The sequence below is a fragment of the Dendrobates tinctorius genome, unplaced genomic scaffold, assembly GCF_039654945.1.
Source record: "Dendrobates tinctorius isolate UK_male_01 unplaced genomic scaffold, ASM3965494v1 ptg000022l, whole genome shotgun sequence".
Lineage (NCBI taxonomy): Eukaryota > Metazoa > Chordata > Amphibia > Anura > Dendrobatidae > Dendrobates > Dendrobates tinctorius.
In genome coordinates this window covers 43949241-44093419 of record NW_027361690.1, presented here as the reverse complement: position 1 = coordinate 44093419, position 144179 = coordinate 43949241, and the positions used below count along the sequence as shown (strand labels likewise).

The window sequence follows — 144179 nt, the reverse complement described above, 5'->3', positions numbered from 1 at the left end:
CAGGTGCTGTAGCTTGCTTAACAGCTCGCCAGCCGTTCTCACGCCCAGTATGGATTACACGTGATTGCACAAAGGTGAGAAAGGGTACCGTATCCCCAGATAACATGTATGGATAGCGTACACATTCAAAATATATGTCTCAGGAGGCAGGCTCAGACGGTGTTAGGCCCAGTATGGATTGCACGTGATTGCACAAAGGTTAGAAAGGGTACCGTATCCCTGGATAACATGTATGGATAGCGTACACATTCAAAATATATGTCTCAGGAGGCAGGCTCAGACGGTGTTAGGCCCAGTATGGATTGCACGTGATTGCACAAAGGTTAGAAAGGGTACCGTATCCCCGGATAACATGTATGGATAGCGTACACATTCAAAATATATGTCTATACAGCATGAGGCAGGCTCAGACAGTGTTAGGCCCAGTATGGATTGCACGTGATTGCACAAAGGTTAGAAAGGGTACCGTATCCCCGGATAACATGTATGGATAGCGTACACATTCAAAATATATGTCTATACAGCATGAGGCAGGCTCAGATGGTGTTAGGCCCAGTATGGATTGCACGTGATTGCACAAAGGTTAGCAAGGGTACCGTATCCCCGGATAACATGTATGGATAGCGTACACATTCAAAATATATGTCTATACAGCATGAGGCAGGCTCAGACGGTGTTAGGCCCAGTATGGATTGCACGTGATTGCACAAAGGTTAGAAAGGGTACCGTATCCCCGGATAACATGTATGGATAGCGTACACATTCAAAATATATGTCTATACAGCATGAGGCAGGCTCAGATGGTGTTAGGCCCAGTATGGATTGCACGTGATTGCACAAAGGTTAGAAAGGGTACCGTATCCCCGGATAACATGTATGGATAGCGTACACATTCAAAATATATGTCTATACAGCATGAGGCAGGCTCAGACGGTGTTAGGCCCAGTATGGATTGCACGTGATTGCACAAAGGTTAGAAAGGGTACCGTATCCCTGGATAACATGTATGGATAGCGTACACATTCAAAATATATGTCTATACAGCATGAGGCAGGCTCAGACGGTGTTAGGCCCAGTATGGATTGCACGTGATTGCACAAAGGTTAGAAAGGGTACCGTATCCCTGGATAACATGTATGGATAGCGTACACATTCAAAATATATGTCTATACAGCATTAGGCAGGCTCAGACGGTGTTAGGCCCAGTATGGATTGCACGTGATTGCACAAAGGTTAGAAAGGGTACCGTATCCCTGGATAACATGTATGGATAGCGTACACATTCAAAATATATGTCTCAGGAGGCAGGCTCAGACGGTGTTAGGCCCAGTATGGATTGCACGTGATTGCACAAAGGTTAGAAAGGGTACCGTATCCCTGGACAACATGTATGGATAGCGTACACATTCAAAATATATGTCTATACAGCATGAGGCAGGCTCAGACGGTGTTAGGCCCAGTATGGATTGCACGTGATTACACAAAGGTTAGAAAGGGTACCGTATCCCTGGATAACATGTATGGATAGCGTACACATTCAAAATATATGTCTCAGGAGGCAGGCTCAGACGGTGTTAGGCCCAGTATGGATTGCACGTGATTGCACAAAGGTTAGAAAGGGTACCGTATCCCTGGATAACATGTATGAATAGCGTACACATTCAAAATATATGTCTCAGGAGGCAGGCTCAGACGGTGTTAGGCCCAGTATGGATTGCACGTGATTGCACAAAGGTTAGAAAGGGTACCGTATCCCCGGATAACATGTATGGATAGCGTACAAATTCAAAATATATGTCTATACAGCATGAGGCAGGCTCAGACGGTGTTAGGCCCAGTATGGATTGCACGTGATTGCACAAAGGTTAGAAAGGGTACCGTATCCCCGGATAACATGTATGGATAGCGTACACATTCAAAATATATGTCTATACAGCATGAGGCAGGCTCAGACGGTGTTAGGCCCAGTATGGATTGCACGTGATTGCACAAAGGTTAGCAAGGGTACCGTATCCCCGGATAACATGTATGGATAGCGTACACATTCAAAATATATGTCTATACAGCATGAGGCAGGCTCAGACGGTGTTAGGCCCAGTATGGATTGCACGTGATTGCACAAAGGTTAGAAAGGGTACCGTATCCCCGGATAACATGTATGGAGAGCATACACATTCAAAATATATGTCTATACAGCATGAGGCAGGCTCAGATGGTGTTAGGCCCAGTATGGATTGCACGTGATTGCACAAAGGTTAGAAAGGGTACCGTATCCCCGGATAACATGTATGGATAGCGTACACATTCAAAATATATGTCTATACAGCATGAGGCAGGCTCAGACGGTGTTAGGCCCAGTATGGATTGCACGTGATTGCACAAAGGTTAGAAAGGGTACCGTATCCCTGGATAACATGTATGGATAGCGTACACATTCAAAATATATGTCTATACAGCATGAGGCAGGCTCAGACGGTGTTAGGCCCAGTATGGATTGCACGTGATTGCACAAAGGTTAGAAAGGGTACCGTATCCCTGGATAACATGTATGGATAGCGTACACATTCAAAATATATGTCTATACAGCATGAGGCAGGCTCAGACGGTGTTAGGCCCAGTATGGATTGCACAAAGGTTAGAAAGGGTACCGTATCCCTGGATAACATGTATGGATAGCGTACACATTCAAAATATATGTCTATACAGCATGAGGCAGGCTCAGACGGTGTTAGGCCCAGTATGGATTGCACGTGATTGCACAAAGGTTAGAAAGGGTACCGTATCCCTGGATAACATGTATGGATAGCGTACACATTCAAAATATATGTCTATACAGCATGAGGCAGGCTCAGACGGTGTTAGGCCCAGTATGGATTGCACGTGATTGCACAAAGGTTAGAAAGGGTACCGTATCCCTGGATAACATGTATGGATAGCGTACACATTCAAAATATATGTCTATACAGCATGAGGCAGGCTCAGACGGTGTTAGGCCCAGTATGGATTGCACGTGATTGCACAAAGGTTAGAAAGGGTACCGTATCCCTGGATAACATGTATGGATAGCGTACACATTCAAAATATATGTCTCAGGAGGCAGGCTCAGACGGTGTTAGGCCCAGTATGGATTGCACGTGATTGCACAAAGGTTAGAAAGGGTACCGTATCCCTGGATAACATGTATGGATAGCGTACACATTCAAAATATATGTCTCAGGAGGCAGCCTCAGACGGTGTTAGGCCCAGTATGGATTGCACGTGATTGCACAAAGGTTAGAAAGGGTACCGTATCCCTGGATAACATGTATGGATAGCGTACACATTCAAAATATATGTCTATACAGCATGAGGCAGGCTCAGACGGTGTTAGGCCCAGTATGGATTGCACGTGATTGCACAAAGGTTAGAAAGGTTACCGTATCCCCGGATAACATGTATGGATAGCGTACACATTCAAAATATATGTCTATACAGCATGAGGCAGGCTCAGACGGTGTTAGGCCCAGTATGGATTGCACGTGATTGCACAAAGGTTAGAAAGGGTACCGTATCCCCGGATAACATGTATGGATAGCGTACACATTCAAAATATATGTCTATACAGCATGAGGCAGGCTCAGACGGTGTTAGGCCCAGTATGGATTGCACGTGATTGCACAAAGGTTAGAAAGGGTACCGTATCCCTGGATAACATGTATGGATAGCGTACACATTCAAAATATATGTCTCAGGAGGCAGGCTCAGACGGTGTTAGGCCCAGTATGGATTGCACGTGATTGCACAAAGGTTGGAAAGGGTACCGTATCCCTGGATAACATGTATGGATAGCGTACACATTCAAAATATATGTCTCAGGAGGCAGGCTCAGATGGTGTTAGGCCCAGTATGGATTGCACGTGATTGCACAAAGGTTAGAAAGGGTACCGTATCCCTGGATAACATGTATGGATAGCGTACACATTCAAAATATATGTCTATACAGCATGAGGCAGGCTCAGACGGTGTTAGGCCCAGTATGGATTGCACGTGATTGCACAAAGGTTAGAAAGGGTACCGTATCCCCGGATAACATGTATGGATAGCGTACACATTCAAAATATATGTCTATACAGCATGAGGCAGGCTCAGACGGTGTTAGGCCCAGTATGGATTGCACGTGATTGCACAAAGGTTAGAAAGGGTACCATATCCCCGGATAACATGTATGGATAGCGTACACATTCAAAATATATGTCTATACAGCATGAGGCAGGCTCAGACGGTGTTAGACCCAGTATGGATTGCACGTGATTGCACAAAGGTTAGAAAGGGTACCGTATCCCTGGATAACATGTATGGATAGCGTACACATTCAAATTATATGTCTCAGGAGGCAGGCTCAGACGGTGTTAGGCCCAGTATGGATTGCACGTGATTGCACAAAGGTTAGAAAGGGTACCGTATCCCTGGATAACATGTATGGATAGCGTACACATTCAAAATATATGTCTATACAGCATGAGGCAGGCTCAGACGGTGTTAGGCCCAGTATGGATTGCACGTGATTGCACAAAGGTTAGAAAGGGTACCGTATCCCTGGATAACATGTATGGATAGCGTACACATTCAAAATATATGTCTCAGGAGGCAGGCTCAGACGGTGTTAGGCCCAGTATGGATTGCACGTGATTGCACAAAGGTTAGAAAGGGTACCGTATCCCTGGATAACATGTATGGATAGCGTACACATTCAAAATATATGTCTCAGGAGGCAGGCTCAGACGGTGTTAGGCCCAGTATGGATTGCACGTGATTGCACAAAGGTTAGAAAGGGTACCGTATCCCTGGATAACATGTATGGATAGCGTACACATTCAAAATATATGTCTCAGGAGGCAGGCTCAGACGGTGTCAGGCACAGTATGGATTTGACGGCCCAGATTACACAGCGGAGGAGCAGGGAGAGGTAAAGATTGCAAATGCTGGGGCCCTGCCTAAGCAAGGGGGGCCCACTCGTGGGCGTCGGTACTGGCACTGGGCCCCTCATAGTACAGCGGTGTGTCTGACGGCGGGTGTGCACCACCACCGTCAGAGACACTTGATTGCACTATGAGGGACCCTGTGCCAGTGCCTGCGCCCAAGAGTCGGCCTACCCACCTGTCCAGGGCAACGGCACTCGCACGGTGTCGTGCGCTAGGTGGTGACCCCGGCCATGGGGGGGGAGGCAGCACAGTTAGGGAGTTTTAGAAAGTGGCATATGTTGATGTTGGACATTCAGCTGATGCAAAAGGCGAAATAGGTGAAGTACCAGGAAGAGGTGGACCAAAGCAAGCCATTTTTCTGTCACCCTATGTGTCATCAGGGGAAGGTGGGACAAAATCCTTGGAAACCCATGCGTGGTTCATTTTAATGAAGATTAGATCATCCACATTTTGGGTTGACAGACGGGTCCTTTTTTCTGTCAGGATTGATCCAGCTGCACTGAAGACTCTTTCCGATTGCACACTTGCAGCTGGGCAAGCGAGCTCCTGTAAGGCATATTGGGCCAATTCAGGCCAGGTGTCCAGTTTAGCGGCCCAATAGTCAAAGGGGAATGACCTGTGTGGGAGAACATCGATATGGGAGGAAAAGTAGTTTGTAACCATAGTTGACAACTGCTGTCTCCTGTCACTTTCCATCGATGCAGTATCACCAGTTGTGTGAGCGGTATTTGAAAAATCAGTCCACAACATTGTCATGAAACCCCTGTCTCCAACGCCACTTCTGCTGTGTGCACCACGAACACCTCTGCCAAGCTGCCCCCGGCCCGTACGGCTCGTGTGAGAACCATCACCGCTGCTGTGTGCTGGGAATGCCTCAAGCAACCGATTTACCAGAGTTGCTTGTTTATTAGCCAATATTAGGTCAAGGTTCTCCTGTGGCATGATGTTTTGTAATTTGCCTTTATAGCGTGGATCCAGGATGCTGGCCAACCAGTAGTCGTCATCGTTCATCATTTTGGCAATGCGGGGGTCCCTTTTTAGGATCCGCAAGGCATAATCTGACATGTGGGCCAATGTTCCCGGTGTCAATGATGCACTGCGAGTGCTGGGTGGAGGAGCACTTTCTGGCAAATCCACATCCCTCCAGTCACGCACAAACCCTGTACCAGACCTTGCCACGCCAACATTTTCACTTGCCCCACGAGATGCATCCTCCTCCCCTACGTAATCATCCCCATCATCCTCCTCCTCCTCCTCTTCTTCCTCCACCTCGTCCAGGAGAGGTCCCTGAGCAGACAATGGCTGAATGTCATCAAGGATTCCCTCCTCCTCTTCCTCCTCATCAACATTTGGCTGCAGACGCCTGCTCCTTAAGGTGCGTCAAAGTTTGCATGAGCAGACGCATAAGTGGGATGCTCATGCTTAGGATGGCGTCGTCTGCGCTTACCAGCCGTGTGCATTCCTCAAAACACTGAAGGACTTTACAAAGGTCTTTCAGCTTCGACCACTGCACACCTGTCAACTCCATGTCTGCTCTCAAAGTGCCTGGCCGTGTATCCTCCCACAAATGCATTATGGCCTGCCTCTGCTCGCACAGCCGCTCCACCATGTGCAGGGTGGAGTTCCACCTTGTTGCAATGTCGATAATGAGGCGGTGGTTGGGAAGGTGGAGCAATCGCTGCAGCTTCTGCATACGAATGGAGTGTACAGGCGACCGGCGGATGTGCGCGCACAGTCTTCGCACCTTCTGGAGCAGGGCTGTTAACTCCGGATAATTTTTGAGGAAGCACTGCACCACCAGGTTCAAGGTGTGAGGCAAGCAAGGTATGTGGCTGAGTTTTGAAAGGGCTATGGCTGCCACAAAATTACGGCCGTTATCACTAACTACCTTGCCTGCCTCAAGATGTACACTGCCCAGCCATGACTCAGTTTGCTGCTTCAAGTACTCGGCCAGCACCTCGGCGGTGTGTCTGTCGCCCAAACACATCATCTGCAACACAGCCTGCTGACTCTTTCCACTAGCTGCTCGATAGGGGGACACATCGTGTGCAACAGTGGCAGCTGCAGATGGAGTGCTCGTACGACTGCGCTCTGTGGACGAGCTTTCGCTTCTGGAGGAGGAGGAGGAGGGTCGAACGCCTACAGCCAACTGTTTCCTATACCGTGGGCTAGGCAGCACTGTCCCACCACCGCTGTCCCCTGTGGACCCTGCATCCACCACATTAACCCAGTGCGCAGTGATGGACACGTAACGGCCCTGGCCATGCCGACTGGACCATGCATCAGTTGTGAGGTGCACCTTTCCGCTCACTGACTGCTTGAGTGCATGGACAATGCGGTCTTTCACATGATGGTGGAGGGCTGGGATGGCTTTGCGAGAGAAGAAGTGGCGACTGGGTAGGTCATAGCGTGGTACTGCATAGGCCATGAGTTCGCGGAAAGCTGTGCTTTCCACCAACCGAAAGGGCATCATCTCAAACGAGATTAGTTTGGCAATGTGGGCGTTCAAACCCAGTGTACGCGGATGAGAGACTGAGTACTTTCTTGACCTACTCATAGTGTCTGGGAGGGTGAGCTGGACTTGAGAGCTGCATATGGTGGAAGTAGCGGTGGACAGGGCGGACTGAGAGAGGGTTGATGATGGTGATGGAGTTGGTGTTCTTTCTGATGGCCTAGAATCAGTCTTTCGTTGATATAACAGTGGGATTCCCTGACTGCTGTAGTCTTGCAACGACACCTCAACATTTGCTGCTGTGCTAACCGGTGGGCTTACAGTGGGGGAAACAATGTAGCGTTGCTGACTACCTTCGTTGTGATCAGTTGCACATGTGGCACTTGAGGTTTGGTGTTGTGTCCACGCTTGCAAGTGCATGCTGGTTAAATGTCTAAGCATGCAACTGGTATTCAAATTTTTCAGATTTTTCCCTCGGCTAAAGGTCTTTGCGCACTTCTTACAGATAACCTTGGCCTGATCATGAGGATTTTGTTCAAAAAAGTTCCACACTGCACTCTTCCTACTTTGGCAGACATTTTGCGGCCTAGCACGCTGTGATCTTTTGACCCTCTGGACAAGCTGTCCAGCAACTCTTTTGATGTTTGGAACCTGTCTTTGGAGTGCTCCGGGCCTGCCAGATAACAGCTGTTTCGATGTCGATGTCTGCTGTGGATGCTCCTCATCTGAGCTATTGGAAGCAGCACCCTCTTCCCCCAATGGATGCCAATCTGGGTCAACAACTGGGTCATCCATCACCTCCTCTTCTATGTCATGTGCACCTTTCTCTGTGTCACCGTGTATGGTGGTATAGTGTGCGGGAAGGGGCACCTGAGTCTCATCAGGGTCAGAATCTGGCTCTGTACACTGCGAGGACAATGTAGTGCTCTGAGTGAATGTACCAGCAGAATCATCCATCAGCGGCTGTGCATCAGTGCACTCATGTCAGATTTATCTTGGCCTGGGTAATTCACCATTTCACTTGATAATCCAGGCATGGTATGTGAAAACAGCTCCATGGAGTAATCAGTAGTATGGCCTGCGTCATCCTTCAATCTTGGTTGGGGTGAAGGACACAAGGAAAGGTGTGGTTCATGAACATGAGCCTCCAATGACGACTCAGTGCTTTTACTTTTTACAACTGAAGAAGAGGAGGCGATAGAGCTGGAGGCTGAGTCAGCAATGTAAGACAAAACTTTTTCCTGATGCTCTGGCTTTAAAAGCGGTTTGCCAACTCCTAGAAAACTAAGCGTTCGAGGCCTTATGTAGCCAGACGATGACGCAGGGTCAGCACCTCCTGCATTCGGTCCTATTTTGCTCTTGCCACTACCATCAGATCCACCACCAACACCATCATTACCAGCTGCCAACCCCCGCCCAATTCCACGGCCTCTTCCACCAGCCTTCCTCATTTTTGGTAGAAATGTAGACAAAATCCAACAAACTATATAGTAATGTAAAACAAGGTACAAGGTGTCTATAGGACAGGGGAGATTTTGAATTTCTGCACACACTTTTGGACACTGGACACTTTTGGATTGTGTGAGGCCCACTGATATCTGAGCGCTATGTGACAGGCTCGATGGCACTGCTGTGACAAAAGTGACTAGAGGATAAGGGAGATTTTGAATCTCTGCACACACTTGTGGACAGTGGACACTTTTGGATTGTGTGAGGCCCACTGATATCTTAGCGCTATGTGACAGGCTCGATGGCACTGCTGTGACAAAAGTGACTAGAGGATAAGGGAGATTTTGAATTTCTGCACACACTTGTGGACAGTGGACACTTTTGGATTGTGTGAGGCCCACTGATATCTGAGCGCTATGTGACAGGCTCGATGGCACTGCTGTGACAAAAGTGACTAGAGGATAAGGGAAAAATATTCAGGATTGAGAGTCCTCAGTAGTTGATACCTTTTAATGGCTAACTGAAAAGATGGTAATACATTGCAAGCTTTCGAGACTACTCAGGTCTCTTCATCAGGCTAGACTAATACAAAATCTGAAGTCACATATTTATGCACAATACAGCCTAGAAAAAATGCAATAGATAAGACAAGTGACGTGAAGCAGAACTATCAATATGGGAGAGGGAGAAACATAAATATAAACATTGGACCAGTTCATAGATAAGGAGTCTGGATGTTTTATGGTCCTCTGATTGGGGTCTAGCTCTGTGTTGCCCCGCAAGGTTTTAAAAGGAAATTCCTTAATTGATGTAAAAAGACATAAATCCATGCGACACATTCATTCCAGCACTGAGAGTGTCAAAGTTCGTCATAAATTTGTACTCCCAAACTCGTCTCTCTCTCTGAGATGTGAAGTTACCTTTCAATACCAGTAATTTCATATCCATGCTGCTGTGATCAGGGATACAGAAATGTTTTGCCACAGGTAGATCCATTCTTTTTTCTCTTATTGTGTGACGATGAGCATTCATCCTTGTTCTAAGCTTTTGCCCTGTCTCCCCCACATACAGACCTCCAGTTGGACATTTAGTACAAATAATTAAGTACACCACATTAGATGTAATGCAGGTGAAAGTACCTGGGATCTTGTAGTCCTGATGTGAGTTGGGGATCTTTATCTTGTCCGTGGTCATTATAAATGGACAGGTTTTACATTTTTTCTGGTTGCAAGGAAAGGTTCCTGCAGCTGTTGGAGAGGACAGGGAGCTTCTGACAATGATGCTTCTTAAATTTGGGGGCTGCCTAAAACACAGCAGTGGGGGGTCTGGAAAAATGGATTTTAATCGGGCATCTTTTTGTAGTAAAGGTTGTAATTTCCGTGCAGCTCCCCTTAGCACCTCCAGATTTGGGTTGTATGTGACTACTAGAGGCACTCGGTTATTTTCTTCTTTAGCTTTGTAATGTAGCAGGTGATTCCTTGACAATCTGGTGGCTCTTGTAATTTGGTTTTCAATTGTTCTTGGATGGTAACCCTGATTCAAAAAGGTTTTTTTGAGGCGACCAAGGTGTTTGTCTCTATCCATGGGGTTGGAACATATACGATTGTATCTGATGGCTTGGCTATAGATAATAGAGTTCTTTATGTGTTTTGGATGGAAACTGTCCCATTTAAGGTATGTTGGACGGTCGATTGGCTTCTGATACAGGGATGTCTCTATTTCATTGTTTTTTAGCTTAATGATGGTGTCCAAAAAATTAATCTCGGTACTGGAGTAGTTGAGTGTTAAATTGATGGTGGGATGAAATTGATTAAACTGTTCGTGGAACGTCTTTAGCTGTTGCTCAGACTCCGTCCAGATGATTAAAATATCATCAATGAAGCGGTAGTAGGCCAGGGGCCTGATGGGGCATGAGGACAAAAAATCGCTTTCAAGCTTGGCCATGAAAAGATTTGCATACTGTGGAGCCATTTTACTTCCCATAGCTTCAGATTTTGTATTAGTCTAGCCTGATGAAGAGACCTGAGTAGTCTCGAAAGCTTGCAATGTATTACCATCTTTTCAGTTAGCCATTAAAAGGTATCAACTACTGAGGACTCTCAATCCTGAATATTTTTCTATCTACTGGCTAACACGGTACAAAGATATACATCTTTCCTGTATCATAGAGGATAAGGGAGATTTTGAATTTCTGCACACACTTGTGGACAGTGGACACTTTTGGATTGTGTGAGGCCCACTGATATCTGAGCGCTATGTGACAGGCTCGATGGCACAGCTGTGACAAAAGTGACTAGAGGATAAGGGAGATTTTGAATCTCTGCACACACTTTTGGACACTGGACACTTTTGGATTGTGTGAGGCCCACTGATATCTGAGCGCTATGTGACAGGCTCGATGGCACTGCTGTGACAAAAGTGACTAGAGGATAAGGGAGATTTTGAATTTCTGCACACACTTGTGGACAGTGGACACTTTTGGATTGTGTGAGGCCCACTGATATCTTAGCGCTATGTGACAGGCTCGATGGCACAGCTGTGACAAAATTGACTAGAGGATAAGGGAGATTTTGAATTTCTGCACACACTTGTGGACAGTGGACACTTTTGGATTGTGTGAGGCCCACTGATATCTGAGCGCTATGTGACAGGCTCGATGGCACTGCTGTGACAAAAGTGACTAGAGGATAAGGGAGATTTTGAATCTCTGCACACACTTTTGGACACTGGACACTTTTGGATTGTGTGAGGCCCAATGAATATCTGAGCGCTATGTGACAGGCTCGATGGCACAGCTGTGACAAAAGTGACTAGAGGATAAGGGAGATTTTGAATTTCTGCACACACTTGTGGACAGTGGACACTTTTGGATTGTGTGAGGCCCACTGATATCTGAGCGCTATGTGACAGGCTCGATGGCACAGCTGTGACAAAAGTGACTAGAGGATAAGGGAGATTTTGAATCTCTGCACACACTTTTGGACACTTGACACTTTTGGATTGTGTGAGGCCCACTGATATCTGAGCGCTATGTGACAGGCTCGATGGCACTGCTGTGACAAAAGTGACTAGAGGATAAGGGAGATTTTGAATTTCTGCACACACTTGTGGACAGTGGACACTTTTGGATTGTGTGAGGCCCACTGATATCTGAGCGCTATGTGACAGGCTCGATGGCACAGCTGTGACAAAAGTGACTAGAGGATAAGGGAGATTTTGAATTTCTGCACACACTTGTGGACAGTGGACACTTTTGGATTGTGTGAGGCCCACTGATATCTGAGCGCTATGTGACAGGCTCGATGGCACTGCTGTGACAAAAGTGACTAGAGGATAAGGGAGATTTTGAATTTCTGCACACACTTGTGGACAGTGGACACTTTTGGATTGTGTGAGGCCCACTGATATCTGAGCGCTATGTGACAGGCTCGATGGCACTGCTGTGACAAAAGTGACTAGAGGATAAGGGAGATTTTGAATTTCTGCACACACTTGTGGACAGTGGACACTTTTGGATTGTGTGAGGCCCACTGATATCTGAGCGCTATGTGACAGGCTCGATGGCACTGCTGTGACAAAAGTGACTAGAGGATAAGGGAGATTTTGAATTTCTGCACACACTTGTGGACAGTGGACACTTTTGGATTGTGTGAGGCCCACTGATATCTGAGCGCTATGTGACAGGCTCGATGGCACTGCTGTGACAAAAGTGACTAGAGGATAAGGGAGATTTTGAATTTCTGCAAACACTTGTGGACAGTGGACACTTTTGGATTGTGTGAGGCCCACTGATATCTGAGCGCTATGTGACAGGCTCGATGGCACAGCTGTGACAAAAGTGACTAGAGGATAAGGGAGATTTGAATCTCTGCACACACTTTTGGACACTGGACACTTTTGGATTGTGTGAGGCCCAATGAATATCTGAGCACTATGTGACAGGCTCGATGGCACAGCTGTGACAAAAGTGACTAGAGGATAAGGGAGATTGGATTGCTTTTAAAAAAGCAGTTTGCGGAGCAGTGGGTAAACAGCAATGCCAGCCTGTCAGGAAGCCTTAAAAGGCAGCCCAACAACCAACACCACTGATACACCACTATATAGCCTCCCCTTGCACTGCACACACAGTGACTGGTGTGTTGTGCAGGCCAAATTGCTAGCAGCAGAAGCAGTTTTTTTTTCTTCTCAGCAGGACAAAAAAAAAAATTGGGATTGCTTTTAAAAAAGCAGTTTGCGGAGCAGTGGGTAAACAGCAATGCCAGCCTGTCAGGAAGCCTTAAAGGGCAGCCCAACAACCAACACCACTGATACACCACTATATAGCCTCCCCTTGCACTGCACACACAGAGACTGGTGTGTTGTGCAGGCCAAATCGCTAGCAGCAGAAGCAGTTTTTTTGTCTTCTTCCCTGCCTAACGCTGTCCCTACAGAATCAGCAGCAACCTCTCCCTATACTAAGATCGGCAGAAGTAAGATGGCGGTCGGCGTGCACGCCCTTTTATACCCCCTGTGACGCCCACCAAAGCAAGCCAATCACTTGCATGCCCTTCTGAAAGATGGTGGTGACCCGTGCCTATGTCATCACGTTGCCCACAGTGTCCGTGGATCCTGATTGGCTGAAAAAGAGCGCAAAACAAACTTTAGAAACGCGACTTTGGCGCGTAAGTCGCCGACCTCGTGGCCGACCTCATCCTAGGGTCGGGTTTCGTTTCATGAAACCCGACTTTGCCAAAAGTCGGCGACTTTTGAATTTTTTCGACCCGTTTCGCTCAACTCTACTCACAACCCCTCTGTCAATCTGACCAGCTCCACTACCTTCAGTAAAGCCAGAGAGAGAATTCACAACAGAGGACTATATGGGGCCCATAATACTGTACAGAGGACTATATGGGGCCCATAATACTGTATAGAGGACTTTATTGGGCCCATAATACTACTGTGTATGGAGGACAATATTGGACCCATAATATTGTATGTAAGACTATATGGGGCCCATAATACTGTATGGAGCACTATATGGGGCAAATAATACTGTATGGAGGACTGTGATACCCATAATACTGTATGGAGGACTACATGGGGCCCATAATTCTGTATGGTGGACAATGTGGTGCCCATAATACTGCATAGAGGACTATGTGGTGCTCATATACTGTATGGAGTACTATGTGGTACCCATAATAATGTGTGGAGGACTATACTCTGTGTGCTGTGCGCTGTGAGGATTCGCTGGTTTCTGAGCTATTGTAAATTTGACAATAGATATCACCCGCAACTGTTAACTTCAAACTCTGACAGCAGCATTTAAGCGAGCCAGAAATCCCGCCCATCGGTCACCCCCGTCACATCATCGCAGGTCAACAATGGGTTGACATGACAACCAGAGGTCTCCAGGAGACCTCTATAGTTGTCACTGCCGGATTGCTATGAGCGCCGCCCAGTGGTCAGCGCTCATAGCAAGTGAACATTTCTGCTACTGTGGCGCCCCTGAGGCTCGGTCACCACAGAGGTACTGCACCTTATCCTACGGTGTGGTGCCCCACCATCCAGGTAAGGTGGGAACTCCTTTCCACGCTCCAACACTCACACCCCACACAACACAGTAGTTCAGCAAAGCCACATTGCGGCTCTTGCATACAGTGTAGCAGAGCACCTTTGGTGGCTCCCTGCTTGGAACACGAAACGTGCTGGGAGGTGGGTGGAGTTAGAATATATAAGAGAGCGGGGAGGTTTAGAATTTCAGGTCAGTCCGTGAGGGCAGTCCGTCAGGTCAGTCTGACAGGAGGTTGGAGTGAAGAAGGGATGGAGGAAGGAGCGCTGCAGCTGCCTCAGTGATCTGAGCCAGCTGGCACAGGAAAGGAAAGGAGAAAGAAGGACATTGAACTGTAACCTAAGCATCCATAGGAAAGAGAGATTAGTATGGAACGAAGGAGTAAAAGAGAACAGAGAGGACATGGGTTGGAAGGAAGCACCATGCCTATAGGTTCTAAGCGCAAGGCCGGGGCCCGGTCCCCGAGGTTGTGTGGACGCTTATGGTTCTGCAGCAGACTCCGGTGGAGTAGTAGGCTGTAAATGCACTACTCCCATCTAAGACTTGGGGCACAACAGCACTTGGATAGAGAGCCGGGACTCAGGAGAAGCGAGTCCCCGGAGCAGGCTACAGCTGTCTGCCATACAAGTAGAGATCTTGGGAACATCTGTCAGGAGGAACTCCAGTGTAACTCAGTACTAGGAGATCTTCACACTTAAAGGCGCTATAGAGGAGACGTTCAGAAAGGTACATGTTGGCGGAGTGTTGGAGGGGAGCAGTGGCGGATTAAGTGGACTATGGGCCCGGGGCTGTTCATAAAACCTGGGCCCCTGTACCCCCCTTCCCACCTGAGCGCTGCGGTCCCCGTGCGGGAATTGACAGCCGTACGGACCGCAGCACTTGGTTTGCTGCGGGTCCATACGGAAAACCCGCCACCATTCCACCACGTGTGGACATGGCCTAAAAAGACGTTGCACATAAGCTGTAGGCCTACGGCCAATACGCACAAAATCACGCTCCATCACCCCATCATTGCCTGCTCCATCACCCCATCACTGCCTGCTCCATCACCCCCATCATTGTCTGCTCCATCACCCCATAATTGCCTGCTCCATCACCCCCATCACTCCCATCATTGCCTGCTCCATCACCCCATCACTGCCTGCTCCATCACCCCCATCATTGCCTGCTCCATCACCCCATCATTGTCTGCTCCATCACCCCCATCATTGCCTGCTCCATCACCCCATCACTCCCATCATTGTCTGCTCCATCACTCCCATAATTGTCTGCTCCATCACCCCATCATTGCCTGCTCCATCACCCCCATCATTGCCTGCTCCATCACCCCATCACTCCCCTCATTGCCTGCTCCATCACCGCCTGCTCCATCACCCCATCACTCCCATCATTGTCTGCTCCATCACCCCATCACTGCCTGCTCCATCACCCCATCATTGCCTGCTCCATCACCCCATCATTGTCTGCTCCATCACCCCATCATTGCCTGCTCCATCACCCCCATCACTCCCCTCATTGCCTGCTCCATCACCGCCTGCTCCATCACCCCATCACTCCCATCATTGTCTGCTCCATCACCCCATCACTGCCTGCTCTATCACCCCCATCATTGCCTGCTCCATCACCCCATCATTGTCTACTCCATCACCCCATCACTGCCTGCTCCATCACCCCCATCATTGTCTGCTCCATCACCCCATCACTGCCTGCTCCATCACCCCATCACTCCCCTCATTGCCTGCTCCATCACCTCATCACTCCCCTCATTGCCTGCTCCATCACCCCATCACTGCCTGCTCCATCACCCCATCACTCCCCTCATTGCCTGCTCCATCACCCCATCACTGCCTGCTCCATCACCCCCATCATACATACACACACACACACACACAGACATACATACATACACACAAGACACCACCTCTCTCCTCTCACCTGTCCGCAGCATCGCCCGAGCTTCCTCCCTCACACAGCAGCGGCCGCTGAATGATGACGTCATTCAGCGGCGCTCCTCTGTGTGAAACAGGAAGCGCGGCCTCCGGGCAGGAAGCAGGACGGACCCTTGCCACTCCGCTCCTGCTATTCACTCTTGCAGGCAGCGGAGCTGCCGTGATCGCATCGCTCCCTGCCCGCCGCTGCACTGCACTGCAGGGTGGAATTGCTGCTGCCGCGCCGTCCCCACACACATGCCGCCTGGGGCGGACCGCCCCCCCACCACGCTACGCCAGTGCCCTGGGCCCCCAAAAAACCTTGGGCCCGGGGCGACCGCCCCATCCGCCCCTATTAAGATCCGCCATTGGAGGGGAGCATCCTATCTTGCCTGGAGGTTGACAGAGTCTCTGACCCGGAGGACACGGCCCAGAGGCAGGCACCTGTGGGTACTACAGACTGTGAGTAAAGCTTTGGAACTACAAGCCCCGGTGTCCTCCATTCATTATTGCGCCAACACACTCAGCACTGCTACATCTGGGTACCAGCTTCCACACCGCCTGCGCCTCTCCTCATCCATTACACCTACCCTGCCCTGGGGCTACAGCTCCACCTGTGGGGAGCTTCATCATCTTGGCTGCACCACACCACCAGCCCCAGAGGATCTGTATGCAGCGTCGGGCTAACACCTCGCTTGCCGAACACCACAGGTGGCGTCATGAACTATTCATTCAAACCATTACATTCCACCATTGATTTGGGCGCCCAGGGCCACGGACCGTGTCACCGCTGCTGTGACACATCCCCCCCTGACACCAGCCCGGTGACAAGTACCCCACAGCCCTGGGAGGGCGACCCACTACATACAGGCGATCTGATCATCACCTGTATGTAGCACAGACGATCAGACAACTGCAGCTTCTAGTCTCCCATGAAGACTATTGAAGCATGCCAAAAGTAGAAAAAAAAAGTTTTTAAAAATATAAAAAATATATAAAAGTTCAAATCACCACCCTTTCGCCCCTTTCAAAATAAAACAATACAAAAAATGAAACATACACATATTTGGCATCGTCGGGTTCAGAATCGCCCGATCTATCAATATAAAAAAAATAATTAACCCGATCGCTAAACGGGTAACGAGAAAAAAGTCAAACCGCCAGAATTACGTTTTTGTTTGTCACTGCAACATTGCATTAAAATGGAATAACAGGCGATCAAAGATTGTATCTGCACCAAAATGGTATAATTGAAAACGTCAGCTCGGCGCTCAAAAAATAAGCCCTCACCCAATCTGAGATCACAAAATATGGAGACGGGTATCGGAAAATGGCGGAAATTTATTTTTTTAAAAACAAACTTTGGAATTTTTTACATGCGTTTTGGTGTCTATGAACTCATAATGACCTGGAGAATCATAATGACAGGTCAGTTTTAGCATTTAGTGTACATAGTAAAAAAGCAAAACAAAAAACAATTGTGGAATTGCACTTTATATGCAATTTCACCACACTTGGAATTTTTTCCCATTTTCCAGTACAAGATATGTTAAATGCAATGGTGTTGTTCAAAAGTACAACTCGACCCGCAAAAAACAATCTGTCACATGGCCGTTTTGACCAAAAAATAAAAAAGTTATGGCTCTGGGAAGAAGGGGAGCAAAAAACGAAAATGCAAAAACGAAAATACCTCCAGTCATGAAGGGGTTAATAAAAGGGTGACATAATTTACGGGCGGCACGGTGGCTCATTGGTTAGCACTGCAGCCTTGCAGCGCTGGGGTCAAATACCACCAAGGACAACATCTGCAAGGAGTTTGTATGCTCTCCCCGTGTTTCCGTGGGTTTCCTCCTGGTACTCTGGTTTCCTCCCACATTCCAAAGACAGACTGATAGGGAATGTAGATTGTGAGCCCCATCGGGGACAGTGCCAATAATGTCTGTAAAGCACTGTGGAATTAGTAGTGCTATAGAAATGAGTAAAATAAATAAAAATAAATAATTTACTGTATGGAGGTCACGATGAGGAAGATTATTGTTTTATGGTGGCAAGTGGAGACATAATTATTGTAGGGGCCAATCAGGGGACATTATTACTGCTCTAATTAAATTTACTTTTGAAGATACTGTCTTCCATGGGGGGAACAAAAGGGAGTCCTGTGACTGTGCAGTGCAGCACTAAGTCACTTTTTTTCTTCATCTGACATAGTGTAGAAATTGGGTATAAGGGCAGAGACACACTAGCGATTGAAAAAATGGTCTGATTTTGATGCCGGAGAGTCGGACGAGTGTAATGCAATTGTCATGCGAGTGTCATGCATTTTTTGTGCGAGTACAATCAGATATTTCACACCTAGCATCTGATTTACATCCGAATGCAGTGCGATTGCTATCAGAATGCAATGCGATTTTACCATGATCTTTTACATAGGGCACTTCTCTGTCATTTACACATCGTATTAAAACGAAATATTCTTCAAAATACACACACACACACACACACATACCTTATATATATATAATATATAAATATTATATTTCTATATATTGTGTGTGTGTGTGTGTGTATATATATATATATATTGTGTGTGTGTGTATATATATATATATATATATATATATAACATATATATATATTTATATATACCGTATATACTCGTGTATAAGCCGAGATTTTCAGCCCATTTTTTGGGGCTGAAAGTACCCCTCTCGGCTTATACACGGGTCATATACCTGGGGGTCGGTGGGGGAGGGGGAGCGGGGTGTCAGAGATCATACTCACCCATCCTGCCGCGGTCTCTGCAGCCTCGCTTCTCCACTGTCTCCCTTCCTGTCTTTAGCGGTCCCATGGTGCCGCTTATTATCACTCATGAATATGCGCATATTCATGAGTGGTAATGAGCTGTACCACGTGACAGCCGAAAACAGGAAGGGAAGGGAGTCAGTGGAGAAGCGAGCGAGGCTGCAGAGACTGCGGCAGGATGGGTGAGTATAGCGATATTCACATGTCCCCCGGTCCATCACTGCTCACCGCTGTCTCTGCTGCATCCTGTGTCAGTGACATTTAGGCAGCAGGGGGCGCGGTGACGTGATTAGTGCGCGCCGCCCCTCTGCTGGCTGAACAGTCACTGACACATGAAGCGGCAGACAGCGGCGATGGACCCAGGAGAGGTGAGTATGGCTTTTTTTTTTTTGCAGCATATGGGGGCATATTCTATGGAGCAGCATATGGGGCATAGTCTATGGAGCAGCATATGGGGCATATTCTATGGGGCAGCATATGGGGGCATATTCTATGGGGGCAGCATATGGGGGACATATTCCATGGAGCAGCATATGGGGCATATTCTATGTGGCAGCATATGGGAGCATAGTCTATGGAGCAGTATAGGGGGGCATATTCTATGGAGTAGCATATGGGGTATATTCTATGGGGCAGCATATGGGGGCATAGTCTATGGAGCAGTATATGAGGGCATAGTCTATGGAGCAGTATATGGGGGCATAGTCTATGGGGCAGCATATGGGGGCATAAACTATGGAGAAGCATATGGGGGCATAATCTATGGAGCAGCATATGGGGGCATAATCTATGGAGCAGCATATGGGGGCATATTCTATGGAGCACCATATGGGGGCATAGTCTATGGATTCCACCCTCAGCTTATACACGAGTCAATAAGTTTTCCCAGTTTTTTGTGGCAAAATTAGGGGGGGGTCGGCTTATACACGGGTCGGCTTATACACGAGTATATATGGTACGTCTCTTGCAAAAATTAAGAGACCACTGCAAAATTTTCAGTTTGTCTGATTTTTCTCTTTATAGGTATATTTTTGAGTAAAATGTAAATTGCTATTTTATTCTATAAACTGCTGATAACTAGAGTTGAGCGATACCAGCCGATACTTGAAAATATCGGATCGGAATGGATCGGCCGATCTTAAAAAAAAGTATCGGTATCGCTGATTCCGATACCGGGAACCAATGCAAGTCAATGGGGCCAAAATATCGGAATTAAAAAAAAACCTTTCTTTCCTTGTAGGTTAATTCTACATGAAGAAAAACAACTAAGAATAATGTAGAATGTATTGTGGGAGGTGGAGGAGACATTAAAGCCATAGAGGTTTAGCCCAATCAAATGGAATAGCAGGAATTAAACTTTTTTTTTAAAGACGTTAGGAGTTACAAAGATATTGACTATGTTAGCCTCATTTATATTTTGCCAGACATGTATGTCTTCTTCTTCTTTCTTCTTTCTTCTTCTTTCTTATTCTTCTTCCTTTTTTTACCTTCTTCTTCTTCTTATTCCTTTTTTTACATTCTTCTTCCTTTTTTAACATTCTTCTACTTCCTTTTTTTACATTCTTCTTCTTATTCCTTTTTTTACATTCTTCTTCTTCTTCTTTCTTTTTTTAAATTCTTCTACTTCCTTTTTTTACATTCTTCTTCTTCTTCCTTTTCTTACATTCTTCATATTCTTCTTATTCAACAATTATTATTCTACATATTCAACTTCTTCATCTTCTTCCTATTCTTCTTCATCATATTCTTATTTGTGTCAGGCATTCCTGTAGTTGTTATCTAGAAAAGTTAGAAGTTTACACCTTCCGTTCTGCCTGTCACAAAAGATTTACAACAGGATTTGTCCGCGTTCAGTTTGGCCTGCAGCAGCAGGCCTTTTCCAGGGGCACCACGAGGAGGAACGGACTCACCCCAATACACTGCTTAGTCTTCTTCTGCTTATAAATAAGATAATATCATTTGCTCAGAGTATTAGTCTTATGCTTAATGTTCTTCTGCTTTGTTTTTTTATGCTTCTTTGTCTTCTCTCTCTTGTTGTTCTGCATCTTGGTGGTTGTCTTCCTGTTCTTTGTCCTCTTGAACCAGCTGACGGTACTGGCACCCGGAGGGGCAGCAGAAGGAACAAGAGCCAATGGCACTACCGAGGACCAGCTGACGGTGCTGGAACCCGGTTACTAAGCAGGAGGTACCTGTGCTACAAAGCACTACCAAGGACCAGCAGACGTTGCCGGAACTCGGATACCGAGATGGAGGCACCTAGGCCAAAGGCTCTGCCGAGAACCAGCTGACGGTGCTGGAACCCGGATGGGTAGCATAAGCTGCAAGAGCAAATGGAAATAGCGAGGACCAGCTGACAGTGCTGGCACCCGGAGGGGCAGCAGAAGGAATAAGAGCCAATGGCACAACCGAGGACCAGCTGACGGTGCTGGAACCCGGTTACTAAGCAGGAGGTACCTGTGCTACAAAGCACTACCAAGGACCAGCAGACGTTGCCGGAACTCGGATACCGAGATGGAGGCACCTAGGCCAAAGGCTCTGCCGAGAACCAGCTGACGGTGCTGGAACCCGGAGGGGCAGCTGAAGTTACCCCTGAAGAGCAAAGTTGGCATGCCGCAAGCTGGCCGCAGTTACCGAATCACACAGTCCTACAGGGGGTGCTTTTCCTACTGGCACTACGGAACAAGCATTTCTTACCAGAACCCACAGTCCACATAGGAAGCACCTAAACTGCTGGCACCCTAGCCTCGGCTAACCCAACCGCAACACGACATGGCAACTTGGGGTGGGAAACTGACATTGACACTTCCCGGAAACAGCAGGCAGGGCTGGAACCAAGCTGGGCAGGAGGGAGGACCCGTGCCAAAGTCAGTTATGAGCAGCAACTGGCGATGTTGGAGCCCAGGGACAAGCACTTAGCAGGCTGAGGCCTGATGTGCTGTCGATTGGGAGGCAGCAGGACAGATTGCCGTCAAAACAGCAGGGGAACAGCTGACGTTACTGAACCCCACAAACACAGGAGCTAGTGTTTTACTCTGTGAAGACGGCACTTCCGAGCAACAACTGGCTGTGTTGAAGCCCAGGGACAAGCACGGAGCAGGCTGAGGCTGCATTGAAGAAATTTTAAGATCGGTTGTAGACTTCTACTAATTTTAACCAAGCTCCACTTAGGCCTGTGGCTTCACTGATTTTCGTATTTCTCCTGTCCTCCAACCCCGCCAGTTACAGCTCCGAAATGGCGTCTGCACAATCCACACTTGTTCCTGTGTTACAGGTGTTCAGTCCGGTCAGTTAATCCCCTGATGTGTGTCCGGCAATGTCGCCTGCTCTGTCCACATTCCCATAGTTATGTAGGCAGCAGGAGACTTTGCCATCCACACAGCAGGGGATCAGCTAGCGTTACTGAACCCCACTGAGACACGGGAGCAAGTGTCTCTTTCCGTGTGGACGGCACTTCCGAGCTACAACTGGCTGTGTTGAAGCCCAGGAAATAGGAGGGTGTAGGCAGAGGCCTACTGTCTTTGGAATGCGGAGACAGCAGGAGAGACTGCCATCCACACAGCAGGGGAACAGCTGGCGTTACTGAACCCCACTGAGACACGGGAGCAAATGTCTCTTTCCGTGTGGACGGCACTTCCGAGCTACAACTGGATGTGTTGAAGCCCAGGAAATAGGAGGGTGTAGGCAGAGACCTACTGTCTTTGGAATGCGGAGACAGCAGGAGAGACTGCCATCCACACAGCAGGGGAACAGCTGGCGTTACTGAACCCCACTGAGACACGGCAGCAAGTGTCTCTTTCCGTGTGGACGGCACTTCCGAGCTACAACTGGCTGTGTTGAAGTCCAGGCAAAATCTGGGTGTAGGCTGAGGCCTACTGTCTTTGGAATGCAGAGACAGCAGGAGAGACTGCCATCCACACAGCAGGGGAACAGCTGGCGTTACTGAACCCCACTGAGACACGGGAGCAAGTGTCTCTTTCCGTGTGGACGGCACTTCCGAGCTACAACTGGCTGTGTTGAAGCCCAGGAAATAGGAGGGTGTAGGCAGAGGCCTACTGTCTTTGGAATGCGGAGACAGCAGGAGAGACTGCCATCCACAAAGCAGGGGAACAGTTGGCGTTACTGAACCCCACTGAGACACGGGAGCAAGTGTCTCTTTCCGTGTGGACGGCACTTCCGAGCTACAACTGGCTGTGTTGAAGCCCAGGAAATAGGAGGGCGTAGGCAGAGGCCTACTGTCTTTGGAATGCGGAGACAGCAGGAGAGACTGCCATCCACACAGCAGGGGAACAGCTGGCATTACTGAACCCCACTGAGACACGGGAGCAAGTGTCTCTTTCCGTGTGGACGGCACTTCCGAGCTACAACTGGCTGTGTTGAAGCCCAGGCAAAATCTGGGTGTAGGCTGAGGCCTACTGTCTTTGGAATGCAGAGACAGCAGGAGAGACTGCCATCCACACAGCAGGGGAACAGCTGGCGTTACTGAACCCCACTGAGACACGGGAGCAAGTGTCTCTTTCCGTGTAGACGGCACTTCCGAGCTACAACTGGCTGTGTTGAAGCCAAGGAAATAGGAGGGTGTAGGCAGAGGCCTACTGTCTTTGGAATGCGGAGACAGCAGGAGAGACTGCCATCCACACAGCAGGGGAACAGCTGGCGTTACTGAACCCCACTGAGACACGGCAGCAAGTGTCTCTTTCCGTGTGGACGGCACTTCCGAGCTACAACTGGCTGTGTTGAAGCCCAGGCAAAATCTGGGTGTAGGCTGAGGCCTACTGTATTTGGAATGCAGAGACAGCAGGAGAGACTGCCATCCACACAGCAGGGGAACAGCTGGCGTTACTGAACCCCACTGAGACACGGCAGCAAGTGTCTCTTTCCGTGTGGACGGCACTTCCGAGCTACAACTGGCTGTGTTGAAGCCCAGGCAAAATCTGGGTGTAGGCTGAGGCCTACTGTCTTTGGAATGCAGAGAAAGCAGGAGAGACTGCCATCCACACAGCAGGGGAACAGCTGGCGTTACTGAACCCCACTGAGACACGGGAGCAAGTGTCTCTTTCCGTGTGGAAGGCACTTCCGAGCTACAACTGGCTGTGTTGAAGCCCAGGAAATAGCGTTTAGTAGCGCATGTTTTATTTTGCCCTCAACATGTTTCTGCAGGGCAGGGACGGCTCGCCTGCTGAAATAAAAGCGGCTGGGCACGTTGTATTGGGGGACTGCCAATGCCATTAAGTCCCGGAAGGTGTCAGTGTCCACCAGCCTGAATGACAGCATTTCAACTGCCAGAAGTTTGGCAATGCCAGCATTCAGAGACTGTGCTCGGGGATGGTTTGCCGAGTAAGGGCGCCTTTTATCCCATGCCTGTGCTACCGATGGCTGTGATGGATGGGAACATGCTGCTATGGGTGGAATCTGACAGGGTCTCCGGACAACAGTGGCAGAGGTTCTTCCTTGGCGATCCTGTGAGGAAGCCAAACCAGCAGTGTGTGAGCTGGAGGAAGAGGCCCCAACACGAACTGAAGAGGTGGTAGGTGGTGCTGTACGTTGGAATACGTCTTCAGGGTGTCTCTGCAACTCCAACTCGTGCTTGGTGCGCACATGTTTCCACATATTTGTGGTATTGTGGTTGCTGACATTTCTCCCTCTTTTGACTTTCTGATGACACAGCTTGCATTTGACAAAGCAAATGTCATCTGCAACTGTGTCAAAAAAGGACCACGCACTGCAAGTCTTGGGAGCGCCCGTTTTGCCTTTGGAATGAGGAATGCTCCTAACGGGTGCCGAAGTACAGGCAACCAAGTCTTCCCCCTCCCTCTGCCTCCTGTTTTGGCCGGTAGGGGAATCTCTTCCTCCGAGCTGCTCCCACCACCTTCCTGTTCCTCACGCCATGATGGGTCAAGGACCTCATCATCTTCCCTCCCCTCTTCAAACAGCTGCTTCTCCGGGGTTGTCTCGCCAGCACCGTACACACCAGAAAGTGGCAACTGAGTCTCGTCATCATCTGATGCGTACTGAGGTGTGCTGACCATAGGCACTGGCCCACTCGCCTCTTCAGATTCAGAGGGACAAAGAAGTTGCGCATCACTGCATACTCCCTCTTCTTCACATTCAGGAATGCTGCTTGGCTGGCCCCCTCTTTCCAAGCCAACAGATTCCGAGAACAGAAGTAGAGACTGTGATGGCTCCTGTCCATGTCTCTCTGACTGCCTGGGCACTTTGGCAGGTGGTGAAGAGACAGATGGTTGCTCTTCGGTGCTCTGGTCCTGAGAGGCTGTGGAAGTAATTGAAGTCGATGCGTTAGCTGCCATCCATCCGACAACGGCTTCAATTTGTTCCTCCCGCAGCAGTGGGGTACGTTGAGGTCCTACAAAGCTGCGCATAAAGGACTGTTGCCTGCTAAAACTGGGGGATGCTGATCCACTGGTGCCCGCAGCAGGCCCAGAATCCCCACATCCTCTACCTGCAGAATCCCCACGTCCTCTCCCTGCAGAATCCCCACGTCCTCTCCCTGCTGAAACTCCACGCCCACGCCCACGCGCCTTACTCCTTGCCTTCTTCATCTTGCCAGACTGCTTAAGATAGGCAGAAAAGTACAAAGGGGGGCCTTAGTGTGCTTATTCCTGAACAGCTGGTTACAGGTACAAGAAACACTAATTTTATGAAGTGTGTGTGTGGACTACACTTTAATAGGAGCTGATGTGGCCTACACAAGTTCCAAATGTAGTGTTTGGTGAACTTTTTTTGTGGTTTCTTTGTTGGAAACAAACTCAAAGTATGTGAACAAAGAATTGAAACTGATAGTATCACCAACTTTTTGGAGCTATTACAATGCAGGCAGGTAACCTACAATGCAAAAGATGAGGCTCCAAAAAAATTGGGTAATACTAATCTGGCTGCGCCGGCAGGGCACAAGCCAGAAAAAAAGGCTCCTCTATCTACTCCTATATAGTGTTTGCAACCAACCAATGTTGATGGATACGGATGGATGCACACTAATAGGAGAAGAAAAAATGAGCTGCACTCAAAGACAAATATGTGTGAGGCAGTGACGCACGTTGAGCGTCCTACAACCAGACGTAGCTGCAGGACACTCTACTCAGCGTGAGCTGCACTCACACACAGTCAAAGACCTCTCAGACAGCCGTGAACAGTGCAGCTAAGTGGGCACTGGCACTGACAGGCTGCAGAAAGGCTCCGCAGTGTACTCCTATATAGTGTTTGCAACCACCGTAGATGGAGACGGATGGATGCACACTAATAGAAGAAAAAATGAGCTGCACTCAAATAAAAATATGTGTGAGGCACTGACGCACGCTGAGCGTCCTACAACCAGACGTAGCTGCAGGACACACTACTCAGCGTGAGCTGCACTCACACACAGTCAGAGACCTCTCAGACAGCCGTGAACAGTGCAGCAAAGTGGACACTAGCACTGAAAGGCTGCAGAAAGGCTCCGCTGTCTACTACTAGTGTTTGCAACCAACGTATATGGATACGGATGGAAGCACACTAGATTGAAATTATGTAAAAAATGCAGCTCAAAAATTAAAAGATGTATGAGGCAGCAGTGAGGCACGCTGGGCAGCCTACAACCTGACGTGGCTGCAGGACCCACTCCACAGCGTGAGCTGCACTCACACAGCCCTTGCAGACAGCTGTGAACACTGCTGCTAGGGCAAAAAAGGCTACAGTGGTGGTTTATGTAGCCTGGGTAAAGCACTAGATGTTTGGTGGAATCGCTATTTCTAACTGTCCCTCACAGTCTTCTACAGCAGCCTGTCTCTAACTGAATTCACAGCAGAGTGAACCAGAAATGGCGGCTGCAGTGGCTTTTATAGTGCATCATGACATCATTTCGGCAGCCAATCACAGCCATGCCAATAGTTAACATGCCTACATGCCTAACAGGATGTGCCCACACTTCGGAGGATTCCCATTGGCTTAATCAAAGCAAGCAGGCTCATAGCATGATGGGAACTTCCGATTCCGGTATCCGATATGACAAAAGTATCGGAAGTCAGTATCGGAATTCCGATACCGCTAATATCGGCCGATACCCGATACTTGCGGTATCGGAATGCTCAACACTACTTGTGACTAGTGTTGAGCATTCCGATACCGCAAGCCATCACAGTCTCTACTTCTGTTCTCGGAATCTGTTGGCTTGGAAAGAGGGGGCCAGCCAAGCAGCATTCCTGAATGTGAAGAAGAGGGAGTATGCAGTGATGCGCAACTTCTTTGTCCCTCTGAATCTGAAGAGGCGAGTGGGCCAGTGCCTATGGTCAGCACACCTCAGTACGCATCAGATGATGACGAGACTCAGTTGCCACTTTCTGGTGCGTACGGTGCTGGCGAGACAACCCCGGAGAAGCAGCTGTTTGAAGAGGGGAGGGAAGATGATGAGGTCCTTGACCCATCATGGCGTGAGGAACAGGAAGGTGGTGGGAGCAGCTCGGAGGAAGAGATTCCTCTACCGGCCAAAACAGGAGGCAGAGTGAGGGGGAAGACTTGGTTGCCTGTACCCTCCACTTCGGCACCCGTTAGGAGCATTCCTCATTCCAAAGGCAAAACGGGCGCTCCCAAGACTTGCAGTGCGTGGTCCTTTTTTGACACAGTTGCAGATGACATTTGCTTTGTCAAATGCAAGCTGTGTCATCAGAAAGTCAAAAGAGGGAGAAATGTCAGCAACCACAATACCACAAATATGTGGAAACATGTGCGCACCAAGCACGAGTTGGAGTTGCAGAGACACCCTGAAGACGTAGGCCAACGTACAGCACCACCTACCACCTCTTCAGTTCATGTTGGGGCCTCTTCCTCCAGCTCACACACTGCTGGTTCGGCTTCCTCACAGGATCGCCAAGGAAGAACCTCTGCCACTGTTGTCCGGAGACCCTGTCAGATTACACCCATTGCAGCACGTTCCCATCCATCACAGCCATCGGTAGCACAGGCATGGGATAAAAGGCGCCCTTACTCGGAAAACCATCCCCGAGCACAGTCTCTGAATGCTGGCATTGCCAAACTTCTGGCAGTTGAAATGCTGTCATTCAGGCTGGTGGACACTGACACCTTCCGGGACTTAATGGCATTGGCAGTCCCCCAATACAACGTGCCCAGCCGCTTTTATTTCAGCAGGCGAGCCGTCCCTGCCCTGCAGAAACATGTTGAGGGCAAAATAAAACATGCGCTACTAAACGCCGTTAGTAGCAAGGTCCAGCTGACCACCGATGCGTGGACCAGTAACCATGGACAGGGACGATACCTTTCCCTCACTGCCCACTGGGTCAATGTTGTGGAGCCGGGTACAGATCTGGAGAGTGGCGCTGTACGTGTTCTTCCAACGCCACGGATTGCAGGACTCCAGTCTGTACACATAGACTCCTCCTCCTACTCAAGTTCCTCAGAAACAGCAGAGCAGGAGCCTGTTACGATCGATATGAGCACAGCCATGGCCAAACGTCAACAGGCTGTACTCAAATTAATTTCTTTGGGGAATCGAAGCCACACAGCGCAGGAGCTCTGGAATGCTATCAAGCAGGAGAGCGATGTGTGGTTTGGGCCAGCGAATCTCCAGCCGGGCTTGGTAGTGTGTGACAATGGCCGAAATCTGGTGGCAGCTCTTGGCCTAGGCAACCTCACACACATCCCATGTCTGGCACATGTGCTTAACTTGGTCGTGCAGAGCTTTCTGAGGGACTATCCGGATCTTGATGCACTGTTGCACAAGGTCCGCATAGAGTGCGCTCACTTGCGGCGTTCCAGCACGGCAAGATCGCGCCTCGCTGCTCTGCAGCGACGATTTGGCCTTCCGGAACATCGCATCATATGTGACCTACCCACCCGGTGGAATTCAACGTTACATATGTTGGTGCGGTTGTGTGAGCAGCAGGCAGCAGTCATGGAGTACCAGCTGCATCAGGCACAAACAAGTCGCACTGTGCGCCGTTCACACTTCAGCACCATTGAGTGGGCCTCTATGAAGGACATCTGCCTCGTTTTGCGTGCCTTCGATGAATCCACGCGGATGGCGAGTGCAGATGATGCACTAGTCAGCATGACTGTCCCCCTTATCTGCCTGCTTCAACAAACACTGCAAGGGATGAGGTTTCGGAAGAGGTGGAGGATGAGGAGTCCCAAATGCCATCTGCTTCTGGACAGTCTGCGCTACGTGTTTCCTCACAAAGGCCTAGGCAGGGGACACTTTGTGAGGAGGATGAGGAGGAGTCGATGGAGGAGGAAGACATCTCTCCAGAGGAGGGAGGTACACAAACCTCTACTCAGTATGTACAGCGAGGGTGGGGTGATGCAGAGCAGGCCGAGGTCACGCCTCAAACAGGGGACAGCGGTTCTTTGGCAGTTGGGAGTCTGCAGCACATGGTTGATTTCATGCTGCAGTGCCTGAGAAACGACCGCCGCATCGCCCACATTCTCGTCTCGGCTGATTATTGGGTGTACACCCTCCTAGATCCTCGCTACCGGGACAGCGTACAAAGGCTCATACCAACGTTGAACCGGGAGCGTAAACTGCGGGAGTACGAAGAGTCACTGGTGCAGTCCATAATGTTTTCCATTCCACCCGAAGCATTGTTGCTAGTGCTTTACAAAGCAGCTCTGTGCGTCGAGGCAGTGGAGGAAACTCTGCACAAAGAGGGAGCAGAGGCAGCGCCGCAGCACAAGGCAAGACCACTATGGCCCAAATGTGGCAAAGTTTTGTGTGTCCACCACAATTGTCTACACCATCAGCGACGCCTCGAGTCAGCAGGAGGCAACGCTTCCGTCAGATGGTGTCAGACTACATGTCTTGCCCTGTCACTGTACTCCCAGATGGCTCTTCCCCCTTCAAGTTTTGGGTCTCTAAGCTGGATACATGGCCAGAGCTTAGCCAGTATGCATTGGAGGTGCTGGCTTGCCCTGCTGCCAGTGTATTATCGGAACGCGTCTTTAGTGCCGCAGGTGGTGTACTAACAGACCGTCGCACGCGACTATCTTCCGATAATGTTGACCGGCTGACTTTTCTGAAAATGAACAAGGCCTGGATCTCCAAAGACTTTGCCATTCCTCTTACAGACTAAATTAGTGGTTGGCAACTGTATCCAGGTCTGCTGGTGTGTTCATTTTTCTACCACCTGAACTATAATCCCTGTGCTTCAACACAGCCAGTTGTCGCTCAGATGTGTCGTCTGCACAGAGAAACACACTAGCTCCTGTGTTAGTGTGGTTCAGTAACGCCAGCTGATCCCCTACTGTGTGTACGGCAAAGTCACCAGCTCCATCAACATTCAAACCACTACTGATTTTTAACCGTGCCCAACTTAGGTCTCTGGCTCCACTGTCTCTACTATTTCCCCTGGCCTCCAACCCCGCCATCTACATCTCTGAAGTGGCGTCAGCACAATCTACACTTGTTCCTGTGTTCCTGTGGCTCAGTCCCATCAGTTTATCCCCTGATGTGTGTCCGGCAAGGTCTCCTGCTCTGTCCACATTCCCATAACCAGTAGTGGGAATGAGGACAGAGCTGGCGAACTTGCCGGACAAACATCAGGGGATGAACTGACGGGACTGAGCACCAGTAACACAGGAACAAGTGTAGATTGTGCTGACACCACTTCAGAGATGTAGCTGGCGGGGTTGGAGGCCAGGGTAAATAGTAGAGACAGTGGAGCCAGAGGCCTAAGTGGAGCATGGTTAGAATCAGTAGTAGTCAACAACCTCCATAAAAACCGCTGCCCATTGGCCTCTGCATGCGGCATGCGTAATCCTGGGCTCCAACAGCGTCAGTTGGTGTTCAGAAGTATCGTCTCCACAGAGCCAAACACATTCGTTCAAGTGTTAGTGGGGTTCAGCACTGCCAGCTGTTCCCCTGCTGTGGAGATGGCAAGTCTCCTGCTGCCTACACCTGCCAAACTCCAGTAGGCCCCAGCCTGCTCCTCGCCTAATCCTGGGCTCCAACATCGTCAGTTGGTGTTCAGAAGTGTCGTCTCCACAGAGCCAAACACATTCGTTCAAGTGTTAGTGGGGTTCAGCACTGCCAGCTGTTCCCCTGCTGTGGAGATGGCAAGTCTCCTGCTGCCTACACCTGCCAAAATCCAGTAGGCCCCAGCCTGCTCCTCGCCTAATCCTGGGCTCCAACAGCGTCAGTTGGTGTTCAGAAGTGTCGTCTCCACAGAGCCAAACACATTCGTTCAAGTGTTAGTGGGGTTCAGCACTGCCAGCTGTTCCCCTGCTGTGGAGATGGCAAGTCTCCTGCTGCCTACACCTGCCAAAATCCAGTAGGCCCCAGCCCGCTCCTCGCCTAATCCTGGGCTCCAACAGCGTCAGTTGGTGTTCAGAAGTGTCGTCTCCACAGAGCCAAACACATTCGTTCAAGTGTTAGTGGGGTTCAGCACTGCCAGCTGTTCCCCTGCTGTGGAGATGGCAAGTCTCCTGCTGCCTACACCTGCCAAAATCCAGTAGGCCCCAGCCTGCTCCTCGCCTAATCCTGGGCTCCAACAGCGTCAGTTGGTGTTCAGAAGTGTCGTCTCCACAGAGCCAAACACATTCGTTCAAGTGTTAGTGGGGTTCAGCACTGCCAGCTGTTCCCCTGCTGTGGAGATGGGAAGTCTCCTGCTGCCTTCACCTGCCAAAAGCAACAGGCCCCAGTCTGCTCCTCGCCTAATCCTGGGCTCCAACAGCGTCAGTTGGTGTTCAGAAGTGTCGTCTCCACAGAGCCAAACACATTCGTTCAAGTGTTAGTGGGGTTCAGCACTGCCAGCTGTTCCCCTGCTGTGGAGATGGCAAGTCTCCTGCTGCCTACACCTGCCCAAATCCAGTAGGCCCCAGCCTGCTCCTCGCCTAATCCTGGGCTCCAACAGCGTCAGTTGGTGTTCAGAAGTGTCGTCTCCACAGAGCCAAACACATTCGTTCAAGTGTTAGTGGGGTTCAGCACTGCCAGCTGTTCCCCTGCTGTGGAGATGGCAAGTCTCCTGCTGCCTACACCTGCCAAAATCCAGTAGGCCCCAGCCTGCTCCTCGCCTAATCCTGGGCTCCAACAGCGTCAGTTGGTGTTCAGAAGTGTCGTCTCCACAGAGCCAAACACATTCGTTCAAGTGTTAGTGGGGTTCAGCACTGCCAGCTGTTCCCCTGCTGTGGAGATGGCAAGTCTCCTGCTGCCTACACCTGCCAAAATCCAGTAGGCCCCAGCCTGCTCCTCGCCTAATCCTGGGCTCCAACAGCGTCAGTTGGTGTTCAGAAGTGTCATCTCCACAGAGCCAAACACATTCGTTCAAGTGTTAGTGGGGTTCAGCACTGCCAGCTGTTCCCCTGCTGTGGAGATGGCAAGTCTCCTGCTGCCTACACCTGCCAAAATCCAGTAGGCCCCAGCCTGCTCCTCGCCTAATCCTGGGCTCCAACAGCGTCAGTTGGTGTTCAGAAGTGTCGTCTCCACAGAGCCAAACACATTCGTTCAAGTGTTAGTGGGGTTCAGCACTGCCAGCTGTTCCCCTGCTGTGGAGATGGCAAGTCTCCTGCTGCCTTCACCTGCCAAAAGCAACAGGCCCCAGCCTGCTCCTCGCCTAATCCTGGGCTCCAACAGCGTCAGTTGGTGTTCAGAAGTGTCGTCTCCACAGAGCCAAACACATTCGTTCAAGTGTTAGTGGGGATCAGCACTGCCAGCTGTTCCCCTGCTGTGGAGATGGCAAGTCTCCTGCTGCCTACACCTGCCAAAATCCAGTAGGCCCCAGCCTGCTCCTCGCCTAATCCTGGGCTCCAACAGCGTCAGTTGGTGTTCAGAAGTGTCATCTCCACAGAGCCAAACACATTCGTTCAAGTGTTAGTGGGGTTCAGCACTGCCAGCTGTTCCCCTGCTGTGGAGATGGCAAGTCTCCTGCTGCCTACACCTGCCAAAATCCAGTAGGCCCCAGCCTGCTCCTCGCCTAATCCTGGGCTCCAACAGCGTCAGTTGGTGTTCAGAAGTGTCGTCTCCACAGAGCCAAACACATTCGTTCAAGTGTTAGTGGGGTTCAGCACTGCCAGCTGTTCCCCTGCTGTGGAGATGGCAAGTCTCCTGCTGCCTACACCTGCCAAAATCCAGTAGGCCCCAGCCTGCTCCTCGCCTAATCCTGGGCTCCAACAGCGTCAGTTGGTGTTCAGAAGTGTCGTCTCCACAGAGCCAAACACATTCGTTCAAGTGTTAGTGGGGTTCAGCACTGCCAGCTGTTCCCCTGCTGTGGAGATGGCAAGTCTCCTGCTGCCTACACCTGCCAAAATCCAGTAGGCCCCAGCCTGCTCCTCACCTAATCCTGGGCTCCAACAGCGTCAGTTGGTGTTCAGAAGTGTCGTCTCCACAGAGCCAAACACATTCGTTCAAGTGTTAGTGGGGTTCAGCACTGCCAGCTGTTCCCCTGCTGTGGAGATGGCAAGTCTCCTGCTGTCTCCGCATTCCAAAGACAGTAGGCCTCTGCCTACACCCTCCTATTTCCTGGGCTTCAACACAGCCAGTTGTAGCTCGGAAGTGCCGCCCACACGGAAAGAGACACTTGCTGCCGTGTCTCAGTGGGGTTGAGTAACGTCAGATGTTCCCCTGCTGTGTGGATGGCAGTCTCTCCTGCTGTCTCTGCATTCCAAAGACAGTAGGCCTCAGCCTACACCCAGATTTTGCCTGGGCTTCAACACAGCCAGTTGTAGCTCGGAAGTGCCGTCCACACGGAAAGAGACACTTGCTGCCGTGTCTCAGTGGGGTTCAGTAACGTCAGCTGTTCCCCTGCTGTGTGGATGGCAGTCTCTCCTGCTGTCTCTGCATTCCAAAGACAGTAGGCATCTGCCTACACCCTCCTATTTCCTGGGCTTCAACACAGCCAGTTGTAGCTCGGAAGTGCCGTCCACACGGAAAGAGACACTTGCTCCCGTGTCTCAGTGGGGTTCAGTAATGCCAGCTGTTCCCCTGCTGTGTGGATGGCAGTCTCTCCTGCTGTCTCTGCATTCCAAAGACAGTAGGCCTCAGCCTACACCCAGATTTTGCCTGGGCTTCAACACAGCCAGTTGTAGCTCGGAAGTGCCGTCCACACGGAAAGAGACACTTGCTGCCGTGTCTCAGTGGGGTTCAGTAATGCCAGCTGTTCCCCTGCTGTGTGGATGGCAGTCTCTCCTGCTGTCTCCGCATTCCAAAGACAGTAGGCCTCTGCCTACACCCTCCTATTTCCTGGGCTTCAACACAGCCAGTTGTAGCTCGGAAGTGCCGTCCACACGGAAAGAGACACTTGCTCCCGTGTCTCAGTGGGGTTCAGTAACGCCAGCTGTTCCCCTGCTGTGTGGATGGCAGTCTCTCCTGCTGTCTCTGCATTCCAAAGACAGTAGGCCTCAGCCTACACCCAGATTTTGCCTGGGCTTCAACACAGCCAGTTGTAGCTCGGAAGTGCCGTCCACACGGAAAGAGACACTTGCTGCCGTGTCTCAGTGGGGTTCAGTAACGCCAGCTGTTCCCCTGCTGTGTGGATGGCAGTCTCTCCTGCTGTCTCCGCATTCCAAAGACAGTAGGCCTCTGCCTACACCCTCCTATTTCCTGGGCTTCAACACAGCCAGTTGTAGCTCGGAAGTGCCGTCCACACGGAAAGAGACACTTGCTGCCGTGTCTCAGTGGGGTTCAGTAAAGTCAGCTGTTCCCCTGCTGTGTGGATGGCAGTCTCTCCTGCTGTCTCCGCATTCCAAAGACAGTAGGCCTCTGCCTACACCCTCCTATTTCCTGGGCTTCAACACAGCCAGTTGTAGCTCGGAAGTGCCGTCCACACGGAAAGAGACACTTGCTGCCGTGTCTCAGTGGGGTTCAGTAACGCCAGCTGTTCCCCTGCTGTGTGGATGGCAGTCTCTCCTGCTGTCTCCGCATTCCAAAGACAGTAGGCCTCTGCCTACACCCTCCTATTTCCTGAGCTTCAACACAGCCAGTTGTAGCTCGGAAGTGCCGTCCACACGGAAAGAGACACTTGCTCCCGTGTCTCAGTGGGGTTCAGTAACGCCAGCTGTTCCCCTGCTGTGTGGATGGCAGTCTCTCCTGCTGTCTCTGCATTCCAAAGACAGTAGGCCTCAGCCTACACCCAGATTTTGCCTGGGCTTCAACACAGCCAGTTGTAGCTCGGAAGTGCCGTCCACACAGAAAGAGACACTTGCTGCCGTGTCTCAGTGGGGTTCAGTAACGCCAGCTGTTCCCCTGCTGTGTGGATGGCAGTCTCTCCTGCTGTCTCCGCATTCCAAAGACAGTAGGCCTCTGCCTACACCCTCCTATTTCTTGGGCTTCAACACAGCCAGTTGTAGCTCAGAAGTGCCGTCCACACGGAAAGAGACACTTGCTCCCATGTCTCAGTGGGGTTCAGTAACGCCAGCTGTTCCCCTGCTGTGTGGATGGCAGTCTCTCCTGCTGTCTCCGCATTCCAAAGACAGTAGGCCTCTGCCTACACCCTCCTATTTCCTGGGCTTCAACACAGCCAGTTGTAGCTCGGAAGTGCCGTCCACACGGAAAGAGACACTTGCTCCCGTGTCTCAGTGGGGTTCAGTAACGCTAGCTGATCCCCTGCTGTGTGGATGGCAAAGTCTCCTGCTGCCTACACAGTCCTACTACTACTGATTTTTAACCGTGCTCCAATTAGGCCTGTGGCTCCACTGTGTCTCGTATTTCCCCTGTCCTCCAACCCTGCCAGTTACAGCTCCGAAGTGGCGTCTGCACAATCCACACTTGTTCCTGTGTTACAGGTGTTCAGTCCGGTCAGTTAATCCCCTGATGTGTGTCCGGCAAACATCAGGGGATTAACTGACCGGACTGAACACCTGTAACACAGGAACAAGTGTGGATTGTGCAGATGCCACTTCGGAGCTGTAACTGGCGGGGTTGGAGGACAGGGGAAATACGAAAATCAGTGAAGCCACAGGCCTAAGTGGAGCTTGGTTAAAATTAGTAGAAGTCTACAACCAATCTTAAAATTTCTTCAATGCAGCCTCAGCCTGCTCTGTGCTTGTCCCTGGGCTTCAACACAGCCAGTTGTTGCTCGGAAGTGCCGTCTTCACAGAGTAAAACACTAGCTCCTGTGTTTGTGGGGTTCAGTAACGTCAGCTGTTCCCCTGCTGTTTTGATGGCAATCTGTCCTGCTGCCTCCCAATTGACAGCACATCAGGCCTCAGCCTTCTAAGTGCTTGTCCCTGGGCTCCAACATCGCCAGTTGCTGCTCATAACTGACTTTGGCACGGGTACTCCATCCTGCCCAGCTTGGTTCCAGCCCTGCCTGCTGTTTCCGGGAAGTGTCAATGTCAGTTTGCCACCCCAAGTTGCCATGTCGTGTTGCGGTTGTGTTAGCCGAGGCTAGGGTGCCAGCAGTTTAGGTGCTTCCTATGTGGACTGCGGGTTCTGGTAAGAAAGGCTTGTTCCGTAGTGCCAGTAGGACAAGCACCCCCTGTAGGACTGTGTGATTCGGTAACTGCGGCCAGCTTGCGGCATGCCAACTTTGCTTTTCAGGGGTAACTTCAGCTGCCCCTCCGGGTTCCAGCACCGTCAGCTGGTTCTCGGCAGAGCCTTTGGCCTAGGTGCCTCCATCTCGGTATCCGAGTTCCGGCAACGTCTGCTGGTCCATGGTAGTGCTTTGTAGCACAGGTACCTCCTGCTTAGTAACCGGGTTCCAGCACCGTCAGCTGGTCCTCGGTTGTGCCATTGGCTCTTATTCCTTCTGCTGCCCCTCCGGGTGCCAGCACTGTCAGCTGGTCCTCGCTATTTCCATTTGCTCTTGCAGCTTATGCTACCCATCCGGGTTCCAGCACCGTCAGCTGGTTCTCGGCAGAGCCTTTGGCCTAGGTGCCTCCATCTCGGTATCCAAGTTTCGGCAACGTCTGCTGGTCCTTGGTAGTGCTTTGTAGCACAGGTACCTCCTGCTTAGTAACCGGGTTCCAGCACCGTCAGCTGGTCCTCGGTTGTGCCATTGGCTCTTATTCCTTCTGTTGCCCCTCCGGGTGCCAGCACTGTCAGCTGGTCCTCGCTATTTCCATTTGCTCTTGCAGCTTATGCTACCCATCCGGGTTCCAGCACCGTCAGCAGGTTCTCGGCAGAGCCTTTGGCCTAGGTGCCTCCATCTGGGTATCTGAGTTCCGGCAACGTCTGCTGGTCCTTGGTAGTGCTTTGTAGCACAGGTACCTCCTGCTTAGTAACCGGGTTCCAGCACCGTCAGCTGGTCCTCGGTAGTGCCATTGGCTCTTGTTCCTTCTGCTGCCCCTCCGGGTGCCAGTACCGTCAGCTGGTTCAAGAGGACAAAGAACAGGAAGACAACCACCAAGATGCAGAACAACGAGAGAGAAGACAAAGAAGCATAAAAAAACAAAGCAGAAGAACATTAAGCATAAGACTAATACTCTGAGCAAATGATATTATCTTATTTATAAGCAGAAGAAGACTAAGCAGTGTATGGGGGTGAGTCCGTTCCTCCTCGTGGTGCCCCTGGAAAAGGCCTGCTGCTGCAGGCCAAACTGAACGCGGACAAATCCTGTTGTAAATCTTTTGTGACAGGCAGAACAGAAGGTGTAAACTTCTAACTTTTCTAGATAACAACTACAGGAATGCCTGACACAAATAAGAATATGATGAAGAAGAATAGGAAGAAGATGAAGAAGTTGAATATGTAGAATAATAATTGTTGAATAAGAAGAATATGAAGAATGTAAGAAAAGGAAGAAGAAGAAGAAGAATGTAAAAAAAGGAAGTAGAAGAATTTAAAAAAAGGAAGAAGAAGAATGTAAAAAAAGGAATAAGAAGAAGAATGTAAAAAAAGGAAGTAGAAGAATGTAAAAAAAGGAAGAAGAAGAAGAAGAAGAAGAAGAATGTAAAAAAAGGAATAAGAAGAAGAAGAAGAAGAAGAAGGTAAAAAAAGGAAGAAGAATAAGAAAGAAGAAGAAAGAAGAAAGAAGAAGAAGACATACATGTCTGGCAAAATATAAATGAGGCTAACATAGTCAATATCTTTGTAACTCCTAACGTCTTTAAAAAAAAAGTTTACTTCCTGCTATTCCATTTGATTGGGCTAAACCTCTATGGCTTTAATGTCTCCTCCACCTCCCACAATACATTCTACATTATTCTTAGTTGTTTTTCTTCATGTAGAATTAACCTACAAGGAAAGAAAGGTTTTTTTTTAATTCCGATATTTTGGCCCCATTGACTTGCATTGGTTCCCGGTATCGGAATCGGCGATACCGATACTTTTTTTTAAGATCGGCCGATCCATTCCGATCCGATATTTTCAAGTATCGGCTGGTATCGCTCAATTCTACTTGTGACTATACATCTTCCTCTTGATTACATTCCAGAGGTTTTCAATGGGGTTCAGGTCTGGAGATTGTGCTGGCCATGACAGGGATTTGATGTGGTGGTCTGTCATCCATATATTGATTGACCTAGCTGGGTGGCATGGCGCATTGTCCTGCTGGAAAAAACAGTCCTCAGAGTTGGGGAACATTGCCTGAGCAGAAGGAATCAACTGTTTTTCCAGGATAACCTTGTATGCTGCTTGATTCATACGTCCTTCGCAAAGATTAACCTGCCCATTACCAGCCTTGCTGAAGCATCCCCAGACCATTACCGGTCCCCCACCAAATTTCACAGTGGGTGCAAGACACTGTGCCTTGTACGCCTCTCCAGGTCTCCATGAACTGGTCTTGCAGGGCAATTCACCCCAGCTGCCATTTGCCATTCCTTTTGTAGGTCACTTGATGTCATCCTGTGGTTGCTGAGTGACATTCGAATAAGATGACAGTCATCCCGGTCAGCGGAGAGTTGTTTTAGCCCTCTGCCAATCTGTAGGTTTGTTGTCCCCAATGTCTGCTGCTTGACCTTGTTGTAATGGACTGACGTCTTAGAAATTTTAAGGATTATTATTATTATTTATATAGCACCATTGATTCCATGGTGCTGTACATGAGAAGGAGTTACATACAAATTACAGATATCACTTACAGTAAACAAACTAACAATGACAGACTGATACAGAGGGGAGAGGACCCTGCTCTTGGGGGCTTACATTTTACAGGATGATGGGGTAGGGGACAGTAGATTGGGGGGTTGCAGCAGCTCCAGTGTGGATGAGGCAGTAGCTTCGGTAGTGGTGAGGAGGCAGGCAGCGGGGGTCATTGTGGGTCGCCCTCCCAGGGCTGTGGGGTACTCGGTACCGGGCCCTATGAGCTTCAATGGGAGATGTCACGGCAGCTGTGACCCGGCCCATGGCCCTGGGCGCCCATTGTAAAAGGGGGTTGTTTCAGTGTGTTTGTGGTAGTGAAAGTTTATAAGTGATTTGTGACGCCACCTGTGGTGCTCGGCAATGTGAATGTAAGCCGACGCTGCGGACAGTTCCTCTGGGACAGATGGTGTGGTGCAGCAATGATGTTATAGCCCTCCACAGGCAGGGCTGTAGTCCCAGGGCAGTGTAGGTGAGGTGACACGCAGATGGTGTAGTGTCAGGCGCAGAGGATGCAGCAGTGCTGGGCAGGTTCTCGCAGGAATGAGTGGAGGACACCAGATCATGTAGTTCCAAAGCTTTACTCACAGTCTGTTGTGCAAACAGGTGCCCACCTCTGTACCATGTCCTCCAGGTCAGGGACTCAGTCAACCTCCCGGCCAGATAGAATCCTCCTTTTTAACACTCTGCCAATATGTGCCTTGCTGAACGTCTCCTCTTATAGCACCTTTAAGTGAAGTACTCCTAGTACTGAGTTACACTGGAGTTCCTCCTGTCCGATGTTCCTATGAACTCTACTTGTACGGCAGACAGCTGTAGCCTGCTTCGGGGACTCCTTGCTACTAAGTCCCGGCTCACTATCCAGTTGCTGTTGTGCCCCCAAGTCTTGTGTGGGAATAAAGTGGTCACTACTTCTATTCCTCCGGTGTCTGCTGCAGGACCATTAGTATCTATATAACCTCGGGGACCGGGCCCCGGCCTTGTGCTTAGAACTTCTAGGAAGGGTTCTCTTCTAACCCACATCCTCTGTTCTCTCTTACTCCTCACGTTCCATGCTAATCTTTCCTTCTATGGAGAATCAGGCTTTCAGTCTACGTTGCTCTTTCTCTTCCTCTCCCGTGCCAGCAGACCCAGATCACTGGGATCCGCTGCAGCACCTCCATCCTTCCATCCCTCCCTCTCTCCGGGGATCTTCTCCTCTCTAACTCTCTAACCAACTGACTTCTCATCCTAAACTCTTCCCGCTCCTTGTAATGTAAACTAACTCCACCCACCTCCCAGCACATTTCGTGTTCCAAGCAGGGAGCCACCAATGGGTGCTTTGCTATACTCCAAGCAGGGAGCTGCTGAAGGTGCTTTGCTACATTACTTTGTGGTGTGGAGTGCAGGTGTTGGAGTGTGGTCAGGAGTCTCCACCTTACCTGGATGGTGGGATACTACACCTCAAGAGGAGGTGCAGTACCTCTGTGGCAACTGAGCCTCAGGGGCGCCACAATTGCAGGCTGTAAGCTTTATTGAAGAGGTGGGTTTTCAGGTTCCGTCTGAAGAATCCAAATGTGGTTGTTAGTCGGACCTGTTGCGGCACATAATTCCAGAGAATGGGGGATATTCAGGAGAAGTCTTGGAGCCGATTAGGTGAGGAGCGAATAAGTGTGTTGGTAAAATAAAAAAATTGGGGACTAAAAGATCATGTTTGTGGAAAAAATATGATTTTTTTTATTTTCCCGCCCTGGAGTTATAAACTTCTGTGAAGCACTTGGGGTTCAAAGTGCTCACCACAGATCTAAATAAGTTCCTTGGGGAGTCTAGTTTCCAAATGGGGTCACTTGTGAGGGGTTTCCACTGTTCAGGCACATCAGGGGCTCTCCAAACGCGACATGGCGTCCGATTTCAATTTCAGCCAATTTTGCGTTGAAAAAGTCAAACAGCGCTCCTTCTCTTCCGAGCTCTGCCATGCGCCCGAACAGTGGTTTACCCCCACATATGGGGTATCAATGTACTCAGGACAAATTGCACAATAACTCTTGGGGTGAAAAGATCATTTTTGTGGAAAAAAATATGATGTTTTAATTTAACGGCTGTACGTTATAAACTTCTGTGAAGCTCTTGGGGGTTCAAAGTTCTCACCACACATCTAGATAAGTTCCTTGAGGGGTCTAGTTTCCAAAATGGTGTCATTTGTGTGGGGGGTTTCCACTGTTTAGGCACATCAGGGGCTCTCCAAATGCAACATGGCGGGTTAATAAACTTCTTGAATGTGGTTTTGAGCACCAAGAGGGGTGTAGTTTTTAGAATGGTGTCACTTTTGGTTATTTACTATCATATAGACCACTCAAAGTGACTTCAAATGTGATGTGGTCCCTAAAAAAAAAAAATGGTGTTGTTAAAATGAGAAATCGCTGGTCAACTTTTAACTCTTATAACTTCCTAACAAAAAGAAATTTTGGTTCCATGTGCTCATGTAAAGTAAACATGTGGGAAATGTTACTTATTAAGTATTTTGTGTGCCATATCTGTGCTTTAAGGGCATAACAATTCAAAGTTGGAAAATTGCAAAATTTTCACCAAATTTCCTTTTTTTTTCAAGAATAAACGCAAGTTATAGCAATCAAATTTTACCACTCTCATGAAGTACAATATGTCAAAAGAAAACAATGTCAGAATCAGCAGGATCCATGGAAGTGTTCCAGAGTTATTACCTCATAAAGAGACACTGGTCAGCAGCGGTAACAAGAGCAGCACCAGCAGCAGCTGCAGTATCAGTGACAGCAACAGGAACAGCAGCAATGGCAGCAGGAGCTACATAATCAGCAGCAACTGCAGTTTCAGCGGCAACAAGAGCAATGGCAGCAGGAGCAGCAGCGATGGCAGCAGAAGCTGCAGAAATGGCAGCAGAAGCAGCACCAATTGCAGTAGACAAATAACCTGTTGATGCAGCAGATCGCGGCTATGCGAGAGGCGGCCCTACCATTGACCTCAATCCGTTCGGAGGCTCGGTATAAAGTTCGGTCAGCCTTAAGGAAGATGAGTCCTGAGGATGATGGAGGCGTTCCTCACCGTGTTCGAGCACACAGCCGAACTGGAGAGCTTGCCGATGTCCCAGTGGGCTGAAGTGGTGGCCCCCTTCCTGACAGGAGATGCCCAGAAGACCTACCTGGAGCTCAGTCAGGACGATGCACTGGACTATGAGAAGCTGGGAGGTGAGATCCTTATATGACTGGGGGTTAATACATATGTGCGGGCTCAACGGGAGTACCAGTGGTCCTTTGTGGAGTCTAGACCTGCCAGTCTCAGGCATATGACTTGTTGCAGCTGGTAAAAAAAATGTCTCCAGCCTGAGACCTTAACCCCATTCCAGATGGTAGAGAGGGTGATGGTCGACCGGCTGGTAAGGGCTCTGCAAGCCGCCATACAGCGTTGGGTGGGGAAAGGGGGCCTGGGCAATCTGGACTAGGTGGTTGGACTGGTTGAGTGGTATACGGCCACTCAGGACTTTATACGGGACACTGCTCTACTTCGACTGTCACGTCGGGTACCGCCAGCACAGGAGCCTGGGAAAAGTCCACTACCCTCTGTTGGGGCTAATCAGAACCGAGCCTGTAATGAGGGGGTACCCCAAATTGAGGGTGACAAAAGTCCCTTTTCCCCTAAATCAGCCCCAAGGTTCAGTTGTCATGCAGCTATTAAGTGTTGGGGGAACCAAGGGCCCAGACATGTGGCTGCCAACTGCCCCATGACAGTTGAACCCATGGACTGCCGGTATACTGGCTGTATGTCTATGTACGCCCAGCCAGTCTGCACCGCAGCTACAGGCACTGCCGGCAGCGAACCCCCATTATGCCAGGGTACCAAAGAGAGACTCTCTTGGACTTGGGGAACTTAGAGACTCTGGTGCATGGGTCCCTTGTTGCCGGGTGTATAGTACAAGTTATTTTTAAATGGTTTCAATCAGTTTAATATAATATACACTGAGATGAGTAAGCAAAAGGTCACTGAAACTTACTTAAGATAAAGGAATGTAAATTACTGGTCATTTGTTTATCCATCAACAAAAGACCATTGATATTCAAGACAACTACCTTAATTAGATTGGGTGTGTTAACTTTCCCCATGGATGTTATCTTGTGCTCTGAAGCCCCTCCTCCAGCTTGCTGTATTTCTGCCATGTGGCACACAGGAGGCCCCCTCCTCTAGTTTCCTGTATTATATACTGGTTAAAACAGGTATTGAGGGGATGTGTTTATAGCCAATGGACAATAGACTTGTGACATCATTCCCCACATGGTGGGGCTGGACACACCTTTTAGCTAGACATTTTAAAAGAACTAGGACACATGTTCTCTCTCTCTTTTGGCTCTTGGAGGATGACTGGTCGACGTCTATCTGAATAATGTAACGTATGAATAATGCTTGTTTCTGATTAATGCATATGTATTTATAGTTTTATACTGTTTATTATTTGATCTTATCACTTATTAAGTAAATCAATTTAGTAAATTCAATTCTTGTGTGAGCATTTTCTTATTCATTACAATCCATTGGAACCCTTACAATACACCGGGGACAACCCCAATGGATGGAAAGTGGGGGTGGTGTGCATACATGGGGAACTCTGAGTACCCGACCGCGGAGGTTACTTTTTCCACACCGTGTGGAGAAATAAAACATGTGATGGGAGTGGTGAAGACCCTTCCACATGGAACTGTGTTGGGAAGAGACTTGCTCCTATTCTGGTCCCTGTGGGAGACCAGGGTCAACCCTCCCAGGGTAAATGTTACTCCGAGCGTGGAACTCGAAGATTCCAAGTCTAGTATACCTGCCTTATGGGTCACCAACCGAGGGACAGAGTGTAACCCCGATAGGTCTCCCCTAGAGGTATTAGCAGGAGAGGTCGAGGAGACTCCACCAATCCCCGAGCTGGAAGTGTCCCTGGTAGGTTCGGGACAGCTCAGCTCCAGGATCCCACTCTGGCCCGGGCACGAGAAAGGGTCATAGAGATAAATGGAGTGGCTCAGCTACCGGGTGTCGAGGCAGTTTTTCCCTGCATGGCTATACACCAGGAGTTGTTATACAGGTTGGATAAAATCCAGGATCAGGTGGTGGAACAACTGGTAGTGTCCCAGTCCTACCGTCGGGCGGTGCTCGAAATGGCTCACACCCACATGCTGGAATGGCACTTGGGGGCCAAAAAGACGCAGGAGCACATACTAAAGCGTTTTGTTTTTCCTTGTGTCTACGCGGAGGTTCATAGGTACTGTGACACGTGTCCAGAGTGCCAACTAATCTCACCCACCGTGAACTACCAGAGTCCATTGGTACCTCTGCCCGTCATAGAGGTACCGTTTGAGCGGATAGCAATAGATCTGGTGGGATCAAAATATTTTGGTCATTTGTTCCCTAACATTGTGGGACTTATCTGCAGTGTGGTACTTACCTGTAATATATTAGCATATGCTATTTTACATGGGCATTGTGTTACCTTTCATTTTACCTCTTACCTGTGGTTTCACCTGCGTTGGTAGTTGTTATTGTCTAATCATCCTTTTATCACTATTGTCTTATACTCTTTTAATCATTTTCTAATAAAGTGTTATACTTTTAATATGTTTGGTACTTGTGGTGCATTTTTTCTTTCTATATTTAATATTTTGGTCATAGTGGACTACGCCACACGGGACCCCGAGGCGATACCTCTCCGCCACACCTCGGCCAAACTAAAAGCACGCGAGATATTTGCCATGTAAGGTAGCGCTGTCATTCAAGGTTGGGGACACTCGCTTGGCAGCTAAATAATCACGTCCGACACGGGTTTTTCATAAAACAATAACAATCCATGCGGTTTATTCGGCATAATAAACCCAGAGCAGCCTCATAAAGTTCATATAATCAGCATAGCGTTCATGACAGAGCTTCCCTCTGTTAAGCCTGTGGTCACATAGGTTACGCAATGTACAGTACTCAGGCTCTTCAGCCTCACAGATATCTCACCCCGTCAGGGTTACTTCATGGCTGCTTCAGCTCACTGCAGACGTTCATTCCCTCTACCTGGGAACTGTCAGACGCTTGCAGCCATTACTCGCAGCATTCACGTGCTGTCAGGCGGGAAGCCCCATCTCCCAGCGGGACCTTCCACAATGGACCAACCGGGTCCCAGCAATCACTCAATGTGACCTACCCTGGCCACCTTATATGGACCGTAGCCACGCCCACCGGGTCACATGGCTATGACCTCATCACAGGTCCTTCACACTCACATAGTCTTTTACTACCAACGTTTTCAGACACACCCCTGGGAGGACTTGTAGGTAGCTGGTTCCGCCCATCTCTCCAGCTACCTGAAGACTTCCCTAAGACATTGACACGGATCCTCAGCAGTATCACTGCTGATCAACACATACACAAGTCTTCATCTCAAGGCCACCCACCTTGAGATACATTACAATCATTCAGCATCCTACTCCTATTAGGACACTGGAAATGCTTATACGCCTGTCCTGGACCACCCACACAGCGCCCCCTAGCGGATACAGTGGTCACTACACCTCAGCCATGTTTTGTCGCCTTGGACTACCAAAGGAGATCCTCACAGATCAGGGGACTCCTTTTATATCCAAGGTGACCAAGGAGCTATGCAAGCTGCTCCGAATCAAACAGCTATGCACATCGGTGTACCACCAACAAACCAACAGGTTAGTAGAGAGGTTTAACAAGACCCTCAAAGCCATGCTCAAAAAGGTGGTCTCCATGGACGGGAGGGATATGGACATGTTATTGCCCTATCTAAAGTTCGCTATCCGCGAGGTACCACAGACGTCCACAGGTTTTTCCCCGTTTGAGCTATTGTATGGCAGACATCTGAGGGGGTTGCTAGATGTAGCCAAGGAGACATGGGAACAGGAGCCAACTCCGCATCGGAGTGTGATCGAGCATGTGGCAAGAAGGCAGGACCGGATTACAGCCGTCAGGCCCATAGTCAAGGAGCATCTGTTGGATGCCTAGGCCGCTCAGAGCCACATGTATAATAAAAGGGCCATGGTCAGGACCTTTAAAGAAGGGACCGGGTGTTGATACTAGTGCCCACCACAGAGAGTAAGCTCATGGCCAAATGGCAAGGCCCATATGAGATACAGGGGAAAGAGGGAGAAGTGAATTATAGAGTGTACTAACCAGGAAAGAGGAAACCCGAACAACTGTACCATGTGAACCTGCAAAAAGCCTGGAACGACCGGGAATGTTTGGTCACGAAGGCGACTCCGGTCGTACCAACGGGGAACCCTCTGTCACCGGTCAAAGACGTGGCCAGGGGTGAGGTTAAAATAAATGACGCTCTCACATAACAGCAGTGAAGGGAGGCTTGGGCTCTGGTGCAACGGAATACGGACGTATTCTCAGAGCTGCCGGGGCGGACCTCGGTGATACAGCATGACATTGTCACCGAGTCCCGGATAAGGGTACGGATGAAACAGTACCGAGTGCCATAGGACCAGAGGCAACCCATCGTGGCTGAGGTGAAGCAAATTCTCCAATTAGGAGTCATCGAAGAATCCCGGAGGGAGTGGGCTATCCCCACTGTGCTAGTTTCAAAGCCAGATGAGTCATTACGCTTTTGTAATGACTTCAGGAAATTGAATGAGGTATCAAAGTTTGACCTGTATACAATGCCCCGAGTGAACGAGCTAATTGAGAGACTTGGGGAGGCCCAGTATTTCACCACGCTCAGTCTCACAAAAGGTTACTGGCAGCTCCCAGTGACAGAATCAGTGAAAGAAAAGACCACTTTTACAACATCTTTTGGGTTACAGGGGGCTCCGGCCACATTTCACAGGCTGATAGACATAGTATTAGAGCCTCATCGGAAATACACGTTGGCATATTTAGACAGCATAATCATCTGTGTGTGAATTGGAATACCCACTTGTCCCAGGTGCAAGCAGTGCTGGAGTCTCTCAGAATGGCAGGATTAACAACAAACCCAAAGAAATGTGCGATAGGACTCACGGAAGCCCGGTACTTAGGTTACGTATTCGGCAGCGGGGTTATCAAACCCCAAGATCGAGGCCATTCAAAACTGGCCCAAGCCGTTAAGTACCAAACAGGTGAGGGCGTACCTCGGCATCATTGGGTACTACCGCCGGTTTATACCCAATTTTGCTGGAAGATGAACACCCTTAACTGACCTGTTAAAAGGTAAGAAGTTGGTTATGGTATGCTGGAATCCTCAAGCAGAGGAAGCATTCCAGTCCCTGAAGTCGGTATTTTGTGGACAGCTAGTCCTCATGAACCCCAACTTCAAAGCAACCTTCATCCTACAAACAGATGCCTCGGAGGTAGGCCTAGTAGCGGTGCTGTCACAAGAGGTGAACGGGATGAGCATCCAGGCACCTACTTGAGCAGGAAACTGACCATGGCAAAGAAAAATTATCGCTTAGTGGAGGAGTGCTTGGTGATTAAGTGGGCCTTAGAGTCCCTACTCTACTATTTGCTCGGGCATCAGTTTTGTTTAGTAACGGACCATTCACACCTCATCTGGATGAGAAATGCAAAAGAATGGAATACTCGGGTCACCAGGTGGTTCCTGTCCCTACAAACTTCAGTTTTTCAGTGGAACAAGGGGCGGGGAAGTCACAGGGAAATGTGGATGCCTTGTCCCGGGCCCCCTGTATGGTGACAAATGTTCAACCCCACAAGTTTGAACAGAGGGCGGGGTATGTGAGGCAGTGACTGGTGTTATATGCGAGGGTCGCTATGTGTCCCCCAGGATGCTCACAGAAGCATATTGAAGCCGCGGGAGTGCATTGCAGTCACAGGCATAGCTGTGACTGCAATGCAAAATAAAAGTAAGTGTTGGACTTGGGCAAGCTAAGAAAAATCTGCCATGAGCCTTTATTTTTGAAGCGGACTACAGGATGGTAGTGGGGCGGTCCTCTTCCAGGTCTTCCAAGTGGCCTATAGCCACAGGTTCCTTGTAAAAACCCTGCAGCAGAGGATTGGGTGTGTCAGTTTTTGGTTTGCAAGCGTGAATAGCAGGAGGCTCTGCAGAGCTCAGCCTGTGTGAGGTAACATGGAGCCAAGTGGAGTCAAATGGCTTGGCGCCCCTCAGCGTAGCACATTGATGCAGTCGCCCACGGCAGTCGCAGTGGACTATCTTGTTTCTGGCTGCAATCCGGAGGATATCATGTGCTGTTTATTTCTGTGAGTTGGGACATTAAATACATTTTGTTATGAACTTTCCTGGGTCACTGCCTGTCTGTCACACTGCATCAACCCTGCTGTACTACAGCACTGACCTCTCCTTTCCACACTGGGCCCCTTCTTCACACTGTCCTCTCACACTGTGCCACCCCTATAGGGCCAAGTCTCTATACTGTACCCCCTCATCACACTCCCCCCTCCTTGGCATACTGTCCCCTCCTTGCTGTGGTCTTACACTGTCCCCTCATGCTACACCCCCACTACTCAGTCTCTATTCTGTGCCGACTCACTTTTCTTCCCCATTCTGTCTCATCACACTATTACCCTCTCTTACGCTGGAGGCAGCGGATATCAAGAGTGGACCCACTGAACCGTGATACTGAAACTCCCCCGAGCGAGCGCACCAGATTTGACCAACCCATATACAGGGATCGTTAGGGAACAAGCTCAGGGACCTCTAGTACCACGGATGCCAGGGGTCGGCTCAGGAACCTAAACAAACATGGAGAAGAGGCTGGGGTAGAGGGGAGAGGGTAAAACTGATCAGGAAAGGAACCGGAGAGGTACGGAGGAGGTAAACCACGAGATGGAGAGGGTAAGAGGGCAGAGAGGAGCGGAGGTAGAGATGGTTTGCAGACTGAGGAGAGCGGAGATGGTATACGGATTGAGGAGAGTGGAGATGGTTAACGGACTGAGGACAGCGGAGATGGTATACGGGCTGACGAAATCGGATATGGTATATGGGCAGAGGAAAGCGGAGATGGTGTATGGACTACAGGCCCTAGGAGAGACACAGGGCAGGAGCGGACTCTGAAAGAAACAGGAAAACAAAAAGGGTTAAGAGGCTAGCTACACAGGAACAAGACTAGCAGCAGCAATAGGGACCTGAGAATGGAAGTAAACTCAATAATCAGGCGCCTCCCCTAAGGGAGGGCAGCCTGAAATACTGGATACAGGCAGCGCTTCCGGGTCAGGTCACACAGGGGGATAAGGCCGGTGGGTGCATGGGCCGTCGGGCCCTAAGGCGCGTGAGTGAGTAGAGGGAGGCGCCCGGTGGGAACCGAGGGCAGGATGCCGGGAGACCCGAGGCAGCGTGGGAGCAGAAGCAGACCCGGGCCGGGTGGCGGTGACCACGGGCTTAACACCGTCAGTAGTCTCCTCACACATTTTCCCCTCCCTTATCATACTGTCTCCTCTTACATCCCCCCATTTACCATACTAAGGGCCTAAGGGCACAATTTTTAACCTGTCAGAACCCGAGGAGCCAACCATGAGGGAATATATTCTGGAAAATTAAAAAAAATGCGTTTATCCGCCATTGTAAATTCACAATTGGAGCAGGGATCTTTTTTTTGTGGCCAAAAAGGATAAAGGTTTGAGTTCAATTAATAAAGCTTCAGTCCCCTCTCACTCATCCCTGACCTCTTTAATCAACTGGTGGGGTGCAAGTTGGTTTACCAAGCTGTATCTCAGGGGGGTCTTATATTCTTGTTTGAATTAAGGAGAGGATGAGTGGAAAATGGCCTTCAATACCTTTGAGGGTCATTGCTGGTATTGTGTCATGCCCTTTGAGCTCTGTAACTCTTCAACTGTGATATCTTCCGTGATATTTTGGGTATTTATGTTATAGTTTACATCGATAATATCCTCATCTTCTCCAGAGACCTGGCTGTGCATAGGGTCTATATGCGCACGGTCCTGAAAAGATTAGAGGATCATTATCTTTAAGGTAAAAGATAAAAATGTGTATTCAAAGTGCAAAAGTTGGGATTCCTGGGAGTCATTCTTTCCTCCAGGGGGATGTGGTACTCGCAGGTACGCAGTGATGAGCCGGAGATGGAGCAAGAGCAAACTCAACCTTTATGTAAAGATTATATGGATAAACGATAAAACTGACAATAGTTTTCCACGTAGGGAAGCTAGACACTATTACACCAATAACACAATATCAGAACATGCGGCGGGTGCCGGTAACTATATGGCTGCGGTATGGCCGACTACGGGTCCTAGGACTATAGTTAACGATCAACGAAGTGTCACTTATCAATCTCTGATGCCCTGCAGAGTTTTTGTCCGGGAGATGTCTGTTCGGTGTCTCAGCCGCTGGGCCCAGCCGATGAGGAGTTGTCGCAGGCTTCGAGCGTCCCTATGCCCAGGTGCAGAAGGGGGGCAGCAGGCCTCAGGATTCCCCACTGTCGGGGCAGCCCCTCCAGGAGGCGAGGTAGTGGCAGCCGCAGGTCTCGGCTTACAGGCCGCCGCCACGGTCTCAAGTGGGACAGTGGCGGCCGCGGGTCTCGGCGTACAAGCCGCAGCATGGAGCGGGGCAGTGGCCGCCGTGGGTCTCGGCGTACAGGCCGCAGCCGTGGTATGGAGTGGGGCAGTGGCGGCCGCGGGTCTCGCTGTATCTCTTCTTCGCGTTGCTTGGTACTGTCCTCTCCCCTGGTTAGGCGAGTCCTCGTCCTTTTCTCTCTGGAAAATGCTGGCTTGGTCTTGCTCTCCAGCGCCACCTAGACTCCTCTTTCCTGTCTCTCGTCTCTCTCCTCGCCGAGTGCCCCCTACTGGTCTCCTGTGCTCCTTTTATAGTCGCCCCGCCCCCACATCTTCTAGAAGAGTCTCCGTCCCGGCCCGTAACTACTTCCCCCGGGAACATACCCTCTGGGAACCTAAGTGGCAGCCCCCTTAGTTCCAGCCCGGTTATACAGTGGGCCCTTATTCTGTGGCTCTCTCTCCTACAGGGATTTGGATGGACCCCGAGAAGGTGAGGAAGAGTGTTAGAGTGGGCACAACCTGTTATCCTTATGGCATTTCAGCGATTTGTTTTGCATTTGCCAATTATTACTGGAGGTTTATTAAAGGTTTTTCTAAGGTGGTTAAACCTCTCACTGATATTACCCATAAGGGGGCAGACGTGTCTAATTGGGGTCTGGAGGTCATTAATACACTTAAGAAGGCTTTTTCCTGAGCTCCAGTTTTGGTCCAGCCTTATTTTAATAAGCCTTTTATGGTGGAAGTGGATGCCTCTGAGGTTGGGGTGGGAGCGGTGCTCTCCCAGGGTTCCACCACATTTACGCCTTTGTTTATCTAAAATTCCTCCAGATCTTAATTATGACATCGGCAATCGTGAACTTCTTGCCATCAAAATATTTATTCCTTGTTCAGGTGGTAAGATTATATGAGGTTCCCATGAATATTGTCTCTGACCAATGTATCTCCAGGTTCTGGAGGGCTTTCTGTAAATGCCTTGGTTGGAACTCTCATTTTAATCCGCGCACCATCCTCAAAGTATTTGGCAAACTGAGCAAACCAACCATTGTCTTCAATCCTATCTAAGATATTTTTGCTCCCATACGCAGCTTGATTGGGGATCCTACTTTGTCTTGCAGAATAGGAATTGTGAATGTCTCCGCTGTAATCTTTGATTTAAACCTAGGTCTCCATGTTTTGAGGAAGACTACGATGTACTTCCGGCGGTCTCTGCAACTATCCACCGCCTCTGGAAGGTCTGGGTGGAGGCCTGTATCCATCTCAAGGAAGCAAGGGAGAGCATGATAAGGCAGTCCGATAAGCATCATCAGCAAGGTTGCAAACTCAGAATTTGGGACAGAGTTTTGGTGTCTACTAAGAATCTCAAGATTAAGGTACCATTTCCTAAGCTTGCACACAGGTTTATAGGACCACTAGCTAAAGAGCCCGGCACACAGGTTTATAAGACCACTAGCTCAAGAGCCTGGCGTTGCCTGGGCATAGTAACCAACTGTGGTTAGTTATAACAAATTATGATTATATTGCACATCAAAACCGTGCATCTAATCCTATCCTGTGTGATACTGACTGCTGAGCTGTGTATCTAATCCTATTCTGTGTGATACTGTCTGCTGAGCCATGTATCTAATACTATTCTGTGTGATACTGTGTGCTGAGCTGCGTATCTAATCCTCTCCTGTGTGATACTGACTGATGAGCTGTGTATCTAATCCTATCCTGTGTGATACTGCCTGCTGAACCATGTGTCTAATCCTCTCCTGTGTGATACTGACTGCTGAGCTGTGTATCTAATCCTATCCTGTGTGATACTGACTGCTGAGCCGTGTATCTAATCCTATCCTGTGTGATACTGGGCTCCCCCTGCAGTCTGTGTCAGAGGGTGGTCTGTGTTGGCACGGTAATAAACTCTATTTCCAGCTTTACAGAAGGACGATAACACCATAGAAATGATAAGAATATTAGGCCTCAGTTACCACAACTGTCTACAAAGAAAACTGTTGCTGATAGCAACCAATCACAGCTCATTTTTCATCTTTTAAACAGCTCTGGGACAGCGTGGCGAGTTTTGAGTGGCGACTTTTGTGTTTCTACTTTTATATGGCGAGGTTGGTGTATGTGTGGTGAAATGTGTGCTGAGGGTGGTATATGTGTTGAAGCACGTGGTAGTGTGTGGCACATTTTGTGTGTGTGTTCATATCTCCGTGTGTGGTGAGTATCCCATGTCAGGGCCCCACCTTAGCAACTGTACGGTATATACTCTTTGGCGAAATCGCTCTCATTCTTTAAGTCCCCCTTGTTCACATCTGGCAGCTGTCAATTTGCCTCCAACACTTTTCCTTTCACTTTTTCCCCATTATGTAGATAGGGGCAAAATTGTTTGGTGAATTGGAACGCACGGGGTTAAAATTTCGCCTCACAACATAGTCTATGACGCTCTCGGGGTCCAGACGTGTGACTGTGCAAAATTTTGTGGCTGTAGCTACGACGGTGCAGATGCGAATACATACGTACTTTTTCCCCATTATGTAGACAGGGGCAAAATTGTTTGGTGAATTGGAACGCACGGGGTTAAAATTTCGCCTCACAACATAGTCTATGACGCTCTCGGGGTCCAGACGTGTGACTGTGCAAAATTTTGTGGCTGTAGCTACGATGATGCAGATGCCAATACATACACTTTTCCCCCATTATGTAGATAGGGGCAAAATTGTTTGGAGAATTGGAACGCGCGGGGTTAAAATTTTGCCTCACAACATAGCCTATGATGCTCTCGGGGTCCAGACGTGCGACGGTGCGGATGCCAATCCCAGACATACATACATACACACATAGCCACATTGAGCTTTATATATTAGATTTCCCATTCTCAAGGTTGTCAATAAGGTGGCTTTTCAGGTAGGTCTGCCTTTTTCTATGCAGGTTCCCAATGCTTTTCGCAAGACATTATTAAAGAAGGTGGTTTCTCCACTTGTGACCCAGGATCCTCCTATTCTGGTAGATAATACTGAGGAATTTGAGCTATAAAGGTATCGTGGACTTTTGTACAGTTCAGCACTCCATTCAGTATTTGATTAGTTGGAAGAAGTACAGTCCTGAGGAGAGGTCCTGGGTCTCGAAAGGTAATATACAGTGGGAAAAAAAAGTATTTAGTCAGCCACCAATTGTGCAAGTTCTCACACTTAAAAAGAAGAGAGAGGCCTGTAATTGACATCATAGGTTGTCTGATTTGTCAAGATTTTGCAAATATTGGTGGAAAATAAGTATTTGGTCACCTAAAAACATGCAAGATTTCTGGCTCTCACTTACCTGTAACTTCTTCTTAAAGAGGCTCCTCTGTCCTCCACTCATTACTTGTAGTAACGGCACCTGTTTGAACTTGTTATCAGTATAAAAGACACCTGTCCACAACCTCAGTCACACTCCAACTCCACTATGGTGAAGACCAAAGAGCTGTCAAACAACACCAGAAACAAAATTGTAGCCCTGCACCAGGCTGGGAAGACTGAATCTGCAATAGGCAAGCGGCTTGGTGTGATGAAATCAACTATGTGAGCAATAATAAGAAAATGGAAGACATTCAAGACCACTGATAATCTCCCTTGATCTGGGGCTCCACGCAAGATCTCACCCCATGGGGTCAAAATGGTCACAAGAACAGTGAGCAAATATCCCAGAAACACATTGGGGGGACCTAGTGAATGACCTGCATAGAGCTGGGACCATCATAGCAAAGGCTACCATCAGTAACACACTACGCCGCCAGGGACTCAGATCCTGCAGTACCAGATGTGTCCCCTTGCTTAAGCCAGTACATGTCCGGGTCCGTCTGAAGTTTTCTAGAGAGCATTTGGATTATCCAGAAGAGTTTTGGGAGAATATCATATGGTCTGATGAAACCAAAGTAGAACTGTTTAGTAGAAACAAAACTTGTCGTGTTTGGAGGAAAAAGAATACTGAGTTGCATCCATCAAACACCATACCTACTGTAAAGTATGGTGGTGGAAACATCATGCTTTGGGGCTGTTTCTCTGCAAAGGGGCCAGGATGACTGATCCGGGTACATGAAAGAATGAATGGGGCCATGTATCATGAGATTTTGAGTGCAAACCTCATTTAATCAGCAAGAGGATTGAAGATGAAACGTGGATGGGTCTTTGAGCATGATAATGATCCCAAGCACACCGCCAGGGCAACGAAGGAGTGGCTTCGTAAGAAGCATATGAAGGTCCTGGAGTGGCCTAGCCAGTCTCCAGATCTCAACCCCATAGAAAACCTTTGGAGGGATTTGAATGTCTGTGTTGCCCAGTGACAGGCCCAAAACATCACTGCTCTAAAGGAGATCTGCATGGAGGAATGGGCCAACATACCACCAACAGTGTGTGCCAACCTTGTGAAGACTTACAGAAAACGTTTGACCTCTGTCATTGCCAACAAAGGATATATAACAAAATATTGAGAGGAACTTTTGTTAATGACCAAATACTTATTTTCCACAATTATTTGAAAAATAAATCTTGCCAAACAGACAAGGTGATTTTCTGGATTTGTTTTCTCATTTTGACTCTCATAGTTGTGGTCTACCTATGATGTCAATTACAGGCCTCTCTCATCTTTTTAAGTGGGAGAACTTGCACAATTGGTGGCTGACTAAATACTTTTTCCCCACTGTACATGCCAATGCTAAGAGGTTTCCAGAAAAGGTGGATGGTGAGAGCCCGGTGTTATCTCCTAGGAAGAAAGGTACTGATAGGAACCGTGGTTCTGTGCTCCCACCTGGGAATAGATCTTTCCGGTGCTACGCTACTCCAGTTGCAAGCGCCGACATAGTTCTGACTCTGGAGGCAGAGCTACCACATGCACAGGTAAGTTTGCAAGTTTTCCCACCTACAAAGAATGGAGAGGTCTGTAATTTTTATCTTAGGTACACATCAACTGTGAGAGACAGAATCTAAAAATAAAAAAAAAACAACAGAAAATCATATTGTATGATTTTTAAATTATTAAATTGCTTTTTATGTGTTAAAAAAAATTGTATTTTTTGCATTAAATAATTATTTGATCATCTACAAATCAGCAAAAATTCTGGCTCTCACAGACCTGTTAGTTTGGACTTGTTACATGTAGAAAGACACCTGTCCACACACTCAATCAGTCACACTCCAACCTCTCCACCATGGCCAAAACCAAAGCGCTGTCTAAGGACACCTGGGACAAAATTGTAGACCTGAACAAGGCATGAATCTGCTATGGGACACTAGGCAAGCAGCTTTGTGAAAAGGCAACAACAGTTGGCACAATTATTAGAAAATGGAAGAAACACAAGATGACTGTCAATCTTCCTCGGTCTGTGGCTCCATGCAAGATCTCATCTCATGGAGTTAGAATGATTCTGAGAAAGGTCAGGAATAAGCCCAGAACTACAAGGGAAGATATTAACGTTAGTAAGACAATATGCTGTCATGCAGAAAAATCCTGCAAGGCATACAAGGTCCCCCTACTCACACCAGCACATGTCCAGGCCCATCTGAAGTTCACCAGTGACCATCTGAATGATCCAGAGGAAGCAGAGAAGAAGGTCAAGTGGTCAGATGAGACCAAAACAGAACTTTTGGGTATGAACTCTACTCGCCGTGTTTGGAGGAAGAGGGTACAACCCCAAAACCACCGTTCCAGCCATGAAGCATGGTGGGGAGAAACATAATTTGTGGTTGCTTTTCTGCAAAGGGAACAGGATGACTGCACCTTGTTGAAGTGAGGATGGATGGGGTCATGTATCGTGAGATTTTGGCCAACAAGATTGGCTCAGTAATATGTGTTTCAAGATCCTGAAGTGGCCATGAACCCAATAGAAAATCTTTGACGGGAGGTGAAACTCAATGTTGTCCAGTGAAAGCCCCAAAACTTGAAAGATCTGTATGGAAGAGTGGGCCAAAATCCCTACTGCAATGTGTGCAAACTTGGTAAAGAAGTACAAGAAATGTCTGACCTCTGTAATTGCCAACAAAGGTTTCTGTACCAAATATTAAGTTCTGTTTTTCTGTTGTATCAAATACTTATTTCATGCATTAAAATTCATAATAATTATGTAAAAATCATACAATGTGATTTTCTGCTTTTTAATTTTTAGATTCTGCCTTTCACAGTTGAAGTGTACCTACGATAAAAATTACAGACCTCTCCATTCTTTTGTACAGTAGGTGGAAAAACTTGCAAAATCGGCAGTGTAAGAAAAATGTATTTTCCCCACTGTAAATACATCACACAGGTACAGTACACACATAAATACATTACACATACGTACATTATACACATATATACATTACACAAATACACGTATATGACACATATACATTATGTAAATACTGTAAATCATACACATATACATTACACAATTATACATCACACACATTACACACGTAGTGTACATTGCACACCCGTACATTACACACATACACACGTACATTACACATATACAATCCTCACAGTGACATTTTCCACCATTCTCTCAGCTGTTTCTTATTTTGTGCAGTAAATGTCTCTCACTGTCTTGAGAAAAACTACAAGAGAAACCAAGAAAAAAAGAGGGAAGAGAAACGAGGAAGAGAGAGGACAATAAAGAACAGGTTCTGCTTTTAATGCACCCAGAGGAGTTTCAAAGGGAGAAAAATCCCCTGTCTGTAGTGTAAAAAGAGAAAGAAAACTTGTGGTGGAGGAGGGGAGGAAGTGAGAAAACAAAAGAGAGAGAGAGACAGGGCTGCTGGCGGCTTCTTTCTGTTTCCCTCTGTCTTTCTCTCACAGGCTTAGGAGGAGCTGTTTTGCATCCATTCACGTCAGCCCTGCCTCATTCCCTTCTTCCTTCCTGCTACAGAAAGACACAGAACAAACCTAGAAGGAAGGACTGAGAGAAAGAGGAGAGGAGACATCCCAGCAGCGCTTCGGTCTCTGCTGCCGCCACGGAGGAGCGGCGGAGCCGGGGGCCCCAGCACTTCACCCAAACGGTAAGTCCCGCACTTACTATCTCTCTCCAGCTATAGGCAATGAAAGGGTGCACTACTTCCCTGTCTCTTGGTTACCCCCCTCCGAGGTCTCTTGATGGTACGTTCTCCCTTGGGAAGGGTCGGCAGGGGGACATGGACTGTGCCTGTACAGGGGGGTGTGAGCAGTTACACTAGTAGCAGGTCTTCTCTTTCACTTCCACATTCGCTCGTGTCACTCCCAGTGAGAGGAGCAGTAATGGTGAGAGACTGAGGCACGTCAGGGAGGAAGGAGATAGAGGCATGCTGTAGTGTCACAGGAGGGAGACACAGGGCAGAGGTGGCAGACACAGGGCAGAAGTGGCACATACAGGGCAGAGGTGTCACATACAGGGCAAAGGTGGCAGGTACAGGGCAAAGGTGGAAGACACAGGGCAGAAGTGGCAGATACAGGGCAAAGGTGGAAGACACAGGGCAGAGGTGGCAGATACAGGGCAAAGGTGGAAGACACAGGGCAGAGGTGGCAGATACAGGGCAAAGGTGGCAGGTACAGGGCAAAGGTGGAAGACACAGGGCAGAAGTGGCAGATACAGGGCAAAGGTGGAAGACACAGGGCAGAGGTGGCAGATACAGGGCAAAGGTGGAAGACACAGGGCAGAGGTGGCAGATACAGGGCAAAGGTGGCAGGTACAGGGCAAAGGTGGAAGACACAGGGCAGAAGTGGCAGATACAGGGCAAAGGTGGAAGACACAGGGCAGAGGTGGCAGATACAGGGCAAAGGTGGAAGACACAGGGCAGAGGTGGCAGATACAGGGCAAAGGTGGAAGACACAGGGCAGAGGTGGCAGATACAGGGCATAGGTGTCACATACAGGGCAAAGGTGGCAGGTACAGGGCAAAGGTGGAAGACACAGGGCAGAAGTGGCAGATACAGGGCAAAGGTGGAAGACACAGGGCAAAGGTGGAAGACACAGGGCAGAGGTGGCAGATACAGGGCAAAGGTGGAAGACACAGGGCAGAGGTGGCAGATACAGGGCAGATGTGGCAGATACAGGGCAAAGGTGGAAGACACAGGGCAGAAGTGGCAGATACAGGGCAAAGGTGGAAGACACAGGGCAGAGGTGGCAGATACAGGGCAGATGTGGCAGATACAGGGCAAAGGTGGAAGACACAGGGCAGAAGTGGTACATATAGGGCAAAAGTGGCAGATACAGGGCAGAGGTGGCAGATACAGGGCAGAGGTGGCGGGTACATGACAGAGGTGGCAGCTACAGGGCAGAGGTGGTACATACAGGGCATAGGTGGCGGATACAGGGCAGTGGTGGCAGCTACAGGGCAGAGGTGGCAGATACAGGGCAGAGGTCCAATGAAGTGAAAAAACAATTCTTAATGGTGACTTAGGGTGCTGTGACGCCTGAAACGCGTTGATGATGCAATTTTTTGTCCGTACTATGCAGCATTTGATCCGCTATTTTTGCAAAAATCTGAGTGAATAAAGAATTGTTTTTTTTACTTCATCGTTGAGCTGGATTTTCTCTTCATTGGAATTCTATATGCCAAGACATGGAGGTTCCGTGCTCCGAGCCTCATGATGTCCTGATCAGTGAGCTGGATTGTTTTATATTCACAGGGCACAGGTGGCAGTTACAGGGCAGAGGTGGCAGATACAGGGCAGAGGTGGCAGATATAGGGCAGAGGTGGAAAGTACAGGGCCACTCGTCCATGGCTGAAGTTTGTCACTGCTCATAGCTTTAAACTTTACCTCCTCAGTGAGTGCTGGCGAAGATGCTGATGCCAGTGTGAAAGCTGTGGGCACAGGCAGTGCCAGTCACTGAGGAGCTGCTGTCCTCCTGCCCACCTCAGTCCCTCTCACCTCAGTGAGTCTGGCATAAGCCCCCTCCACCCACACCCCTCTAGTTTGCAGGAATTATGGATTCCATCGCGTTGGCAGGCGACGTTGGCGTGCATCAATTGCCTCCTGCTATGACATCCAGCATGCCCTTATTGGCCAGTGTTTGTACTTGGACATCATTACACGGATGTTGGCATCTACCTCGGTACTGGATCAGCCCCGCCCCCTCATGTAGAGCAGGAGACCCTCTCTGCTATTGTACCCTGTAGTGTGCAGGTGATGGCTTATTCTGGTCACAGGTAAAGCTTTGCCAGCAGTCGGATGAAGCTCCTGTAGATAATCACTTATAGCATTCATAGCCATAATCACTGCCTCATGGAGCATGATGGGAAGAATAAGGCTCCATCATTGCACTGACTCGGGAGAGATACCTGTATATGTAGTGATGTGCGCTGAATCTGTCCGAGGTGCTTGCCTTACCCTGGTGTTTGGACTTTGTAGTTTGCCTTAAATGTAGCATGAATCAAAAACACAGGTACCCCCCTCCAAATAAAAATAAAGCACAATGTGTGTTGGACATGTTGCTCTTTTCCTTGTAGCCCACTGCTTTTATTAGTAAGAGTTGTAAAGAAGCTGCTGCCCAGGATCGAGTCTAAAGCCCCCCATACACAATACATAGCTATCATCAGCAGCTACCTCCGCCACTGCCCCATAGACAGGAGAGCTCGGCGCGGCCGGGGGCTCCTCAGGTCCTCTATGAGAGAGCCACAGTCAGATTCCTCTGGTGGCACTTTTCCCAGAGATCAGAAGGTTCGCGAGTCTGAAATTGGACATGCCGGATCCTTCTCTCCCCCCAACATCATGTGCCATACACATTAGACTGTTGGCCGATCCCGATGATTTCTGTGCGTTTGGCCGATGTAAGTCTAATGTGTATGGGGGCCTTGAGCCGATCGGAGTGGAGCAGTAGCCACGCATGTGTGCCACTGATTCAGTCATTGTCTACGGAACTGATGGAGATATCCGACAGTGCATTCTTGCTCATCACTGGGAATCTGACCTCTCGGACCACCATCAATCCCAAATTAGCGTCTTGCCTTTGGATAGGTGGCAGCTATCAGTTTTGGGAATAAATACTTTAGAATTGCTCCCTGCCAGCCGCTTTCAGTTGAAGCACCTTCTAAAGCACAATGTGCATTTAGTGAACACGTTCTTGTTAAAATATTCTTATCACTGAGTTGTGTTGTCCCTCTGCTGCTCCTCCTGTAAACGTCAGAATATATACAGTACATTGGGGGGTGTATCCCTACACGCTCACGCTGTTTAATCAGCGCTGACACCATCAGACTGTGTGAAAACACATCCTTTTTACAAGAGGAATGGTGACACCTTTTCTGTGCAGGGTATAAAGCCTGGTAGGCAAACCTAATTATCGAAAATGGGGAACTGCTGACAACTTCCCTTACAAGTACAATTACTGTAATAACAAGTATTGGCTGAGAATAGTTTTTATAGTAAGTATCTAATCTGTGTCTACTTGTTGCTTCTCGTCTCGTAGATTCTACTACTTTAGATGCATAAGAGTAGGGGCAGGCGGTGCTGTCGGAACGTCACCACCTCGATGAACATTTGCCATATAATTTTGTTTTGCATGCATCTGGCCATTGGCCTGCCGTGCATGGGTGGAGATTAGGTTGTGCCGCCACCATGCAGCCACAACAACTGGCTGTACTCCTTGTATATTCTAATACACATTTATATGTAATATACATATATTACACATATTTGTCTTCACTTGAGATCTAATTTTTCAGGTTATTCATGGTTTTAGTTTGTCTTCCTAAAGAGGTTATCCGCGTTGGATAAAAAGCTGACAACAGGCGGCAGTAATACTAAACAGATAATATATTTTCATCCTCCGTTCCAGCCCTACATATACTGTTTACATTGGCTGCAAATATCACATCCCGTATAGCTCTGCAGCCAATCAATAGGCCTCAGTGTTATACAGAAAGATTCCACTAAGGCTAGTGATTGGCTGCAGCGGACATGGGTGGTAACATCTTCAGCCAATGTAAACACTATGTCTTTGTGGTGATTAGGGCCACAGCGCTAGAACAGTGGCAAGGAGCGGGCCCCGATGCGCGTTTCGCTTGTCGCTTCTTCCAGGAGGACGTATACGCACATCGGGGCCCTTTCCTTGCCTGGTCTACATGGTAATTATGCTCCTCAGTGATGGTCAGTTATAATGAATGCCTTGACTTTTGGTTATATAGCTAGTTGATAGCACAGTTGGCACTTGCACTATTATATGCCTCACTAAGTCTATACCTCCAATCCATTGTTGCACAATTGCACCTTATATTTTACTGACTGTCACTGCAATTTATCTTTGCACTATTGCACTTTAAGTTCTATCTTACCTTATATTATGACGCTATATTGTTAGCATTTGCAGTCACTGTTGGTATTATTTTACATTCCATATAAATAATATACATGACCCACTTGGTTTCATCTGACTTTTTTGGCACTTTGCGTCTTCTTTTTTTGAAATCCCTATGTAATAAGGCTATTTTGCTCTATATTTACTATCTAATCATATGTGGTTTCATTGTTACCAGTGTATCATGACATCTTTTTTATGTAGACCTCTTGGAGTTCATTCTGTCCAATTTTGTCCTTTTATGTAAATGTAATTTTATTTTACCAATTTTTTTGTATTTAATACATTTTTCATTTTACTATACTTTAGTTTCACACTTCCGTTTTTCTGGTGTCTATCATAGTTTGAGGTGTGTCCTCTATAATTTTTGGTCTAATTTTGGGAATTTACTAGGGACAGTAGTAGCATCTTGGAAGTATGCAGAAAAGGACAGTATGGAAGATAAATATTGTACGGATGACATTGCATTTTTTTTATTGATTTTGGTGTAAGTTCTCATAGCTTAGCAAATATAAAGCCTAATTGGCTTTAGAGCGGTCAGGTATTATACCAACCATCTAAGTGACCCTCTCCTTTTCTGACTGTTCTGTGAACGTACTGTATCTATTGTGTTACATGTTAAGAAGGCTTCTTGACTGATTTCCTGAAGTTTTCTGCCTTATCCTTACATTTACCCACTTGCTCTAAACCCTATTTTTTACTGAATAAATGACTATGCTGAGTTGTTCTGCATTTTTTAATTCTTTCCACTATGATACATGTATGAGTGGATAGCTCTTGTGGCAGCATTTTTAGGAAGTTCAGATTTTTTTAAAATCCTTTTTGCACATTAGTTGTCTGGATATATTTATACTATTTATTCAGTATTGCCTGTGCATCTTGTATTAAGAGGAGAGTAATGCAGATGTACAGTGGTCCATCGAAAGGTGGTCCCCACTGATCAGCCGTTACCAGCACTAGTGAACAGAGATCATCAGTATAGCTCCATTACATGTGTAGCCAGGGTTGGACTGGTCCACCAGAGAACCGGAGAATCCTCTGGCGGACCCAATGTTCTTCAGTCTGACACTGTGTGTAGCTGCCACTGTGGGGTACTGCAGATCAGCTCCTACAAGAGCCGGTCGCTATGCCCTATGGTCTGTTGATATACACAGCACAAGCCGCTGAGCCCAGTGATTGGCTGCGGCTATCACTTGCGTTGTTGACATGATTTCACCGGTGCAGCCCATCAACAAAGGCTAGAGCAATAGCTGTGAGTCAGCTCCAGAACCTGCACAGTGTGAGTAGCCTCTTTTTTTGTTATTTTATAGGTCTGTAACCCTTTGTAACAATGAAATGTTAAACTTGGCAATCATTGTAAGTTGAAAATATTGTAACATGAGAACATAACTCAAAGGATAAATTTTGTTCTGACACTCCAAAACGTCAACCCAAAATCTGAAAAAAATTAAGAATTGGGCTCATTCAGACGTCAGTGATTTTTTTTTGTATGTAAAACAGTCTGATACGGTTTTATCAGTATCAGTGAGCAGGGTGTCATCAGAGTTTGGTCAGTTTTTACCCTGAGACCATTTTCATAAGTTTTTCTCAGAGGGGAAAAAATCCCAACCTGTTGGAGATTTCTCATACTTCTGTCAAACAGTCCGTGGAAAATGGTATCTTTGGTATCTTGAGTGCTGTCTTTTTTTTCACAGACCCATAGACTTGTATTAGTGAGGTTGATCCTATATATGTATCAAAATGGTACGTCTCCATGATTTTGTGCAAACCAATAGGTCCACAAAATTACACTGGCATGCGAACAGGCGCATAGACTTTAATAGGTACACGTTCTAGCCGTGAAAAACAGGGATAGAACTTGTACGAGAGAAATTGACGTGTGACTGAGCCCGAATGCAGATAACTAATGGAAATATAACAAGTCCTTGCATATAACAGGAAGAAAGTGGTGCAGGAAGCTGTAAATTTTGTTTTTTTGTTGGGGAGAATAACCTTTTTGGGGTCCTGTACAATACAAACTACTTCGCAGAAAAATAAAATGAAGCCCATGGCCCTCACCTGGTGTACAAGCAATCCTGGAGCAGGCAGAGCGCAGTACAGTACCTGTAGTACCACCAGGGCTGTGGAGTCAGTAAGCCAAACCTCCGACTCCGCAATTTCCATGACACTGACTCCAACTCCACCAAAATGGGCTCTGACTCCACGACACCGACTCCACAGCCCTGCCAGGGCTGTGGAGTCGATAAGCCAAACCTCCGACTCCTCAATTTCCTTGACACCAACTCCACGAAAATTGGCTCTTACTCCACGACTACGACTCCACAGCCCTGAGTATCACACAGTACTAGTGAGGCGCGGCTACACAGCATGCGCTCCGGTGATACCCATGGTTGTTGCAGATCTGCATTGTCGCTGGCGTTGTATGACTATTGTAACCTCAGGCCAATGTCAGTGGGACCCCTGTAATTGGTATTGCCAGAGAGTGCACTGTGACCGTCGCTTACAAAAATGAATCAAATTGATATATAATTAAAATTTGCAAATATCAACTAATTTTTGGCTGTTTATGATATTTTCTTGACATAAATTGGGATCTGAACCAGCTTCTCACCAAAGAATCAGCAATTTATTTAATCCTAGGTGCCAGTGTCTGAACTTCCCCTGAAGAAATAATTTCTTTTTGTAACTTGGATGTTTTTCATGCATGAAATTACAGTATACTGAGATTTCTAGACCTCACAAGCCTCAGAAAACAGATCTATAATCCGAAACGTTCCGGTTCTGCGAGGAGTGAAACCAGTTGTTAATAAAGCGGTTAAAAGGTGCTTGTCATATGGGCATCTTTCATTTCCATCCGCTTGGTACGTTTGGGCCTCCCATAATCTAAAGTAGAAAGCATTGACTATTAATCACGTTCTCAGGTACCAGAATCTTGTTTTTCTTTTTAGCTGTTCACTTTTAATTTATAGATTTTTCTGTGTAAAGGGGTTGTCCTATCTCATTCATTTTAGGTCACATAGGAAAGCAAAATGCTAGAAAAAATGGTAATGTAATTTCCACCTGTTTGTAAACTACAGTATGATTTCTCTGAAGGACACTGCTACATTGACATTTATATTACCGTTCGGTCAATCCAAATGTGGTTTGGTAGAAGAAAATGACTATTTCCCATACAATGAATTTGGGGCGTTCTATGATGTCATTACTAATATAAGTGTAGTAGGGACATAATTTCCATACATGACATAGCATAATAGTTACAGAATAATGATCACATTTGTGTGACGTGACTCAGCTGAATGTTTTATGACACACCCAAGTAAGTGGAGCAGCTCACACCATCTAGTTTGTTGTGTAGGTTAAAGAAGACCTGTTGCTCTTCTTTTATTCCTATTGTTCCCCTGAGTATTCCATTTTTTTAAAGAGGTTGTGCACTACTCAGACAACCCCTTCTCAATCAGCATGTTTTCCCCTGTAAAATGTAAAATATCGCTTATGCTCACTTCCAGTGTTGATGCCGTTCAGCTGTGATGGCACTGACTCTCCCGGGACTCACTTGACATTGTCATGTGAGTCCTGCACACAGTCAGCGCTGTCTTTACCCTCCTTGCCTTTGAACATATGAGACGTCAGACTTCCACTTGATGTCTAATTTGCACGAAGGCAGGAAGAGTGAAGTCAGCGTTGATTGGGCGCAGGGCTCACGAGACATAACAATGTCACATGAACCATGGGAGAGCAAGTGTCAAAATCGCCGGAACAGTGCTGGCACTGGAGGTGGGTATAGGTGTTAATTTATGGGTTGTGATGCAGCGGTAGAACCCTGTGCAGTGATGAGGCAATGATCCAGTAAAGTTCAAAGCAAATCGTTTGTTTAATGTTCAACTCATAAAAACACAGCACACGATATCCTCCGGATTGCAGCCAGGAACAAGACAGTCCACCTTCGGTTCGCAGCCAGGCACATATCCTCTGGATTACAGTCACTAAACACGCCAGTCCACCTCTAATCTGTTGCCGTGGGCTACTGCACCACCGTGTTAATGTTTTATTCACAGCATTACACAGTACACTATATCCTCCAGATCGCAGCCGGGAACCATATCCTCCAGTTTACAGTCACTAAACACACCAGTCCTCCTCTCACCGGTTACCGCTGTGGGTGCCAGGCTTTTCAGCTACCTTGGCTGTTTGGCTCCACTGGCCTGTGATGCCTCACACAGATGGAGCTCTGGAGAGCCTTCTGCCCTGTACTCCTCTGAACAACAGACTGACACTGAACCTGACACTCCCAGACCCTATATTTCAGGGTTTTTAACTAGCAACCTGTGGCCTTGGGCCACATGGAAAACCCGGGCCAAGAATGAAATGGACTGCAACACTACCATCAATAAAGAAAAAAGCCCAAAGCAGGTTTTCCCTAAATCTGCCTTGGACAACCAGCTTGTCCAAGACCAATAGTCACTTTAGTCTGCATTGCAACCACAGCTGCGCCTCTGACTGCAATGCCCTCATGGCCTTCATACGCATTCTGGGGGGAACATCCAGTGACCCTCACATGTAACACCAGTCACTGCATCACAGGGTGCAGACATGCAGATTGAGAAGGGATTGTCAGTGTGGTGGCGACCCACTTAAAAAATGGAATACTCAGAGGAGCAATAGGAATAAAGTAAGAGAACAAACTGGCCACTCTTGACCTGGTGACAGGTCCTCTTTACGCAATTTTCCCAATACAGTACTAATATATATACTAATATATATACAGGTCCGTAGAAGCGCATTGTGTGCGCGAAACGGCTGTCGTCCGGCACTTTTCCACTTTATGTTCACCTGCACTATGTAAAATTCAATAAAGGACATTTAAGGATGGTGAGTGCCATTTGCCATGTTTTTTCTCATGAGGATTGTGGACATTTGCTTTGGTGATTTCTGTGGCTAGGCATCCGTATGTCCTGATCCGGTAATATACTGATAATCCTGGAATACAGCTGCAGTGCCGATCCTTTTCTGCTTGCACATAAAAATTAAGAGACCACTTTCAAATATTCAGTTTGCCTGATTTTTCTCTTTATATGTATATTTTTGAGTAAAATGTAAATTGTTATTTTAGTCTATAAACTTCTGACATGTCTCCGAATTTCCAAGTAATAAATTTTGTTCTTTTTTCTGAAAAGGAGAAGTGTTCAAAATTAAAAAAAAATCCCCTGTGCTTTCAGACCTCAAATAATGCAAAGAAAACAAGTTCATAATCATTTAGAAGCAACAATACTGATGGTTTAACTCAGGAAGAGTTCGGAAATCAATATTTTGTGGGATAACCATGATTTTTAATCCCAGCTTTCATGCGTCTTGGCATGCTTGCCACCAGTCTTTCATACTGCTTCTGGTGCAAAAATGTAAGCAGTTCTTCTTTGTTTGATGGCTTGTGACTATCCATCAGCCTCTTGATTACATTCCAGAGGTTTTCAATGGGGTTCAGGTCTGGAGATTGGGCTGCCCATGACAGGGATTTGATGTGGTGGTCTCTAAATTTGTGCCGGAGCTGTATATATACACGTTGTATAATGATACATTGGTTTTCTTTTTTTTTTTTTTTTTCAAAAACTGATTATACAGTGATAACTAAATGACATTTTGTAATGTGTGAACAATGGAATTTGGGGAAGATGTACTAATCAAGTCTAATATATAGAAAGTGTAAACGTCTGAAAAATGAAAATGCTCCAAATTTACGACCGTGATCACGGTGCTTGATATATTTTGCATATTATAAAGGCTAACTTATCCTCACCTGTTTTTTTTCCTCTTACTTTGTGCCAATAATTTGCTCCATTTGTGATTTTAGTCACACCCATCAGTCTTCTAAGGCAATTTCATAAGTGACGCCTTATTGATCAATGAGCCATGAGAAGTGGTGCAAACAATACCATGTCCACTAACCCCTAGAGTTCTGGCACATTAAGCTCATTAATTATGTCATTAACATAAGCATGCTCTCGTTTTCAGATTACTAGAGTCATTCCTATAGTGTTGCTCAGTAAACTTTGGAAAGGGTCTTCCTCCAAATGCAGTAATGGTTTCCTCCTCTTTAGGCCTTCAAATAAATCTAAGCCCTGTTTAAAACAACAGCAACTGTATTTACTCCTTTTAATGGAAATTAAAAGGTTTCTGAGGGTTGGTAAACATGTAATTAGCAGAGACTTTCATCTTGCTCTCTGCGCTCAGCAGCGGAGCTCTAGAATGGCAACAAGTTGCCTGTACATTGTACATGTCGCAACGTTATCCAGGCGTGATAGCAACGGCTCACACAGAGCAAAAAGGATACGCTATTCACACTGTGCTCAGAGTTTTTCTTTGCTAGGTCATGTTCTTTTCTGAGATTCATTCATTAAATGATTTCTACAGTTTTGTGTAAATTTTATTGGGAACTAGAATAAATTATTCTCCATTTTCATGGTACATACAGTAGTTTGATGTCTTGCATTCAGTGTCCTTCCCTCTAAATATTTGCCCAGTACAAAAACTTGCTGGCAACTAAAATTACATTTTTTTTTCAACTTTTTTAATATTTTTTTTTATTAACTATGTAATGTGAATAGAGATAAGTAGTCTCCCATTATTTTACAGGTACAAGCTGCAGTTTCTTGCTCTTTATATTGTATCATCTGTAATGGAATATTATTAAAGGATTGCTTTGCTTGAAAAAGTAAAAGGGTACTTGTTTTGAAATGATTTTGTTTTGCCAGTTTAGATTAGTGATATTTCATCGTCATTCACACCTGAAGTGAAAACTTGCTGCTTTTCTGTCGCCAGAGAACAATGAATTGTGGTATGTGTTAGGTCACCTTTTTATTTATCTGTTATGTATATGAATGGGTGAAAAAGTTTTAAAGTAACTTCAAAATAGCATAGCGATGTATAAAAGGTCACATTTTAATGTAGAGTAAAAGGTGAAATGCAGAACGAAGGTCCGTGGCCTGCGCATCCTCATTAACTCCTTATTATCCAAAGAAATGTCACATCCAATGGGGAGAAGTATACAGAGTATAGGGGAAATCATGGCACCACTCATGAAGGGCACTGGGTTGTCAGGGTTCAGAAGTAAAGAGCCATTTTCACTGTAGGATAATCGAGATCGCACATTGTTAAAGACTCTTGTATCTTGCAGTGTAAACAGTCTGCTGATCACCAGATGAATGTCAAAACGTTCATTCTATGGGGGAAATTATCTTTTTCCCAACACGGGATCATTCTTCTCTGCGTTACATCGTCCTGTGTAAACAGGACTTGAGCTGTCAAGAACAATGGCAGCCTTTGTGGACTGAGAGTTCTTGTATAGATCGCTCAGCACACAACATTTACGCTAGTCTGTCTGTAGAAGAAGAAGCTCAAACGACCGCCAATCGGTAAAGGTTTCCTGGTTGGTAGTCGTATCATGCCGCCAGTCGGTCCGTGAAAACGAACATTAAGTGAGGCTCTCCCATTCAGCCCTCCAACATAGCTTCATCTTTAGGACAGAATTTTCAGGGTTTGATGATCAGTAGTGATGAGCGAGTATACTCGTTGCTCGGGTTTTCTCGAGCATGCTTGGGTGTCCTCCGAGTGTTTTGGCGTGCTCAGAGATTTAGTTTTCATCGTCTTATCTGCATGATTTGCGACTTGTAGACAGGCTGAATACATGTGGGAATTCCCTAACAAACAGGTAATCCCCACATGTATTCAGCCTGTCTACAAGTCGCAACTAAATGTACAGTTTTTATAAAGTTTTACATTAAGGCTGGGTTCACACGTACCGGAACTCTTGCGGAAATTACCGCGGGAATTCCATTCCGTGGGAAAATCGCATTTTAAATTCCCGCGATTTTCCCGCGGAAAAACTAGCATTTTGCAAGCGTAATTAGCTTGCAGAATTGCTAGCGTTTTCCAAGCAAACTGGAGCATCGCTTGGAGAACTGATTGAAAGGTTGGTCACACTCGTCAAACATAGTGTTTGGCGAGTGTGACCAACTTTTTACTATTGAGGCCGCCTATGTTGCATCAATAGTAAAAGATAGCATGTAAAAAATAATTAAAAAAAAAAAATTGTTATTCTCACCTTCCGACATCCCGCGCAGCCTTCCCGCCTCTCTCCACGCTCCCGTTCCCAGTCGGCCTTTGCGAGCGATGATGTCCGTTCTCGTGGGATCGCGACGTCTCGCGGTCATTCGCGATGACGTCGCGCGAATGACCGCGAGACTTTGCGATCCCGCAAGAACGGACGTCATCGCTCGCAAAGGCCGACTGGGAACGGGAGCGTGGAGAGAGGCGTGAAGGCTGCGCGGGATGTCGGAAGGTGAGAATAACAATATTTTTTATTTAAAATTCTATTTTTTACAGGGATATGGTACCCAAAGCCCGGAGGACAGTCTCCTCTCCTCCGGACCGTGGGTACCATCCGCAAATGTTCTGCTTACTTTTCGCATGGTGTGCACAGCCACATGCGGAAAGTAAGCAGAACAATGCATTCCTATGGGTGCGGGATCGCCGTGATTCCGCAAAATTAATGAGCATGCTGCGTTTTTTACCGTGAAGTGATTGGGCCGCGGTAAAAACCGCAGCATTAGCACAGCATTGCGGAATCCCATAGGAATGCATGGGATGCTTATTTTCCGCGTTTTTGCGGCAAAATCGCGCGGTTAAAACCGCTGCGGAAACGTGAAAAAACTGCAACGTGTGAACTCAGCCTAAAGGGATGTTCCAGTTTAGGCGAATTAATGTTATTCTTTATATTAAAAGTTTTTCAATTTACCAATATACAATTTAATGTTTATGCCTTGTTTTTCAATTGGCATTTTATTTGCTTGCTCGTGTTCTTGGCCATGTCATGGATGCACATGGAGCTTTTATAAAGTACTATAGGCAGCCGTGCACCTTTTATATTGGCAGTAACCGTAATTGCCGTAGTAAGTAGGCCTTTCTGTATTTTCCATCAGACATTGTATATTTCATTCTGTTATGGGATTGATAACCTATATTCCCGTGTAGTAAAGTAACAGTTGACTGTATCGGAAGCATTTTCAGTAGCACTTGTACATTGCAGCCATTTTGATAACTTTGTACAATGTCCTTGGGCGAGATCCAATCTGACTTCTCTAGAAATGAAGTTCTGAACCGCGCACAATGAATTGGCTCGCTTTTAAATAGTAGGAAATGTGTAGATTATCTTGAAGAAAAAAATGTTGCTTGTTTCTTGATGATTTCCTTTGAGAAGGAAACAAGTTCACAGAATGATGGATCGGTTTGAGTTGTTCTAAATTTATCTTTCCTGTCCCCTTATCCTCTCACACGTGAACGTTTCAGAGAAACATACAACGGGTAACGGTCTGAGGCTCGAACTCCTGATTGTTTGTTTGACAGTGGTTTACGTTGGGTACTGCTGTTATGGGCCGGCATGGAATAGGAATATCAAAAGTTTTAATTACTTATTCTTTTCCAAACTTGCGCTAATGAGGTTTCTGAACAATTACCAGAAGCTTACAGCTGGCAAAAGGGAACTGTAGGCGCATGGATGAGGAGAAAAGTGCTATGTTCCCCATTTAGGATTGATTAGTCAAGGTTTTTGTACTCACCTGGCACGACTGATTAACTGAGATGGATTATAATGAGAATTATGCTTTAATATTCATATTTGAGTTTTGTAGAAAAAAAAAAAGTTTTACTGCCAACTCCTAAAAGTACTGCTATGGTACCCGACATCTGTTATTAGCATACAGCGATGGCTAAAATATTGTAGAATTGAATCCCCTCATACACATTAGGAGTTGTCTGGGACTAACATATCGATCACTCCTCTGCAGTATAGGTCGTTGATAACAGACAGGAGGGGGTGTGAAACTAATATCTCAGGAATGCAGCAACAGATAAAAGATGTAAAAGTGTTGATGAATTTACATTTCAAAGGCCTGCATGCCCATACATGGGGGGTAGGTTGATCTTACTGACAGATTCCCTTTAAGTATAAAATTGTAATTTATTTTGTCCCTCCTAGCTACATTCTTCATTTGTTTTATCATAGCCAGTTATAAAATGTGTTTAATACAGATGTAAGTCCTAATGTTTTTAAATGTAATATGTCACTTTCCCATTTAAACAGATCAGTCGTGAAGACTCTACAACAGTTGGCTCCTGAAGTCCGCACTCCCATGTTTAGCAAGTAAGTATGATTATCTTCTGTATGTCGGGAAAGCCTCGGGGGAAATCATGCTGCAGTTATTGTGATGGTCATAAAAGGGTTAAACTGATTGTAAGGAAGAAGCCTCAGTAATTGGACAGCTAACTATTTTTCCATGTGATAAAGAAAGCTAGAGCTGCACCTGACGCACTTTTCTGTTCTACAGAATAGAGGACCTGCCACAAAGCACGCTCAGTGGGAAAATACTTTACTTCTTCTTGGAAAGTTGTATTGTTGGCTAGTCATCTGTGGGCTTTAGTGAAGAGTTTTAAAGATTAATAAGCTTTGGCTAAGCTAGCCCAACGTAAATCCAAAATGGCAACATCTGCTGATCATATACAGTCCTGAGAAGGACTAAGTACCTTCTAAATTCTGTAGCCTCATGTATCTGGATATTGTAACATGGCCGCCGGGCGGGTCCTTGATGGAAGATATGTATCATCGCAGTTGGTAGCTTTGATGATGTGTACACTCGGATGCATGCTCCAGCACATATAGTGCTGAGAGAGTTATTAGAGCATTCCAGGGCCGGGTTTTACAAGCAGTCAAAAGAGATGGGTGGGAATGACTCCTCAAATATCCTCACCCCAGGGGCACGGTTTGGCAAATAAAATGGAGACTGAGTGTCCCATTCAGTGTCTGTGACTGGAGGTGTGAAGGCCTTGGGTGCGTTTGCTTAAGACACTGACCGGCGAGGGCGGACCCGCAGTACTATATGGACTCTTGATTTTCAGTTAAGGCCCCATCACACACAGCAATATCGCCAGTGAGATCGCTGATTTAGTGACGCCACAGCGATCTCACTAGCGACATCGCTGTGTGTGGCACGCTTCAGCGACTGGCCCCCCGCCGGGTATCGCTGATCGTGCAGGATCGTCCTGGGCCGTTTTTAATCATTGGTCTCCCACTGGCCAGCGCGCATCGCTGCATGTGGCAGCGGGAGAGCAACGGTCAGCGACGCTGCATGCTGGTTTCCAATGTAAACAGCGGGCATCTAGGAGCAGCGCGGCTCTTAGTTACCCGCTGTTTACCCTGGATACCAGCGTGCTTGCTGGTCCTGATCGCTGGTGGGCTGTCTATGTGACAGCTCACCAACGATCAGCTAACTATGTCCCAGCGATCCCATCCACGTCGGATCGTTGGTGGGATCGCTGGGACATTGATGCGTGTAACGGGGCCCTTAGTTTCCACTCTGTGCCTGAGAAGGCTATCTTTTGTTTGCTTATGCTTAAGCAGGTTTATGGAGATAATAAACCTGCCTGGACATTTTTTATGAAAACCGCTTCCTGTGCCTACCTCAACCGCAGCTGAGTGAGTAAAACCTTACAATAAATTAAAAGAAAGAAAACTATGGACATTATACTTAGGTAAGTACAAACTCAGATGAAAACCATCTAATGGCCGTTTTTTTTTTTTTTTTATTACTTTCTGATATATAAAGCTATAGAGGGTGTACTTAGTTTTCCTCATGATTGTATAATGTTTCACATTGGGTACAGACAGTAGGGTGCTCATACTGGGTTGTCGTCTTCACCGCACAGTGCCTTGTAGCTGAAGCATTTCTGTCTCCATTTCAGCTTTTGTGGTTAGGCCTCAAAAATTTAGACTTACCATAATATGTGAAATTATTTTTTCTGATCTAGAGGGGTTCATGCAACTTACAGGACAAAACACCATATTTTCATTGCTGAAAAATGTGCATTTGAGCCTGACAGCAAGGTGGACAGGACACTGTTACTTATGTAGACTTAGGTAAGCATGTGTGTTTGCATTCAAAAATGCAGGTTTATTGTAGGGGGTTTGCTTGCTTTTTTTTCTTTAAAATATGGAATATATAGACATCCCTGGATGTGTTTTTTTTAATTTACCGTAGCTACCATTATTTCCTGGAGCTAAAATGTACAAATTGAATTGTGCATTTATTTCATGGCTATGAAAACAACCCTCTTTATATTAGCCTGACTGTTTTGGGGCGACAATAGAGCACTCATTAGAATACACTATGGTGTAAGACCTCCCCGAAACAGGAGTATAAAGGCTTTTCAGTAGATGCAGTTGCAGCCACAAGCTTTACTTTGTTAGGGAATCTAATACACATTGTGAGGTCTGACTTTATACTGGTTTATCTATAAGCGGACATATTTATGCAAATTAATTGAGAATATCATTAAACTAGGATTTCTGTTAGGGTCCCGTTTCACATTGCGACGCACCAGCGATCCCGACAACGATACGACCTGGTAGGGATCGCTGGTGTGTCGCTACATGGTTGCTAGTGAGCTGCCAAACAGGCAGATCTCTTCAACGATGCACCAGCGATCTCGACAACGATACGATCTGGTAAGGATCGCTGGTGCGGTGTCACACAGCAGCTAATCTGAATGATTCCAGCCTGCGTCCCTGAGTTCCGCGTTGCCAACAAGGTCGCTTGTCGGCGTCAAACACAGCGATGCATGCTGGCCAGCGGGATGCTGACGATGAAAAAATGGCCCAGGACTTTCGAGCACGATCAGCAATATCCAGCGGGGGGGGTGGTCGCCGCTATGTGTCACATGTAGCGGGATCGATGTTGTGTCACAAAATCGGTGACGCATCAGCGATCTCGTTTTGTGTGACGGGGCCTTTAGACACCTTAAAGGATTGGCTCATGAACAAAGTACATTTTAATCAATTAGATCTTGGGATAATAATAACTTTCACACTTGGATGTGTTAAAAAAATGTCCCTGTGCTGAGATAATCTTATAAATGTGCCCCTGCTGTGTGCTGTGTAATGACTGTGTCTGACTGTGCAGGGATATGGTCTGATCATGCCACAGCTCCTGGCTGGGGGAAGACGCAAAAGAGTGTACAGACAGGACAGCACAGGATCAAGCTGATTCTTTCCATGAGATGAAGCATTTGCTACTTGTTTTTAAAGAGAACCTGTCACCTCGTTTTGCCACTATAAGCTACAGCCACCGCCTTTCAGGGCTTATCTACAGCTTCTGTAATGCTGTAGATAAGCCCCTTGTCCGACCTGAAAGAGAAGAAAAACAAGTTTTATTATACTCACCGGGGGGGGGGGCGGTCCGGTCGGATGAGTGTCGCAGGTCCCAGATTCAGCGCCTCCCATCTTCATGCGATGTCGTCATCTTCCTTGCTTCGTGCCGCGTTCCTGCACAGGCGCACTGATCTGCCCTGTTGAGGGCAGGGCAAAGTACTGTATTTTGCAGGTGCTGGGAAAGGTCAGAGAGACCCAGCGCCTGCAAAATACAGTACTTTACTCTGCCCTCAACAGGGCAGATCAGTACTCCTGCGCAGGAACGCGGCACAAAGCAAGGAAGATGACGACATCGCATGAAGATGGGAAGCGCTGGATCCGGGACCTGTGACACTCACCGGACAGCCCCCCCCCCGTGAGTATAATAAAACTTTATTTTTCTTATCTTACAGATCGGACCGGGGGCTTATCTACATTTTTATAGAATGCTGTAGATAAGCCCTGAAAGGCAGTGGCCACATCTTATAGCGGCAAAACGAGATGACAGGTTCCCTTTAAACGTTTTACCTCACAGAAAGCAGCAGCTGTGATCCCGCGTTGTCCTGTCTGTATACTCTCTTTTGCTTACACATTCATATCTGACAGATTTGGTGCAGAATTATCTTCGAATGTCCCATACATCGGAATGCGGATTACAGAATTGGCTCAGATGAATGAAAAAAATTTGGACACATAAATTTCTATGATTTCTGTGTCCAAATTTGTACAATAGATCTGTGTCTTATGAGTATATTCAGATTTCTTACTAAAGATTATGGTCTGGTAAGAAATGCTCCATATATTACATAACACAACATGTGGCATCTGGCGTTGACTTTCTTCCATGAAGCGTAATGGTATCTTTCAGCTTGCTGCCTGGTATAATAGTCTGGGGATGCTTGTAATGCCCGTTTTCCGTGTGTGCTTCACATAAGATGTGCCACAATTAATGGCCCAGACGCGGGATATATGAAGCATGGACTCACAGTCGGACCGGACCCTGCGGCTATATTATTGGCTTTTAGAAATGCATGAAATTATCCTCAGGCCACTTTCACTGGAAAGTATTTTGTTTGGTCGTTTGGATAATATTTGTAAGCCAAAATGTTAACCCATCCATGTTTGGTCCCTTTTTCTTGGCTTACAATTCCCAATCTGCATTCTGACGTGTGAAAGAGAAAATACCGTGTAAACTTTTTCCTATATTAATACTAAAGCAATTACTTAACGTTCTAGCCCCCCACCCCCCACTTCAGCAGCTCTTCCTTGGCCCACATTGGAAAAGCAGAAAGTAGAAGAACAAGGAAAGAAAGGAAGCATTAGCATTGTCGTTTTGATTGGCAGTGCCTGTGAAGGAGAGGTTATTTCATGTGGCGGTTTCCTTTCAGGCAATCTTTTCTTTATGTACACACCATTCATGTGGGTACAGTTCTCTATTGAAAATCCTTTTCTTTTTCACTCCTCTATTTTTTTCCAATCACTCTTTCCCCCTCCTTTCTTTTCATTTCTCTCTTTTGTGTATTCTCCCCCCTCTCCGGGCTGATGCATTTTCTTTTCTTTTTATGTTCTTCCTGTGTTCAGTTCCTTTTTAGTTTCTTGCGCTCGCTCTCTCCCTCTTTCTTTTTTTGCATTGAGTATTTATTATGTGTTTTATGGGGGAAGGGAAGAGAAGCAGTTGTTGTACCGCTGTGAAACGTCAACATATTTCCTATGAAAAGAAATTAACTAAAAAGATATATTTTCCAGATTGCAATTGGCTGGGTATAAAGTCTTTTTTAGTCTGGAGATAAATCATTTAGAGTTTGGATTCATAACTATGACTTGCAGCCAAAGTTTGTGGCTTTCTGTGAAAATTCTGAAACGTGACGGAAGTTTGATTACCTCTATTTGCACAGATCTGACCCAGCTGGACGCAGCTGGACGCGCAGGAGCGGTTGCTGCAGACAGCAGTGTGTTGTTGTTGGGCCACAGGGGGCCCGCTGTCACATTATCATCATGCTGTTGTTTGGAGCTTCTAACCTGCAGTCATATGTGAGCAATTGCTGCTCATGGGGACTTGTGTATCCAGAGGTACAGTATATCCTTGTAAGATGGACATAAACAAAAGCAATAAGAAAACGTCACTTTTGTCCTTGTGTCTAGTCATTATTTCTGGAAAGCTCTCCGTGCCAGTAACTCATTCACAGGGTATCCAGCCAGTACTTTTGCACTTAACCGGAATCTGTCTGCAGGTTTTTGTTACCTCATCAGAGAGCAGCCTGATGTAGGGAATGAGAAGCTGAATCCAACGATGTATCACTTAGATTACTGGGTTCAGCCTTTCTGACAAAATCAGTGCTTTTAAATTTGGTAATACAGCAGAGCTGAGGAAGCTGCCTCCGCCCACACCACAGATGACCCCGCCCACACCAGGCTGTCTACAAAGTCCTTTGTGATAAGATTTGCTTATCACAGCAGGGGGCATTGCTGAAGCAGGAAGCACATGCTGTTGTGTCCAAACAATAAGCTAGAGGTGCTAAAACAATCATTACAGACAAGCAAAACCACTGAGCTTGATGAGAGGCATCCCTGAAATCTGTGTTTTAACCTCTACAGAATGCTGTTTTCAGATTACATAGCAAAAGCCTGCTGGTGAATTCCCTGTAAGCCTTGCTTCCTAGTTTAGTGGCTTACGTGGTGCATCCTGTGACCTGTATGGAATATATTGATTTATCATTCTCCTTGCCTCTGTGATCATTATGACAGCCTAGGTTCTACAATACAATGTTCTCTGACTACTTGCCAAGGACAATGAGGCGTTGAGTCAGGAGTTGACTACATGGTGCAGTCACTTTATGGTCAGTGAGGACTAACCTCTGGGGCCCCCACTGACTAAGTATAAAGGGGACACAGGGCTGATATAGCAGTCTCCCGTGAATTGTTTTTTCCCTCCTTCCAGCACCGCAGTACCTTGGCCCCCTGCCATTCTGGGCACTGCAGCCCGGCTCCATTTCTTTATTTCACTGCTTGTATTGGAACTTTAAATTCTACCAAATCAACAATAGGCCTGTACACCAAACACACGATACTGCAGTAATGATACAGAGGTGCATGCGCTGTAATGAGTTGTTTTTATATCTGCTGATATTTTAATGATGAGCTAGCTGGGTGGCTAATCTGATAAACAAGACACGAGCCAGGTTTTCCTATCCCTTACCTTAGGTACTGTGCATTATTACTGGCCAGATGGAGTCTATGGCAAACTACATACTGAATAACGTCTTCCCTGGATCTACTGTGGTAAAGAGCTCAGCAAGGTCAATGCTTAGATCCCAGGTAGTTTACATTTCTTTTAGCTGTAAAAGCACAAGGTTGGCAGTGGTGAATCCTGATGAACAGGTTGTTCTACTGCGGATGACATAGGGAAGTAGGAAACGTATGTTTTCTATAGTGTGGTATCCGGAGTCTTTCTAATTCTTTTATTTTCTTGTTTACCTAGGATAAAATATTCAAAAGAACAATTAATTTTTAATTTTACAACAAGCTAAGATGTGAAGCGGTTTCTGCAAAACCCAACTATACAAACTAATATGTGTGTGATAAATATATATGCACTACAGCACAAAGAGACCATAACCTAGTGTGTATAATGTATACATACTGTACGTAGAAACTGTAGCGGACACATAAGAGGGCCCTGTGTAGTCCACAATGTACAATGCCACCTGCTGTACAGATGGTAGTGGCCCCCTTACAACTTGGGCCCCTGTGTGCCTGCACAGGTTACGCCAATGATACGTCCACCACCGGCATGGAAATATGCAGCCTACTACATGGGATTAGGCAAAGTAAAGGAACTGTCTGTAACTCCCTATTGTTTCTATTGCTGCATTCTCTCCTAACCCAATGGCTAATGAAGCTACACTACCTGGATTCATACACTCCTATGTTTAAGGTCTGTTCCTTAGCATAGAATTGACACAAACACAATTATTGTCAGTACAATCTCCATTGTCGTACTTGCTGCTTTATTTAACAAGCTGAGACAAATGGTCGTTTACTCGGTTCTCATTTGGTTTGCTTAGAAGAACATGCAGTTGTGTGGACCAAGATTACCAAATGTAAACCATAATGTAACAGTCAATAAAGACCAGAAAGAAAAAAATGAATATTAAAAATTGTAATTGTTGCTTTATGTAAATTAAACTAGCTTTTTCCCAGTTTTACAAGTAAAAAAAGTAAATCATCGACTTACTTAGTGTAGCTGTTTAATACCCCCTCATAAAGCAATAGTGTAAGCAGTGATAAGAAACTTTGTTATATATCTTCCTACAGATAATACTCATTTCCTAAATTTTCAGACACCTCTGCTGCTCCCCCTGGCTCCTGCACTGAGTGCTCACACTTAATTTATTCGTAAAATACATATTCAGAGAGGCAGTGATGGAAGCGGGTCAGATTCACTGCCATTGGGTTTCAGTTGCTGCCCATAGATAATGTACACAAAGAGATGATGCTGCTTCTAGCAAATTCTCTTTTTCACAGCAACACTGCTCAGTACTGATATAGAGTGTCCACAATGCTGCTTCTGCCTGCATGTATATGAGAAAAAGGTACTGTAGGGGAGCAGGATCTCCTCTTTGTATGGGAGTCATAATAGCCCACAAGTTCTCAATAGGGTTTAGGTCAGGTGAGTAAGGGGCCATGTCATTACTTTTTCATCTTTAAAGCCTTTATTGGCTAGCCAAGCAATTAAATAATTTGATGCTGTGTTGAATCATTGTCCTGCATAAAAATCACGTTTTTCTTGAAAGATGCAGACGTGTTCCTCAAGCACTTCTTAGACCCTTAGTGACCGTCAATACATCTTTTTACTGACCTGAGATATAAGAGACTAGCCTCCCCATACAGGTGACAATCCAGCAGCTGTTGGCTGCACACTATAGCTGACAACTTGCTGCATCAGCCACAATCAGTGTTGTCACCGTCCATATCTGTTAACCTTTAGATGCTGCTGTCAATAGTGATTACATCATATAAATGGTTAACAGTGTGGGGGCTCCCTAATTATCCCCATTGGCGCCCTGAGATCATGATTGTGTGGTCCTGATGTTTGCCATTTACAGCCAAATAACGGCCTTAAAGTCTGCCGGCTACAGCAGCCTGTTCAGAAGTCAGCGACATTTAAGTGGTAAAAATACACTTTTTCATACCTGTCATGCCACTTTGCAGTCATTCCTTAACATCACCTGAAGGGTTAATAAACTACCTGACAGCAGTTTTCAATATGTTAAGTGGTGCTGTTTTTAAAATACTATCACTTTTGGAGGTTTTCCAATATCTAGGACCCGAAAAGTCACTTCAAACATGAATAGGTCCTTCAAAAAATAAGTTTTGTAAATTTCCTTGAAAAAATTAGGGAAATGTTACTTAAGGTTTTTGTGTGGCATGACTTATCTGGATTAAAGGGATAATCATTTAAAGTTTGAAAATTACAAATTTTATTTATTCTTTGTCAAATTTCTGATTTTTGTTTTATAATTAAAAACAAAACATATACAGTAGACATAAATTTACCATTAAAATAAAGTACAACATGTCACAAAAAAACAGTCTCAAAATCATTGGGATCTGTTAAAGCATTCCAGAGTTATTACCACATAAAGGGACACTGGTCAGATTTAAAAAATGTGGCCAGTCACTAAGGGGTTTAAGAAAATGTCTTCTAAAAAAAGTAGGATTGGGAATTGATTTTGAGTCCAACCTGAAAAGGTCCAACTAGCTTACCTTTAATTATACAAGCCAATATCAGTACCCCACTTCCACCTTGCTGGTGCTGAGTTGAAGTGGAGATCTGTGCTCGTTACTGATCCAGCCATGAAGTCCATCCATCTGGTCCAACAACAGTTACTCACATCACATAAGTACAAATCCTTTGAGAAATCTGTTTTCTGATATTTCTTGGCCAAGTCTTGACATTTCCACTTCTTCTGTGTCTTGTTCAGTGGTGGTCAGTTTCAGCCTCCTTACCTTGGCAGTGTCTCTGAGCACCTTGTACTTCTTTGCTCTCCAGGGAGGTCACAGTTCTGGAATATGACAGCACTGGAGGATTATGGCTTCCTGGTCGCCTCATGTTGGATTCTTCTTAAACCTTTGATAGTTAATGTGCGTCTTTTTACTCAACACATTTTGTGTTGACCGTTAACACACGTTTGATGGTTCTGTGATCACACCCTAATATCTTAGCAATGTCAAGACTGCTGCATCCCTCTGTAGGACTTGTGACAGTTTTTTACTTTAATCAGTTAAATCTTTTTTTTTGGCACATTTTGCCAGAGTAAAACAAGCTGCCTAATAATTCTGCACACCTTGGTAAAGGGCGTTGTATCCTTATGCCTCACCATCCCTCATTACACAAATCCACATCACCTGATCTGCCTCATCCAATAAGCATTAAAGTCCATAAAGCTTGGAGTTGGAAAATCTGCATAAAAATGATGATATGGTCAAAATACTCACTTGCCTAACAATTGTCCACACAGTGTATTATCAAAGATACATTATGTTTCCATTCTTGATTTATGCTTATATTTATGTACATAATTATAATGTTTATTGATGGGTGATAATCTAGATAGAGGGTGCATGACATTGGTATAATTGACTACATAATTACGCACATAGGTCACTATGTGATGAGTTCTTGTATAAGTTGTTATAGGGTAAGGTGCTATCGGAGCATGCTTGGGTGCTATCCGATTGACTTCGACGTGCTCGAATAATATGTTTGAGTGACTGCGCCTTTGTCTCGTGGCTGTGATTACCTAACAAACAGGCAATTTCTGCATGTGTTGCAACTATCGAACAGCCGCGGGGGGCTCAAACATATTATTCGAGCACGCCGAGGACTCGGTAAGCACCCGAGTATGGTCGTATAACGCCTTATCCGAGCACATTCACTCTTCGCTAGTCTACACATAACATAGATTTATCGTGTATCTTCATTTGTAACTTTCCGCTCAGTAATATGTTAGATTCTTACCCTATTCTTAGCATTGGTTTGTATAGTGCATCAGACTTTTCTCATCAATTCTTCTGACTTTTTTTATTCTTCTGTTTTCCACTTCCACTGTACATGATTCATAGTGTTGCTGAGTCTCACTTCTTCTTTCCTAATTCTTCTTTCCTCATATTTGACACGATAGACTCACTCTGTCTTCTTGCCAAAGTCAATTCATCCACAGATTTGCAAATACTTGAAACTAGCAACAGACATATACGTGTTGCTCCACTCATCATTATTTTGTAGATATCTGCGGCCCCACCTTATAAATAGAGAATAGTTGGCAAAGCTCAATATTGCTAGCATTTCAGGCCTGCAACCTTTGTGAGCACCTGAAAAGAATGGTGCCTGTTATGCTCCAAGAGTGGACCCTCGGGATCGAGATACCCGAACCCACCAGAGCAAGCTGGCATAGTGAAACCACCCCCTATACAGGGAGCATCAGGGGCAAGCCCAGGGGGTCGGAAACCACAACTGCCAGTACCAAGGGGCGACTCAGAGGAGGCAGGGAAAAGAATAAGGGGTCTACGGGGTGACGGAGGGAATGACCGGAAACAGGATATTGGAGAGGTGCGGACAGGGACACTGAGCACACAGCAGGAAGATGGAAGTGCAGGAATGTGATCTGTGGGCCAAGAACCGAGGGCGCAGAGCAAGGTACAGACACAGAGGGATACCTGGAAGCCGGGCACTGCAAGGCAAAAAGGGACAGAATAAAGCTAAGTGAGGACAGGGGACCTGAGTGAGGCAGCGCTAGGACGACACGTAAAGCAGGCACGTAGTAGGCACTAACAATAATCAGGCACTTCCTCTAACAGGAAGCGGCCTGATATGCCTAGTAGCTGCTGCCCAGATTGGGCAGTGCTTCCAGGACCCAAAACAACCCGACAGTATTAAACTGTCAAGGTAGCGCGTGCCCGCGACCTAAGCGGGCGGGTGTGCATGCTTGGTGCCCAAGATTCCCAGCGCGGCTGAGGACCCGGACCCGGAAGTGCTGGCGAGACGCGGCGAGGGACCCGGCCGGTGGGTGAAGTGAGGTGATTAACAGTGCCCTCTAGTCATGCCACACGCTACAAGCTGGTTGGCACTCTTCTTTTTTTCTGCTTTGACATTTCCTTGCAAATCATCCCCCATGCGGTGTCTTCTACCAGTGTCCGTGTCTGTGTTGGTCAGATGCCTTATAATAGGTAGTCAATGCCCCTGAATGGTACTATATGTAGAAAATTGTTCAGAATGTGTTACCCAAAGCCCTAAAACTCCTTTTATTTGGAAATCATAGACCACAATGCCACACTTCGTACCTAGCATCAAATTAATTTTATTTTTTTCTGTTTTAGTATAAATATTTTAAGTGCAATCAAATTATAATATTTTTTATTGCAAGGATATATTACATACTAAATATTAAAATAATGTTTTCGAAATCTTCCACTTTTTTTGTCCTCTGTCTTTATTACCCCCCTGTATATTCTCACCAGGAGAATCAGGGTATTAAAGTTTTCTTGATTTGTGTGTTTAGAGCCCGGGCATGGTGGCTGGAAAAACAGAAGGCAGAAAGAGATTAAAGTAAGGAGAGACAAAGACAGAGAGGTTTAAAGGTAGCAGAGATGTGGAGATAGATGAAAGGGGAGAAAAGAGGAAGATAACAGCAGAGAAAAAGGCCAGGGATCCACAGAAGTAAGATAGCTGTTGCCTGGGTAACGGAAAGAATGAGAAAGAAGGACTGAGGGAGGTATGGAAAGAAGAGATGGCTGGAATATGTCTGCGGGTGGGGGTAGGAGGATGTGAACAGAAGCGAGGGAACTGTAATGGCTGAATGTAAAAAAACAACTAAATTGTCACAAAGAAAGAACAAATAGACAGAGAAATCCCACATTTCCTTTCTTGAGAGAAGAAAAGGAAACCTATTTCATCCATATCTGAATGTCACTAATATCATCATTAGCGTTCATTTGTGTCTAGCGGCCTATTCCATGTGAGCGTTTCTGAGTCCGGTGTCTTAGCAGAATATGCAGGCTGCCATTCCTCATTCATCTGTCAGGCGGGAAATACGGTAGGCGGCATCTTTTACATATCAGTTCATCAATCTTTGGAAAAAAAAGCACTGAAACTAGCTTTACCTGTTTTTATTTGTCTCATGGCCCCTCCAGGGTGATCTGAAGAACTAAAGCTTGGCTTTTCCACACAGTACATGTTTGCTTAGTTTCCATTCTCTTAGAAAGGCAGGGAATGTATTCTTGTTAGGGATCATTCATTAAACAGATAATGGGAATTTGTAGATCGGTAGAGCAGGTGGTGTTAAACTTACTCAAGCAGTTGGATAGGAATACATGACTATTTTGTCTCATCAAAAACCCATAAGGCTAGGATTACATGTGCTCCATCATAGGTTACAAGGCTCCATCATAGGTTATGTCATTTTATTGAAAAAAAAGTGCAACATGGTTAAAATGACGCCTCCCTAATGGAAACCAAGCAGAGCCTATTATAGTAAATGGGGTCTGTTTGGCACCGTTTGTATTTACCATAGGATATATACATGTGTTGAAGGAGTTCCATTTTCCTTTTTCTATGATGGAACAGAAAAACATAAGTTTGAATACTAGTGGGAGCCCAACCTTTGGTCTGCTTTACAGTAAAAGTTTTAAAAGAGCCTTCATAAATATGGAAATAAGAATGAGCACAATTCATCTTCATCTGAAAACTTTCTCTTCTCCAACCCGTCCTGAATGTGACAGCCAGGGTCGAATTTCTGTCCATCCCCTTCACCGAAGCCTCCACCTTGTTCCAGTCAAGTGGGTCAAGTATGCTATTTGTATACTTCTGGCCACATTCCGACTAGACCTGTCTGGCCTCCCTCAGTTCCATTTCACTGAGCAAGGCCACATATGTCTAGTCGGCACCTGACCACATATCTGCAAATCGCATACTTGCAGTTTCATGACCTCCAACTCTTACTGCCGGCATCAAATAATCCTGACAGCATGCAGGGCGTGCTACGAGAATTCAGAAGTCTGCAGTCACATAAAATGACAGACTTGCACAACCCCTTTAATGCTTTTAAGGTAAATAAAAACATAGTAACCCTTAACTTGTCAGACAGCACAACACTTTAACAAAGCCATGCATCACATAATCTTACAATTTATGGATTGTTACATGTGTACACCAAAAAGAGCACAAGAAACCATAATCAGAACCACGAGCAATACAGAAATACATCACTAGAACCCCCATCTGTATAGAAACACAGCATTACAACCCATATCAGTACAGAAATTCATCATCAGCAACACCAGCAGTATAGAAATACCTTCATATACCTATTGCTATGGTAGACAACAATTGCTGATTGCAGGTGTACTAATGTCAATTAACAGTGACTTATATACCTGAACTACCCACATTTATTTGTTACGTAATGTTGGTATACTTGTGCAAGATTTGTGTCCTAATATTTTATTTTACTGCTGCTGTAATACCGTAATTCCCCCAGGATCAATAAAGTGTATCGTATTGTATTGTATCAAAACCCTCATCAGTCCAGTAGTATAACACAAGAACCTCCATCAGTACAGGAATACATCACCAGGAAAACCATCAGTACAGGAATACATTACCAGGAACACCATCAGTACAGGCATATACTGCATCATGTGAACCACCATCAGTACTTGAATACATCACTAGGACCACCATCAGCGCATGAATTCAGCACCAGAACCACCATCAGTGGTGATCAGGGCTTCAGTTGTTCTTGAAACTGTGAGTACAATTGATCACTGGTATCCGGCGCACTGCACCTTCTCTAAGTTTGCTGTCAGCTCAGAGAACGGCTGACTCCCACTACGGGGGGGTGACAAACTGTAGCCGCCAGGGAGACACCTTGGACAACCGCAACAGATTTCTAGGAGCTCCCTGAGTGTGATTCCTCATAGTTGCTGGCTTGAATAATATGGTAGCTGAATGGTTCATGGTAACTAATGAGGACCAATGTCTTCCAGGCACTTACAGTTGTGGCCAAAAGTATTGACACCACTTCAATTCTGTCAGATAATACTCAGTTTCTTCCTGAAAATGATTGCAAACACAAATTCTTTGGTATTATTATCTTCATTTAATTTGTCTTAAATTAAAAAACACAAAAAGAATTGTCCTAAAGCCAAATAGGATATAATTCCACACCAAACATAAAAAAGAGGGTGGACGAAAGTATTGGCACTGTTCGAAAAATCATGTGATGCTTCTGTAATTTGTGTAATTAACAGCACCTGTAACTTACCTGTGGCACCTAACAGGTGTTGGCAATAACTAAATCACACTTGCAGCCAGTTGACATGGATTAAAGTTGACTCAACCTCTGTCCTGTGTCCTTGTGTGTACCGCATTGAGCATGGAGAAAAGAAAGAAGATCAAAGAACTGTCTGAGGACTTGAGAAACCAAATTGTGAGGAAGCATGAGCAATCTCAAGGCTACAAGTCCATCTCCAAAGACCAGAATGTTCCTGTATCTACCGTGCGCAGAGTCATCAAGAAGTTTAAAGCCCATGGCACTGTGGCTAACCTCCCTAGATGTGGATGGAAAAGAAAAATTGACAAGAGATTTCAACGCAAGATTGCGCGGATGTTGGATAAAGAACCTCGACTAACATCCAAACAAGTTGAAGCTGCCCTGCAGTCCGAGGGTACAACAGTGTCAACCCGTACTATCCGTCGGCGTCTGAATGAAAAGGGACTGTATGGTAGGAGACCCAGGAAAACCCCACTTCTTACCCCGAGACATAAAAAAGCCAGGCTGGAGTTTGCCAAAACTTACCTGAAAAAGCCTAAAACGTTTTGGAAGAATGCTGTCTGGTCAGATGAGACAAAAGTAGGGCTTTTTGGGCAAAGGCATCAACATAGAGTTTACAGGAGAAAAAAAAGAGGCATTCAAGGAAAAGAACACGGTCCCTACAGTCAAACATGGCGGAGGTTCCCTGATGTTTTGGGGTTGCTTTGCTGCCTCTGGCACTGGACTGCTTGACCGTGTGCATGACATTATGAAGTCTGAAGACTACCAACAAATTTTGCAGCATAATGTAGGGCCCAGTGTGAGAAAGCTGGGTCTCCCTCAGAGGTCATGGGTCTTCCAGCAGGACAATGACCCAAAACACACTTCAAAAAGCACTAGAAAATGGTTTGAGAGAAAGCACTGGAGACTTCTAAGGTGGCCAGCAGTGAGTCCAGACCTGAATCCCATAGAACACCTGTGGAGAGATCTAAAAATGGCAGTTTGGAGATGGCATCCTTCAAATATCAGGGACCTGGAGCAGTTTGCCAAAGAAGAATGGTCTAAAATTCCAGCAGAGCATTGTAAGAAACTCATTGATGGTTACCGGAAGCGGTTGGTCGCAGTTATTTTGGCTAAAGGTTGTGCAACCAATTATTAGGCTGAGGGTGCCAATACTTTTGTCTGGCCCATTTTTGGAGTTTTGTGTGAAATGATCAATGTTTTGCTTTTTGCTTCATTCTCTTTTGTGTTTTTTCATTTAAGATAAATTAAATGAAGATAATAATACCAAAGAATTTGTGTTTGCAATCATTTTCAGGAAGAAACTGAGTATTATCTGACAGAATTGCAGGGGTGTCAATACTTTTGGCCACAACTGTAGATCACAATGGTATGATATCCCTCCAGAATAATACCGTATTTCTCTAGTCACGGTCCAAGGCTTCCACAATTTGCAGAGGACAGTTAATTTAACCTTTCTGCATTGTCTTATCCATTAACCTGCCCACCCATTAAGAAATGGTAAGGCAGGAGACTCTGTTTGAGGGATCATTCAACCTTTCACAAGGGTATATCATATGCAGTTGTAGAGCATGTTAGATTGCTGTCATCTTACGGAAGAGTCATTTATCATGGGACAGTCATATGTGGAAATGATGAAATTGGTTCTAAACTAGAGACAGAAAGGTCTCTGTGATATTGATGAGGTGTTTAGCAAGAGGAACATTGGCCTACTTTAGGAGTGACTTTAGCCTGATCCTGCAATGTTACCGAATGTCGCACTATCTCCAGAACTGTTGGTAAAGGTAAATTCTATAGTAAAGAGGGAAAAGATAGATACAGATATAGTCTATAGACTCTATAGCCTGTATTGTATCTATAGTGTGCGGTATATGCAGAGTGGCATCACTGTCCAGGAACTGTGTGGTCCTAATGTGGGAACATTTGCTATGGGCAATGGACGGCGTAATTGGTTGAAAAGAGTAAAGGCTATAAACAGGTATAGCTTGCGTTGATATAGTGACCTGCATCTGAATACTCTTCTCCTCCCAGCATATAACTTAATCTATAAGCTAATTATAAATCATCCCTGATATTCTTGTCCAATGTGTCTGTGCTTCCATAAAACTGGGATTTACCAAAGTCTATTGATAGATAATTCTGTAGCTGTGATCCCTCCAGCATGTTTTATTTACAGAAGTGAAACCAGAGTGTGAAACAGTTGCTGCTCTGGGGACGTTTCTGGTTCCTGAAACATTGTGATATCTACAGCGATCGTCTTCATAAGAAAGTCCTGCACCACATGCTGAGATTACAGAATGAATACCGTTTAAACAATAAAGATCTTTAAAAAAAACAATAAAAACATACACATACCAAAAAAACGCAACTTAGCATTATGTTCTCAGTATAGTAGGATCCGCTCCCATCTGCTATGGGAAAGTAGTGTAGTGCTAAAACCATTCTGTGGTTTAGGAGAAGAAATAGATACAATGAATCAGACAACATTAAATATTGAAGCTAAATGTTGGCTTCTTCATATTCTTTCACAAGATTCTTGTTCTTGTATTGCTCATATGCAAGCTGCATTGTCTCAATTCAGGTTCAAAGTTGATCATTCCATCATTCTGTTTCTAAAAAAAGGTGGTTTAAATGGTCACTATAATGTCAAGAAACTTTGCATAACTCAAAAGGGCAATCGAGTAAGAAAGTATAAGAAGAAGAACTCATCCTGAACTCATCATTCACTTTGCAATACACCTAAAGTCAGTTTTGCTTAAGGCAAAAAAGAATGACAACTCACTGATGTATCAGATTACAGTTACCTATTAACATCTCTGGAGGAGGTGCAGAGTGAGACAAGGGACAGAGAGATGTTACTTCTTGTGTTTTATCTCTTTCCAGAGCTGGATTAACAGCTACACTGCTCGGTACTGTTGTATAATATCCTCCTGCTGAATCTGAATATGTGCTATATGGAGACAGGAGAGCAGGAATACATCTCTGTGTGTGATGTGTATAGGAAACATCATAGAAGCTATTGTCCATCCACTAGGTCAGAAACCACTGAAAAATACAGAGGTAAAACAGAAAAAATGCAGGACATGCCATATAATGGTCACAAATAGTGTTAATCATCATGTACATACAAAAGAGAGTACATTTTCAGAAGTCACCTGGCAATCATACACACGGTCCTCCATATTCATGGGCTCTGTAAAACCCCACCCCCCTCTTCTGATTGGCAGTTTTCTGCCTATGCAGAGTATACATATAATGCTGCCAATCATTGGTGTTCGTGAAGTTATACAAAGCTCAGCATTCAGAGATTTAGTAGATCTGCTGCAGATAAACTAGTTTTTAATCAAAACTGTAGCAAGAAGCCAAGTTAGTGGTGCATCAGGGTCTCTACATCAAGCTACTCAGATAGGATAGCCAACACCAGGTGGCAGATTTCCTTTAAAGTTTTATTCCCAATAAGATTTATCTATGGCAATCCCCACCAATACCGATGGTGGGGCTTTATTAGAAAGCTGAGAACTGTACTTGGGTATCTCCTGTAGCCACATAGAGAATGAATGGACCAGTGTCGCGCATTCCAATAGAGTCAAGCCCCATTTCTGAATCACTGGGAATTCCAATGATCAGACCTCCACTAACTGGAAAGTTATTGCCTATCTCATGGAAATTTGATCGCTTTCATTGTAAGGAATTACCCTTTCAGATGGCCATATGTTTTAGTTTAAAGTTGATCGAAACTGACCGATTTGTCCACTGAGTGGAAAGAAATTGGCATCTTGTGTGTCCAGTTTTAGGAAACATTTTTTATGTGTGTTGCAGACAGTGTATTATACATTGTCGCATTTACTATGTACATACTTGGCGCATGTGTAAATCCTTACCAATGTTGGAAGTACTAGAAAGTCCAGTATTGCCTCCCTGATTGTGATGCAGACTCATGAGCTGCCGGCTGATGATAGCTGTCTTATTCTGCCATCATCTGTCTGTAACAGCCATGCATTTATGTTCACAACATGCTGCAGGGGGTCGCTGTTCTAACCACTCAATGGTCCCCTTGAAGGGCAACAATTGGTTGTCATAACAGCCGGGGGTCTACTGAAGACCCCTGTGCCTGTCTTAACAGTGCTCCATTGAAGTTGAGCCAGTGGCTTGATTTCATAGGTGACCTTGATTTTTGCTATACACAGAAATACTGTGGCATTGTGGTGTATAGTATCAGCAATACAGTGTGGTACAAATAAAGTGAAAATTTAAAAAAAATAAGAAAAAAAGTAAAGTTTGACTAACCTGTTATCCTCCATTAAGAATGAATAAATGTATAAAAATACGCATATTTGGTATCTCCATGCCCGTAAAAGTAAAACATAAAAATAATGAACCCGATTTAATAAACACTGTAAATAGAGACAGGATCGAAATCTTTGTTTTTCGTATGCCACAAAACCACAAACCAAAAAAATCAATGATAAGACACTAAAATGTCACATCTGTCCCCCAAAAATGGTATCAGTGAAAATGTCTGTTTGGTCTGTAAAAAGACAAGCCCTCACACAGCTCTATCGACAGAAATATGGGTCTTGAAAAATAACAAGCCAAGCAAAATTTAGACTGCCTCATACAGCTATGTTGATGGACAGATAAAAAAAGATATGGCTGGTAGAAGAAGGAGAGGAAAAAAGGGAAGAGGTTCAAGCTTTCACTATCTTTGATTGACACTATCTTCAGAAATCCTCATTGTACGTATGTTAATCATACGTAGTCATCGTGTAGTGAATGTGTGTTTCTTATATAGATGACACTAGAGAGGATCATTAATATGTCTCACTCTGTGTGCATGACTCTGCGGGGTGCTCAGCTATTCCCCCCTATATCCCTTTTTCTGTTAGATGGACAATCTTTTAGTCTGTTGGGAAATACTTGATGAACTCTTAAAGGTACTGTCACACTTAGCGATGCACCAGCGATCCCGACCAGCGATATGACGCGGTCAGGATCGCTGGTACATCGCTAAGTGATCGCTAGTGAGCTGCCACACAGGCAGATCTCACCAGCGACATAGCAGGGGACGGGGGTCGCTACTTACCTGTCAGACGAGGCGATCCTGACGTCCACCACCCGAGTCCACGTGTCGCTCATCTGCGCCACAGGAAGCCCAGCAGGAAGCTGACGACGAGAAACGGTCCAGGACGTTCTCGCGCGATCAGCGATAACCAGCGGGGGAGCCGGTCGGAGGTAAGTATCACACATAGCGATAGCGATATCGCTATAACGTCACAAAAACCAGTGACGTTATAGCGATATTGCTAGCGATATCGCTTAGTGTGACAGGCCCTTTAGGGTGATACTCAGGGAAAGAAAAAAAAGTAATATTTAAGTGACAAGACGAAGGTCATGCTCATAAAGACTATTCCACTGTCATCAGGACAAGGTAGCTTTCTTAGGGCCCCGTCACACATAGCGACGCACCAGCGATCCCGACAACGATATCACCTTGTCAGGATTGCTGGTGTGTCGCTACATGATCGCTGGTGAGCTGCCAAACAGGCAGCTTCACCAGCGATCAGCACCAGCGACAGGAGGGTAACAAGCGACGCACATCGCTTAGTTACCCACTGTGTATCTTAGTTACCAGCGCACTGATGCAGGAAGCTGGTAACCAAGGTACACATCGGGTTTCTAAGGGGCGTGCAGCACTTAGAAACCCGATGTGTACCTTGGTTACCAGCTCCTGCACCAGCGCGCTGGTAACTAAGGTACACATTGGGTTTCTAAGCGCTGCGCGCCGCTTAGAAACCCGATGTTTACCTTAGTTACCAGTGGCAGCTCGCTGGTCTCCCGCCTGTCACATGCAGTGATGCGTGCTGGCCAGCGGGAGACCAGCGATCAAAAAAATGTCCTGGCCATTCCAGGACGATCAGCGATGCCCGGCAGGGGGGCCGGTCGCTGGTAAGTGTCACACACAGCGATCTCGCTGGTGAGATCACTGTTGCGTCACAAAACTTGTGACTCAGCAGCGATCTCGCTAGCGAGATCGCTGTGTGTGACGGGGGCTTTAGGCTGGTCAAAAGGAAGATTTGGTCTTAGTGGGGAAGGACATGGAGACATGGGAGAGCCCCAGTGCAAGAACTGCACAAGGACCTCTGCATTTCCTGGATCTCATAATAAAACACCCAATGATTTCTGTCTGGCAGTCCACCAGTAATTGTAAGCTGTTAGGTTTATTAGTGTATGTTCCTCATAGAGTTTTTTCCAACCAAGAAAGTTGATTTTAATCAATAGATATTGGAATAATAATAACTTCCACAATTTGATGTGTTTAAATAAAATGTTCCTGTGCTGAGATAATCTTATAAATGTGCCCCTGCTGTGTACTGTGTAATGCCTGTGTCTGACTGTGCAGGAACATGGTCTGATCTCCTGGGCAGGGGAGGGAGCAAAAGAGAGGATACAGACACAGGACAGGATGGGATCACAAATAATTATTTGAGATAAAACATTTTTTAAAACAGGCAGGGAAATGTTTTATCTCACAAAAAGAATCAGCTACGATTCCGTGCTGTCTTGTTGTCTGTATACTCTCTCTTGCTTCCCCCCTGCCCAGGAGCTGTGGTATGATCAGACCATGTCCCTGTACGGTCAGACGCAGCCATTACACAGCACACAGCAGGGGCACATTTATAATTGTGGAACTTATTATTATCTATTAATTAAAATGAACTTTGTTCGTGAGAAAGCCCATTTAAGTGCAGTTTAATTGTTAATAGAAAACTGCTTAAGGCTATGTGCACACGCTGCGGATTGGTCTGCGGATTTGTATCTGTGGAACCGCAGGTAAAATGACCTGTCGTTTTACCTGCGGATTAGCCAGCGGTTTTCCCCTACGGTTTGACACCTGGACAATGGAATAATTGGCAAACCGCAGCAGAATCCGCAGAAAGAATTGACATGTCAATTCTTTCTGCGGATTCAAAACCGCAGCTTTTCCGCAGTTAAAAATCCGCAGCATGTGCACTGCGGATTGTAAATCCCATAGACTTACATGGTACTGTGTACTGTCTGCAGAACTGCTGCAGATCCGCAGCAGCCAAAACCGCAGCGTGTGCACATAGCCTTAGGGTAAGTTCACACAGGACTTTTTGATGCTTTTTTTTCTGCAGCAAAACCTGATCTTCTTGGCAGGAAAGAAGCTGCGGCAAAAACGCAGGTTTAGGTGCGTTTTTTGTTTTTGCGGTTTTTTTTTGTCTTTGTCCATGCTAATGTCCATGTCTTTTCTGCAGCAAAAAACGCTAGAAATAATGACAACTGCATTTTTGCAGCGTTTTTTTCAACAGCCATTCAAGTCAATGGGTGAAAAACGCTGAAAAAAGCACAGCAAAAACGCTGAAAGAAGTGACATGCTCTATGTCCAAAAAACGCAGCAAAGCACAAAATCCTGATCACACAAAAACCAATATCTATGCATAAGATTTCTGAAATCTCATAGGCTTTGCTGGTAATGAAAAAAGCAGCTGAAAATTAGCGTGAAAAAAAACCACAGCAAAAAAGTCCTGTGTGAACTTACCCTTAAAGATAAATGGTCCCTCTAACGTGTTGCTGATTCCCTGTGCAGCTGCACCAATGGTATGTCTGCCTCTGGATCTTGGCCCACCGCAGAGCGGACAGGGACTAGCAATCTGTTGTGAAACTACAACTGCCAGCATTTCCTGACGGCCACAAGCTGTGATAATACGAGTTGTAGCTTCACAACAGGTGGAGTGCCAAATGTTATTGATCCCTGCAGTAGAACACTAGGTCTCATATTCAACTAGTGCCCAGATCTAACCTCAAAACATGAGAGCAGATACTCACATGTATGGCTGGATCTGTCAATCTAGTGTCTTAGGCTACCTCTGGAAAGTATAATAGCTACCTGTGCCACATCCATGCTTTCCAGGAGGGGAGCTCCGCGATCAGTAATGCTCCTGCTGGACGATATCGTCAGAATGGTCTGTGTGGTGCACGGCAGCTGCTATTCACCTTGGCAGTTCTATGGCCGATATATTAATATTTCTGCACGTAGACTGGGACAAGAGTTAAAGACACATTTTCTCTTCTCTTAGATTCTTTCCAGCTATTTTGTGGTTATATGGGTAATCGGTATAATGATGATTATAATTTCCATAATCTCCCACTATTTACCAGCAAAGCTACTTTGATACAGTTTTCACTAGTTTCCTCTATCTTTGTCTTTACATAACAAGGCAGATGTTTAATATAGAAGTCTAGGAAAGAAAGGTGACAACAGCTGCAGAAGGCGTAATATCCGCCGTATTGGATGTCCGTCTGCTTTTCTGGGAACACATTGGTTGACCAAATACGATGATTAAAGGGAATCTATCAGAAACTTTATTGTAACCTAATTACATTGCCAGGTTAGGTAGATAAAGACAAGTTCAGACCTTCCTGGCCACAAATGTATATTCTATCATTGAAAAAATGTAAATGAGGATGCAAGTGCAACGAAGGCCGACTGATGCCCGGAAAGTGCTGTGAGATCCCCACGTTATTCACTGCCTAGTGTCATGGGCTTGATCGATGTGTCTTTTGCTACCTTGTGGGATGTCATTGATCTAGCTTCAATAAAACCCACTAACATGGCACTAGGCAGGAAATAATGAGGGTGACTAGTGCCTTTATGGTGGTGGCCGGCCCTTGGTTCACTAATGCCTTTATGGTGAAGCGGCCAACCCTTGGTGCACTAATGCCTTCATTTACATAAAGACTCGGTGTACATTTTCTTAGCGAAATTCCATTTGAAGTCAGGAAAATCGTGTTTAAATTTTGGGACTAAGCCGAAATTACCACAATATCTTATGAACAGCACTGTTACACGATGCATGGTGCCTGAACCATGGGCAGCATGAATCAGAAGCCGGCTCCTGCATCTTGCATTACAAACCTACGTGGGTTATTCTGATTTGCTGCAATGTTACAGAAAAAATATCATTGAGATCACGGCCAGTGATGTGGTAACTAGTTCAAGAGCAGGTCCCTAGCGGCTTCTCTCTTCCTGCTCAGCTAGACTGACAGGTATCTACCTAACTGTGTCTATAGGGTAAGACGGATTTCTCTAGTTGAGCTGGCGGGGAGAAGCCAATGAGGAGCCGCCTCTAGGACTAGTCAGTTATTACTCGTCAGCACTTTCAACTATGTTTTTCTCTAAAACACTACTTCATTTCCAAATAACACATAGTACTGTACAAAAATTGTTAGGAAGGTGTAAAAAAAAAAGGTGCAAAGTAAGAAAATGCTTTACAACATAGAAGTGTTAATCGTTTATTTTTATCAATTAACAAAATAAAGTGAATGAACCAAAGCGAAATCTAAATTAAATCAATAATTGGTGTGACCACTCTTTGCCTTCAAAACAGCATAAAATCATACACACTGTTCTCTTACTTTCCAGCAATTTTTTCACGCCTGCCTAAAACATTGGCATAGTTATGTATATTTTTTAATGCAGGAACTCTGATTTATGCTGCTCATAATTGACAGATTCCTTTTAACACAGTTATTTAAAGGGAACCTATCATGAGGATTTTGAGCCTCAAACTAATATGTATGTATGGTTGGATTAAATCTGTACCTTGATTGTAGAAATCCGTTTTGTAGTTTCTGAGAAATGCAGCATTGAAGTCATATGGAAATGAGTCGAAAAGAGCATAGAGGTTGAATGTTGTACTTGCAGATCTCTTGCCTTCCCTCAGTATTCCCTGAGTACAGCCTACCTCTTGTGTCTGTTAGCTCACTCTTGTGCACTTGCAGCTCTCCTGCCCTCACTACTTAATCCCCACCTGCCGCCTACCTCTTGTAACTGAACGCTCACTCTTGTACACTTGCAGCTCTCCTGCCCTCACTCCTTAATCCCCACCTGCCGCCTACCTCTTGTAACTGAACGCTCACTCTTGTACACTTGCAGCTCTCCTGCACATACTCCATAATCCCCACCTGCCGCCTACCTCTTGTAACTGAAGGCTCACTCTTATGCACTTGCAGCTCTCCTGTACATACTCCATAATCCCCACCTGCCGCCTACCTCTTGTAACTGAACTCTCACTCTTGTACACTTGCAGCTCTCCTGTACATACTCCATAATCCCCACCTGCCACCTACCTCTTGTAACTGAACGCTCACTCTTGTACACTTGCAGCTCTCCTGTACATACTCCATAATCCCCACCTGCCGCCTACCTCTTGTAACTGAACGCTCACTCTTATGCACTTGCAGCTCTCCTGTACATACTCCATAATCCCCACCTGCCGCCTACCTCTTGTAACTGAACGCTCACTGTTGTACACTTGCAGCTCTCCTGTACATACTCCATAATCCCCACCTGCCACCTACCTCTTGTAACTGAACGCTCACTCTTATGCACTTGCAGCTCTCCTGTACATACTCCATAATCCCCACCTGCCGCCTACCTCTTGTAACTGAACGCTCACTCTTGTACACTTGCAGCTCTCCTGTACATACTCCATAATCCCCACCTGCCACCTACCTCTTGTAACTGAACGCTCACTCTTGTACACTTGCAGCTCTCCTGTACATACTCCATAATCCCCACCTGCCGCCTACCTCTTGTAACTGAACTCTCACTCTTGTACACTTGCAGCTCTCCTGTACATACTCCATAATCCCCACCTGCCGCCTACCTCTTGTAACTGAACGCTCACTCTTGTACACTTGCAGCTCTCCTGTACATACTCCATAATCCCCACCTGCCGCCTACCTCTTGTAACTGAACGCTCACTCTTGTACACTTGCAGCTCTCCTGCACATACTCCATAATCCCCACCTGCCACCTACCTCTTATAACTGAACGCTCACTCTTGTACACTTGCAGCTCTCCTGTACATACTCCATAATCCCCACCTGCCACCTACCTCTTGTAACTGAACGCTCACTCTTGTACACTTGCAGCTCTCCTGTACATACTCCATAATCCCCACCTGCCGCCTACCTCTTGTAACTGAACGCTCACTCTTGTACACTTGCAGCTCTCCTGTACATACTCCATAATCCCCACCTGCCGCCTACCTCTTAATAATAATAATAATAATAATAATAATACCTCTTGTAACTAAACGCTCACTCTTATGCACTTGCAGCTCTCCTGTACATACTCCATAATCCCCACCTGCCGCCTACCTCTTGTAACTGAACGCTCACTCTTGTACACTTGCAGCTCTCCTGTACATACTCCATAATCCCCACCTGCCGCCTACCTCTTGTAACTGAACGCTCACTCTTGTACACTTGCAGCTCTCCTGTACATACTCCATAATCCCCACCTGCTGCCTACCTCTTGTGACTGTTAGCTCACTTGCTGCTCTCCTGCACATACTCCATAATCCCCACCTGCCGCCTACCTCTTGTAACTGAACACTCACTCTTATGCACTTGCAGCTCTCCTGTACATACTCCATAATCCCCACCTGTCGCCTACCTCTTGTGACTGTTAGCTCACTCTTGTCCACTTACTGCTCTCCTGCACATACTCCATAATCCCCACCTGCCACCTACCTCTTGTAACTGAACGCTCACTCTTATGCACTTGCAGCTCTCCTGTACATACTCCATAATCCCCACCTGTCGCCTACCTCTTGTGACTGTTAGCTCACTCTTGTCCACTTACTGCTCTCCTGCACATACTCCATAATCCCCACCTGCCACCTACCTCTTGTAACTGAACGCTCACTCTTGTACACTTGCAGCTCTCCTGTACATACTCCATAATCCCCACCTGCCGCCTACCTCTTGTAACTGAACACTCACTCTTATGCACTTGCAGCTCTCCTGTACATACTCCATAATCCCCACCTGTCGCCTACCTCTTGTGACTGTTAGCTCACTCTTGTCCACTTACTGCTCTCCTGCACATACTCCATAATCCCCACCTGCCGCCTACCTCTTGTAACTGAACGCTCACTCTTGTACACTTGCAGCTCTTCTGCACATACTCCATAATCCCCACCTGCCGCCTACCTCTTGTAACTGAACGCTCACTCTTGTACACTTGCAGCTCTTCTGCACATACTCCATAATCCCCACCTGCCACCTATCTCTTGTGACTGTTAGCTCACTCTTGTACACTTGCAGCTTTCCTTCACTCACTCCCTACTCCCTGCTTGCCATTTACCTCTTGTGCCTCACTGATACCTCATTCTTGTGCACTTACAGCTCTTTTGCCATCCTTCCCTATTCCTCGCCTGCCGCCTAATTTCTGTGTCTGACATAGATCATTCTGGAGTAGTTGCAGCTCTCCTGCCATCTTTCTGTATTCCCTACCTACCACCTGCCTGCTGTGTCTGACTTACTCTTGTTTTAGTTACCTGTCAGTCAGACACAGGTGGGTGAGAAATGAGGGAGGGCAGGTGAGATGCACGTGCAACGTCCCGCCCGAAAGCACTTGCAGCTCATTTGCATAAAATTTCAACGCTGGATTTCTCAGGAACCACAAAAGTGAATTTTACAATGAAGGTATAGATTTAATCAGCATGAAAGTGCCTGTAAATACATACCATTAGATTGAGTTGTAAAATCCTCATGACGGGTTGCCTTTAAATACCATCAGTACACATGCAAACCTTTCTTATGTGTTGTTACTGCTTTCTTTAATCTGCATATTAAATACAAAGTTTAATATCACGATGATTCCTTTAAACACCCATTGTATTTTCTGGATGACCTTTTCTGCTTTTAATGTCCTGATGTCATTGAATGTTGCTGTATGTGATGGGAAACTGCTCGGTATATCTGTCAGCCTTCCTGTAATCTAGAGTTTCCTTTCATGTTTCCTCCACGTGCAGCTTACCAAATATTAAGTGTGCCAGGGACATTACCGCAGGTACACTGCAACCTGTCACCCCCCAAGGAGAAATCCCAGGTACCAATGTTGTTCATGAAAATGAGGCATCTCCAGAAGGTGAAAAAATACAGCAATCGGTTTTGTTTTCCTAGCGGCTTGATTCACATCCAAAATCATTGTGAATAAAAGCTCAGAGACTAGATAATGACGCTGTTTAGAAATCCATTCGGGTAATCTACCAGTCTAAAGTGACTTTCAAAGTACAATTTGGTAGATTGGAAAAAAGAAAGCTTACTTTTAAAAATGCAATAAAAAGGCTCAAACTGAATAAACATGTTAATAATATTGAAGAAACTGACCTATTAGCTGAGTTGTAATGTAGGGAATCACTTAAAGTGAAGCTTTCACCAGGTTTTTGCTACCTAATCTGAGAGCAGCATGACGTAGGGGCAGAGACCCTGATTCCAGTGCTGTGTCACTTACTGGGCAGCTTAGTGTAGTTTTTGCAGACTTACTGTTTTATCAGCAGGTTATTGTATGCTGTGCATAAGCATAAAGCTGCCAATCAGTGATGGGAGTGCAGTGATACAGCGCTCAGCATTCAGAGAACTAGTAGATCTGCAGCAGATAAACAGTTTTAATCAAAACTGAGGCAAGCAGCCAGTAAAGTGATGCATCACTGGAATCAGGGTCTCTGCCCCTACATCATGCTGCTCTCAGAATTGGTAGTAAAAACCTAGTGGCAGATTCCCTTTAAAGTGAAAGACCCTTTTAACACGTATGACTTATCAGACTAAGAACCTCGTGACAGATTCCCTTTGAAGGTGAAATACCCTTTTGAGACTTATCAGAGTAAGAACCTGGAGTGTTAAAAGTTTTTTCAAGTCTAACTTCTGAGTGTGAAATGTTTCTAAGCATCCAAATTAGACTCGCTTTTTCTCAATCCTTGATTTCTTTTTCATGTTTGGGGGGATTAAGCCCCCTAACTCCACTTTGACAGAGCAGGATCTATAACACATAGTGAGACAGTCCTGATGCCAGGCAACTTTTTTTAGTATTAGAAAGCTAAACCTCCATATAAACATTTTTTTTTTTAGCTAAATATTTTAGCCATGCCAGCACCCGTCATGATCGCTTATTGTTTGTATGTGTTATGGCACCGGGCGTTATTCTGTATCTGCCCCACCGTTTCTCCTGGTATTCATCCTTCTGTATAGATTTCTGTTACTTCCCACATACTCTTAGCATGTCCTTGTGTTTTTCCCATCCATCCCTCTCTCTGGGCCTCTCTAATTCTCCTTCTTTCTTAGCGCTCTCATATTCTCACCCTTCTCCTTCTATTTCCATCGTTCCCTTTTGTCTTGTTTGCCTGCTTTTCCCGTTCCCTCCCTTTCCACCTCTCCGCTGCGCTTTCCTCGCCCTCTTCTTTCTCTTTTATCTGCTCGCTCTGTCTTTCTATGTGCCCCCTCCCTCTGATTAAGGCGCACCTCTCCACTTTTCCTGTTGCGGATGCCCTCTACCCTCGTGTATCAGCCAGGCTTCTTTCTGTTTTCTCTGTGGATTTTTCTCAGATCTTGTTTACGGCGGGCATATAAATATGGAATATCTGTGCACTGTCGCAGTGTTGCAGGTACCTTGTTTTGAAATATTGTTCTGATAATATCCGTGAATGTAAAATCAGACAATTAACTATATTAACTGAATCATTTCAGACTGGATACTTTTTCTTATCGTTCTGTGTTTTCTTTTTTGGTCTGAGACTAGTCCACACCATTGTTACATCACTAGATCAAACTGGAAAGAATAATGATGCTTACAGAAGTTTCTATAAATCCTCCATTGGTTTCAACGGTGAGCATTGCTATGCTACATAAGCAACGTGGAAAAATGGCAAAGAAAAATAAAGCAGCATTGTTAGACTAATCTGTCAGCCCATGAAAACATTCGGGTTCGAGGCTGTCTGATTGCTAATGCATGCGCCAATGAGCCGCTGTATCACTAAGGGAAAAAACTAACGTAGAAATCGGTGGAGCTGCTCACAGTCGTCTTTTTCATCTATTTTGCTACAAAATCAGTGGTACAAAATAATAGAAAACCTCAAGTGTGAACTGAGCCTAAGTGCGGAGTGTCAGATAAATGAGCTTCATAAATAAGGAATTTTAGACATTTTTTAATTCCTTTCTTATATCTCCCAGTAATTACATAGGTGTCTGCCCTGTACATTTGTGGTGCTGATGTTGATGTATAATTTTATAACGAATCTCTCTAGTTATTCTTCAGCTTATAGTAGGCTTTCCTGAGCCGTCATAACTCAAAATGACATTCAACTTTGTCACAGACAGTGGCGATAACTGTACCCGGCTGTTTCCAAAACTCCTATACCAATAAGCCTAGAAAAAAAAAAGAGCAACACACAAGCTTTGTCTCTCCTTTCATTCCCCACCGCCATGTGGCAGCCATTCTCTATCCTAGTAGTAGGTAATATAGGGGTCTTCAAGACCCCATTTTGGAGATGAACGTTGGTATCCAAGTTGAGAGATTTTACTGTCCCTTCAAAACGGAACTCTGGAGGACCAAATTGTAACACAGACGTAACTACGAACTTAGTATACTTTTCCTCAATATGAATATGGAACTGATTTGTAATTCCGACTAAGTATATAAGAGCCGTATTCCCTCATGACACATGGTTATGTCTTGGTCCATTTTTGCATCAGAACTTCTGCCCGGTGTAAGATGTCTGGTGGCCAAGTCTAACCATGACTGTTGAGCTGGAGCCAACAATTTGAGCTCATAACAAGTCATGTCGCTTTAAAGGGAATCTGTCACACCATTTTTCGACTAGGAGCTGCCGACACCGACATCAGGGGCTTATCTACAGCATTCTGTAATGCTGTAGATAAGCCCCCCCCCGATGTAACCTGAAAGAGAAGAAAAAGGAGTTATATTATACTCACCGGGGGGCGGTCCGGTCTTGGTCCGATGGGTGTTGTGGTCTGGCGCCTCCCATGTTGTAGCGGTGACGTCCTCTTCTTTGCTGCCTGTCGTGGCTCCGACACAGGCGCACTGGGAGGCGCCGGACCGCAACACCCATCGGACCAAGACCGGACGCCCCCCGGTGAGTCTAATACAGTATAACTCCTTTTTCTTCTCTTTCAGGTTTCATCGGGGGGGGGGGGGGGGGGGCTTATCTACAGCATTACAGAATGCTGTAGATAAGCCCCTAATGTCGGTGTCGGCAGCTCATAGTCGAAAAATGGGTTTACAGATTCCTTTTAAGAAAGTAAAACAGAATCGAATTACTTTATCATTCTGTATTGTTTGCGGCATTCCAGTGAACATTCTTCATTCCAAACCTTAAGAAATGGGAAGAAGAAAGAATATGAGCAGGATACAAATCTTTTTCCTTTTTTTTAAGTAGAAATAAGCTGGGGATGCCTACATAGTGTCTAGACACAGAACACTGACTCCCCCTCCACTCACACTGACTCCGCCAGCTCCCCATCACTTCACTTTTACCAGACATCTAAACAGACATGTCAGTGTAGTGTATTAGAAAAGATCTGCCTGAAAGATTGTGATCATTTATTTGGGAGAAAGCATCACTACTTTCTATCACTTTCCTGTTTGCTGTACACGGCAGGTATAGATTTGGTATGGGTCACATAATGAGCCTGGTGCAGACATTGCGTTGTGTGTAAGTTGCATTGCTTTTGAAATACATAGGAACAGATCGGCTAAGGTAACTGTATTTGGCGTCCTCATTTAGAGAAACCTTGGAGTAGACACTAACACAACACTCTCTGTCGAGGACTACATCAGAGTTTCTGTCGGAATCCCTGAAAGGCTGGATGGGAACCATGGCATAGCCCCCATGGAGACCTTCACGTAAATGACGTCAACAGGGTCACTGTCTGGCCTCTGTACTTGCACTGTTCTGCCTTTTCTAACATGCACAAAACTTGGTCTGCCATATTTTGTGCATATTAGAGAAAGAAGATTACTGGAGATGAAGACCCGGCAGTGACTCCATCAGATTTATTTAGGTAAATGGCTCCATCAGTTTTCCCTTCAGAATCCAGTTTTTTGGGGATTCTTACAGAAACCCCAACATAGTGCTCAATGGAGATCACAGTATTAATGTGCACTTAGCCTTAAAGGGTCATTTTGGTCTATGTAAATTATCACCTATCCACTAAATTGTTAGATCGGAATGGGTCCCATTTGTGTCCCCTGTTCGGCCCTGGACAAGCTTGTGTAAAATTCATCTAGGGGAGAACATTCTTTATTCTGGTGTGAAATGGGGATCCCAGCATGAGGACAAACACTAGTCTAGAGTTATTAATTTATGTAGCCATGTAGACCGGAATATCCCTTTAGTAGAGAACCCAAATCTATTACGTTGAGTTCAGAAGAGCATCTGTCATGCAGGAAAACCCAGGGAATCCGTAAGCTGCAGGGACAGCCATTGATTTCAGTCCATCTCCAATGCTTCATGACCTTTACACATTGTTCCAATGGAGATAAGTATTTTACATCTAAGGTAGAACTTTGCCATATACATTTTTGGCTGCTCTAGGATGGGATGCAATGTGTATATGTAAGTATATGCAGTATATGCATATGTATATGTGTATATGCAGGTATATGTACCTACCTACTGTCAATGTAATGCCTTTATGCATTTGTATCTGTACTTGTTCCTGCCTTGCTGCTGTAATGCTCTGAATTTCCCCATAGTGGGACGATTAAAGGATTATCTTATCTTATCTTATCTGTATACCCACATTTATAATTACTGTTCCCTATTTGGATATGATGGGGTAAAAATGTGCAGATGACAAAATGCAGGGGATATCTCTGCCTAGGACTTTTAAACTTGACAGATCCATTGAAGGCTAATGGTGGACCCCCAATCATAATGGAATGGTCATATCCTGTAATTACAGAAGCCATGATGCCAGTGATACAGGGCATTCTCCAGTGAAGAGGAAACCCTCAGCAATGTCTGCAGAACTCCTATAGTCCCCTTTATGTATTGTCGTTATTTCCCACATTATTGTGAGAACATATTATTTGGCCTATGACTCAGTGTGCCATAATGTCAGATATGCGTGCCCCTACAATACAGCGCATTATTGGCACTGACCATATTAGCCGCTGAGCCCTGTTGTATATAAAGTAATTATCATCAGTAAGAAGAAATAAAATGTTGCTGGGTGCTGGACAGATGGCCCCAAGTGTCTCCCCACTTCAATCTGGCTGACCCAGTAAGGGGGTCCTGGCAGCTTCGGGCAGTGCCTTGCATGTTCCCTCTGGCACAGGAGCTCAGGTCACCCTACTTCTCCTTCTTGCAGATCTCTTGTCTTTCTCCTCTGTACCGCTCTCTGCCTCCTGCACTCTACATTTGTTGGATAGCCATATTTCTTGAGCTCCTCTGTTTCTTACTTTAACTCTTTGCCACTTTTCTTGTGTTATGTCTGCTGTTCTTGCTCCCTGCTGGCTCCTTAGCTTCACCTTTTCTAAACATCACTCTCTCTATTTTCTCTGCACTTTATATGTCTATTCTTCCCTTCCCCCTCTCCTGTCTTCCATCTGTCTCTCCCCTTCATCTCCTCCTTTCTTCCTCCCACCCCTGCTGTTGTTTTCTTTTCACAGTTAATCCCTGGTATATCTTTTTTTCCTCTCCCCAGTTTTTCCCACTCTTTCCTTCCTCCCTGTCTTGGGGACATACCAGACCTTCCTCCACCCCCTGCCTTTTTCCTGTGTTTTCTCCATTTCTTCACTGCTGCTCCTCTTATCTTTGCACAGCACACTCTTTTCTTGTCTCCTCATTTCTTTCATTTGTTTCTCCCCCTCCCTTCCTTCTCGCCTCTCCTCCTGCCTCTTCTCTATCTTACTGCTCACATCTGACTCTCCCAACCTGCCTGTCCTCTCCTGTCTGCAGTTCTCCCCGGATTCTTCTTCATGTATTTATCATGCCTTTTTCTGCCTCCTGCTTTTCTGTACTCTCCACAGCCTAATGTCTCTTTCCTACATCTTCTTCCTCTTTTTATAAGAAATATTTCTGCATCTTTAGCTTCTTCTCCTTTTCCCATATGTGTGACCAGCCTCTATGTCTCTCTATGTCCATCTCACTTCTCCTTCGGTTTCCTGTTCCCCTCTGTGACTTCTCTTTCCTCTCCTATCATTGTGCTCTTACATCTTTCTTTTCCCCTTGTCTTTCTCGGTTTTCCTCTTCCCCCATTTGTACTTTCTAACCCCTTTTATGCTATTCCTTTTCATCTCTTACTTTTTCTAATCTACCTCCTGAATTTCTGCTGTTTTTTCATTCTTTTATGTTGCCCTTGTTCTATATCTGCATCTCCTAGTTTTTTTTTCCTTTCGTTCTTTCTCCTCGCTCCACCTGCCCGCTCTCCTCCCCATTCTTTCCACATGTCCATCCTCTCTTGCTTTCCATTTCTTTTTTCATCTTTGTGATTTTTTTTTTCTCATTGCTCTTTTCCTATTTTCCATCTCTTCACACTTATCTCTCTCGGCATCCCCTCCCTTGCTTACTTCTCTCGCCCCCTCCCCACTTTTCACAGTCTGTCTTCTTCCATCTCTTTCCCCCGCCCGTCCTTTTTACCTCTGCTGCTGCTTTCTCTCGTCACATCTTCCTGTTGTCCCTCCACTGCTTCTTATCTTCCCCATCTTTCGCTCACAATACTACTCCTTCTGTTCTTCCTCTCAGGCCACTGTCCTCTCCATCCTCTCCTGTTACATTGTGGGAAAGCGTTCTTCCATACATTCGCTACACGTCTTACTCTCCTTTTCTTCTCCATTAAAGTTTTTGTGTCTTTTCTTTTTATCTACCCGGCTTGTACTTGGGTTCAGTGTTGCATACAGCCGTCATCTGTAGCGTATAGTTGGGGAAATTAGTAATTTGCTAGCTAGAAGGCAGGAGTCATGAAGCATGGCTGATCGTTTGTATCTGCTGTATGAAAACTTGGCAGTGCCACTATGATAGGAAGATTGGCTCTAATGCAATAAAGTCTTAGATTCCTGACTCAGTAATACACATGATTCCTAGTCACACAATCTTTAACGGAGAGCTAGAAAAGCGCAGTTTTAACTGCAGGATCAGTAGATACTGGATTACTATTAAGTAACCCTTAAGGGGTCATTGGCCCTAACAATCGGGGTCCTCAGCGGTCACATGCCATGCTACTGATCTCAGTGATCAGTGATGGGATTCATGGTGCCAGTGGTGATGAAGGAAAAATGTGGCTTACTCCACGCTGCTGGCTGGAGGAATGAGAAGGATCCAGGATACAAGGAGCTGTATCTTTGCGGTTTTATTACAGATGCGGTTTCGAAGTATTACACACTTCGTCAGGATATCCACATATCATGTAGCCGTATCTGATATGTGGTTGTATCCTAAAGAAGAACTGGGTTATACTTCGAAACGCGTCCATAATAAAACCGCAAAAATACAGCTCCTTGTATCCTGGATCCTTCTCATTCCTCCAGCAGCGTGGAATAATAGACATTTTTTCCTTCATCATCACGTGAATGTGGTTCTGCAGCAGCTGATCTCTCATAAAATGGTGAGTGGTACAAAATAATTATTTTGGTGTCGGATAAGACCCTATTGCACTTGTTTGCTCCCCAGCCCCCGCACATGATGCCAGTAGTATCGCCCATGCGTGCTGAGGTCACTTACTGACATCTCTTGTAAACAAAACCCCAGGGACCCCTGGTGCTTCTGCACTAATATTACATCGGCAATTATTGTTTTTTTATTAGTTTACTTTTAAAGGTTGAATAAACCCTGTAAATGACTCCCTCTCTGTATTTGAATGCTGTTTGGTTGTTCTATGTAAGGACAGTTAGTTTTCCATGCAGGACATGGGTTTGGAATATTTCCTGCTAAAATCTGATAAGGCATATGGTTGCACTTGGAAAAAAAATACAGTATGATAAAAAAAGATAACATGGTTACATTTTCGTTTTGAAAGATTCTGACAAACCAAAAATATGACCATCCCTTATTGTCCCACATTCATTACTTTTCTCATCCTCATTTCCTGTCTGTAGTGTAAAGTTTGAGTTAGATTATTATTACTGGTTACAAGAAATAAAAATCACCGCACAAGCAAAAACATGTTATCTGCTACCTTTACTGACCTTAGTCTATCCTAAAGGATGCATGCATTTTAGGGAGCGCTTTGCGTCAAACTATCTGCAAACCGTCATATTTGTAATTTCAGACTTGGAAACTTCTTCACCTGTAGTACTGTACAGATGTTTTGTGGAAAAAATGTTGCAAAGAACGAAGGCTTTCAAAAATAGACGTGTTCATACTTTATTTTTATCTTTAAAAAAAGTAACTGAAAAAAAAGAGGAATCTGAATCTCATCAATGTTAGGAGTGACTGTGCTTGGCCTTCAAAAACAGCATCAATTCTTCTAGGTACACTTGTGAATGTGGCATGGGGCGGTTACCATGCGTGATATACTCATCTTGTACGCCCTGGCATGTTACATGAAAGTGGAGGTCCTTTGAAGGTGTGTGAATTTTCTGCTCTGGATATCGCTATCCCTTTCCTCCGGTCTCCTCTCACTTTAGGGACACCGTAGACACTGCTCACAAAGGACCTTAAGTCCTCTTTCTATGCACTCCAGGCCCTATCTGCCTCGCTGACAGGAAGCCATCACTTTCCCTTCAACTTAGCCCTTCCTACTCTGGGCTAGTCCCAAACGTTAACTCTCACGATCCCTATTGTCAAACTACACACCTTATCAATAATACTAGCACCTTTAACGCATATCACAATTCACATTATAAATCAAATAACATTATACTCGTTTCTTCAAGAGGGAAAGTGGACAGTATATCCATGTCCTTACATTTCCCCCTTATTTAACAATGGCTGTTCTCGGCCATCCGGAACCTGTAGCATTAGGACACCGTCCTGCATATAACTTATCATCAAATGGAGTACGACACCAAGACACTCCTCCCGCACATTGCTTAGACCAGTTACCAGGGAAGAATTGACCTCCTGCCCATTACTTAGATTAGTTAGCATTTCTTTTCTTTTGTGTGAGCTGGACCTCTTGGTTAGGACCCTGGAACTTATGATCATTCGAGTCCATGTAACCACTTTCCTATCCTGGCACGTCCATTGGGTTAATCTAACTTTACCGACAACAATACAGTTTATCCTTGTAAGGGTAGCCCTTTTCACCGTGGACATAGTCCATTCTTCTCCCATCAGTCCTTAAGACGGTGACACAGTCCTTTAAGCATCATTCCTGCCCATGAGACAAGTGCACAGTCCCTTAGAGACATCATCCTTACTGGATAATACTTCTTAACTGTTAACTGAGGGTGTAGGAAGCTCCAGCGGCTGTAGTCTCTTTAATCCAGCAGGGGAATGCACTATAAGTGCAACAAAAAACTTGGAGGGTGGAGGGACAGTAACTTCAGCCATACGTGACTATCAACGTGGGGAGTCCTAGATTAATGGGTCTTAGACCCACTGTAATCTTGGCCTTTAAACAAGGGCACAACCAACATAACTTGGCCTTTTCCACTTCATTTTTTTCGAAAGTGGGTTCTCAACTTGTGACATTCAGACCCAGGTCTCCTTGGCCTCCATTCTCCGCAAATACACAACCGAGTGAGCACACTGAGCCACAAACACTACGGCTGGGTTGGCTGCTACCTCCGTCAGTCCCATGGTCTTTTCCTTCACCGAGGGCCCACAGGAACTTGAGGTGGTCTCCCCACTTTTGTTCCTCATATGAGCACCCAGACCTAGGGGTGTCACGGCTCTAGGGGCTTACTCAACGAGGCTGTATTGCCGAAGGTACTCTTTCCGTCTCCAACCTTATTCTGGAAACCGCTATTGCGAACCCTCCTGGTGACTCATCTTCTTTTAGGAACTGAACACACTTCTCGGACTGTAGGCTAGGACCACGGCAGATTTGGGCGCCACATTTTAAAAAAGACATCAACAAACTGGAGCAAGTTCAGAAAAGAGCGACCAGAATGGTGACCGGTCTGCAAACCCTGTCTTATGAGGAAAGGTTGCAGGATTTGGGAATGTTTAGCTTGCAGAAGAGAAGACTGAGAGGAGACTTAATAGCTGTCTACAAATATCTCAAAGGCTGTCACATTGTAGAAGAATCATCTTTATTCTCTTTTGCACAAGGAAAGACTAGAAGCAATAGGATGAAACTGAATGGGAGGAGACACAGATTAGATATTAGAAAAAACTTTTTGACAGTTAGAGTGATCAATGAGTGGAACAGGCTGCCACAAGAGGTGGTGAGTTCTCCTCCAATAGAAGTCTTCAAACAGAGGCTGGACAGATATCTGTCTGGGATGATTTAGCGAATTCTGCTTTGAGCAGGGGATTGGCCAGATGGTCCAGGAGGTCCCTTCCAACTCTACGATTCTATGATAGATGGAGCCAGCATTTACGTAGATCTTGTACCAGGTGTTCTCCACCAGGAAGCCAAAGCTCCTCTCGCAATCATAGTATACCACCACCCCAGGGTCATCTGCTGTACTAGATCTTCTACCCTGGGGTTGTCCAGCTGGGCCCGGACCCATTCCTCTTCTTGGCCCGAACTACCCTCGCTATCAACTTTGCCCGAGTGGCAAGAGATGCGTGCCCAGGGTTGGGGATCACCTCCGGGCTCGGTGGAGTGGCTTCCAGAGTTGCTGGGGGGCCTTATGGCATCTGGGCTCATAGGGCCCTACCACAGGTCTCGAACCAGGCCACCGTAAAAGGCTCCAGATTCTCATACACCCCGGCATGTTAGGTGGGAATCTTGGCTTGGTGTGGACTTGTGCTGTGAGGGTGCTACATGTTGTGAATTTGCTTTCTGGCCTACCTCTGGTTACTAGTGAAGGAAGTGGAGCTGGTTACATTGACAGAGGGGTCGCGAGTTCTCTTTCTGGGCTCCCTCTGGTGGTTACTGGAGGTAATGTATCTGATCTGATTAACAGAGGCTTGCCACCTGATAATGAGGAGGACGATTGGAGATCTGGAGTTTCTGACTGGATTTAAGACAGCCGACTCCCTCTATCCCTGCTGGTGATTTTTTCCTGCCTCCTGAGGTCTTAGTTTCCAGCTCAGTCCCTTCATGCTCAGCTAAGTGTTCTTTTGCTATTGTCCACATTTGATCTGGTTTTGTCTATTTCAGTTTTGTGTGGTCAGCCAGCTCCGGCTGGGGCTGTGCTGAATCACCATCCATATGTTACTGCTTGTGTCAGTTTGTTTTTGTCCCTTATTAGATTGGCCTCTTTTTGCTCTGCTTTCAGAATATACCAGAGTGCTGATATAGTGGGCGAACTCGTGCGACTTCAGTATTTTTCTATCAGACGTGTTGGACATTTTTTGCAGGGTTTTTTGCGTGATTGCAGACAGTGTCTTTCCTTTCCTGTCCTGTCCTGTCTAGTTGTTTGCTCAGTCTATTTTCCTACCTGTGTTTGTGTTTTCATCTTGTCTCACCGACAATATATATTTGGGGGCTATCTATTCCTTTGGGGTCTGCTCCGGGGCAGTTTAGATTTCCCCTTTCTTGCTTTAGGCTCACCGGCTGTGTCGAGGCGTCTAGGATCATCGTAGGTATGCTCCACGGCTACTGCTAGTTGTGTGGATAGGATCAGGGGTCTGAAATCCGCTTAGTTACCAACCTCTCTGGTTTTCTGTGGCTTAGCTTGGTGTTGCTCTCCTCCTTGGTGACCCAATCATAACAGCTACGCCTGTGCAGGTCGCATGTAACCAATGTTGCTGCTTTGCCAGTACCAGGTGTTGGACAGTTCAATGAGGGAGATCAACATTTAAAAATAAACTTTTTACTGAACGGGAACTTGGTAGGGAATATATACAAGGGATAGCGGGTACACAGTGTTATGAACGTTTCCTTTACAACTCAAAGCATTTTCCACACGTTTCCTTCCTTTGTTTCTCTATTGTTCTCCTTTACTCCCTTGTCCTCTGTCTCTACTGTTTCTCAATATTTCACCACAACCTAGCTCAATTCTACCATACTGTTTTCCAAGAGTCCTTTACGCAACTCGCATTTCCGCATCTTCTTTTCCCTTTGAGTGCCAGAATGGCCGGTATTTATCCTCTCTAATGCGGATGCTCTGGAACTGCAGACTTTCCACTTGTCTCACACACTCACACCTGTCTAGGCCTTGAAGAATTATAAACTCTGGTCCTTTCTGCCAGGCGTCCTCTCCCAAACCCGTGATTCACTCTGTCTCTCTGTCACCTGCTCCATATCTTGCTATCTGGATTGAGTAAGGAGCGTACCCGAGTACCCCAATGCTCGGTCAATTATTGAGCAGTGCTGAGCACGCTTGCTCATCACTAGACGGTACATAATGCTTGGATATACAATCAATACCTCATTATAGGGGTTCAGTGTCAGATGTCCAAAATGGATGTGCTGTTGTTTCCTACACAAAAGGTGGCAGGGCATCAATTGTAAGGGACTGTTGTGAAGGGACTTCAGGAGTAATGAGAGTCCCATTCGGTAAACCTCCACTGACTAGCAACATACTTTCGATAATGGGAAAACCTATTTAAAGGGGTATTCCTAACTCTGACATTTATGGTATATTCACAGGATATGCTGTCTTGGTTACTTCCAAAACTACCATAAAAGTGAATAGAGAACCATATATGCATAACCAGCTTCCCTGTGAGTCCAAGGTGCATCACCAACTCTTGGTAAAAAAAAACAGAGCAAAGGCATAGTTTTTATGGTTATTTTATAGCATTTTGGATTTGTTTTAAATAAGAAAATTCAGAAAAGTAAAATGATTCATACTCGATAGAATGTAAAATATGAGAGCTAAGAAATCATAGTCTGCAGTTATTGTGTTTAAGGAAAGGAATATTTAGATTATATTGCTAATATTTTGGTTTACAGACGTGAGGTCCATTCAAGCAGATAAAGCAAACACACAAGGGCGAGAATAGTGGGGCGTAAACCTTCCCGTACATGCGGACCCAGAGCTGGGACTCTGACGAGGCATTATAACATGTCTCATATCAGCCTTTATATCCAGTATATAAACCAGGGGGATTATTTGGGTTAGAGTAGAAGAAGGAGCAGAGAACTATTGCCTTGTGTGTGCAAATAGATTTCATAATACAAATGATATTTGAATAGGCCATCAGTCTGGGAAGGAGAGAAACCAAGACCGCTTCCACACAGCTATACCACAGGCAGGTTGTAATTGTAAAGTCCATTTTATAGCCACAATACTCAAACCTCCTGCTCCACTGCTGAATTGGACCTATGGCCCTTTGTGTGCTGCAGTAGAAATGCAGGAGGTTGGGGCTTTTTAGACAGAATACAAAAGGTTAAACGTGCCCATGTCACAGAAAGTAACAATAATCATAAACCAAAAATGGACACACAAAAAATGTATGGAAAATCTAACCAACATGATTCTTTCCATCTGGTGTTTCTTTTGTCTCTTGTGCTTTCCTCTGTCTCTGCCTCCCTGTTCTCTCCCCCTTCCTCTCCTCTCCTCTCTTTTCTCTTCTTTTCCTGTCCTCTCTCCTGATGTAAGAGTATCCCTAGATTCTGCAGCTGTCTCCTCCTCTGTCTGACTTTTTTTTTTCTTTGTCTGGCTTTTACACCTTCTTCCTCTTTAACCCTTTCTTTCCTCTCACCTTGTGTGGCATACCTTGTCGTTTGCAGATAAGGTCACCATTTGACAAGTACGGTATTTACTACCCCACAATGTCCATTGTGTCTCAGCATACTGGGACTTGATCATTTCTTCATGTACCCACTCCAGAAGTGTTTAATGGGCACCTGTTGCCATCACTTTATCAGACACAAACATTGTTAGCTTATCACATTTGTTCTCCACAAAATAAGCAATTATTTGCCAGAGATCTCGCCCGGATATATGGATGACGCAGAAGGCATCATCCACGTCAATTACATCAGGAGGACGGAAATCAGCAGCCGGGAGGAGGGATGGAAACTCGTGAGGAGGGATGGAGAACCCAGGAGAAGGGATGGAGAACCCGGGAGGAGGGATGGAGAACCCGGGAGGAGGGATGGAGAACTCGGGAGCAGGGATGGAGAACTCGGGAGCAGGGATGGAGAACCCGGGAGCAGGGATGGAGAACCCGGGAGCAGGGATGGAGAACCCGGGAGGAAGGATGGAAACCGAAGAATCCACGCCTATCGGACTGGACCGACAGGATTAACATACAGCATGGGAGAACTTGAAAGTTTTTTTGAGGAGTATACAGTGGGAGTCAGGGGCTTATATAACCATTGATGGACTGCAGCACAGGCGCTGATTAAGGTGATAGTTTTAGTTGACACAGGACAAAACAGGTGACAGGTTCCCTTTAAAGTGGGATATGATGGTGATGTCTGAATAACTAAGGAACACTTTTGCAATAAGTAATATGAAGAACGAGCTGGAGGAGTGTCATGCAACTCACTTGTCAGCAGGAATCTGACTACAAGGTACTTTCCATCTAACAGTAGATTATTCACTGATTTGCCCGATCATTCATAACAATAGAACCACATGCCAAATATGTTGCCCGGCCCCTTCTTGCCTCCATACCAGTTCTGACCCATCAAACTCAAGTCCTGTAAATTGCAAGTTAGGTCCCCCATGCATTGGTTTTGTTTTTCAAGAACTTCCCACAGACGATTAATCAGATTGAGAAATGGGCAGTTGGAGGACAAACCAAAACATCTGATGCATTGTCATGTTCCTCAGACCATTCCTGAACAGATTTGCATTGTTGCTGGGTCATACCCATTCTGGGGTAGCCCCTTTAAGTAAGTGATAAGCAAACATCTGGCCACCACCATCTTCTTTTACTGTGTTCTCCATTTTTGATCCTCAAGTGTCCATTGTGGAGGCTTTTAGCTGTAGACAGGGTCAGCATAGATGTAATGGCCAAGTGGTTATGTAGCCTCATGTGCAGTGAGATTGTTACTGTGTAGTGACCCCTTTCTATCATAACCATCGTTGACTTCATCAGTAATTTGTACTAAAATAGCATTTTTGTGGATCACATTGGTTAGTGCCGTCCTCTTACCTGAATGTCTCCTTGCCTGGGCACCCATGTCATGGGTTCACCAATTGCCCTTTTTTCACCACTGTTGGTAGGTACTAGCTACAGCATACTTACACATTATGGAAATGCTCTGAGCTAGGCGTCAATTTGGCCCTTGTCGAAAGTCACTCGGATCCTAACGATTGCCCATTTTTCCTGCTTTCAACATATCAACGTAAAGAACAGACTGTTCACTTGCTGCCTAATATATTTGACTCTTTGACAGGTGTCATTGTCATAATAAGAATATTCTCCTGACATGATAATGATGGTAATCAATTTTATTCAGTTCTCCTGTCAAGAGAAAGGTGTCTTGTGACCCTTGTCTGACTCACAGTAGTGGCTTTCTTCATCTAAATCAATGCTGCTTGAGCTTTTCTTAATTAAATGGTTATTCCCAAAATAGAATGATATTGATGGAGGAAAACTTACTGATCACTTGGGGGCCGACCACTATGTTCGGTTTTCTCTTTCAGTCCCATAGATATTCAGTGGAGCAAACATACGTACCTCTGCTCCATCCAAAACGGGACTGTACAGAGCCCAGTTCTTTGGTTTTATTGCTTTGTTCTTTTGTACTTATGATTGAAATAATTTTATACATGATTGTGCTTTTATATAAAGAAATTTTGAGAAAAAAAACGTGAATATTAGCCAAACACCAGGATCACTTTCACTCAATAGAATAAAAGGGGTAATCCCATCTCCAAAATCCTATCCCAATATGTACAAGATATACAGGATGGGCCATTTATATGGATACACCTAAATAAAATGGAAATGGTTGGTGATATCAGTTTCCTGTTTGTGGCACATTAGTATATGGGAGGGGGGGGGAACTTTTCAAGTTGGGTGGTGACCATGGCGGCCATTTTGAAGTCAGCCATTTTGGATCCAACTTTATTTTTTTCAATGGGAAGAGGGTCATGTGACACCTCAAACTTATTGAGAATTTCACAAGAAAAACAATGGTGTGCTTGGTTTTAACATTACTTTATTCTTTCATGAGTTATTTACAAGTTTATGACCACTTATAAAATGTGTTCAAAGTGCTGCCCATTGTGTTGGATTTTCAATGCTCGCACAGGGTTCCAGTATCTGTTGTTTCAGATGCTGCACATCTCGTATCTTCACAGCATAGACAATTGCCTTCAGATGACCCCAAAGGTAAAAGTCTAAGGGGGTCAGATGGGAGACCTTGGTGGCTATTTACCTGGCCCACAACGACCAATCCATTTTCCAGGAAACTGTTCCTGTAGGAATGCTCGGACCTGACACCCATAATTGATGGTATGTGTGGTATATGGGATACAAAGATAGTGGGGCCATTCTTCTTCAATGGAAACCTCAATGCCACTGGATATCTGAAATTGCTACATGATGTTGTGTTGCCCTTTTTATGCACTGAAGATGGCACGTTCCCTGAGTTTTTCCAGCAAGATGGTGCACCACCACATTATGGGTGTCAGGTCCGAGCATTCCTACAAGGAATCTGACCCCCTTAGACTAGCATTTCTTCAGACGTGTTGCCATCAGTGTGTCAAGAGTTGGAGAAGAGGGTTGCATTGACAATCCAACACAATGGGCAGCACTTTGAACACATTTTATAAGTGGTCATAAACTTGTAAATAACTCATAAAAGAATAAAGTAACGTTAAAACCAAGCACACCATTGTTTTTCTTGTGAAATTATCAATAAGTTTGATGTGTCACATGACCCTCTTCCCATTGGAAAAAATAAAGTTGGATCCAAAATGGCCGACTTCAAAATGGCCACCATGGTCACCACCCATCTTGAAAAGTTTCCCCCTCCCATATACTAATGTGCCACAAACAGGAAGTTGATATCACCAACCATTCCCATTTTATTTAGGTGTAATCCATATAAATGGCCCACCCTGTAGTAGTAATAATATTAGTAAATACCTCCAATTAGAAATGTAGTATAGTTTTTCTAATTCGCTATGTCTCTTTCCTCATGTGCAGGCATTGCAGGACCTTAGGTAACCATGGTTACGACCACTGATATAGTGTCAGCTAGTTGCTAGAGGTCGTAACCATGGACACCTAAGGTCCTGCAATGCCTGCACATGAGGAAAGAGACATAGCCAGTCAGAAAAACTATACTGCATTTTTCTATTTGGAGGTATTTGCTAATATATCTACTATATATTGGGATAGGATCTTGGAGATGGGAATACCCCTTTGATTTCATTAAATTTAAGGGGTGTCAAATTATCTACGCATTATGGGGCTGAAGTGATCCCTTCCTCAGGATAAAAAGCACCAGTATACCACTGTTAAAGTTAATCTGTCACGTTGAAAACACAATCCAAACTGCAGGCAGCATGCTATAAAGCAGCAGTAGCTGAATAATGTGATATGTACGTTTGGTTATATTTGGATATAGGTTATATAATTGCTCATTCTGAGCTTCTCACTCACATGGGCAGTCTTGCTAAGTGACTGACAGCTTTCCTTGCGTGTCCACAAAGATGACTGTCAGTCACTGATTAGCACCGCCCCCTTGACTCCTAAACACAGAATGAGCAGAGATTTAAATGAAGCACAGGTTCTATTTATCTTTTCCCACTGACCTACTTATCAATCCGTTCCGCTTCTCCTGCTCTATAACTCACCACGCTGCCTGCAGATTGGACTGCATTTTCAATTTGACAGGTTTGCTTTAACTGGACAACCTGAGACCATTGCCAGGATCAGAAATGTAGGGCTTCTAGGAAGACGCAACACAGACCAGTGAGGACTGGCAATTGTATGTCGATCACAGTGGATATAAACCTGTAAATTCCAATTTTTCTCACCTGGTGACTAATGGCACCGTAACGCCTGGGCAATGCCTATCTGCTGGCTTCTCAGCCATGCGTCTCATCATATTTCTCCTATCTGATCCAGTGGCAGTACTTGTACTAGGCTACATGTAGTAGGTGACATGCACACGTCTCCTGTACTTGCACCCAGCTCCAGTTGCATGACAGATCTGTAAACCGATTAAACTTTTATTAAGCCTCTGATCAGCCATCTTCTCTCAGGGGTGCACTTGACAAAGTTAGCTTTTCCTATCCACTTAGCTTTTCCTAAAAACGGTGTCAAAAAGTATTCATTTTGATGAATAATGTATAGGATTTGTTTTATTTCTAGTGCATGCTGTACATATATGTAACTGGAAGACAAAATGTTCTCTTTCATAAATTATAATCTTATTACCCCGTATATGTCTGTTTGTCTAATTATTCACACCCTAGCACCATTGCACCAGAGCCAGCTGCCCTCCGCTTCACACACCGAATGACAGTGGTGGATGCAGCATATTCTCGCCAATGCTTAGCAAACAACATAACAAAAAAGATTTTTTAGGACTCCCTGATAATTACAAAAATAATTTACCTTGATTGTTTGGGTATAAGAATGGGTTATGTTGCTCCTGTAACAGTACAGCTCTGGTATTGTGCTATATAATAACAGAGTGACGGACAACTCGCTGACTTGTGTCTTGAATATAAATTAAGCATCTGCTTTTTTTCATTAGATGGGTCTGATATAGCAGCTTGGTTTCATATACTTAAATGATCACTGTTGTTTCAACACTGCATAAATCAATAGTGCAAGTGAATATAATAATTTATATATGTTATGTGGAAGGTCTGCTCACTTAGCTGCAACCCGAGGTATACACAGGAACACGTTTGGTTAAAGTCTCTGGGTGGTTTATTTGCTTCATAAACCATAAAGCCCAAACTAGTAACAGAAAACAGCCTTTCTGGCTCAAATGAAAGTAAAAAGTTCATATAAAGTTCTTCCCAGTGTGGCTTCCGCCTTCTGGCACAACACATGCGACAGCTCTCGCAGGAGCTACAGTCTGGAGGCTTCCTTCCTTCACACCATACAGACAGAGAAAAAAACTGGCTGGACATTACTTCCTCCAGCCACACCCTGGAGGTGGAGATATGGTGGGTAGGTGGCCCGCCCATCTCTGACCTACCCACCATGAAAGCCAGACCCATATAGCAACTGGATTGCTCTCATAACTGGAGGAAAATGTATGTCTTTCACATCACACAGGACAGCAGCCTTTGCGACACATATCTCCCCTGACGTAAGGCGCCAGTGACCCTGTCACGGTTATCACAGAAATTAAGTTTCTCCACTTATGAGCCACTTCCCACCTTGCATCCTGATCTCCTCATTCTCTGTGAAATACAACTCAAATTCGTCTTGCTTAAGACAACACCAGCTAACTGAGCTAGGAGGATATAGAGCCTATTAACCCCTTCGCACCAGAGCCTGTTTTTGCCTTCGTGACCAGGCCAATTTTTTCATTTCTGACCAGTGTCACTTTATTAGGTCATAACTCTAGAACGCTTCAACAGATCCTGCTGATTCTGACAATGTTTTCTCGTGACATATTGTACTTCATGATAGTGGTAAAATTTCTTAGATATGTCTTGCACTTATTTGTTAAAAAAAAATCGAAATTTGTCAAAAATTTAGAAAATTTTGCAATTTTCAAACTTTTAATTTTTATGCCCTTAAATCAGAGAGTGATATCGCACAAAATAGTTAATAAATAACATTTCCCACATGTCTACTTTACATCTGCACAATTTTGGAAACATAATTTTTTTTGTTAGGAAGTTATAAGGGTTAAAAGTTGACCAGCGATTTCTCATTTTTACAAAATTTACAACACCATTTTTTTAGGGACCACCTCACATTTGAAGTGAGTTTGGGGGGTCAATATGACAGAAAATACCCAAAAGTGACACCATTCTAAAAACTGCACCTCTCAATGTACTCAAAACCACATTCAAGAAGTTTATTAACCCTTCAGGTGCTTCGCATGAATGAATGGAATATGGAAGGAAAAAATAAACATTTAACTTTTTTCACAAACATTTTACTTCAGAACCATTTTTTTTTTATTTTCACAAGTGTAAAAAGAGAAAATTAACCACAAAATTTTTTGTGCAATTTCTCCTGAATACGCCGATGTGGGGCTAAACCACAGTTTGGGCACACGGCAGAGCTCAGAAAGGAAGGAGTGCCGTTTGACTTTTCAATGCAGAATTGGCTGGAATTGAGATCGGACGCCATGTCGCAATTGGAGAGCCCCCACATGTGACCCCATTTTGGAAACTAGACCCCTTAAGGAACATATCTAGATGTGTCGTGAGCACTTCGAACCCCCAAGTGCTTCATAGAAGTTTACAACGTACAGTTGTGGCCAAAAGTATTGACACCCCTGCAATTCTGTCAGATAATACTCAGTTTCTTCCTGAAAATGATTGCAAACACAAATTCTTTGGTATTATTATCTTCATTTAATTTGTCTTAAATGAAAAAACACAAAAAGAATTGTCCTAAAGCCAAATTGGATATAATTCCACACCAAACATAAAAAAGAGGGTGGACAAAAGTATTGGCACTGTTCGAAAAATCATGTGATGCTTCTCTAATTTGTGTAATTAACAGCACCTGTAACTTACCTGTGGCCCCTAACAGGTGTTGGCAATAACTAAATCACACTTGCAGCCAGTTGACATGGATTAAAGTTGACTCAACCTCTGTCCTGTGTCCTTGTGTGTACCACATTGAGCATGGAGAAAAGAAAGAAGACCAAAGAACTGTCTGAGGACTTGAGAAACCAAATTGTGAGGAAGCATGAGCAATCTCAAGGCTACAAGTCCATCTCCAAAGGGGAGATATTGCAGGGGTGTCAATAATTTTGGCCACAACTGTAGAGCCATGAAAATAAAAAAAATTTTTTTTTCCGCAAAAATGATCTTTTATCCCCCAATTTTTTTATTTTGCCAAGGGTAAGAGGAGAAATTGGACCCCAAAAGTTGTTGTCCAATTTGTCCTGAGTATGTTGGTACCCCATATGTGGGAGAAAACTACTGTTTGGGCATACGGTGGGGCTCGGAAGGGAAGTAGTAACGTTCTGGAATGCAGACTTTGATGGAATGGTCTGCAAGCGTCATGTTGCGTTTGCAGAGCCCCTAATGTGCCTAAACAGTGGAAACCCCCAATTCTAATTCCAACCCTAACCCCAACACACCCCTAACCCTAATCCCAACCCTAACCATAACCCTAACCACAAACCTAACACCAACACACCCATAACCCTAATCCCAACCCTAGCCTTAACCCTAGCCCTAACCCTAGCCTGAACCCTAACCCTAGCCTAACGCCACTTCTCCTCTGATCTCACACTGACAGATGATCAGAGGAGAAGCAGCGTTACTGTGTGACAAGATCACTGCCTGGCACTGCTGTGCCAGGCAGCGATCAGCTGTGCCAGGCAGCGATCTAGTCACACAGTAACGCTGCTTCTCCTCTGATCATCTGTCAGTGTGAGATCAGAGGAGAAGTTACATTTCAATGAGTGAGATCGCCGGGAAACAAGCAGCTTTCCCAGCGAGCTCTCTCATTGGCTGCTGTGACACTGACGTCATCAGGACCTGAACCAATCAGGTCTCGATGACGTCGGGGGTCCCAACATGCATTGTGTACCGGGATCCCCGCGTTATAAGGTATGTGGGGGTCCCGGGGGGCACAAAACTGCCGACAGTAGATAAACGTCGGCCCTGCACAAAGCCCAGTTGGCGGTCGGGAAGAGGTTAAAGTCTATGGAGGAGTACAAGTGAGGCACAGGCAGAGAGGCACAGCAAAGCTGGATTCACTGCAACACTGCTCAGTACTATTGTATGATCTTCTCCATACTGCCACTTGTTTTTGTGTGCTGCATGGAGAAAGAAGAGAGGAAATCCCTCCCATCGTTAAGCCTGGAGAGAGGAAAAACTGGTAAAATGCGCAGGATCTGAACTCTGAAATGACCCCTAGTTGTTGAGAAGCTGAGCCTGGGAGGTGGTTTCTAAAGTAGTATAAAACGGCAGTTTTTGTTTTTCTCTGGCCGCAGCAATCTCTAGATTAATAACATAATTTTAAGACAAATGAAAGTAAAATTGAGCAATATTTTTAATTTTGGCATTGAAATTGTGCATGATTTTACTACGGTTTTTATGCGCCTTTGGTGTTTTTTTTATGTACACTCATTTTTATCTCATTGGGGAAAAGCTGCAGTAAAACATTGAAAGAATTACATGCTGTGGTTTTAAAAACCTCACCATAGTTAAAACACCACTATTTTTCTTTTTCACCGCTGGAGTGGTGCTTTAAACCTAATTCCTTTGCCCCGGTCTTATACTTATGTTCTGGCGTTTTACCCATTTTTCGGCGCTGCTCCGTTCCCACGGCGCCATCTTGTGAGCGCAGCTTCTGACTAGTCGGAACTCAGAAGCTACGTCACAAGCTCTCAATGCAAGTCTATGAGAGCAAGAATTAGGGTGTCACAGGCTTACATTGCTTAGTGACCTCAAACTCGCTCCATGAAACACTAGAGCAGCCTTCAGGTCAAAAACCACTGGAGACCAACCGGAGTGGCGGCGACAGAATGTGAGTGTGAGGGTAGGGGTTTTAGATTTGAACCACCACTCTAGCAGTAAAGTAAAAAAAAAATGAAGCACACCTGCACAATGCATCCTTTTTTTCTAGTCTAGAAAACACCTTTCAAGTTTCAGCAAATAAAGCTTATTGTCATACAAAACATCCAGCAGTTCACTGTCCATATTGGTTACTTATGGTTTTCACAATCTTTGCTTACCATCATTATATGGGGATCCTGATTGAATCTGCCCCGGTTGTTATGATTGGGTCACCGAGGAGGAAAACAAGACCAAGCTAAGCCACAGAAAACCAGAGAGGTTGGTAACTAAGTGGATTGCAGACCCCTGATCCTATCCACACAACTAGCAGTAGCCGTGGAGCGTACCTACGATGATTCTAGACGCCTCGACACAGCCGGAGAACTAAATGAGCCTAAAGCAAGAAAAGGGGAAATCTAAACTGCCCCAGATTAGACTCCAAAGGAATAGATAGCCCCCAAACATATATTGTCGGTGAGACAAGATGAAAACACAAACACAGGTAGGAAAATAGGCTGAGCAAACGATGGGGCCCACACTAACTAGAAAGGAAAGGAAAGACACTGTCTGCAATCACGCAAAAAACCCTGCAAAAATGTCCAACACTTCTGATAGCAAAAAACTCTGAAGTCACTAGACTTCACCCACTATATTAGCACTCTGGCATATTCTGAAAGCAGAGCAAAAAGAGGCCAATCTAATAAGGGACAAAAAACAAACTGGCACAAACAGTAATATAAGGATGGAAATTCAGCACAGCCCCAGCCGGGGCTGGCTGACCACACAAAACTGAATAGACAAAACCAAATCAAATGTGAACAATAGCAAAGAACACTTAGCTTGAGCATGCAGAGACTGAACTGGAAACTAAGACCTCAGGAGGCAGGAAAAATCACCAGCAGGGATAGAGAGAGTTGGCTGTCTTAAATCCAGTTAGAGACTCCAGATGTCCAATCGTTGTCCTCATTATCAGGTGGCAGGCCTCTGTCAATTAGATCAGCTCCATTACCTCCTGTAACCACCAGAGGGAGCCCAGAAAGAGAACTCGCGACCCCTCTGTCAATACAACCAGCACCACTACCTTCACTATCAACCAGAGGTAGGCCAGAAAGTGAATTCACAACACCCGGTCTTTTGATGCTCACACAGGTATGCAGCTCAGCTAGTTACAGGTCAGTGTATTAGAGCTCTGCTAAATCTCCGCACTAAGATTACTTTAATGTAAAGTACAAAGTATCTATGATCTTCATTTTCATGTAAGCAGAATTCTAGGAATGATTGTCACCTTCCCACTCATTTTGCCTGCAGCCCAGAGCAGACAGATACAGGACGGAGGTGAATATGGTTACATGAGGAGGGGGTTACCTGGTCTTCACCATTAGTCACAAATCCATCATGTCAGCCTAGATGTAACATTTTCAAAGAGAATATAACAATTTTGCAACTAGGGTCAATGTTTCTCATATGGGGGACCTCATTAGTATCGGCGCCAATCTAATATCTTACTGACATCTAAAGCCTATTACTGGACCCTTGGAATTAACAAATATCCAGGGATAATATCTGGAACGCTGTGTCTTTTCCTTACAGATCCCTTTTCCATTACACCAGCCGCCTTCTTTAGGAGTCCAATAGGTTGTGCAGGGTTTTCTTACAATTAAAGCAGCTGTTAATATTTGTGTCCTGACTCATTGAAAATTAATATGTGCTAGAATTACTGTGCGGAGGACTATGTATCTCCCCATCTGTCATGTTCTTTGGGAAAGATCAAAAGCCGTGCTCTTCTTCAGCTCTTCCTGTCCTGTAGATAAGTGCTCTACTGCAGTTCTTACTGTCCTTTAGATCAGTGGTCCCCAACCTTTTTTGCACCAGGGACCGGCTTCAAGCAAGACCATTTTTCCGTGGCCGGGTGGGGCACGGGCAGGGCTTTGGTCATATGAAGGCGGGGTGTATATAATACGATGGGCCCACACCTACAATTCCCCATATTTAGTATGATGGCTCCACACCTGTAATCCCCCAATATAAAGTATGATGGCTCCACACTTGTAATCTCCCATATACAGTATGATGGCCCCACACATATACACAGTATATAGCTTACCTCAGGGATGCTCACCTACACAATATACATCTCTGGTTACAGTATATAGCTCTGTTCACAGTATATAGCTCAGGACGGGGTTGCTCACCTATACAGCTCTGGTTAAAGTATATAGCTTAGCTCAGGGATGCTCACCTACACAATATACAGCTCTGTTCACAGTATATAGCTCAGGACGGAGATACTCACACAATATACAGCTTTGTTCACAGTATATAGCTCAAGACGGGAATGGTCGCCTACACAGTTCTGTTCACAGTATATAGCTTAGGTCAGGGATGCTCACCTGCACAGCTCTGGTTACAGTATATAGCTCAAGTAGCTCAGGTTGGGAATGCTCGCATATATATACAGCATACAGCAGCTATCGCAGGCGCACGAGTCCGTACTGACTGAGCGCGGTCCAGAATGTGCGCCTTCCACATTCTAAGCCTGCCTCACGCTGCCCTGATGAACCAATCAGCATCAGGCCAATTGCAGCCTGGCAGCCAATCAAAGCACGGAGCTGCAGAGCCAATGCAGCGGCGCGGATGGCAAAAAAACCCCCGCGGACCGGTGGTTGGGGACCCCCAGTTTTAGATAGATGCTCTACTGCAGTTCTTACAGTCCTTTAGATAGGGGCTCTACTGCAGCTCTTCCTGTCCTGTAGATAGGCTCTCTACTGTAAATTTTTCCTGGCCTGTAGATAGGCGCTCAACTGTATTTTTTTCTGTCCTGAAGATAGGTGCTCTACTGCAGCTCTTCCAGTCAAGTAGCCACTGTATGTGTTCTACTGTAGTTTTTTCTGGCCTCCAGATAGTGCTCTACTGCAGTTCTTCCAGGCCTGTATATGGTTGCTCTGCTCTAGTTCTTCCTGGCCTGCAGATAGGTGCTCAACTATAGTTCCTCCTGTTCTGTAGATAGTTGCTCTACTGTAGTTCTTCCTGTTCTGTAGATACAGTAGGTGCTCTCCTCTAGCTCTTCCTGTTCTGTAGATAGGTGCTCTACTGTATTTCCTCCTGGTCTGTAGATAGGTGCTCTATTGTAGTTCTTCCCGTTCTGTAGATAGGTGCTCTCCTCTAGTTCTTCCTGGTCTGTAGATAGGTGCTCTACTGCAGTTCTTCCTGTTCTGTAGATAGGTGCTCTTCTGCAGTTCTTCCTGTTCTGTAGATAAGTGTTCTCCTAGTTCTTACTGGTCTGTAGATAGGTACTCTACTGCAGTTCTTACTGGTCTGTAGATAGGTGCTCTCCTCTAGTTCTTCCTGGTCTGTAGATAGGTACTCTACTGCAGTTCTTCCTGTTCTGTAGATAGGTGCTCTACTCTAGTTCTTCCTGTTCTGTAGATAGGTGCTCTACTGTAGTTCTTCCTGTTCTGTAGATAGGTGCTCTCCTCTAGTTCTTCCTGGTCTGTAGATAGGTGCTCTACTGTAGTTCCTCCTGGTCTGTAGATAGGTGCTCTCCTCTAGTTCTTCCTGGTCTGTAGATAGGTGCTCTACTGTAGTTCCTCCTGGTCTGTCGATAGGTGCTCTACTGTAGTTCCTCCTGGTCTGTAGATAGGTGCTCTCCTCTAGTTCCCCCTGGTCTGTAGATAGGTGCTGTACTGTAGATCCTCCTGGTCTGTAGATAGGTGCTCTACTGCAGTTCATCCTGGTCTGTAGATAGGTGCTCTCCTCTAGTTCTTCCTGGTCTGTACATACGTGCTCTACTGCAGTTCTTCCTGGTCTGTAGATAGGTGCTCTACTGCAGTTCCTCCTGGTCTCTAGATAGTTACATTGTATTTAGGTATTGGGTATCTAATGTGTGTAATAGGTATAGATATCCTTTGTAGTCACACTTGGGTAATAGAATTCTGATAAAAAAAGAGTATTATTGACCAATTCTTATCACTCTGGAGAATGAGCACTATTACAGTTTACAAATATACTGTAGGTCAAAATGTGACTGACTGATAATAAAGATGGTAATTTTCTTGAGATAGTGTTAGTGCCAATAATGTCTGTAAAGCGCTGTGGAATTAATGGCGCTATATAAATGAGTAAAATAAATAAAATACATTTTTACATTCTGCTCTTTCTCCACAGGGAGGGCGTGCCATTCTGATGGTATGTAATATGGAACGGTTCACTGACTTTGGCACACAGACGGATGCCGTGGTGGTGTTGTCTCTAGCACAAGCTGCTGTTTTAGGCCTTGTATCAGATAATGAGCTTTTTGGAGCCACAATCAGCCCAAGTGGCATTTTCCCTGCATCCAGGAGTGACTTCTCAGATCATGGACCTATTGAGGCTGAGCAACCAGAAGGTGACAATTATCTAAACACTGGGGCAAAGGTTGCAGCTGAACCACTAGAAGATGATCCTTTGGATTCAGAAAAGCATCCAAAACGGAAGAAACGGCTTCCAGTTAGAGTGATTCCAAAAATTAAATGTGAAAAGCCTGAAGAGGAGATAGATGCTAGTGAAATCTGCCAGGTCACAATAGGAGCCAAGAATGAAGAAGATGAAAATGAAGAAATGGCTTCACAAGATACTCAGGAGCAGTCTAGCGACGACACTGTACAAAACTCTTCTATGAAAATGATTGACCTCAGTACGTTCCATAGAAAGCCAAAGAGGTTTCGTCACTTTAGAGAAAGGCGTCGCCCTGATGTGGGATCTGAATTTCGACGCGTATTACAGCACCCTGTGCAGAATTCCTACCCTCTTCCTTCTATGCCAATGATCCCTGGAAACTCCAGCTTGGACAGTATGCAAAGGCAGCAAAAATTTAGGCCCAGCTTAATGCAGCCTGGTGATGCTAGAAGCCCAATAGTTGGATCACCCAAGACAGAGAACGTGCAAAGCTTTATTTGGCCTGAACCCAATGAACATGAAACGGAAACCGCTGATACTATTGAGCGCAACAAAAAGGCTCAGTTGGATAGACTGGATATAAATGTACAGATTGATGATTCTTACCTGGTGGAGGCGGGTGATCGTCAGAAGCGGTGGCAATGCCGGATGTGCGAGAAGTCCTATACCTCAAAATACAACCTGGTCACGCATATCCTGGGGCACAGCGGTATCAAACCCCATTCGTGCCCACACTGCAACAAACTCTTCAAACAGCCAAGTCATTTACAAACTCATCTCCTCACACACCAAGGGACACGGCCACACAAGTGTGAGGTGTGCAACAAAGCTTTTACACAGACCAGCCACCTAAAGAGACACATGCTGCTCCATACGGATATCAAACCCTACAGCTGCCGCTTTTGTGGTCGTGGCTTTGCCTACCCCAGCGAACTCAAAGCTCATGAAGTAAAGCATGAAAATGGCCGATGCCATGTCTGTGTTGAATGTGGATTGGACTTTGCTACATTAACACAGTTGAAGCGACACATCTCCTCTCACCAAGGACCCACAATGTACCAGTGTATGGAGTGCAACAAGTCCTTCCACTATCGCAGTCAGCTCCAGAACCATATGCTGAAGCATCAGAACGTGCGGCCATTTGTCTGTAAGGAGTGTGGCATGGAGTTCAGCCAAATCCATCATCTCAAGCAGCATTCACTTACACACAAGGTATTCTGTTCACACGGCCATAATACTAAATATTGAAATGTATATATTTCCCAGTTTTTATAGTGTTTCAGGCATCCTCGCATAAGTTATACCCATGCTCACTCCTCAACATTGAAATTGCAACACCAAGTTGTAAAATTATGGAAACCACAGGATGGATAGACATGTTAATGACATGCGAATGATAAAAAATGGAGCAAAATTTGCAAAATATCTTGATTTAGTCAGTATTGAGTATGAGCGCCATATGTAGAATTACACACAATAACACACATTGGCTGATATCAGTAAGGCTATTAATGGATGTCTGAGGAATGTGATGTCACGCTGAATGCTTTTGGAAAAATCATCAAGATCCACCGCTGGCAGCCAGTGACGTCCCAAATTTTCTTGATGAGAGATAATTTCCGGAGATGCTGCAGGACTAGGTAGCATGTTTAGGCCACACAGGCTGTTCACAATAAGCAATAAGCGCTATGGCGTTGTTGATTTAAAAACGGCTTGCGGTACACATTTATGCACCCTTGTGAAGGCCTTTTCATGGTGCTTCACATGTGGTCTTCAGATCAACTTCCAGCTATAATTGTGTCCAAGATAAAAACAGGACTCATCACTGAAGAGGATGTACCTACATTCCAGCCACCATTGTTGTCTTGCTCTGCACCATGATAGCTTTTAACACTAGTGGCATGAGATCATTGGAACACCTGTAGCTGGATGTCTGTCTGGTATCACAATGTCATGCAAATACCCTTTGATGCTTTGTACAAACACTGTTTGATGTGTTAGGCTTAGTATATAACTCCTCTAGTCTTCATTCCAGGTACACTGACAACTTGGCATTCCAATGGTTTGGTCATGGAACCAATGGTATGACTGTCCCAGGAGCCATTTTTCCATATGACAATGCCAGGCCATATGTAGCCTGTGCTACTGTGAGCAGCCTGTGTGACCTCAATGTGTTATGCTGGCCTTTAATGTCTCTGGTCTTGCTTCCCATCAAGCACATCTGGAACATCATTGGTCGGCAATTGCAAAGGAAGCTGCCAGCAGCGGATCTTGATGATTTGCAATTGCATATAGTGTGGAGGAACATTGAGCTGTTTAGAAAATGTTTCTATTTTTTCTCCATTTGCATATCATTAACATGGATATCGATCCTGTCATTTCCATAATTGTACTTTTCCATTGCAACTTCAATGTTTCGGAGTTTGCTACTACAAGGACCAAGAGCAGCAGACCAGAAGCTTGTGTACTTCTTATATTTGACATATAGTGCAATGCTGAATTTGTCTTCAGGGGAACACCCATGGAATCTGAAATAAACATATAACCATTAGCCAATCGCCCAGCATGTCTTATATGATATTCTGTAAATATTTAGGAACTGTCTGGTATCCCTCTTAACCCATGTTTATAGAGCATTGGTTTATATGTTAGATATTTGGCTAGCAACAGAGCTCTTATGTCTATTTTCCTAGGAAATGCCTCCGGTTTTTGTTCTCTTTGGTGGTTCAGCTTCCTTCTCTCTTGTTGTCTGGCTCTCTCTAGTGTCCAGTAGAGGAAACACATAATCAGTATCTACCCCTATGATTTAGGAGATATTGGGAATGTCTGCAATAGCTGGGATTGTAACATTGGGGCAAATGAAGGTGGGGTTTCAGCGTCAGGGCCACTTTGAAAGGGAGGCAGCCAGCCAGGCTATTCCGGTGAGACACAGAACAAACCTTCCTATGTAATCTTTAGGCGTAGCCTTCCACCCTTGTATCTTCCTTCTTTCAAAATGTATTTTGGGATTTCTCACAACAATTTTGAAAAACAGCTAGTTTATAGGGTGCAGATCTTTGCTCTTTTGTCTGGCGCAGTGTAGGGCGAATGTCTAGATTTCAGTGGAGGTATGCTATAATGTCATTCTCACCCCTCTTTGTGTTACGGTGGTCCACAAGCAGAGTTGTAGGCTGCTGGACCCTGACTAGAGAGCTGTGTTACCTCCTGTTATATATGTAGAACTGATAAATGGAAGGAAAGTAATGAATAGATAAGTGCGCCCATGGGGTCATTTTTATATTCATTTCTCCTGTAGATCCTCTATTTTGTGGGTCATGTTTAGAAATGTACCAGTCTAGAATTTCGGATTTCCTGTTTAGCTTATGTTTTCGGACAATCTTTAGGGATTTGTGATCTTGAAATCCAGAAGAAAGTGCCATAAATTCTTGGAACCTGTAATGCTGCAGAAGGAAGAGAGCTATCTAACCAGCATGGATGGGTGAGGGTGGTACATCACCGTGGTCTACTACCGTAATTGGATTTGTTATGGTCCCTAACTCCCAATGATACATTTATCTATATGACTGTGATGTAGCCACCCAGACAGCAGGACTTTGTGTAGGTGATTATCCTTGTATCTAGATTCAGCACGAGCGGTGTTGGTTATTGACCACTACCCATATGCTTTATATAGTCATCGATGCCAGAATACACCCAAGTCACTATTGTAAGAGACTGGCACGTGCTGCAGCATTTCTTCATGTCACTTATTCATTGTGACCATGAATCAATGTCATTTATAATCTGTGTTTTCTGTTTATTCCAGGGAGTAAAGGAGTTTAAATGTGAGGTATGTGGGCGGGAATTCACTCTGCATGCCAACATGAAGCGCCACATGCTGATACATGCCAGTGTTCGCCCATTCCAGTGCCATATCTGCTTTAAGACCTTTGTACAGAAGCAAACGCTGAAGACCCATATGATAGTGCACTCCCCTGTGAAGCCGTTCAAATGCAAGGTACAAGCCAGGCTGAGCAGTGGCCCATTGCTGGCCAACGATGGAACAGTTTACTGTTTCAATGTCAAGGGAATTTGCCTAATCGCTTTTACAATATTTTATTGCTCGTATGTAGAGTCTTCTCTTTCAGAGCTGATCAGAAGCCTTAAATGGGATCTGTATTTTAAATAAGCTTTGTGTAATTCAATAAGTGAATATAAGAAACTTTACTAAATCCTTTCTCCATATATGAGCCACTTCTTCCCCTCTGCCTTCTGAACTCACCTTCTATTTTGCAAAGTTCAAATCTGTCTTGCTGAAGATGAGATTGAATGCCAGCACAGTATGATGTCCGGATACACAGCCTACACTCCCTGACAGAAGTTATGTCGCTTATCCATGTTATGTAAATAAAAGCTTATAACCTGACGTTAAAGTCATCCATTGGTTGCATAAATTATTCTTTTGAAAGCTGAATAAATTGGCATCAATGCAGAAATATTGATCATTTAATGGACACAGAATGGTCAGATTTTGGCAAGACAAAAGTTTTGTCAGCCACAGAAAGTAATGTGATATTCAAACAAATAGTTTACTTAAAATACAAATATACGTTGCATAACATTGGTGAATGTTGTGGTGCTATTAGAGTCATATTTAATATTTTGTGTGACTTCCATGATCTTGAAGGACTGCATCCATGCGGTTCAACAATGATTCATACAATTTATTAATGAAGTCATCAGGAATAGCAAATAATGCTGTCTTACATGCCTCTCAGAGTTCATCTAGATTCTTTGGTTTTGTCTTCCAAGCTTCGTCTTTCATCCTACCCCAAACATGCTCAATGATCTTCATGTCTGGTGACTGGGCTGGCCAGTCCTTGAGCATCTTGATCTTTTTTGCCTGGAGGAACTTTGTTGTAGAGATGGATGTATGAGATGGAGCACCATTCTGCTGCAGAATTTGACCCCTTTTATGACTTCGAATATAAGAGGTAGTTAATACTTCTTGATATTTTAGGCTATTGATATTGCCTTCCACCTTGCAAATGTTTCGCACACCCCCATACTGAATGTAACCCCAGACCATGATCTTTCCACCACCAAATTTAACTCTTTTCTGTGTGTATTTTGGATCCATATGGGCTCCAGTAGGTCTCCTGCAGTATTTGCGGTGGCTGTGGTGTAATTCTACTGAAGATTCATTAGAGAAATCCACCTTCTGCCACTTTTCCAGCGTCCATCTGTTTAGCAGGCTGTGGGACTTTGCAAATGCCACACTTTTTTTATTTGCCTTTTGTTTAGTGCTGACTTCTGGGCACTGATTCGACCATGGAGGCCATTTCGAGACAAAATCCTACAAACTGTTCTAGTTGACACAGGGACTTGAGGTGACCAGGCCTGTTGGAGCTCTGCTGCAGTGGAAGAGGGGCTTGCTTTGGATTTTCTAACCAACAAACGTTTCTCCTGAGCAGTTGTCTTGCAGGGTCTGCCGGACCTGGGCTTGTCAAACACATCTCCAGTCTCTTCAAATCTTTTTTTAATTCTTTGTACTTGACGCTGAGACACATTAAAGGTGCCAGCCACCTCTGCAGTGGATCTGGTCTTCAGCCTCTTGATAATCCAGGTGGATTTTTGGCATGTTGTCAGAGCTCAAGTTCAGGGCCGGCTCCAGGTTTTTGAGGGCCCCGACTGAAGGAGTCTCAGTTGGCCCCCCCTTTAACACATACCACGATTCATGCCGTGTGGCATACATGGTGCCAGCCAAAAACGGACTTGTCTCCGTGTGGATCACACGGACACGCATGTGATCCACACGGACACGCTCTGTGGCAAAACACGTTCATGTGAAGGAGGCTATTGATTAGTAATTTACGTATGAAAGTAAGATGAGAAAGAGAGAAAGAAAGAACAGACAGAAAGAAAGAAGGGAAAGAAAGGAAGAGCAGAGAGAAAGAGAACAGAGGGAAAGAAAGATTAGTGAGAGAAAGAGGGGAAAGAAATAAAGAAAGAACAGAGAAAGAAACAACAGAGAGAGAAAGAAAGAACAGAGAGAGAAAAAAGAAAGAGAGGAAAGAAAGAAAGAACAGAGAGGTAGAGAGAAAGAAAGCGGGAAAGGAACAGAGAGAAAGAAAGAGGGGAAAGAAAGAACAGAGAGAGAAAGAAAGAAGGGAAATAAAGTGAAAGAAAGAACAGAGAGAGAAAGAAAGCAAGAACAGCGAAAGAAAGAGGGGAAAGAAAGAACAAAGAGAAAGAAAGGGAAAGAAAGAACAGAGAGAGAAAGAGAGGGGAAAGAAAAAGAACAGAGAAAGAAAGAGTGGGCAAAAAAAAACAAAGAGAGAAAGAAAGAGGGGGAAAAAGAATAGAGAGGGAGAGAGAAAGAGGGGAAAGAAAAAAGAACAGAGAGAGAAAGAGTGGACAGAAAAAATAATACAGAGAGAGAAAAAAGAAAGAGAGGAAAGAAAGAACAGAGGTAGAGAGAAAGAAAGAGGGAAAGGAACAGAGAGAAAGAAAGAGGGGAAAGAAAGAAAACAGAGAGAAAGAAAGAGGGGAAAGAAAGTGAAAGAAAGAACAGAGAGAGAAAGAAAAAGAAAGAACAGCGAAAGAAAAAGAAAGGGGAAAGAAAGAACAAAGAGAGAGAAAGAAAGAGAAAGAAAGAAAGAGAAAGAAGGGAAAGAAAGAACAGAGAGAGAAAGAGAGGGGAAAGAAAAAGAACAGAGAAAGAAAGAGTGGGCAAAAAAAACAGAAAGAGAGAAAGAAAGAGGGTTAAAAAGAATAGAGAGGGAGAGAGAAAGAGGGGAAAGAAATAAAGAACAGAGAGAGAAAGAAAGAGTGGACAGAATAGATAACAGAGAGAGAAAAAAGAAAGTGGGGAAAGAAAGAAAGAACAGAGTGGTAGAGAGAAAGAAAGATGGGAAGGAACAGGGAGAGAAAGAACAGAGAAAGAAAGAACAGAGAGAGAGAAAGATGGGAAAGAAAGAAAGAACAGAGAGAGAAAGGACAGAGAGAAAGAAAGAAGGGAAAGAAAACAGAAAGGACGAACAGAGAGAGAGAAAGAAAGAACAGAGGGAAAGAAAGAAAGATTAATGAGAAAAAGAAAGCGGGGAAAGAAAGAACAGAGAGAGAAAGATAGATGGGAAAGAAAGAACAGAGAGAGAAAGAGGGGAAAGAAAGAGAACAGAGAGAGAAAGAAAGAACAGAGAGCGAAAGAAAGAACAGAGAAAGAAAGAACAGAGAGAAAGAAAAAAAAGATTAGAGAGAAAGAAAGAAACAGAGAGAGAAAGAAATATTCTATAAAGATACCATAGCAGCCCGGCTCCCGTTGTAGTGCTCACCTGAGCCTCCCGTTGCAGGACATATCATGATCCGCTCACATGGCCGGCATCCCCGATTCCAAGGCGATCCCACTGTTCGCGCTGTCAGAGGAGGACACGGTGATGGATCTCTGAAGCATTCCCTGAAGTGCTTCCTTGGTTCCGTCAAAATCTCCTCCCGAAATTACCTCATTTCCGATCAGCATTCAGCACGTCACTTCCGGTAGAACGTCACGTGCGAGTTTTAAAGTACTCCTTGGGGCTCCGCCATGTACTCCTGTGTCCGCGGGGAAAGTAAACTCCCGGCTGGAGCAGTCTCTCTCTCAAAATTGGGACTGTCCCGCTGGATCCGGGACGGTTGGGAGGTATGAATGCTCCCCACCATACCCCTCAGACACACACGGTTCCGATTTGTATGCCTCGTACACACACGGCTCCGCTCCGTACACCTTGTACATACATGGCTCTGCTCCGTACACACACGGCTCCGCTCCATACACACGTGGCTTCATTCCGTACACCCCGGCTCTGCTTCTCTCTGTAAACACACGGCTCAGATCCGTACACTTTGTATACACAGGGCTCTGTTCAGTACACCTCGTACACACACGGCTCCGCTCCGTACACCTCGTACACACATGGCTCTGCTCCGTACACCTCGTACACATCTGACTCCGCTCCGTACACCTCGTACACATGCGGCTCCGCTCCGTACACCTCGTACACATCCTTTTGCGCTCCGTACTCCTCGTACACATCCTTCTTCGCTCTGTACACCTTGTACACATTTGTCTCTGCTCCGGAGCGGAGCCGCGTGTGTACGAGGTGTACGCACACCTCGTACACACGCGGCTACGCTCCCTACACCTCGTACACATGCGGCTACGCTCCCCACACCTCGTACACACGCTGCTACGCTCCCCACACCTCGTACACGTGGCTCCGCTCCGTACACCCGCGGCACCGCTCCGCACACCTCGTACACACGTGGCTCCGCTCCGCACACCTCGTAACACACCCCACACGGCTCCCCTCTGTACACCTCGTACACACACGGCTACACTCCGATACACCTCGTACACACACGGCTCCGCTCCATACACCTAGTACACACATGGCTCCGCTCTGTACACCTTGTACACACACTGCTCCACTCCGCACACCTCGTACACACACGGCTCCACTCCATACACCTCGTACACACATGGCTCTGCTCTGTGCACCTTGCACACACATGGCTCCGCTCTGTACACCTCGTACACACACCTCCACTCCGTACACTTCGTACACACACGGCTACACTCCGATACACGTCGTACACATACGGCTCCGCTCCATACACCTAGTACACACATGGCTCCGCTCTGTACACCTTGTACACACACTGCTCCACTCCGCACACCTCGTACACACACGGCTCCACTCCATACACCTCGTACACACATGGCTACGCTCCCTACACCTCGTACACATGCGGCTACGCTCCCCACACCTCGTACACACGCTGCTACGCTCCCCACACCTCGTACACGTTGCTCTGCTCTACACCCGCGGCACCGCTCCGCCCACCTCGTACACACGTGGCTCCGCTCCGCACACCTCGTACACACACCCCACACGGCTCCTCTCTGTACACCTCGTACGCACACGGCTCCGCTCCGTACACCTTGTACACATACTGCTCCACTCCGCACACCTCGTACACACACGGCTCCACTCCGCACACCTCGTACACACACGGCTCCACTCCATACACCTCGTACACACATGGCACCGCTCTGTGCACCTCGCACACACATGGCTCCGCTCTGTACATCTCGTACACACACCTCCGCTCCGTACACCTCGTACACACACGGCTACACTCCGATACACCTCGTACACACACGGCTCCGCTCCATACACCTAGTACACACATGGCTCCGCTCTGTACACCTTGTACACACACTGCTCCACTCCGCACACCTCGTACACACATGGCTCCACTCCGCACACTTCGTACACACACGGCTCCACTCCATACACCTCGTACACACATGGCTCCGCTCTGTGCACCTCGCACACACATGGCTCCGCTCTGTACACCTCGTACACACACCTCCGCTCCGTACACCTCGTACACACACGGCTCTGCTCCGTACACACACAGCTCTGCTACATCCCCCCTGTAAACCCCTCCTGATCCCACACATAAACTTCCCTCACCCAGCAACATGACGACCACTAGCACAGCAGAGTCCTGCAGACACCAAGGCTTCTGATCACGTGACCCCTGACTCCTCCCGTCCTGTGACCTCATCACAGGTCCTGTGCCAGAAGAGAAAAGCCTAGCGATGACTCATTGCTGGCTGCGAGGATGGGGTTGGTGCATGGGGGCGTGGAGGCGGGTATAATAATAATAATAATAAATTTTTATTTTTATAGCGCCGACATATTCCGCAGCACTTTACATTTCAGAGGGGATTTGTACAGACAATAGACATTACAGCATAACAATAATCACATACAGTAGATTATAACAAATACCAAGAGGAGTGAGGGCCCTGCTCGCAAGCTTACAGTCTATGAGGAAAGAGGTAGACACGAAAGGTGGGTGGTAACAGTTGCCCTGATTGTATGGACCAGCCATAATGTTAAGTGTGTAACAGTACAGACACAGAGGGCTAATGGATGCATAAAGCATGTGGGAACATGATGCTGGGAACCTGGTTATGGTAAAATTTTTGGCTCTGCCACACAGGGATAGGTTAGGTTAATGTGTTGAGGCGATAGGCCAGTCTGAATAAATGCGTTTTCAGGACACGCTTAAAATTGTGGGGACTGGGGACTAATCGTATTGACCTGGGAAGTGCATTCCAAAGAATTGGCGCGGCACGTGTAAAGTCTTGGAGACGGGAGTGGGAGGTTCTGACTATTGAGGATACTAACCTCAGGTCATCAGCAGAACGGAGGGCGCGGGTAGGGTGGTATACTGAAACAAGGGAGGAGATGTAGGGTGGTGCTGAGCCATGGAGGGCTTTGTGGGTGAGGGTAATAAGTTTATACTGAATTCTGGAGTGGATGGGTAGCCAGTGTAATGACTGGCACAAGGTAGAGGCATCGGTGTAACGATTGGTGAGGAATATGATCCTGGCTGCAGCATTCAAGACAGATTGGAGAGGGGAGAGTTTTGTAAGAGGGAGACCGATTAGAAGAGAGTTACAATAGTCGAGACGAGAATGAATAAGAGAAACAGTAAGAGTTTTTGCAGAGTCAAAAGTAAGAAAAGGTCGAATTCTAGAAATGTTTTTGAGGTGCAGATGACAAGAGCGAGCCAGTGATCGAATGTGGGGGGCAAAGGAAAGCTCGGAATCAAGTATGACCCCAAGACAGCGGGCATGTTGCTGGGGAGTAATAGTGGAACCACAGACGGAAATGGCAATGTCGGGTGTAGGTACATTAGTAGCGGGAGGAAACACAAGGAGTTCAGTCTTTGATAGGTTCAGTGACAAGAACTCCAGATGAATGGAGACGTGTGGCTCCTCCCCCCTTAAAGCCGCATGGTCTGCCTAAGGAACAATATGGAACTGTGAGTGTAATCTCTTTGTTTTCTCCACTTTTATTTTATACCTGTACTGTACATATTTTATGTCTCAATTTTATAGCAACTTTTATCTGTAATCACTGTCCTCTTTCGGAAAATAAATGAAATTATTTAGATCTGTCTCCATGCTCTAAGAATCGAACTATACGCCTTTGATAGATAATCGCTACTAATTCAAGGGGTTTGCCACGGACCCTCTTAATTTAACACTGTGAATTAAGTAACCGTGACTGGTGGCAGCGCGTTGTGTACGGCTATTACGGCTTGCTGGCAGTCTAGAAGGGTCTTATATTGCTGAGTAAGGGGCTTCAGCCACAGCATTGATAATTCCCTTACTGCAGAAGCCTAATTGCCGGTTCACAACAGGCAGCCCGTCCGGCGACTAATTATCCTAGGTGCAGTTCCCTGACTGACCTGAGGGTAAGGGGGGCGCCGGAGAGCTGCGAGTTCCAAAGTGGAACTGGGAAAGTGGGATATACACAAATCCCCGCAGAACTTGGAAGATTGATAGCAGTGGTGGGGCATCCAAATTAAACTCCCCCTGCGGCAAATTGTAGAGCGAGATTAGCTTGCTGGATATTTTTGGTCACATGGTGCCAGTGTTGGGATAACTAAGATAAGCCCCACTGCGCCTGTGATAGCCGTGTGCCGGCATTGTGTCACGCCCCTCCGTCCGCTGATACACCCGTGTCAGTGGTGGGACTGTGACATAGTGGTGACACAGGGTCCGCTGTCCGTCGCGTTTTGGTGGCAGCGGGACTCCCGTTAGTGTCGCCCGTAAGTGGACGAACGGCGGTGGGCTGTTCGTCACATATTGGGTATCCCAGACAGTGTGAGTGGGCCCCCTGTCTCGCCAGGGCTCCGGCATTTGCCCAGGTGCGCCGGGTGCTGACGCCGGCCCTGCTCAAGTTGCAGCTCAAGTGAAGGTCTGGGGTGCTGGGTTTCTTTTTATGCATACCCACTAATTAACTGATCATTTACTGATCACAGGTGAGGATGTAAACTAGGATTGGGTGCATTATATGACCAGGCAACAAAACTTTTGTCTTGCCAAAATCTGACCATTCTGTGTCCATTAAATGATCAATATTTCTGCATTGATGGCAGTTTATTTTCTTAACCTAAACAACATTTCGAAGGGTTTCTGCTTTCAAAAGAATAATTTATAGAACCAATGGATGAATTTAACGTCAGGTTATAAGCTTTTATTTACATAACATGGATAAGCGACATAACTTCTATAAGGGAGTGTATGTGAATCTAGGAAGTGGTGAGGGGGAGAGAGGAGCAGAGTGACAGGCATTGAACTGATCCTACAGATTTCAGCCAGCTAACTGCAATGCAGGATTCACAGCTACACTGGTCAGTAAGGAAAATACAGTAATGCCTCTTTGTATGTGTTTAGTGTAGGTAGAGGAGACAGCATGACAGATGGACATAAAAGTCATAAAATGGACAGAAATAATGTAATTTTTCAACTAGACAAATGAAAGCTTATTATGAAAACGCATAGGTTCCTCTCAAAAATAAAAATGCCATCGTGGCCTGTAGGCTGCATTTTCAGAGTTATGACTGTGGTCAGGATAAGTAAGATATTACAGCAAGAGAACAACAAAACTTTGCACTGCAGAATATTTAAATATAACTCAAATAGTCCGATCTGACACCTATGCAGCTATTAGAGGGTCATATTTGAGGTAGAAATAGAGAGTGCTTACTACCTTCAGCAGAAAAAAACTATTTGTCTTTTAAGAGTTGGTCAGCCATACTGGAGTCTACGGGTATGTCTGACCTGACAATTCTTCTTTTTGATACAATTTTAACGGAATGCACTTTTTCCTGTGATGGGGAATCTCTGCTCTGGGTCAAGATTTACCCAATTACATCATCTGGTCCCAGACTGAAGACCACAGGCAGCATGCTTGTACTAATATCTCACGGAAGGACCCCCATCTCCAAACATCTGATGGAGTAAGATAAAAGAAGACCCCCTGGCTGTGTACTAAGGCTGTGTGCACACGCTGCGGAAAAGGTGCGGATTCATCCGCGCGGATTTTGTACAATCCGCAGGTGAAACCGCAGGTCAAAAGACCTGCGGTTTTACCTGCGGATTGCTCTGCGGTTTTGCCCTGCGGTTTTTCATCTCCTCAATGGAGGAGATGGCAAACCGCAGGAGAATCCGCAGAAAGAATTGACATGTCAATTCTTTCTGCGGATTGAAAACCGGAGATAATCCGCGCGGAAAATTCCGCACCGTCTGCACTGCGGTTTTTGATTCCCATAGGGAATCATTGTACAGTACACCGCAGCAGAAACTGCTGCGGGTCCGCAGCGGCCAAAACCGCTGCGGAACCGCAGCAAAATCCGCAGCGTGTGCACACAGCCTAAGTGTATGGCTTCACTGTTTCCTCAGGATGTTCAGATTCATAGTAATTTGTCTCATTTTGCTTAGTTACATAGAACAGCCCATAATATATCTTACCAGGACCTGCATTGTAAAGAAAATTTATTTCTCTTCTTTCTTTTCTAGGTGTGTGGAAAATCTTTCAACCGAATGTATAATTTGCTGGGTCACATGCATCTTCATGCAGGGTACAAGCCCTTTAAATGCCCATATTGTTCCAGCAAGTTCAACCTGAAAGGCAACCTCAGTCGTCACATGAAGGTTAAACATGGGGTGATGGACATCAGTTTGGAAAACCAAGGTTAGAATCCACATCTTGTAAAACTAATAGTCACAGAGAACCAATAGAAAACTCAACTCCACCGACACAAAAATGCCACCGGAAACATAACTTTTCATATTAAAGTTACGACAGTTATTCAAGTGAGAGAAGCAGAAGATAATGCGGCAGCTCGTGATATGCGAATCACATCTAAGCGGTGAAGTGATGAGCACCGGGATGTGTTAAGAGGGGAATCCTAACAGTGGGTATATTGTACACTCTAAGGATTCCTGACATATTATAAATCTGTTCTAGTTCACCTCTTTATAGAAAAGGTGGCCGCCATCTTGTGAGTGCAAATGTATAGATACAGTTCCCAGAGTACTCCACCGAAAGCCACAGTGTATAGAGAGCCTGAGGGACGTTGCTGTGAAAGCACGTTGGTGTTTTTACGCCTGTCTTTTTTGTATTTGTGAAAGAAGATAACATGCACAGGCGCTTTATCAATAGGCGAACGAGCTGTTGATGTAGTTGATCACACTATGATGTACCTTGATGCTGTTGTGCGGTTTATACACAATTTTAGTGTGGACACTTTTTATCTGCTGGTGTACCTTTCTGGTTCTCCCGTAGCTCCCCGATTGGGGGGGGCAGGGTTTTACACAAGAAAAGATGATTTTCTGAGATTCTCCAAATCAAGGAATCTTGGGACTGCTGCTTTTCCCTTCATACTTGATCCTATAGAATCAGCTCTCACCTGTGATGTTGATACCAAAATTAGGGTAATTATTGTAATTAAAGGGGTTTTCTGAAAACCCCTGTCCCTCGGCTGCAGTTTGTTTTACTCACCATCCTCAGGTCTAGCACAGAGTCTCCGCTGCTGCTCTTAGTGTCTATAATCATCGACAGCACTGATTATAGTCAACAGCACTGACTTCTGTCAACAGCGCTGTAGCCGATCAGTAACTAACTGGCTCTGAGGCGCTCTTGCCATCTACTCAAAAGAGCCGCCTAGCTCCATTATTGGCTGCAATGCAGTCAACATAAAGTCTGCGCTGCAGGCAGTGGGGGCAGTAATGGAGACTTTGTACTGGACCTGAGGAGAGTGAGTAAAGAACTGTTTTTTGTTTTTAAAATAAACTGCACCTGCGTACCAAAACTGGAAAATCCCTTTAAGTAATATGTGTAAAATATACAAACAACTTGAATCCTACTGAAGGTGCCATATTATCAAGCTTCTTATTCTGAGGGGTATCAGAACTGTCTGATGATGATATAGCAGCAAGTCAATAATATCATTATCCCAGTACAAAAATAAACTTGAAGCTGCCATGTTTCTGTGAGCTGCCGTCCAGTTGACATGCCTGATATCCCTAATTTGTTAGCTAATCATTACTGTTCTTGCACAGACCCAATGATGGACCGTCCTGACCAAGAAGCCAATGATATGGACAGCCAACAGGAAATGGAGGACTTTGAGGAGAACTCATACAGCTATGGAGAAGTGGAGAATTCATCAGAAGATCAGTCAATGTCTGAGCAAACTATGAAAGATATGGTCTATTACAATGTCTTATAGTAATGAGACAACAGTCCAGGCTTGACTGAGAAAATCCAGTTTTACTTCTTGGATCCTCTCACGGTTGATAATTTGTGCTCTTTTCTTTCGCAAACGAACATACATTTTTCAGTTATGGCCTAACCATGGAAAATCGTTGTATATAGATTTCTCCAGGTCTGGCCCAGAAGAAAGGATATAATGGCAGAAGGCATATGTTTCACTTGTTCATAAGAAGCTGACTATCGGACAATATAGAAGGTCTTTTTATGGACCATGCACAGACGATATTTCTGATTTTTGTAGCTTGACCACTGGTGTTATAAGACTTTGCTTTTGTCAAGTATATTTTATGTTCCCATGATTTGTTTAAAGAATGGAGCATCCATGATCTGAAATGAAACCACCCCAGGAAACAAGGGATGATGTTCATGTAGCCCTCTAACTTTTATTTATGCTCAGTAATAGATTGTCTTACACTGAGGGGCTTCTTGGAAACAGGACTCTACATGTAATCAGTAGTCCTGGATTCTAGCGGAGTCTTGGAGCCTTGTTTTAGAATGTTTCAAAAGTAGGACTAAGACCCTACAAAGACTGCTTTGTCGTCCAGATGCACGGTGGTCCTATCAAAGCAGTCCACTACTTTCCATCCTCCGAGGAGCTGATTGTATTCATATTCACACTTGATATTTTTACAGTGACAGGGAATAGAGTGAGATCTTGGTAATACAATGATTTGTGGCAACATAAGTTGCTTTTCTACCTCTCCTGCTCTCCACCTCTCTTCCTACAAAGAGACTGACCGCTACTGATCTGTATATTACACTGTACTCTATCTTTGGCTACAGCATGGAAGACTATAAACTATTTAACTCTCTTACAATCCGCCTGACATTACATTAATAATGAACTGTGAGAATTCCTTGTATGTCAATTATAAACCACTTCTTAGGTAGTTCAACGTTTTCGCTATCATTTTAGACCGGCTTTCAAGGGGCCCACCGGTGATTTTAATTATATCGGCCTCATTTAATAGAACTTATTTTTTTGAAAATTGCATATTTTATATTCTAAATTATCAATCTGCAGTATAATTATTTCTTGATGTTCTAGACATATGAGGAAAATAAAGTCACTTTTACTACAGTTTCCTGGTGTCAATTTTATATTTAGCGTCTAGTTTTGGGCTCAGGCCGAGGTTTGTATGCTTTCGTCAATGTGTACTTGACAAATTAATGCAAACATTTTAGTGGGAGAAAGGGTATTCCTTATTGTAGATTAGAAAATCTCATGAGACCAATGTTCTTTGTCACTACTGTTAAGATTGCACCAAATAGATGGCTTGCAAGGGGCTATTCATTCCAATTTACCACATTGCTTTGTTGCTTGCTGGGAAGGCCTTTATTTCAGTGGTAGACAGGTTTGATACATGTCCACGGTTGTACCACCCATAGTGGCAGACCACATGGCCTTTATGGGGCCCATGAGCTAGGAGATGGAGGACTCGATGGTAAGAGGCACTGCTATTCCCTTCCTTACACAGGGTATTCTGATTTCAACCGTATCTACCTTCATTCTTGGTAGGCAGATACCGTTGAGCCGTCTGCTCCCTGTTTCATCATTCAACCTGTGCATCTGAGCTCTGAATCTCATTGGAGGTGATAAAATGACTTCTCTACCTCGCCTTCGATGTGCGGACCTTTGGCCTCCACACATCACAGATGTGAGGTGAGTATTTTATCAATCAAAAGGTGGATACTTGGGCAATATACTGTACTATGTTGAGGGGCTGTGGGGGCCATCATACATGATGTGTTCAAGCTGTGGGTACATCATACTGTGTGGGGGGCTGTGGGGTCATCATGGTGTGGGCAGCCATCATATTGTGTCAGGGGCTGTTGGGTTCATCATACATGGTGTGTGAGAGCTGTGGAGGCCATCATACTGTGTGAGGGAACTGTAGAGACATCATACCGTATAGGGTGCTGCGGGGGCCATTATACTGTGTGGGGGAGCCATGGGGTCCATCATACATACTGTGTGGGGGGCTGTGGGGTCATCATGGTGTGGGCAGCCATCATATTGTGTCTGGGGCTATTGGTGCCATCATGCATGATGTGTGATAGCTGTGGGGACATCATACTGTGTGAGGGAACTATAGAGATTATCATACCATATAGGGTGCTGTGGGGTCCATCATACATACGGTGTATGCACCGTACTGGTGAGATTTGCAGTGGGATCATTACACTGTACAAGTGGGGGTACCGTAGGAGTAAATTACAGGGGAAGGACTTACTATGAGGTATACTGTGTGTGTTGGCATCATACTCTAGGGCTATGAAAGATGTATCATTGTGGGTCGTATCGTAGTGGGTGAGAACGCTAAAGGAATTCAGCATGGGCACCATTTATATGTACATGCCACAAAACATTTCCCTCCCCGTCTTTTAAAAGTTGTGAGAATTGTCCTTGCCTATTCCGACAAATATTTTTTTTATTTATTTTTGGTGGGGGGGGCAATATGGACTTTTGCTATGGTACCCCATTATTTGTTTTTGCCTCTGTATACGTCTCAGTCTTCTGGCTGTGAATTGATTAACAAAAGTTAATGTTCCTGTTCTTACTTTCAGTAGAGATGGAATCTAAAAATGATACTTAGGAAACTTTGACCATTTCCAGGTCACATACCAATGTTAGATTGTAAACAGTGGTGGAAATTCTTGTGAGACATTCCCCTAAGATTTATGCACAGGTTAAAATAATTTCACTTAATGAAACATGCACCA

General features: G+C 45.6%; 1 protein-coding gene across 2 annotated transcripts; it reads left to right on the top strand.

Annotated features, from left to right (window-relative positions):
- The first annotated feature begins 57282 nt into the window (after positions 1 to 57282).
- On the top strand, positions 57283 to 142536 carry ZNF710 (zinc finger protein 710). Of its 2 annotated transcripts, XM_073568654.1 has the most exons (6): positions 57283 to 57550; positions 71959 to 72018; positions 126022 to 127503; positions 130097 to 130288; positions 139697 to 139871; positions 141242 to 142536. In XM_073568654.1, exons 3-6 carry the CDS (start codon positions 126040 to 126042, stop codon positions 141409 to 141411), a joined length of 2001 nt encoding a protein of 666 aa, XP_073424755.1. In that variant the 5' UTR covers positions 57283 to 57550; positions 71959 to 72018; positions 126022 to 126039; the 3' UTR covers positions 141412 to 142536. The 2 variants fall into 2 exon arrangements, with proteins under 2 accessions (XP_073424755.1, XP_073424756.1); XM_073568655.1 differs by lacking the exons at positions 57283 to 57550; positions 71959 to 72018 and adding an exon at positions 84081 to 84152.
- The last annotated feature ends 1643 nt before the right edge of the window (positions 142537 to 144179 follow it).

Coding starts and splice junctions, on each gene's coding strand:
- ZNF710 (XM_073568654.1), top strand. CDS start 126,040: ATGGTATGTAATATGGAACGGTTCACTGACTTTGGCACACAGACGGAT. Junction 130,289..139,696: donor TGAAGCCGTTCAAATGCAAG/GTACAAGCCAGG, acceptor TTTCTTTTCTAG/GTGTGTGGAAAATCTTTCAA. Junction 139,872..141,241: donor CATCAGTTTGGAAAACCAAG/GTTAGAATCCAC, acceptor GTTCTTGCACAG/ACCCAATGATGGACCGTCCT.